Below are 143813 nucleotides of genomic sequence, written 5' to 3' on the forward strand. Positions count from 1 at the left end.
AGGGCTTTCAATAAACACTAGCCCAATAAATATAGGAAGCAGTAGTGGACCACACCCATAGCAAGAACCGGTCTCTAACCCAATTGTCAACCGAACCATATCTATAGAAACCGAATCACCAAAAGCAACTTCTTCAAAAAAGTTTATCAAAATAAACAACTCTCCTTTAGAAGAAGAAGAAAAATCCTCTCCTCTAAATCCAAAAGAAGAAGAATATAAATAGTTTTCCTCTTGGGTATATTCTACCTGTTCCCACAACAATACAATCTTCAAATCTCCAGGAAATAATATGTACCCCAGAATGATAGCCATAAAAGGAGCAGATCCACTCCTTGTTGGAAAAATAGCCCAATACGGGTATCTAGACTTAGTATATCCAGACACAGACCTTAGGAAAATAGCCAGTTTAGATGAGCTATTAGTAAAAGAGCTTTCTAAATTTGCCCAAAAAGATCTATATATCTAAAATTCTACACCATCAGTTCAGAATACCATCAGAATGTAGAATACCAAGCATATTATATGATCTCAGTGGGACATATTACAAAGAATTTTCAATTAGAAGTAGGAACTGAATATACAAATGTTCCTCATATAACCAATGCATGGATAAGAACCCGTAGAGCTGGAGGAATAAAAACAATATGGAGTATCGCTAAAGATCTCTATAAGAGAAATTATAGAACAATTATCCGTTTCCAAAACTATATCCTTGTAACTTCAGAAGATAGCCATACACCATCCAATATCCTTCTAGAATTCATCAATGAAATCAGTACCATCAGATTCCCCAGTAGCAGTGAAACTATGCAACAGGCTTATCAACTTATGGAAGTAAAGCAGCCTGACAAGTAAAAGATGCTGGAAGCAGACATAAAAGATAAAAAAATGTTCGTGGCAGACAGAGAAGATAAAAAGATGCTCGTGGCAGACATAAAAGATAAAAAGATGCTCGAAGATAAAAAAGAATGCTCGTGGCAGACAACAAAAAGAAGTGCCCGACAAAATAAAAAGAAGAAGATAAGAAGAGAAAGACATGTGACATTATTTTTCTTCGTAACGATGTAAGCAATGATGTAAGAGGCCAATAATGTAAAAGCCAATAATACAAGGGCTATAATGTAAATCTTCTCCATCAATAAAAGGGAGAAAGAGGAAGAAAACCTCAGATGTTCTTAGAAGAACTCAAAACATATCTCAAAATTCTCTCAACTATGATTCTGTAAACACTTCTTTGCTCCAAACCATAAATCACATCGTCATAAATCATTAACAAAAACCATCAGAGAAAAGAAAAAGAAACCTAAACTTCTCTAACACTTCTCAACAAGCTGATCAAAATCCATACAGTAAAGCCATCTGAGTCCGCAGATCCTGCTGAGGCAGGAAGCCGTTAAGGGAATAGGACATCCAGGCTGCAGGTCACTGGAAGGAGATCGGGAGGGGAAGAAGTTAAAGAAAATTAGGTAATAATTCTTAACCTTTATCTCTTGGTGGAGGTTGTTGATGGTCGATTGATGAGACAATTTATGGAGGGAGAGCAAATTTTTATAATGAAACAAATCTTTAATTATCTTTTATAATATGAATCATAAATTTTATTTAGGAGAATCTAAAGAATACATGATAAACTCAACTACAAAAATAACATATAATGAATATATGATGATCATAGACTTTAATTTAGGATCGTTTAAACAGAGTTCATATATGTTCAGTAAATAGGAGCTTGTAAGAACAGAAGATTTATTAGCCATATACTCACTGGATTTACCTCAAGAAATAAAACAAAAGATCATAAAATATATTGAAATAGATAACCTAAAACATAACATAATCATGTTAACAATAGAAGAAGGAATCGATATAGCAAAAGCATACTTAAAACAAAAAGATTATAGAGAAGAACCTTCATGTACTTATAATTCCGATAACGAAGAATTTGAAATATAACTTGTAAATCTGTTCATATAAGAAAAATACTGGATAATTGTATATCGGCTGGAAACCAAGGTGTGCGGGCTACTGGTCCAAAGGAGATTTAAATATCTTGGTTTGCCAATGATCTCATCACTCTGGTAAAACAACGCCACGTACAACTACCCACTGGTATTAACTAAAATGTACTCTATATATGCTGAAAGAAAATAAATCTTTTAGTTATACATGTAAAATATCTTTTGTTATTTATTTTGATTATTTTGTAAATCTGTAAATTTGTTTTTGTATAAAATAACGAAATGGCATCTATGTTGATTATTTTGTTTATATTTGTTTGTTTATAATTGATTATGTTTTATTTTGTTTATCTGTTTTTTTTTTATGTTCACACGAACAAGATGGTATCAGAGCCAAACCATAAAAATGGATCCTATACAGGCAATAGTTAATAGTTTATATACATTAAAAGTATATAATAAAGAAGAAATAAAAAATTTAATAAAAGCATTAAAAACTGATAAAAATAATATAAGAAATATAGAACTTGAGTTAACCGAGGAGCTTAGAGAAAGATTTATAGATACAACAGGCGGTGAGATATTGATAGAGAAAAAAATGAAATTTATTGATAAATTTATAAAATTTTTAATATATTGGTATAAAACTGAAACAATATGAATCAAGCTGTTAATACAATACAAGAATTGGCAAATAGTATAGAACGTATGTGTCTAGGATGGAAAATCATAGTAAATATATATATAAATTTGATAAATCAGAAAATAGATTTGTTAGAACAAGAAAGAATAGGATTGATAAATTTAGGACCAGAAATTTATTCTGAATTTATAGATTTATATGAATTTGACAATCATTTATTATTATTGAAGGAAATCAATAAAACTTTAGAAAGAATAAAAAATAGATGTAGAAGGGATGGAAGAAGACAAATACTTCCTCAATTATAGAAAATAAAGAAAAATAAAAGGACTTAAATGAAATTTGCCAAGAATAATAAAACAAAAACCGTAAGGTACATTAATTGTAACTTAGGCACTCCCTATCTTAAATGGTAAAAGATTGTCTATACAAAACAAAAGAAATATGAAATATAAAAATTCCAGCTATTTTAAGACCAAGTTCTTTTCATGTGAAAGAGGCAATATGGAGAAGCATTTTGACCAATTTAGATAGAAATGTGAAATTAGTGCATCCTTGCTTCACGATTCTACCTTGCTAATGTAGTGCTTTCGATATACCGCATCAATAACACAGAAACAATAACTCATAGTTATTTTAGAATTTTTTTTTATAATTGTAATTAAACTTTTATTTATTTATCTTGTTTTAAGTTATAGTGCTTTATCCTGAAGCAATAACCAATTAATTGAATTGCTTTCTGTCAATGAATACTAAAAGTTTCAAAAAAAATTAAAAAAAAAAAAGAAAGAAAGAAAGAGATGCAAATTGCTGTTGATAATTGAGTTTAATTTGGGAAACATAAAATAATTTAGCATAACTTATTGTAAATGAATGAATTTATTAAGTTGATCAAAAAGAGAAAAAGATTATCCTATGGAAGAAGATAAAACCAGTTATGTAATATCTGGAATGGTGGTGCACGAGGGTACATTCTCTTACTATTTAATCACTTCACTATTATTAATCAATCTGATTGAGAAATGTTTAATGAGCTAGGAATTAATGAATGACTTATGAGTTATGACTATCTCTTTTAAATTTTTTTCTTTTTTTTTACTGAGTATTTCGATTTTCTGCTCATTTGAGCGGAGTTCAACTTTAAAATTTTATATTTCCACTAAAGAAATTTTACCAATTCAACTAATTAGTACTCAATCTCCCTTTTATTTTTAGCTTGCAACCACTAATTGGCTTATTTAGCAAGTTCTCTCATAATTGTACAAAATGTTCCAATTTTTTCAAATTTTGGACGGGTTTTAAATAAATGGATAGCGACACTCGTGTTGACCGTGATTTGACAAAATGGTGATAGCTTATTTTTAAAAAAAAAATTGCGAGGAATAACCATTTGAGACAAAAATAAAAAACCCCATAATTTATTTCTTTCTTTTTTTTTCTAATAGAAATGTTCCGGCAAATCCTGAATTTTGACCCAAAAAAATATTATATATCCCAAAAGAGTTTGTGCAATCGTTTTACCAAATTACACACCCGGTCGTTTTTCCCTCAGTTCCGTAAAAGATTGGATTATATAAACATATATGTAAAAGATTATTATTATTATGAGACTACACAATTAAATATAACAAAATTTAATTAACAATTTCTTAATTTTCTCCATGATGAGGCCAATGGTTTGAGTATTCCAGTGGGTGTGGGAGCTTGGTAACTTTTAATTATTTTCTTTTATTTTAGTTGTAATTCAACTTTCATACATTCAAATAGATCTCAACGGACACTAAATTAAGCTTCAAAATTCCAAAAGACCTATTAGATCAATATTATTTCTATTACTCACTTAATAAACGAAAAATAAGATGGCATAAAATAGGTTATATAATTAAGAGTCTTGTTAATTTACAATTAATGTAACTTACAATTCTTATAATAAGACAGTAGATTCCACTATCATATCATAAATTTTTATATATTTTATTATAACCGTAAGTTGCATTAAATGTAACTTAATAAAATCCCACAATTAAATATCACAATTTCCACCGTACAATATTATGCCATGGTTTTGTGCGGGGGCTTTGATCTTTTTTTTTTTTTTTTTCACAAGACAAAATTAGCAAAAACAAAAGGTTTCCAAAGCCGACACACAAAACCATGGCATAATATTAGTGGCAGTAAGTGGTCTCAAAATCAGGCGTTCTAGCCAGTTTCGTTTGGTGGGCATATATGGCTACAAGACAAAGGCTTTTTGCCTGGCAGTTTCTTCATCATCATCATCGTCAGTATTATTATTATTATTATCCCTAAAATCCCAATTGAAATCTAATACAAATAAGTAACCAATTAATTAATTAATTAATGCTCTCTAAAACCCCCCAATTGAAATCACTCTATATATATGCATATGCTTCCAATTCTGCTCTTACACTCTTACTCACTAATTTTGCTTCCACTATTTATCAAAAACAATGAATCATTTCATTCTCATTGCTTCACTTCTTCTCCTTTTCTTGTTAAATAATTTTATTGTTGAAGCTCGACAAATTGCAAGAAGCACAACTACTGGAACCAGATGGGTAGTTCTAGTTGCTGGATCCAATTATTATGAAAATTATCGGCACCAGGTTAAATTTTATTAATTAATTAGTTTTAATTTTTATTTAATTTACATACAAATTAATTTTGTCGATTTCACCATCAAATTTGCTGGTTATTTTTTGCAGGCCGATGTGTGTCACGCGTATCAAATTCTGAAAAATGGAGGATTAAAAGATGAAAACATAATTGTTTTCATGTATGATGATATCGCATTTAACGTTCAAAATCCAAGGCCTGGTATCATCATCAACAAGCCGTACGGCCCTGATGTTTATAATGGAGTCCCCAAGGTATTTATTTTATTATTATTTTTTTTGCTTGATAAATCAAACTTTTTTTAATTTGATTATATTATTCCTATGGCTATTTTACAGGATTACACTGGTGAAAATTGTACTGCCAACAATTTTCTGGCGGTGATTCTCGGCAACAGAACTGCACTCACCGGGGGCAGTGGCAAGGTTGTAAATAGTGGTCCGAATGACTATATTTTTATTTATTATGCAGACCATGGAAGCGCTGGTATGGTCGGTGAGTATCAACATTATTAATTAGTAAAATTAATTGTTTTTTTAAGCTTTAATTTCTTATTATTATTATTTTTTTCTTCAATCTTATAATTTTTTTCACATCAATGTTTTTATAATTTATGTGCTGCAGCAATGCCTACTGGAGATGACCTCTACGCTAAAGATTTGATAGAGGTGTTAAAAAAGAAACACGAGGCTAAATCTTATAAAAGCATGGTAAGTAAATGAAATCAATTAACCATTATGCAAATTTAATTACTACTTGATAACTAATCAATTGATTAACAAATTTTATTTATTTTTGGTTGGTAATTTTGGGGGGAAATTAATTAGGTATTTTACCTTGAGGCTTGTGAATCCGGAAGCATGTTTGATGGGCTTCTCACGGAAGACATGAACATATATGCAGTCACGGCTTCAACTCCCGCAGAGAGCAGCTACGCGATGTATTGTCCCGGGCATTATCCGAGTCCCGAGGATGATTTTGAAACTTGTTTGGGTGATCTCTTCAGTATTTCTTGGATTGAAGATAGGTCAATTAATTGATTATTTGATTTTTCATCGATAAATTTGATGTTAATTAAAATTTATAATTTTTTTTTAAACTTTTCTGTGTAATGGCGTGCAGTGAAAAACATGATTTACAGAAGGAAACACTACAGCAACAACATGGAGTGGTAAAATCTATTTTTTTTATTAATTAAAGTTATCACGTCTCTCTCTCTCTTTTAAAAAATAAAAAATAAAATAAAATTCTCTGGTTAATTCCGTCGAGTTTTACAGGTTCGGAGGAGGACATTGGTAGATTATTTAGACTTTAGCTCTCATGTAATGCAGTACGGAAACAAAGAGCTGAGCAAAGAGCCAATTTTTACGTATATTGGCACGAATCCTGATAACGACAACTTCACGATGAAGGCTGAAGAATTTTCTTCTAACCCATCAGCTGAAATTGCTCATTCGAGTCGTTTGACGAGGGGAGCTGTTAGTCAACGCGATGCTCAACTTCATTATCTTTGGCACAGGGTAATTCAATTAATCTTTTATCAAATTATTGTTTAATTAATTAGATCTTGTAATTTGAGTTATAATAATGTTTATTCTTGCAGTTCAATAGATCGGCTGATGGGTCTAGTGAGAAGATCGAAGCTCAGAAGCAATTACAGAATGAGATTTTAAGCAGGCAGCAAGTGGATCAAAATATTCATCAAATCATAGCACTAGTTTTTGGGGAAGAAAATGTGTCGAAAATGATTGAGTCCATTCGACCAGCAGGCCAGCCTCTTGTAGACGACTGGGATTGCTTGAAAATGCTTGTAAGTTTTATATTATTGTTATTATTTTCTTAATTAATTCCATTATTATCTCAAGCATACACACGTACTCGCACACACATAATCATTTTTAGGTGCGGCTGTCTTCATTTTTTCAATGCAGCTGTCCGCACGGTTTAACTTTGTGTGTATATATAATTTAATTGATTATTTTGATTAATTAATTAATTATATATATAGGTGAGAATTTATGGGGAAATTTGTGGATCATTATCAGTATATGGAAAGAAGTACACAAGAGCAATGGCCAACATGTGCAATGCTGGAATCAATGAGAAGCAGATGACTTTGGCATCCAATCAAGCTTGTTTGAAATAAAATAAGTAAAATAATTGTTTGAATAAGTTCTTGAAATAAAATACGTCTTTGAATATTTGAAGAATATACCTAAAGCTTTTAATTTCTCTGTTTAAAAATATTTTTTCTTTCTTTTAATTTATTTCTTTGAGGAAAAAATGTGATTTGATTTTCTTTTTATACGGTTCAATTGATATTGTAGCTAGTTGTTATCAGGCCTAAAAACTTCAGTAGTTGGATGAAAATAACCCAAAAAGAAAAATAAATGATAACAAAATAAGAATAAAGAATAAATCCTTTAATTTGAATTTTTTTTCCCCGATAAGATCATTCTTTTAACCAGATCCAAAGAAATGCTTTATACTTTTTTTGCATGACACATGAGAAAAGAAAAAAACACATTAGAAGAAAAATAAGGAATTATGATATTTCAAGACAACAGCTATAAGATAAGAAAACCAAAGCAAATATGGAAACAAATACAATAAAAAAAAGGCATTAAACATTCTTTATCCATCCTTCAATTATTGCCTCAATATTAACAAATCATTTAAAATCCCAAAGATCATATTAATTGTGCTATTGAGGCTTTGGGACATTGTAATCAAAGACTGAGAAAGCTATCGTTTTTTTTCCCTATAAAAAGTTTTATTTTCTTAGTCACTATGATGCGTAATTAAAAAAATTATCAAAATTACCACCTAAAGCAACTTATAAATACAAAAATAGTGTTAAACATTTCAAAATTTTTTTTAAAAAAATTATGTCAGATCATGTGACATTCACTAACTAGTTGGAGAGATAATATAATTAATTTATCTAGATTTAGTAAAAAATTATTAATTATTTAATTAATGAAATTTAAAATAAAAATTTGATATGTCTAATCATTACTCTAAATATAATAGACACCAAAATAATAAAAAATTAAAGTTTAAGAGTTCAAAATATTTTATTTATAGTCTCGTGAATAGAACAACATAATTGCAAACGGCACAGTTTCTCACTTACGTTTCTTTGTTGGCACACGTAATTATAAAAAATTTAGAACAGTAGTACCGAATGAGCTTGAATTAATTAATTGTATTGTGTGTAATGCATTGAGGTATGCTCAACTAAGATTTGGAAATTGTTTAAAAAAAATGAAATCATGGATATATTTTCAGATAATCCATAAGTTTTTGAAAAAAAAAAAAAGTTTTTAACACCCTATTATATCCTGATAAATATCTCTTCTACTAAACTTGACAAACACTAATATAACAAACCCCAATTATTTTCTCCTGTATTCTTTTGCGCTCTCATAGGTGTCATTTTATTTTTTGAGTCTTTTGTTGCTAAATTTTTAGATTCATGATCAGTTCATTTTCATGATTTTTTTTTAGTCTATGATCTTCATCTATACAAATTTAAAATACTCGCTTTTGTTTTCTTCATTTTTTTAGATAAATTATTTTTAATTTTGGGAAACTAATGTTTTTAAGTTTTGTAAAGAAAGAAAGTTTGGAGAGAAGAATAAAGATAACAATAATTCAAAAGAAATTATCACTTATAGAATTGTTTATGTGAAAGGTAAGGTAAGAAGACTACTAAAAAATTTTAAGAGTGAGAAAATTGATAGAAATCAAAGAAAATTTGGAAATCAAAGCGCACTCAAATTAAGGATGATAATTTAGAAAGAAATGGTATTTTTAGTATTAAATGAATCATAATTGAAAGGGGGTTTTAAAAGAAGGCCGAAACTACAATGCCTCGGGGGTTTGGTGCCACAGTCGTTTGTCAGTTAGCAAGGTGACCGTTGGATTTAATCCCACGGCTGCAGAAGAGAGGCAGACATAAAGGGCAGTTACCTGAGGAAAAGGTAAGAGCCGGTCAGCTGGAGAAAAGATGGGTTTGAAAAAATAGCATCCACGTGTAATGAACATGTAGTATTTTAGGAAGACACATGTAATGAACGGCAGCAAACAGCAAAATACAGAAACAGCAAAAAGTGTATGCAGGTAATGGTTGGAAACAACTTGGTGGAGGCATGCAAGTATTTGTTAAACTAGGTGAGACAGGAAAAATGTGATACAGCGACGAGAATTTTTGCAAACAGTGAATTTAAAGTGTCAACAAATGGTGGAAAAAGAATAGTAATTTTTTTATTTAATTATGAACAACACATAATTTATCCTTAATTTAAATAAAAGGATAAATTATTAATTGTACATAAAATGAAGAAAAATTCGGAAAAGAATATATCGAAATATTTGGAAAAAATTTGTTAACAATTCATAATTTGAAGAAGTATGCATATCATACCATAAGAAAAAAGAGTTGGAGTTTGGACGAGGAGATCTAAAAAAATGAAGGTTGAATTTTGGAGGAGCTAACGAAGAGATGGAACAGCATTATTTATTGTTTATTTAGTCATGGAATAACAACATTGCTTGACATAGATGATGTCGTAGTATAATAAAAGGGACGAAACGTCAATATTTATCGAATACAAGTGATACATGAAAAAAGTAATGTAGTGTACGTGATGTAAGTGTCATTTAAGGGTAGATGAGTGAAAAAATGAGATTGTGATAGAAGTTGGAAAAAGTTAACACAGTAAGTGCGAAATAAAAAGAAAAAAAATAAGGTACTTTCTAAACATCCCCATGTCAAAAACTTTGTCTTATTTTGAATGTAAATTTATTTATTAAAAAAATAATAGAGTGTTTTTAGGCAGATAAATGATAATAAATTATTGAACAAAGAAGAAGGAAAAAAAATAATTGTGGCACGATCTTAAAAGAATTCTATGGGGTTAATGTTTTGTCCCATACGATGATAATATGGATGGAGTTGTATGTTAGTGCAAAAAAGAGGATGATCCATAATTAGGTTTGGTTAATGAAGTTAAAGATGGTGGAAAAGGGTTATATAGAAGTAAAATGTAATTATAATGCAGTGTTTGGTATGAATAAGTAAATGAATAATAATGCAAATTGGGTATACGAACTTAAAATGTGATAATAATGGTGTTTCCGTAAAAAGACCCGTAGGGCAAGATTAAAGACTAAATTGTGCAATTATGTAACTACTTTTATTTTGTAATAAAATAGGAGGGGCTGCAATGTTAGTAGGCAAAAATCAAGTACAAGTTGCGATTGTAATAGGTTTTGTAAGTCTTGTGTTGAATGTAATGGTTGGATCATAAAAGAGAAAATAATGGCGTATGAAATCACAATTGCATGGTAAGTATACCTCAGTTGTAGTTGGAAAACATTTCCATCGGAAGAGAAAAATTGAATATGAGTTATGCTGTAAAATGTTAATGTGGTGAAAAGTGTGCACAGGTGTAAAGCCCAAGAATCGGTGTTTTGTTGAGGCTCCAACCTTTCCCCTTTGCAATGAGACAATGTTGGAATGTGTTGAATATGCTGGCCTTTTAATGAAAAATGTAATAAAAATAATTATTTTTTTGTTGTTAGAGCCAGAGCGGGTTTGTTGAAGGACGAGTTTAGACTTGATTCGCGAGTAAAATGGAAAAATATATTAGAAAATTGGCTTCTAATTTTTAAAAAAATATAAAGAAAATGTCGTGATATCCCTAGTAAAATATACTCAACCCCGCAATATATTGAAATTTAAAAACTCAACCCAAGAAATTTAAATACAAATAGAAAGAGCTGGGCTGTTGAAAGTAAAAAGAAGCATGTAAAAACAAATATAAATTAAAAATTTGAAATAACACATAAGTTCATTAATTTGTACATTAACCTAACATATACCAATTCCAACTGCAGTCGGCCATAGAAAAGTCCTAAACTAAAAATGTTTGCAAAATTTTTGTCATATGGAGAAGGCCAAAATTTTGTGAAAGGGGGCACAATTCTTCCTGTCTTCGAGTCCCTAGTCAATGAATATGTCATCTACTAATCCTTTTGTTGGAGCTTGAGGAATTGCCACCGGGTGCATGAGGTAAAATATATAAAAATTTTATTTGTTGCGGTATGTTTGCTCGGCTCCATTAGGATTTAACGTGAAATACCTGACTTTAGGTATCCATTGTGCCATTTTTTATTGAAACTATGTTCTTTGATATTTATGATTCACTTTGCTTTAGGTATTCATAGTGGGTTAATGGTTTTACAAATTAGGATTCACCGGCATTGATTTTTATTTTTATGGATGTTTTATTGTTAGACCTTTTACAGTATGGGCCCTTATTGGGAAAGGGAAGGTATTTTAGTTTTGTAGTGGTTATGTAAGTTGAAGGAATAAGATTTAGCATTAAAAGAATATAGTATATCAAATAATTAATTCGCGTGTTAGTAAAATTGTGAGTTTTCGTTACCCCACTGAATTGAGGTTATACAAAAGAATTGCAAAGGTCTCGTGTTAAGTATCTTGTGTATTCACATAAGAAAAAGTTTATAGTATGAATACAATAATAGTGGAGTGAGTAACTAAAATTTGAACTGTTATGTATCCTTTGTCATCTCCACATGACGACATTAATAAAATGCAAACGTGTACACCTGGGTATGAAAAAGTTAATACCCATTACATTTCATATTGATGCAGTTATGTATATCATTGGAAAACTGGAGTTATTAAAGAGCTTGCATGCTATGTTGGGCATTGATTACAGCAACGAAGACATTGACGATGTACCTGAGAAATTTGACGCAGTGGTTGATGGACCAGGTGAGATGGGAATGTCCATTGTTTAGCAGAATGGTAATAGTTTGTATCTGAGTAACAAATTCAGCATCGTCAATTTCCACAGTAGGTCACAAAGTTATGGAAAATTTGGTGGCATATGATTAACTTTGTCACTTTATTTCAAACAAATGCCAAAGTGTGCTAGAGGAACACATTCGATAACCAATTTGCAGTTAAAGTGAAACGTCACAGTTGTGGGACCGAACTGACCATTGAAAAATATATGGTTAATTTACATTATGTGTACAGAAATTGAAAATATGTCAATAAGCATTGTCCAACTCAATTTCGCATGGCAAATCCCCATGACGTCAGTAATAACGTGATGGTTTCCATGTAACGAGTTGTTTGCCCGATTCAAAACATTAGGGAGTACGTTTGTACAATGTTAAGCTGATTTACATATGATGTGCCTTAAGTCATGGACGAGCAATAACGGTTCCTTTCATTGACCTGCAATAGGAGCTTTCGCATTTAAAGGCATGTATATAGAAAGCCAAATTTAATATTTTGTATAGAAAGGAGGAACATTAAAACATAGTTCTTACTGGTTTGTGCTGTTCTTGGTCGGGCCGTCCAGGATGTGGCAATCCGTCAGAGATGATTATCACTGCAACAGGGTAATGATTAGTGCATACAGAAAATGCAAAGGAGATTTGGGTATCTGTAAGAGTAAAATTTAAAAAATCATGGCATAGGTTATAGTTAGGGTCTGATGATTTAAATATCTTGTACTATTTGATTTAGTAGACCTTTTCTTTGGTGGAGAAATACTGTCATGTAACTGCCATTTCCATTGCATTGCTTGGGGAAGCATATTCATCCCTGGTCCATAAGCTGATCTATATTCATCCACTGTTATCAGCCTATGTACGTATGTGTCCAGCTTGTCTCCCCATGTGTCGATGCATCGGCATGCATGTGGGCAAGGAATTCCAGAGAGTTGCCATAATCTGCAAGTGCATGTCATAAGTTCCCTGTTAATCTCATAGGCAAGCCCATCCCTAGTTACAACCGCTATTGCATTGCGCGAAGTGACATCAACAGTCCAACCCTCACCCTCAAACGTATTTTGTATGATTTGCTGTCTTACAGCTGGGGTGATTTTGTCATAAACCCATTCCCAGCCAAGTAAATATCGTCTCTGAAATATTTCAGCAACTTTTCGGGTTATTGTTGTATACCTTTGTGCGACATTCAAGTCCAACTGTTTGAGCAACCAAATACGAAGTTGTTCGGTGGCACTGATGGTTATTTCTGTGCTTTTCACCCACTCCGGCATAAAATATAATGCCCACTTCTGGCAATCAGTGTCTTTCAACCAATTATAACATTCCATGCTTATCGTTTCAATGACAGCCATCTGGTTTTTGAAACTATTCCCATTGGTGCTCCTACATGCACCCCAAAATGGTGAATGAACTGTCACCCCAGGAAACTCATGTACCATTTTGGTGTAAAGACTGAAACAACACTGCCTATACACAGCAGATGGAAGGAACTCTTCAACTGCCTCGTCAATGCCATTATCCCCGTCACCCATTATGCACAATCCTTCTCCACGTTCCAACCGGAGTCCATAGTTTAAATTTTTTAGGAAAAAAGCCCACGAGTCCAAATTCTCTTCTACAACCTCACAAAATGCAATTGGGAGGACAGAATCATTCCCGTCATGACAAACTGCAACTAGCATCACACTCTTATATGGACTATCAATCTCCCACCCATCAATTGTTACAAGCATTCGACATCTTGTCTTAAAAGCATATGCGGTGTCATAGAGGAAAACAAACATTCGGTCAAAAATGTCGGCGGTAAACTGCTGCTGTGATTTTGTCTATATAATAACGATGTTGCGACTGTTTACAATCTCCATCTCTTATTTGTATTGTAACAGCTGTGCATATCCAATGATCTGTTCTGAGCCAAAATCTCGCCATTTTGTCAACAGCTTCCAACTTCCATATGGGGCATTTAATCCCATAAGTTGTTGCAATTTCATTCCGTAATTTGTCAACTTCTCGGTGTTCACTTTGCTTCCGTATATGCAGGAACTTAGCTGCAATCCACTTTGTTCCCCCCTGCAGTTTGACCGAACGTTGATTGCATGTGTGCATTGGAGTTATGTCGTAGATAACGAAAACATTGCTGTGATTCTCTTTTACTGCTGTGATTTTCCAATCACAGTGAAGATTCGAACACTCGCAGCTGACACAGGTACTTGTGTTATGTATTATGCAAAGTTTAAAACCATCCCGAATTGTATTAACCTCTAATGCCGCTCTAAACTGAACATCATTTTTGAAGCGCTGGCCCATCCTCATAATCATTCGGTTATTGGATGCAGGATCAAATAAAAAACCATTTGTTCCTCTGATCCCTTTCTTCCTGTCTATTTCAATTTTAAATAAATCGTCTTCGTATCCCACCCACGACTTGTCTAATTCAACATCATCATCATTGCTGTTAGGGAAGTACATTCTCTCATTTGCCAAGTCATTATATGCTTCCCAACTTTTATCAAATGGCCATGAGACAGCATAATCTTGTGTCTTACCAGATGTGCATAGCTGAATGGCTGAATCTTTGCTGTTGGTTCCATTGGTTTCTTCAATCAGACGAGGATACATTTTGGCAAAAAATCTCTGCACTTCAGAATCTGAAATTAGTTGTCTCCTATTTGTTGAATCAGATTCTTCTACCCTTGACGATTTTGATGCTTTGGTATTCGTTCGTGGCTCACATGAAACGGTCGGGTCTTCATGGATGTCACTTCCACGATGGTGGCCATGCGAGATTTCATGCCCCTTAGCTGGTTGTTCCATCTTTTGTTCAAACAGCACCCTTGCAACATTCCTTTTTCTGGCATTGTGATCGGACGTTTTCAAATCTTCAGTAGGCAATGTAATCTTCACGGCTGTCTGTGATATATTCTTCGATGGCCTATTGCAGGCTATGAAATGATCAGGAGATGTGGTAGTTATTGTCTCCATTGATGTCATTCTGCATTGGCAGCTTCTTAAGGAAGTAGATGAATAGCACACACATTTGTGGGGAGTGCAATCCATTGTCTGCTGTATGTAACCTTCAATATTTGAACTTGACCGCACCGTCTCATAAGTAACCTCTGCATCCACCAATTTATGAGAGTAAGTAATCATAACCATAACAATATAAAAATGTAAGACCAAAATGGAAGCCCGACTTAAGGAAAACATAATATATTATAACGTTAGCATTACGGGGTTGAAATAGTGTCATACATTACAGTTGAATTGGCAGTTACAATATTTGGCTGTAACCCCGAGCAGAAGGAAAAAATTGTTAGTTTGAGAAACACCATTATAATAAGCTGCGTTATTTAACGAATCAATTGACAGTGAATGTTATGAAAACACAAACACATTTTCACCCACAAACTTACCAATTTAATGGTCTTGTCGGTTTAATAATAAAATCCTCACTTAGAGATACCAGTTGGGAGAACTGTAGCACAGACAGTCAACATCAGTAGCCGGAGCATAAATTTGTATTACTCTATGGCATAACTCAACCGGAACAAAGATATAGTCTCAGTGAATTTAACTATTCAGCGGAAAATATTATGCATTGCAAGATAAGTTGTTAATTCATAAACGTATTACATGCTTGGTCGTGCTAAATAGTTCATTTGGCTTAAAATTAAAATGGTAATTTAAAGATTACTCAATCCTGGAGTCCATTTGTTATGACAAGGTTGGTTAGACAAGTCTAATTATTTCCAATATGCCGTGAAATAAATACAAAACATTGGCCCGATGCTGCATCGGAACCAAAGGCTCTTTTACGTTCAAGTATTAGACACATCCCAACATGGTACATAGTAACCAGACAAAAAAATTCGGTTTCGCACAGAAGCTTTGCCATAAAACCAAGCAACAATATTTTCATATGAGATTGGTGCAGTTGCACAAACGATGATGTCGGGCCAATAATTAAATAAACATTTAATATGCTGCCATTTTGTCTGCACAATTAGGCACTGTTAAAACAGAAATTTCAATCTCCAGGTTTTACATACCTTATGAATAGAAAGTGAATGTGATCGTGCTATTCAATCCACCTCGGCCGTTTGTCTTTGTTTCTTGTAACGATGACTTAACGAGTAATGTCTGCAATTGCCGGCCCGGAGATATACAACTTCCACGGCTGATACAATTGTGGGAAGAGCTGTTTCGTAGTACCGTCGGACTGAAGCGTTAGTGGATCAGGTTCGACAACGATTTGACAGCGAAGTGATCATCAGCTCCCTGAGGATTGAACATAAATTGTTTGGAAAATGAGAACATATTTTATGCCAGTGTCGTTTGTGGCGCCATAATTCATGAGATGAATTTTTGGAGGTTTATATACGACCGCATGTTGTTTAACACGTGTAATGTACTGTAGCTTAATAATTTATACTGCGAGGTCCACGCAACACGCCGATCGAAATGCGAACCAAATTCGGTATCTGCTTTCTAAACTCAAACTAAATGGGGTCTTGTAAACATGGGTGCATTAGTTTGTTGGTTCATTGCAAATCATTTATGGGCTGCTATGTTTCGGCCCGGTTGGGTTCAGCAGTTGTAACGATTATGCTCGTACAATATTGTCTCCTCGACGGCCCAATTTATGGACCTACTGCTGTTAACATCCATAACATGTGAACGATCTTATTGCTTTATTAGTAGCTGGTTTGGTTAATTTACTATTGTCTTCAGAGGAACGATGTTGTAATCGTTAATGGCGACAATGACACCATAAATGAATTAGCGACAAAATGATGCTTTACTTTAGTGAAGCAGGTAACATGGGTGTCGTATGAAATGAAAAAAAGTTGTGATATGTTAAATCATTTTAACGTATTAACTAATTAGTCAGCAGCCATTTGTCATTTATTTATTTCATTTTTTTTAAATAATTGTAGTGAATAACATGTCGGTAATTGGAAGTAATAATAATGGCCATGACGCCGATGATGGTAAATTAAATAATAACATAATTTAATACATGAATTTTGCAATAAGAAGATATAAAGCAAGTATATAATAATACTACGTTACCTTATTAAGTAATACTTAATATAATTACTTTACAAAAACTTATATTATATATATCGTATTGTGTAATGATTATATGAAGTTATTATTTGATGACGCTTACCGACTTAAATCTTATTCCTGTCTGAATGTCCAAATGTTATAGCTCACAAATATTCGGATACAACACGATTTGTCGTTCATAATGTTAATGTACAAAATACACTTGTATTTTATACAAAATTTCGATTCCTTTCGCTTGGACTAGTTAGGCATTATAAAGATTTTTTATTCAAGTTTGAAATGTAATAAAAAATAATTTATTTCCACCGAAGTGAATTGTAAAAATCATCCACGTGAAAGAATGTTGTGGTCCATCCTCGCTTTAAATGGAAGGCGGGTGCTTTTATTAGGGAAAATTATTAGCTGCACTTCAGTAGTTTATAGAATCTGTAAGCTACAGACTGCAGCGTCAGCCGTTAGATGTGGTTCGATATGGAGTGAGATACTAAAAATAGACAATCGGATGGTGGGATGACGGGAGTTGTTTGTTACCGATTTTGTACCATAGACACGTCCTTATTAGCTTATTTCGTTTACCGATGTCATCATTACGTACTTTATCCACTGATGTAACAATTGTGTCAGTCATGCTGCAACTTTCCTTCAGCATCTGTTTTTACTATGCACATTAACTCTCGCCCATTTACTTACACCACTTTCATTGAAGACTTCAAGTGGTGGACAAAGAAACCCGCAACAATAGCGAATATGTATAGATGCCACGCGGTCTTTTCACAATTGCGCCACGCCATCCTATAGCATTCATTTTCTGCACAGGTGTTGACTTAGAGAACGCATCCTTCGGGTATGACATTTGAAAACTCATTGCTTTAAATCCTGCACGATTCCGCGGCTATTTAAGAGATTTTATGATCTGGGGAAATGTGTCTGACTTGTGTTTGTGGCTGCACGGCCGAGGCACCTGCGAATGGTCATAATCTTCACAAATTGCACACGCGACAGCTGGACGGTGGATATTTACAATATCCCAGCATCCCACAATGTTTGTATTGTTTGAAGAACGATGCCAGTCAATATTATGATATGGCATAGAGTTGTCAACATTTGTTTTGTGTAATCACCTGTGTGGGCCAAAACTGATTTCAATCATCGTTACTGTTTCCTAAATTAATATCAACTATAGCTTTCGAAATTTACAGACATGAGGCGTTAATGTTATAATCATGTACATTTTTTTATTCCATGTGGCCGTATGTATCTGATGAAGAGTAGGAATCCATATTATACTAGGATTAGTTTCCTTATTAACTAAAGTTTAAGACTTTTAAATTCCTTTCTAATTTAGAATTTTGTTTCCCTTTCAATTTAGGATTTTGTTTTACTTCATGAATTAGGATAATTACTACTACTATAAATAGCTCCCTCTTGTAGCCTTTGAAAGCAGAGATTTTTGAGTTTAATAATATTTTAATTTTCAAATCTCTTTGTGAGTATTTGAACAGTTAATTCTCGGTATTCTGCGGAATCAACGAGTCTTAATCCCTAAATTCGCGGTATTTTTTTGAATCAACGTGAATTTAGTTGTTCTTTTGTTCCGGTATTCTCTAAAATCAACAGAATATTTTGAACATTAAACTTCCGCTGCATCAGTTTGGTATCAGAGCCAAAACCTGGTATCACCAATCTAACTCCATCTACCACCAAACCTTTCCTTTTGCCCTTTTTGATTTTTTCCATTTAGCTTAAAAAAAAAAAACCCACTTTTTCAGACAAACCACCACCACCATCTTACCAACCCAAAATCTTTCAGATCCACCCACCCTTACTCGATTTCCGACCACCATCATCGGCAATCTAAAACTTTTTGCTTAATTACAGTTTCGGCCTAAAATTTTATTTACTTTCAGTTTAACCCCACTACCTTTTTAAACCCGAATTTGAAAAAATGCCTCCAAGAAAAGCTCGTGATGCTCATACTACAACTTACAATCAAGAAGATGTTTTGAAAGATGAATCCCTGGCTAGTATGACAGCCAGAATTGATATGTTAGCTGCACAAATGGCACGAATAGCAGAGTTACTTGACGAACGCCATCGTACTCCAGAACGTGAAGACAAATCAAGTGTAAGCTTTGCTAACCCATTCTCTGGGCGTCGACCTAGAACTGAGTCTACTGATGACAGAAGATGGGAATCTGGGTTGAGAATTGACATTCCCGAATTTCAAGGAAGTGGTCGACCTGAAGAATTATTAGACTGGATTAACGCCATTGAGGAAGTTTTCGAATACAAAGAAGTTCCTGAAAATAAACTAGTTTCGCTTGCTGCAACTCGATTTCGTGGAAGAGCAGCAGCTTGGTGGCAACAAACTAAGCTCACAAGGATTAAGCAAGGCAAAAAGAAGATTGATTCTTGGGAAAAGTTCAAGAAGCACTTGCGTGGAGCATTCTTGCCTCATAATTACGTCAAACTGTTATACCAACAGCTACAGAATTTAAGGCAAGGTAATCGATCAGTGGATGATTACACTACAGAATTTCATTGGTTGGTGGCCCACAATGACTTGACAGAGACAGAAGAACAACAGGTTTCCCGCTACATTGGAGGCCTACGATCTCAATTTCAAGACCAATTAAATTTACTTGACCCATACTCTATTTCAGAGGCACACCAACAAGCCTTGCAGTTGGAGAAGCAATTTAGTCGACGTACTAATGACTCAAGCTTTCGGGGTGCTCGAAGTGTTGTTCGTGATAATTCAAACCCAACTTCCCAATTTCGTAATTTCACTCCTCCAAATCCTCCAAATAAAACTAGTAAACCTAGTGAAATCGGTCAAAGCAGCAAAACTCAATCATCGGGTTCGGGATTACGCTGTTTTAATTGCGGAGAAAATGGGCACCGAATGACAGAATGTAAAAAGGGAGGAAAATATGGTAAAGGCTTATTCGTAGGCACAGAGGAAAGTGAAGACTACCAGGAGGAAGAAACTGAAGAGTTCGCTGTAGAGCCAACTTTTGATAGTAGTGGTAGCGCTCAATCTGTTGAAGAACATGGTGATAGCAGGCCAATGTTGATCGTGAACCGCACATTCTTCACTCCTAAAGGTCAAGACAAAGACAAGTGGCTACGACAGAATATCTTTCAGACTACTTGCACAATCGGGGGTAAAGTATGTCGTATGGTCATAGACTCCGGCAGTTGCGAGAATGTCATTTCGGAAGAAGCCATAACAAAGCTAAATTTAAAGACAGAACCTCATCAAACTCCATACAAGCTCACATGGCTGAAGAAGGGAAATCAAGTGACAGTATCGAAACGTTGCTTAGTTTCCTTATCCATTGGTTCAATTTATAAAGACAAAATTTGGTGTGATGTTGTGGCTATGGATGCTTGTCATCTATTACTGGGTAGACCTTGGCAATATGATCGAAACGTAGTGCATGATGGGAAGAGAAACACCTACAGCTTTATGTTTAACAACACCAAAATCGTTCTCCTACCTAACAAAGAGTTTACTCTCCAGCAAGACTTGGGTAATTATTTGTTAGGAAAGAAGCAATTTATAGATGTTGTAGCAGAGACAAAGAGAGTTTACATTTTATTGGGAAAAGAGAGTAACGGTGATTCGAAGATTCCTGAAGCTGTGACACCTATTCTGGCGGAATTTCAAGATTTGTTCCCTAATGAGCTACCACAGGGTTTACCACCTCTTCGAGATATACAACACCAAATTGATTTGGTACCAGGTTCTACATTACCAAATCGACCTCATTATCGTATGAGTCCTACAGAACATGAGGAATTAAGGCGCCAAGTGGAAGAGTTACTAGAAAAGGGATTTATCCGTGAAAGTCTTAGTCCCTGTGCAGTCCCTGCTTTATTGACTCCAAAAAAAGATGGTTCTTGGAGGATGTGCGTGGATAGTCGAGCTATCAATAAAATTACAGTTCGATATCGTTTTCCAATCCCTCGATTAGACGACTTGTTAGATCAACTCAGTGGAGCAACAATTTTTACCAAACTTGATTTGAAAAGTGGCTACCATCAAATTCGAATACGGCCTGGAGATGAATGGAAAACAGCTTTTAAAATTCGCGAAGGGTTATACGAGTGGTTGGTAATGCCGTTTGGCTTATCTAATGCTCCGAGTACTTTTATGCGAGTCATGAATCAAGTTCTTCGCCCTTTCATTGGAAAGTTTGTGGTTGTTTACTACGATGATATACTTATATATAGCACCAGTCACGAGTTACATCTACAACATTTGAGAGAAGTGCTTTTAGCCTTAAGAGCAACAAGTTTATACACAGCAGTAAACAAGTGTATTTTCTTGACCGAGAAAGTATTATTTTTGGGATATGTGGTGTCGAAGGATGGTATATCTGTTGACCAATCAAAAGTGCTATTCGAGATTGGCCTCAGCCAACTACTTTATCCGCCACCAGAAGTTTCCATGGATTGGCCTCTTTTTACAGGCGATTCATTCCTCATTTCAGTACTATTATGGCACCAATCACAAATTGCATGAAAGGAGGACAATTCTCTTGGACAGAGGCAGCTACTAAGGCATTCAAGATTATCAAAGAAAAGTTGATTACTGCCCCAGTACTTGCCCTACCAGATTTTTCGCTCACTTTTGAGGTACATTGTGATGCTTCTAAGGTCGGCATTGGAGCTGTTCTTAGCCAACAGGGTAAGCCTATAGCTTATTTCAGTGAGAAGTTGAATGGAGCAAAGGCACACTACAGCACTTATGACGTGGAATTTTACGCAGTAGTCCAAGCGTTAAAACATTGGCGACATTATCTAATTCATAAAGACTTTGTTTTATACACTGACCATGCCGCGTTAAAGTATCTCAATAGTCAAGACAAGCTCTCTCACAGACATGCCACGTGGACAGCATTCCTTCAACAATTTACCTTTGTGGTGAAGCATACCTCTGGTGAATCCAACCGGGCAGCAGATGCACTTAGTCGACAAACTTCGTTATTGACACAGATGCATAATCAAGTTCTTGGATTTGACACATTTCGAGAGTTATATGCTTCTGATCCTTACTTTGCTCCTATATTAGAAGACGTTGTTGCAGGGTTTCGCTCAGATTATCATTTACATGACGAATTCCTTTTCAAGAGTAATCAGTTGTGTGTTCCTAACTCAAGTTTGAGATTGAAAATCATTTCAGAGTTACATAATGAAGGGCATATGGGTCGTGACAAAACTCTGGCTCTAATCGCCAACACTTATTTTTGGCCTACTATGAGGCGTGAAGTCTATCACTATGTTGAGACTTGTCGCATTTGTCAAGTTTCCAAGGGTGCAGCAACTAATGCTGGGTTATATATGCCGCTGCCAATTCCAACACAACCTTGGGCTGACATTAGCATGGATTTTGTTTTGGGATTACCCCGCACTCAGAGGGGTATGGATTCAATATTTGTTGTTGTTGATCGATTCTCGAAAATGGCTCACTTCATTGCTTGCAAGAAGACTACAGACGCTTTGACTGTTGCTCGCCTATTCTTCAAAGAAGTCTATAGATTGCACGGTTTACCAAGTTCTATAGTATCTGACCGGGATACACGATTTCTTAGCCATTTTTGGAAGACATTATGGAAGTTGACTAACACTCGCCTGAATTTTAGTAGTGCTTACCACCCACAAACAGATGGTCAAACTGAAGTTGTCAACCGCTCTTTAGGAAACCATCTACGTAGTCTAGTTGGTGATAACTTGAAGATGTGGGATCAGAAGTTATATCAAGTCGAGTTTACTTATAACCGTGCAGTTAAGCGTAGTACTGGTTTAAGCCCTTTTCAGGTGAATTACGGATATAATCCACGAGCTCCTATCGACTTGGCTCCAGTTCCAGATTTAGTTCGCAAAAGCGGTAAAGCAAAAGACTTTATTGAGCAGCTTCAGCAGATTCATGAAACTACGCAAGAGTCTTTGAAGCAGACGACCGAAAGTTATAAAATTATGGCAGACAAAAAACGTCGAGCTTTAGAATTTCAAGTAGGAGATCTTGTTTGGGCTATCTTAACTAAAGATAGATTCTCAGTTGGTGAGTACAATAAGCTTTCTGCCAGGAAAATTGGCCCTTTGGAGATTATCGAGAAGATAAATCCTAATGCATACCGATTACAGCTTCCTAGTCATATCCGCACCGCAGATGTCTTTAATGTCAAGCATCTTATTCCTTACAGAGGTGATCATGATAAAGATGTTATTGCTGACAATCTGAATTCGAGGGCGAATTCTCTTCACCCTAGGGGGAATGATGAAGAGTAGGAATCCATATTATACTAGGATTAGTTTCCTTATTAACTAAAGTTTAAGACTTTTAAATTTCTTTCTAATTTAGAATTTTGTTTCCCTTTCAATTTAGGATTTTGTTTTACTTCATGAATTAGGATAATTACTACTACTATAAATAGCTCCCTCTTGTAGCCTTTGAAAGCAGAGATTTTTGAGTTTAATAATATTTCAATTTTCAAATCTTTTTGTGAGTATTTGAACAGTTAATTCTCGGTATTCTGTGGAATCAACGAGTCTTAATCCCTAAATTCGCGGTATTCTTTTGAATCAACATGAATTTAGTTGTTCTTTCGTTCCGGTATTCTCTAAAATCAACGGAATATTTTGAACATTAAACTTCCGCTGCATCAGTATCCCTCTTATTGATGTACAGAGGGGAGGCTTCGGTGGATGGATATAATTTTCAAAATCTGTAACGATGGAATGGGGATTTTGGAATACGGCCACAACACACACAACAGTTTGGTTTATCTATTTTAGCCGACGCAGATGAGCTGATTACATTTCCATGGACCGGCGGCTGGGAGTTAAAAGTATGCAATTATTCACTTTTATCGTACCCATTGAAGTCAACAATAAATTAACAAACTTAAAATTCAGCAGCCGTTTCCGGCGATTTCTAATTTATAATTTTCCTTTAGTTTTCGTCGATTTGTAATTAATAATTTTCCTTTGTTCATCTGTGGCAAAATAATTGGATGTTTGTAGTTATTCAAAGCAGGGTAGTACCACACTAGTTAGTATGGGTGGGCATTGATTGGGTTCGGTTTGGTTGCGGGAGAAATTTACAGTTTCGGTTCGTTTTGGGTCGTAAATATAACAATTTTCGTTGGGTTTTTTTTTGGAGTTTAAATATAAATCCCATTCCGGAACCGATAGTTTGGTTTCGCTTTATCGGTTCAAATTTGGGTTTTTAGTAATGGTATCAATTTTTCGGTAACGATTTACTTTACGAATCGAATTAAGAAATTGCTTTTTTTGTTTATCTTACATTCGACATAAGGCCTACTATAATTAATGTATAATGAATTAAAAAAATTTATTGATTTGTTGAAGCAAAATAAAAATGGTGCAAAATTTTGTACTTTTTTTTATTACATTCATCGTCATTATTTTTAATCTTAAAGATTTTGGCTGAAAACATTAATTAAATTAAATAAGTTTGTCTGCCATAAGATAACTTATAAAAAAAATTAGGGATCATTATCTTATCTTGCATTGTTGAGGTTTGGTTAATGATCCTTTTGCAAAAATAACAAAATTTCAGGTAAATTGGAAATAATACAATTTGTAGATGGAAATATTTTGTAAATTTTGCGTCATAATAACATTTAACAAATGTGAGGGACCGAAATGATATTATCGGTTCGGTTGGAGAATTTTTTATGTTGCGCAGAAAGCCAAACTATACGGAAACAAACCCAACAGAATTTTTATATTCGGTTTTTTTAAAGCAAATATTGAAATCCGAAACCCAACAAACCCGAACCGAACGGAATTTTTTTATATTCCGGTTTGGTTTTGCCCACCCCTACTAGACGAGCAACAAGGACAGGTTTAATGTGATTCATTTATTACTCTTACTATTAACTAGTGTGAGTTTGAGAACTATTATGTGTGCACATCAGTACCGAAACCAAAATGCCAACCAATGTTCACTATCCTTGCATCAATGTCAACCAATGCATAATTACCATACAAGCTCCATACGAATTTAAAGCAATGCATAATTAGCATAGAAGCGCGATACTTCCTTTCGTGACATATGTTTAGCCCTTGTTTGGTTGGAGGATTAACAGTGGGGATGACATTATTTTTTGACATTTTATCCTAATCTCATGTCAGGTGCAGTCTAATGTTTAAGGATTTATTTATCGTGAATCCACAACATATTCTTAATTTAGTTTTGGATATTACTCCAAGCGGTGCATGAGATTAATTAGTCTTGCATTATATTAACCACTCATATACACATAATAATTTATCAAATTTAATTTTAAAGTTATATGTGATAAATGTAAAAGAAATTTGACATTTCATAATGTCAATAATAAATTATTAAAACAATCATAATTAATTTAACATTAAATTAATTTTGATATTTAAATTTGTTTAATTAGTAAATAATTTTATACTTTATAATTTACATTATAAAATCTTTATTAAAATAATATTCTAAAAAAACATTTTAAAAAAAAATCGATTATTGAATGAAAATAATATAAATATCATACATATATTTAACAAAAAAAATTGTTGTACAATGGCTCCAATTTAATCGAACTATATAATTAACATTTGAATAACACTGTGATGGTTAGTTATGTTATCTGCCTTGGACATATTTGATTGCAAGTTATGGATGGTTGAATGTAGGAATGGTTTTTGACAATTACGTAACGTCTTCATTTAACAATTGATACCACTATTTCGAAGTTTCCGATTACAATTTATGATTAATAAGCACAAACACCTTAGGCTCACAGTACTCCTACAAACATGTACGTAACGACAATGTACTATTGTCAATGGCATTATATTTTATGTGACATCATAATACACCATATTGTATACCTTATTAAATTAATATTGCATAATACATCACCTTCTGTTGGACAAAATATTCCCCTATAGACAGAACACCAGCAGGGCAATTACTGTGGCCATTATCTTACCAACCAGGGTTAGGTAGGCAACACTTGTATTTTGGCCATGTCATGGGCCCAGTCAAGTATTCCATTGAATGTTTTTGTCAATTACTACTAGTTACATCTCAACTACTCGTTCGTTTGTAATATTCCCGTTAAAATTTAATGTCATTTTCCAAACGAAGACTGTCAAATATGATGCATTGAGTGGACAATGGGCAAAAGTGGTGGTCAACTTTTGACGTGATCTTGCACAGTACGACCGAAATCTTGCAATATATCTGACGCTTTCCCCCTGATGTTTGCAACATATCCATTCAACTTTGAGACACCATCGAAGGTGCGTTTTATTCACTCTTTGCATATTACATAGTTTTGCTTCAATCCATTGGCACTTGCATGTGTACGCCTCCTTTATGGTTTATGCAATATGCGGAAATCGTTCTGTTGATTCCATATTTTTATCATTGCTTTTTTCTTATGTCATTTTTTGGTTATATTTTATATTTTGCAATTCCATATTCGTCAGGGGTTTTGCAGTTTCATTATTGGTCAGCATAAAACAAGTTAGTGTATGCTTTAAGGGTTGTTTGAATGGTCAGTGTTTTGTTCAACAATTTTGATTAACTCGCCCAGCATGTATCCATTGACCAAGCATTTGGTTTTGCATAATATCTCATAAGTTTATAGTATTTTGGACAAACGATCTTATTTGTTGCTTGCAAACTAACAATCTTGCTGAAACTTTGTTTTAAATAAATAATTAAGGGAAAACTGTGTGCCTCTATGTAAACGGTGGCAGGCCTAAACCTCTTCTGCTCTTACCATCACGTAACCCATCTGCATGAGCTGTAGTTGCCCCAAGCTTGCAATTGCGTTGGTTTATGTTGTCCTCACAACAAAATTTAATTTCCACAAGCGTTGATTTAATCTTCGCGCCATTTTGTGAATGAAAACTAACAGCAACTATAAAACTTTATACATGAATGAAATGGCATTGTTTCAGCGCCAAGACGCAAACCAACAGTCACTTTTCGTGCATCCAGTACCCCATGTGCATGGACCCAACATGTTAGATTCGAATGCAGGACCTTCGTCCTTCCCACCATGTATTGCACCATCTTCTCACCCTCAACTAAGGATTCTATCAAATGTGAACAACCCCCGAATGAATCCACCAACCTTTAATGGGGCAGCACTTAATCCTGAACCTTTCCACCCCTTCGAAATGAACCCACCCGTGATCAGCCACCCAATTGTGAATCAACCCGCTTTCAACCATCCGTCAAGTTTCATCCACCACGCAGCGAATTCTGTTGCTTTCACCGGGCAACAGTCGCAAGGCCAAACTCTTAATCCACCAAACCTCTATCACCCTCCACTACTTGAATTTACATTTGTCCTAGAATACATGGGTGAGAGGATTGGCATTCAGACGGATCAACCAACCCGATTCCAAATATTGCACCTCTGCAATATTGCTTCCTCTGCGTTGCATAACGGTACTCCCCGGCTAATCATATATTCAGGCCAATGGTGGCACCTCGATGACTGGGCCGTGTCCTTAGAGTCCACAGTGATGCTCTGTTAAGGGTTATTGTGCACCAATGCATCTCAAGGGGGGAGTTTAGACTTCACATTTGGGTATACTTCATTTGAGACGGCCACCCACACCCGTCTGCGGGAAGCTTGGTTAATTCAAGAACTGCTGAGTTCCCTGTGATGGTTGACTTCGGTGCTGTGCCACGCCCCCAAGTTGCACCGGGTCATCCACAATCTATGCCTCTGCCATCCGTCCAATATGACGCACATGGAGCACTACCCGTGCCTCCTCTTGTACCCAATCCAATTCACCCCCAGCAAGCACAAACTGTGGCCCCTGTCATATCCAACCCAGGTGACGCACGATTCCTTGGAAGTGCTCCGGGGGGACCTGCAAATGCTGTTAGTATGCCCATCAGTATCCCAACGCCGTGTGTCCCCATAGTTCAAACGGTCCTTTCTAGTGGCCCCGATAGGCGTTGGGGGGATCTACCCAATGATGCAGGTGTTATCGTTGCGGCTACTGGCGATCAGTCCAATGATCGTCGTAAGTACAAGTGCCAAAATTGTGGCTCTGTGGGCCATAGCAAGCGTACTTGCAAGGTGGTCAACCCTATTCTAACCAAGGCAACAATTGCTGTTTTTAGGGAGGTACGAACCCCATTAAAAGCATGACATAATATTTTCATCCGCCATTATAGGTTTGTCATATACTCATATTTGTATATTCTACTGTTTAATACCTGCGTTTTCTGTATGATCAGGTTGAGCCGATTGTCTTGCACTCATCCGATGAAGGTGGCCGTGCAGGGCCTAGTGGAGATGCAGAAGTCCCAACTGGGATTATCCAGTCCAAATAGTCTCAGTAGTGGAATTTTCTGACCATGGGATCCTTTACACGATGAAGGCTTGTGGGTGTAACCTGTTCCTTTTGGTTGTTTACTTAAGTACCACTTTTGCGCATGGATTGTCTGGTTTGTTCCAATATGATACATGGGACGTTCCTTCTGACTAGGTCTTTTGGGTTTTTGGTCTGTGTAAAATATTTGAACAAGCTTTGATGTAAAATACATATAATCCTTAGTAAGCGTTACATATGGCTGTATTGTGTAATTTGAAACAACATGGTGTATAGTGTGCTAATAATATTGTGCAATTATCGTATCCCAGCCCACAGGTTACATAGGCAACAAAACAATTTCATCCCTGTTAGTCGTAAAGGTAAGACATGCTACAGGTATAATCATTAGACGTTACTTAAAGTTAAATGAAAGAGTGGAGCAATTGGTTTGAATGATAGGTCAAACACCATCAATAATTAGTTGGTGATCTCATCCTTCCATCCACCATTGAAGACAATGGCTGTATAAGCTGATTAACGTATATTTGAAGCCTTTATAAATTATGTACATATTTGGAAATTAATGAAATTAATTTGTTGGTCCTGTAAGAAATCGCATAATCTGGTAAAACAATTTTGGCCACGCTTTTAGACTTTATCTCATAAGTATTGTATTTAATAAACTTTAAGATTTCATAAGCCATTTGCACATTGATTATTATGATATAGTAAAATAAGGGATAATCAAAATAACAATTATATAAGTAATAGATATAATTTTAAACACGTTCAAGATTGAAGTAAATACAATATAAATTATTTTTGAGTAATTTTGTTGTAAACCCGTTTGCTGCATAAAAAAAATTATCTCATTGAAAAATAAATCAAAATAGTCCAAAATTTTATGACGTGGCTGCATCTTCGGCTGTAAAGTCAAACTTCATCACTTATTGCCCTTTGTAATAAGATTTGCCACCTCGCGTCTGATGTAAATTTGACTATATTGTGGCTATAGTAATGTCATATGTGGGCCACGGAACTCACGTGTTGTAGAAGCAAGTGAGGGCCATCACGGTCATATACCAGTTTCTTCACTCACACATGTGAAACACAGCCGCACCCACGTGACCTAGCCGAATTAGACATATAAAAGTGACTGATTGGGGTAAAGTACTCGAATGACGTAACAATTCACTAAAATACGAAATACACTGCATTTCCAATAACTTCGTATTGAAGGTTTCTGCTGCAGCTGTAACCGCTGATCATTTGACCCCATCGACCATATCCGAGGCGAATGGCCACAGCAGCCGTCCAACTTCCAGTCTGTGTGAGGTTGTCTTCCGGTCTGATGAAGTAGTTGTGATGAATGTAATTGTTTACAGTAAATCTTCTGCGGTCATTTGGAAATTTAACATGTCAGTTCGTTCCTCTGAACGACGATGTTATGGTTTTTATGGTCGTCGTTGCTTTGTTGCATAGATCTAAGTTACTAGTATTACTACTCCAAGCTGTAGGGTTCGGTGATTTTTTGACTAATGCACTGTCGTCTTATTGATGTTACATTCACATTTCATTAAACTTTTTGTTGCTTGCATACAGATAATGACTTGTGGAAAACACTACGTCGTCTTTGTGGGACGGATCCCTAGAGTATATGGGTCGTGGGCAGAGTGCCAGAGACAAGTTATTCGATATCTGGGAAATTCTTACCAATCGTATTCAACGAGGGAGGAAGCCGAAGAGGCATTCGAAGCATTTCGTCGTTCGGAAGTGGAAATATTTTTGTCGGGTCTTCAACTGGATCCCGTAAATGGAAATCGGCAACGACCGTTGGAGGGTCAGTTGCAAGAAGCTATTACTTCAGCTCCTGAGGATAAACTATCGCCGCATAGAACTTTAGTTATACTCTTGTTTGTAATTATATGTGTTGTTGTTATGAAGATACTGCGGTAAGAAAAACTATATGAAATGCCCAAACTGTTCCGAACCCTTGTACTGATCGGCGTTAGGAAAAAATAATAATAATAAAAGGTTGCACGTTAGTATTTTGTAATACAGTATGATCTGAGTTTAAATTTTCGGTTGGTCTTAATTAAATGGCGTTTGGGTTACTAGTTGACTAAGTTAACTCTTTTTACAATCGATGTAATGTGATGCGTTACAGTTACAGTTGTGTGGCCATTGTTTTGTGTATACTAAAAATGCTATTATGGACTCCTAATTACAAGTGATAATACATATAAACGTATGTACCATAGTGGGTTACATCGTTTACCGTAACTTACAATCCAAAGTTATATCCACCTAAACATAATGCCATATAAAAAAAATGTGGTTTAAAAAATCAAAGCTATGTACAGTTAGTATAAAATGAAATACAGTAAGGGTATGTTTGGCGCGCGGGTCTACAAGGGTCTGTCTTGTAATATTAATTCAGACCCGCGTTTGGCTGCAAAAAACATTTACCTGGCTTGAAAAGATTGTGCGGCAATTGAGGTGCAAAAACTACCCGCCTCCCCCTGCGTGTCTAAATTGCACATCTGTTTTTCTATTTTATAATTAACTTAAATTTTATATTTTGATAATAATATTTATTACTACATACAAAAAATACAAAATATATTTGTAACAAAATTTAAGGAATTTAACATTAGTATATAGTATAAAGACAAAAAATTCAATTTTCTGTACAGATTGAAGCTTATAACCTTATAATTGACAACATACCATTTATTTTAAATTACTATAATGTAAATTTATTCATATATAAAAATGTTTATTACTTATGATTAATTTTTATATATTAATTACTATAATATATTTAAATAATGTAATCTCAAGTTATATTCTTATTTTAGATATCATTTAAGTACTTATTAATGAATATGATATATTTTTTATTATATAAATAAATAATACATTATGTAGTGTCCATGTTTTTAATATAATAAATTTTAACATATGAATAATAATTTATAATTTATATTAATAAATATTATATAAAATTAAAAGAAAATACAATTTTATATTATGTTATATTAAAAAAAGTTATATTATTTTTTATTATTAAGAAAAAGCAAAAGAACCAAAAAATGAAGAAGCAGATGGTAAAGCACAATAACTAATGCGACAGTTTGCTGCATTAGCAAACCCGTTAATCCCTTGTTAAATTTTGGCAAACATGATATTGATATTAAGCTAATGTGAACAGTCTTATAATACCCCCTTAATACTATAACCAAACATTGGCAAAAAGTCTTACATGGCCTTCAAATGAATCATGTTAAAGTTGGATTACAAGGATATCGAAAATAAGAATGTCCCCTTCAATCGTTGTGTAACTTAAGCCGTGAATATTAATTTTATAACGAATGGGAATTGGGGGACCAGCGAAAGTGCAGCTGTTGTTTGAAACCTCGTTTTGTTTTTGGCTTTTTTTGATATGGATCTAATCGAAATTATGGAAGGTAATTGAAACGCCTGGGATGTTAGGAATTGGATATCATTCTAACTGATAACAGGGCAGGACATCAATCGAGCTCCCAATATAATTATTCTAATAGCAAATTACGACTATTTTCGAAATTTTTACTATTGTTAACAAAATACTTCCAAATTATGCCTAAACCTCAAACTCGATACTTGCTTCTATACTGGAAGAGGGTATTTATTATTACATATCGGTGTATATTGTTTTATGTGATAATGAATTATTTTTTTAAATAAACATTTCCGATTGATAAGATTAAAAAAATTAATATGTCATTTTTTCTGGTGTTTATTGTACTTTGTATTTAATGATTTGTAACCCTAGTAAATTGGGCCACCCATGGACTGGAGGGACAAAATCAGTGAAACCCAATACAATTACAGTTGAAATTAAATAATCATTAATTTACGATGGTGCCTGGTTGGATAAGCAGTTACGCTGGTGGGCCTCGTTTTAATTGAACCCAAACACTATTTGTCATTTACTATAACGAAACGCCAGCCGTTGACCATATAACCTTTTTTTGGAGAAAGACAAACAACCCAAAACGGAAGTTGAAGCATCTTCTACGGTACAGTATCCACTCCCAAGGCAGTGCCAATTTCTCCTTTTGGCAATCGCAGCGCTTACCAAAATCAGCAATTGATGCTTCTTTGGAGGTCAATAATTTTTGTCCTTGGCTTGAATCGACATCCTTCGTGGCGGAAAGCGAAATGCACTTACTTGGTGTGTACAATTGGTAAGTGACCTATTTCATTCTAGGGTTTCGATTCTACATATATACATCCTGCAACTGGGGTTATTTTTGTAGCCGTTGTCCGTGTGTTAATTCCATGTAATAATGTTTTATTTAATTTATGGCCATATTACATGTAGTACATTGTAAAAATAATTGAGTAACTAATGTACACTGCTCTTCTTAGCTGAAAAAATTGGTAAATTCCTGCCCCCGACCTTCGTTTCATGTACAGTGACCAAATAAGCCCAAATAAATTTCATATTTTGTTTACAGTTTATGAACATGCAATGTAGTTGGATTTGTACCACGCACATGCAGTTGGAGGGTTAGTGTTGCATTAGTTCGTGCATTAACACTTATGTCCAAGTTTTTCATAGATTCTGTGTTAATGAAAAAATCATAATTAACTAATTCATACCCTGTTATTTCAATAATGAACATCTCCTTCCATGCCAGGCTGGGATACAACTTTGATCATGAGTCATTCAGCATTAAGGGTTCGGAAATCAAAGAGATTTATGCAAAAATAAACTGAGGTTAAAGCATATAGGATCAACGCTTTACCTGATTCAGTTCTCTGTCACATTCTGTCGTATCTACCCACAAAAAATGTCGTGGCAACTTCCATTCTAGCACGCAGGTGGAAGCTAGTTTGGACATCACTGCAGAAGCTGTATTTCGATGACAGGCAAAGCCGTAGGCTTCCTGGTATGATGGGTGATCCTATGCCAGGGTTTGAGGATTTTATTGAAAGAGTGCTTACTGGAACTCAGCCGATGAACATCACCATATTTTTTATGCACTGTTCCAAACTAGTTGATTTGTCTAGTTTTCACTTATGGGTTTGTTCTGCAGTTAGGCGTAATGCTCGGGAGATTGAACTATATCTTGACCAGAATCACCGCGTTGAGTTGCTTATGTCAGATTGAACTATACGCATCACCATCTGTTGAAGTACTAAAGCTTATGTCAGATTTTCTGCTCAAAGTTCCTGCCGGTGGAACCTGTTTTCCAAATGTGAAGATCCTTACTATGCAACTGGAAAGCCCTGACAACATTTTAACTGAAAAGCTCTTTTGCAGCTGCCCTTCGCTGGAAGAGTTGTCGATACAGGCTTATCTGAACGATGAAGGTCCCACAACAAAATTTGTCATATCATCCTCTACACTGAAGCAGTGCACTTTATGGGTAGAAACGGAAGGGGAAATGTTTACCCAAGCAGAGTACAAGGTTAGAATAACGGCTCCAAGCCTCGAACGTCTGCATATAATGTCTGACATCTTTGGGAAGTTTGTGGTGCACGATCTCAATTCACTAACGGACGTCATATTAGACATTGTATATGGGGAATGGTCACGGGTTGATCCAAACCGTTCAATACAACTGCTTCAACAGCTCAATAACACAACAAGCCTCACTGTTTCCTACGGCGTGCTTTGCGTAAGTATTGTCGTATTGTTCATGAGGTTTGACGAAAATATTTTTCAATCTCATGGTTTTGTCATCAAGTTACCAGTCATAACAACTACGTAACACTGAATCTATATCCTAGTTTCAAGCAACCATCCGTCAAGTCAGTTGCAATAAGAAGATATATGATAAATTTCTCCACCTTAAATGTTTTTAATTAAATTTTTGTGTATTCGCAGGCACTTGACCATGCGTATCACAAATGGTTTCCTGCACTTTCATATTTGCAGCATTTAGAAGTGGCAGTTGGAGCAATTGGATGGGCAGTTCTTCCTGTTATCCTGAGTAGTTCGGTCCATTTACAAAGTCTCGTCTTACGGAAGGTGATCATTTCATGAGCTTTTAACTTATAGCAGATAACATTTTTTTCATGTACTCGTTACTCGTTACTGATAATTGTGTTATTTATATGCAGCAAAGTAGGTTTGAAGTAACTGAAGAACAATTTGGTTGGATTGAAGGAGATATTGTCCCAAACTGTTTGCTTGAACATGTGAAGAAAATTGAAATTAAGGGAGTCGAGGGTGATGAAGACGAACTCATACTGGTGGAGTACTTGTTAAAGTACAGTTCAGTTCTGGAGGTGATGGTGATCTGCTTCAAGGGGTCTGTTTCAAAACCAGAGCGCAGGGACATTGGAAGGTCAATATTGCAGGTACAAAGAGACTCTAACAGTTGTAAACTTGAACTTGTTTGAAAGCTTGTCGGTTAGATGCGCTGCTGGTTTATGTTTCATACAGTGTGAAATAATTTTGGGTGGTGTAGGGGAAAAATTTTTGTATATGCCATCGTCATTGCCAAATGGAGACAACATTGTCGAAGGGGTTTCGGTTTTTGGTGTTCATGCATGGTGTGGGTTGCTTTACGCAACTTCAGTTAGACTGTTGCTTTATCAAACTTCGAAAACTGCATGCATGTTTACGGTGTTTATGGAATTGTTGTTGCATTTTATATGAAGACGATTGCAAGTTGCAACTGACGGTAATGATGCAGACAACATTTTCATTTTTTCGTTGTTTGTAGTAATGTGCGTTTATAATAAACAAGTTATAATTATTAATATACTAGTAATAATTATTAATATATAGTAATTATACTACTCCTAGTTATTATTATTATATAAGCAGAATAGAAGTGCTGCACAGGACAAATACATATGCAATTGGTTGTACAGTACAATAGTATATAACACTTTTGTACAGTCTCACCTTGAATTATAAGACTAATTTCACATTTTAATAAATTTGTCCAACAATATATTTATTAAATCTTGTAATATCAATTTATAATCCTATTTGTATTGTAACTGAGTAACGTAATAAATATATAATTGATTATAACATTTAATGTCTATATTTTTGCTTGCATTTAAAATTTTTGCGCTTTTTGTAATTACAATAATTTTTTTATTTATTTCTCACATGATATAAATTTATAAATTTAAATAATTTAATTTTTATGGATTGGTTTGATACTTCAGTTTTGATATATTATATTACTGTAATTTGTATTCACATTGTTATAATTTTGGTTGTAATATGGTAACTATTTTACAACAAAGTTAATGGAAATTCCTTTAGTCATAATTATTGTTCAACAACATTTAATCGTTTTTTTTATTATTTAATTTTTTATTAATTATTATTATTTGATATATAAAATATTGTTCAGAAAAAATAATAATATTTAATTATTAAATTTTAACCAAGCCAAAATGGGTTGGTTTTGGTTGGGTAAAAAATTTGTGGGTTGGTTTCAGATGAACCCTAATTTTTATGGATTGATTTAAATTTACTTAAAATCCAACCCAAACTAATTAATGGCCAACTCATTCTGTTAGTAATCACCACCAGTGAACAGCAGGAGGTAGAACATTTTAGAATTTATGAAACCAAAAATAGATCGATATCAATCAAATTATTTCATAGGCCCAAACACTTGTAATTTATTATGGTTATAATCCATCGTACCACTGAAGTAAGTCAGAATCATATGAATATCAAGTACAGTTGGTTAGTTTAGGCAGATACATGCAAACTACTGGAGGAAAATTACCATTAACTGCGGCAACCACAAGCAGCAGAAATGATTATCTTAATAAATGTTTATACATTGAAATTTGGGAACCACATGTTAATAATTTCTGTAGGGCCCATGGCGATTAATGTCAAACTGAACACCAAAATGGTGCTACGGCCTTGGGGGAAGTAGTTGTTGTTTAATAAAGTTCACATTAAATGCTAGGTAAGAAAAAAAAAATTTTAATGCAATGCTAGGTAAGCATTAAAAGCACATAATACGTGGCCATGAACGAATCAGATATGATGATTTCAAATTTGGAATGAACCAAAGGCGGGAATTTGGTGAAACTTTTTGCCACTCAAATATTCCAGCCACTTGACCGATTTAATTTTACTTTTGACATTCCTTTACAGGGAATGGTTACAAACTTACAACTACCAGTAACAGAAACGGAGAAACAGACACCAATTACCAACGAAGGTCGCTGAAACTTAACGGAAATCAACCGAAGACTCCAAACAATCCCGAATCTGTGTCCACTACTCCTTTTCAGAAGGTACGCTGCATACCCCTTGCATATAAGACATGTTAAAGTTTTATGTCCCGAAAACGCTCCAGTATAGATATAACCAATTATTACAACATCCCACAAACAATAGTTAACTTTAACTGGGGATAAAAAGAACGTGAGTGAATATGGGGATCAATGTAAAACTTAACTATATGATCATCGTAGATGTTGTTGCTACCATTGCCATGCATGAAAATGTTGGATTAACACGAAAAGGACCTATATTTTATTTATCAATTATGTCAAGGTTATTTAAAGGGTATTATCTATTTACATGTCGCTGTAAATGCACTGGCAGCAATAGAATTTATTGTAAGCAATGCAAGGATTGGCGTTTATATATTATTCATAATAATTTTTTGTTGCAGTCTATCAATTAGATAATGTCGTCTGCTTCAGATTCAGAGACTGAGTGGGAGTCCCGATATGAAATCCATGATGTCCCTGATGATGCCAGGTTTTCAGAATGTGAAGATGGGTGGGCAGACGATGAAAGAGATGAAGTCGCAACGGTTAATATACCAGTGAATCAGCAAGAAGGCGAACAATGTGACCAATTTGAATCATACACAAATATACATGGCACCAGTGGGACCGATCAAGAGGGTACTAATTACCGAGGGTTGAAATCTATGGATATTGTTGGCAAAGAGTTTGTATCTGAGGCTGAAGCAGAGTCTTTTTTCATTGAATATGCGAGAGTCATGGGATTTGGGGTGAGAAGACACAATAAGAGATGGAATACAAAGGGAACGTTAATTGGAAGGATTTGGGTTTGCAGCAGACAGGGGTTTCGTCAGAAGAAGTTTCTAGAAAGAGAAGATCAAAAGCGAGAGGCGAGACCTATTACAAGGACAGGTTGCGGGGTTGAGTTTCGTGTTGCTATCAAAGATGATACAAGTCTATGGGTATGTACTCATTTTAACGGCAATCATAATCATAACTTAACGCCTCCACACCATGTACACTATATAAGATCTCATCAGAGGCTATCGGAGGCATATATAGCTGCAGCCTCTTCACTTAATGCCGTTGGGGTGAGACCATCACAAATACATGAATATATAGTGGAACGGTCAGGCGGGTATATGGACGTTGGCTATTTGAGAAAGGATGTTCAAAATCGTCTCAACTATGAGAAACGAAGACAACTTCAGGAATCTGACGCTGAAGCCTGTTTGTCATACCTTGAAGGGAAGAGGAGTGTTGATCCTGCATTCTATTACGACTTCACCATTAATGAGCACAATAGATTAGGAGATCTATTTTGGTGTGATGGAGGAGCACGTGCAGATTATGCTCTGTTTGGGGATGTACTTGCATTTGATGCAACATATCGCACAAATGCCTATCGGAAGCCTTTTGTTGTATTGTTGGGTATCAATCACCATAGAAGGTCCATTGTTTTCGGATTTGCATTATTATCGGATGAGACAGAGCACACTTACACTTGGTTATTACAGACTTTCTTATTAGCAATGGAGGGGAAGCAGCCGAAGACAGTTATTACTGATGGTGACAAGGCCATGCGGAATGCTATATCGAACAAATTTCTGGAGGCTCATCATAGGCTTTGTTGTTGGCATCTTGGCCGAAATGCACAAGCCAACGTCAACAAGGACTTCACAGCAGACTTTCAGCGATGCATGCTGCGACCATACACAGAAGAGCAATTTGAGGTAAAATGGAAAGAAATTGTTCAGCGTCACAATGTTGAAAGCCATGAATGGGTTATGAAGATGTACAGAGAGAAGGCTATGTGGGCTGAGGCATACTTAAGGGGAAAGTTTTTCGGTGGAATGAGAAGCACACAACGATCGGAAGGATTGAATGCGTACCTTAATCATTATGTTAACATCAAATTGCGCCTCATAGCATTTGTGAAGCAGATGGATAGGCTAATTGATAGACAACGGGAGGTAGAAGGCAAAGATGATTATGATAGTAAAGAAGTTCGCCCTGTTCTAATTACGCACATGAAACCGTTCGAGGCTGCGGCTACCGAAGCTTATACCAGAGCAATGTTTCGACTAGTGAGAGATCAAATACTGCAAGAAGGGATGCTTATAGCCGTGGAAGTGGCAAGTGAAGATAATTCGAAATCTTTCCGAGTGAAAAAGTGGAAAGTTTCAGAAGACGAATGCCGGGTTCACATACAGGGGACATGGGATACCGTTTCATGCACCTGTTTGATGATGGAGACTGTAGGAATACCTTGTTCACATTTGTTTGCGGTTATGAAGGTGGAAAATCTTGAAGTTATCCCACGTTGCATGATATTACCTCAATGGAAGAAAGAGGCAAAAGTTGGGGTTACTTCGAAAGTGCAGGAAAGGTGCAGCCAGTATTACATGAGTGTTGAGGCACGTATGGGATCCCTCCATGCTGCATGTCGAACCTTGCAGAGGTTCGCTGCACAAAGCAGTCAGGCTTATGAGTTAGCAATCACTGAAATACATAAAGTGTCAATGCAGTTAGAGGCTATGTCCTGCAAAACTGCCAAAGATAAACCAAAACGACATATGGGGAGACGCTTTGAAGTTCAAGACCCGGTGATCGTGTTAACAAAAGGTTGTAGGAAAAAGCAGAAAATGGGTCCTCTGCAACAAAGAAAATGCCGCCGATGTGGGAATGGAGGTCATACTGTGCGAATGTGTAAAACACATTTACACAGACCAGGTGATGAGATAGATTGTCCTACCCAAAGCAGTCAATTCATGGCCGACAACACTGTATTGCTTCAGAGGAGACGTTCGGCAATTGGAAAAACGGCAGATGAATGCAACAAAATTAATGCATATGACCACCATTACTCACAACCATCTAACAATAGCCATGCTGCTAGTTCAAATTCTTGGTACCCACGATTTGGAATGAGTACGGATAACGATTCCATAGACGACACAATGATGCAGGGATTGATTCCACAATATGGTCTGCCTAACGCTAGTACATCAACGTTTGCTAGCAACTATGCCAACATTTGGGGCCATAATCGAATATAATTATTAAATCATTAACTTATTTCTCATATAAAGGTTTGGACCACTGTTTACCAGATTTTACGTTAAGTACATGTTATTTGTTGCATATACCGTGAATACTTTCAAATGCAAAGGATTATACTTTATACTCATAATGAAATTTACTGCTCATATATTTTATATTGGACGAAGCTGCATGTGTCGACGGTCTTACATAATTGTATTATTATTCACTGAGTATGATATTGCTCAACCGTTCATGCCCATTTGCAACTAATTTTAATTTCTGTTACAGGGGATCCACAAATAAACCTCGTCGGAGTTATGCATGGTAGAATGCAAGGGATATTACAAATGATCTGGAAAATTGGCAGTTACATTTCCAACGGAATCTAACCATGCTACCAATGACATGACAACTTTGTTTTATATTATTGACAGCGTTCTATAAATGTATTTGCTCGTCGTTGCTATTTTGCCACATTTGGGTATAATCGTTGGAGGGACAAATTATATTTCATATGCTGGGATAGCAGGCTTTGCACTTTTGTAAGGCATTACCAATTCATTTCATATTCCTACTTACTTTATAACCCAGCCTCTTCTGTTATCAACCGAAGGCCTCCATATACACCTACCAAGGACAACAATCTAATATTCGACAGTCAAAACAAAACCCTCCATAAAAAGAACATATTTAATTTAAATTTTACCATTACATACATAAATATAACAAGGTCCCACATAGTGAATAATGTCAAACGACCGAATATTTGTTATTACAATATTTCATAATTCATAATTCATAATTCATTCCAGCTCACCCTAACATTAACACATCATTAATGTTATCTACTTCGTAAGCCACAGTTTATGCATCAATGTACGCCATTAGTATTATACCAATGAGGAAAATTTTTTGCATTCCTACTCTAACATCTATCTTCGTCGCCCATGACCCATTTTCTTAGATTTTAAACAATCGTTGCTGTTTTGTAATTTCTCCTTCTCGGACTTCAGCAAATGCTTCTTTATTCGAACGGTACAGCCTAGCATTTTCCATTACTCTTTCCTTCACCAAGTTATCCCGGAAGTGTACTAACTGCAATATGAGGCTTAAGCGTTCTGCATCCGAATTCAACTCGATCTAAAAAAAATATTTGTTAACTCATGTAAGCTATTGCTTAAGAGGACACACGCCAATAAAGTTAATACTAATGCATGATTCATATATGTACCTCTGTTAAAGGTCGTTGCCTATAGTGAAGCTGCTTCATTAACACAAAAACATATAGTCCACAATCGAAGGGATGAAGGTCTTTAGGATTTAATGATGGATGTGAAACCTCACAACTCAAAAATGGAAAACCACCACAATGCAAACTTGGCCTCTGCCTATTCAGAACCACGTCAAAACATTTAAGCTGTAAAATAAATGTTTAGTCATTTATCCTGGTCATTTATAGAATTCAAAACAACCACAAATTTAAAAAATGTGCAGAAAGTTGTCGACTTAAGGCAACACTCACAATGTGATGCACTTCCATAAGGAATAGGTTCGTTGTCATACAACTTGCCAACGGATCCCATATCTCTGCACGCATCTCTGGTATAACAACGACTAGCAAGTACCAATGGCCGATCCCATTACATATAGGAACAATTATCTGTCTTATCACATGTACCAAATTTAACAAAATCACTATGCTCCTTTTGTAACTATTTAAATAAATAAAAGAGATAACCAACTACGTTTACCATACCCTGTCACATGACCCCAGCTGAATGTAACCTCGATCATTTGACACTATATTGCGCAACCACATCTCCAACAGAGGATCATCACCCGCCATAGTTTCCTGCAAGTGGAGTGAAAGGTTAATACTTTTACAGAAGCAAGAAATAACAATGCTTGTTCAAAAGGAAACAAGGTGTGAATTTTTTCAAATTCACATTAATTTTGTTAAAACAAACACATTAATAAGTCATATATGCAGATTTTCCCTCTCAACCACACTCAAATTATGCAAACAGTGAACGTTGAACCACTGCTCAAGTACCGCATCAAGTACTGGCAGAAACCAATAGCCCCCCTCATTTGTGCCATTCAACAACTGAAAGTCGTTGAGCATTTCAGACAGTGTGGAAATAATCTACAAACATAAATAAATTTCAGCTATTACATTCATCGATTATAATAAAGCAGTTGCAAAGCGTAGATAATTAATATGATCCACGACTATACATATGCTAAAAAAATGACAAACAGTTCTATTTAAACATTTAAAACAAACCTCAGTCCTAATAACTCGTCGGGGCGCTAATGACAAAATGGTATTCCTACTCAGACAATTGTTTTTCGTCGTCACAAGCGTCTCCCTGAATGCAACGACAATAAGTCAGCACCTATGCTAATGTTAAACATGACCATTATGTTACGTATCCATTCTTTACAACGATATTCACACTCGTTTCCAATCTTTCATCTATTACTACTCTATTACTTACCATTTGTCTAGGTCTTCGTTCATTATGTACTCAAGTAACATTATCTCTTTCGACTGTAGTGACATGGGAACCACAAATGGACTTGCCCTGTATTGACGTAATGGATGCTTCTTCGGATCACAAAATGATTGTTCACTTTCGGTGGCTGCGCTATTATAACGAAAACAAGGTTGCTTTGACCCTTCACTATCCCCATTTCCGATTTCTCGTTTACACATTATGCAGACGTCTGATGCATCAATACCATTTCCCTTGACAGTCATAGCCACTGAAATCGTTTCACATCTGTTTATGCCAATAATATAGTCGTCATCTGAACAATTACCACTGCCTCCATCAGATGGCCTCCCCCCCCTCCGGGCTCACAATAATGGAGAACTAAAAAAAATATTAAAATAAAACCAGCTCAATGTAACAGAACATAATCCTTCATTAAATTACATTAACAATTTACAAACTTTTCCTGCTCTTTTCACAATTTTCCATCCGTACTCCTTGCCACAAATCCTTATTCACATCAACAATATTTTACCTTTGTGCTTCTATAGCCGCCTTTCTTCTCTATCCACTTCAGTAACCTCTTTATCTCTGACCCATTCCATAGTGCTACTGGGCAGATTGATCTATCTCGTCGAATTCCTCCATACACAATTGAATTAAAGTACAATATCTGACACAAGATATACCCACACACATAATATATTTCATAACAGTATACAAATGGTTTATTGAAAATCAAATAATACACCCAAATCAGTTACATATTCAGCGTAGGTGCAAATAGATTAATAATTTATTACCTCCAAGTATAACACACAACCACCAACATATGCTAGCTTCTCTTCCTTGTACCTGATAATACCTTGCATCAATCTATCGAAGCAAAATGTTGCCCAGTTCATCTTCCTTATATAGTCAACATCGATCAAAGAAAACAAAAGTGATGAACTTATATGTACCCCAATTGGAGAACACAGTACACTGCATAATGTGAACAGCATAAATGACACTTTGAAATCCTCGTCGGCCTGCCTACAATTACGCAGAAACTCAGACAATATCTTTATGTTAATTCCACTGGATGTTGCATTAAACTTGTCTAAGTATACTGCCACTCGTGACTTATCACCGTCTAACTGAATAGGCATTCCCCCATCACTAACTCCCATTACGTTACTAAAACTATCACGACTTAGCTCTAACTTAGTACCGTTCAATTCTATTGTGTAATTGCATGTGTCGATTCTCTCAACTAACCAACTGCATAGTTTCCTTTTTAGCCTTCCACAATTCAGCTGTATCAGTTTGCCCAATCCCATCTCACGTACTGCTTCTTTTTGTTCCTCTGTCAATTTCGCCACCACTGCTGCAAGCCTGTCTGGAGCACATCTGGTGAGAAACTTTGCTTCAGATCCCACATATTTATCCCCTCAATAATGTTGACTTATATATTCACTTTTCCTCTCAGGTGGCAAATTCTTAAATTCTAGTCCAATTTCCTTGCGTACCTACGTTATGTCAATTGACATTATTATGTCTGTTTTTCAAAACACCATAAAATGCATTATTTATATTACCAACAATACTTCGAATTGACTAACCTCTTTCGTAATGCATGCTCGTCCATCTATTGCCTTAATTCGCCGTACAGCTTCCCCACTAATAAAGCGCAATAACCATAACACAACTTATATTATTTGCAGTTTTCACAAATCCCCTATTTGTTTGTCATGCAGTTTATTTTATGTTTATGTGAAATATATTATATCCCAATACTTACAAAAAGCTTACGAATCCATAGTTGCAATGCGCATTTGATTCTCTCTCAGCATTATCATCTTCTACACATTCATTGCAATCACCAGAATCCCATTCCTTTCGCTTCCGGCTACACCCCCAATCCATTACACAACCTATTTACACATTCTCTATTAAATTGTTGATTTTTTTTAACAAATAAACATGATTATTGCCTTCTCCTGTCAGCTAAAATGTATTTATTCAAATCGTAAATGCCATTTAAATACGTCAGAAATTACTTACACCTATTACATCAAAATTTATTGACAAACTGTATTTAAAAACAAGCAAACTTACATTCCACAAGCGATTCAACCATCGTTGTTCCATTCACAAACTGTGATGAGTTTAATGACCGCTTGTTCATGGAAGCCACAGAAAATGTACATTCTTTACGGCCTTATAGTCCACATATTTTTTGTTTTATGTTTTTAATTTTTTGTTTATGTCAAGTTGTACAGGAAGGAGCAGACCATTGCGTTTCAAGAATACCAAATAAAATATTCTACATTTTCATGCCTACGCACCATACGGCAATTACTAACCATACAATATTTTCAAACAAATTCTCTTCCCATGATGAATGTTTCATTTCATCAGTTCACAAATTACTAACTTACTCACATTTTCTACTTCATCCTGCAAATTTCCATTTCACAACCCAACCTAACATCATATGCCCATTTCTACTACTTCAATCCTGCCCAATCAACTACAATCAAATAATTATGCACATGCACACAAATTAATAGCCATACATGAATATTCATCATCAACACATACCTCAACGTCGCAGTAAGCCACTTGATGAGCAGTGATTGATACGAAAGTCCCACTTTATATGCTCTGCAAATACATCTCTCCACACACTTTCCCACTGTATATGTCTACTCGGTTTACTCTTGCGCGCCTTAAATATTTGTATTTCAACCCGGTTGATTGCAACTCACCGCAACTAAATCTTTCATCATCGCTTAATCGAATACAAAATCCCTAATTCCGCCAATAACATACCTAATCTTCTTCGTACCCTCCGACCCAATAAGTGATTCCGTTTTTTTTTTTCGGGTGAACACCCAACTTAATCAGCTTCAATAATTTAATACAGGTTTATGAAACCGCTATGAAGTATGAACACAACAATGTCTGTAGCACTCGCCTGTAAACTTCACACGTGGGGAGAAAGATGATACTTATCTCTTTTGTTTTCCTTTTACTCATACTATGCCTTCAGCCGGTTACCCATTTTCCAAGTTTTAAATCTCAGCCGCTCATTACATTAGTATACAATCTAAAGGCTCATTCACAAACGGACAAACGACTTGGGTACCAAACCCATGACGCACTGTAGTTGGACCCTTAAAAGAATAATAGAAAGGTGTTAAAAGCCTCTCTCTTTTCAATTTCTTGTACCTTTCTATTGTTTGGTTGACCACAAAATGGGGGAATTTAATTTCCTTTGAAATTTAAATTCCATCTAATTAAGGGATCTAAATTATTCGCGAAGAGTGAAGCAGGGGCAGAGCTACTTATGGGCTAGGCCTATAGCTCGTCCAAAATTTTGATAAATTTACAAAAATATCATTGTGCAAAATTTTAAAAATTGTCATTGCTTTACACTTTTATTTACAATTACCATTCTATTAATTTACCATTTTACCATTCAAATAAATAAATAAATAAAATTAGCATTTACTTTATTCTTTGAGAACGTGCTCTCTTTGTTTGTTGGCTTCTTGGTGCCGACATGCTCTACTTCTTCAGTTATTCGTCTTCTCTTGGTAAGTATATATAACAAATTTATTTTTTATTTGATCATTTACAATATATTTATGTTGGGAAAATATGCTCTTTAAAAGCATATGTGTTTATTTAATTGTAATAAACAATTTTTCTGATTAATAAAATAAATGAGGTATTTTATTCAAATATCTTAATTGCATTAATATTTGTATTAAAGTCCATTTAATCATATTATATGTATTTATGTGATCACCATGTGGATTCACAGAAGACATAAATACAAGTTATCTTATGATTAAATAAATTTAGTTCGCAGTTGATAAATAAAGTTGGGCACTTTATTTAGGTATAGACTGTAATAAATTCATTGAATGATTTGTCTTAATCATGTATGAATTTATTAATGTAGTACGACTATATTGAACAGGATCACATATGAGATTTAATTAACTTTGTAATAACTGTCAGACTTATTAAATCTCATAGGCGTTGATTTTACTGTAATCTTAATCTTGAGTTAATTATGATTTCATGATTGTAATTGTTATTCCATTTGAGTTACCAATGGGCACGACACATTCTTGTGGTCAAGATTACCCGGTATCTTGGTGGAAGCAATTATGAGTATTGGAGTTATGGATTAACAATATAGAATTTGTACAACACATCTCTTGATGGGTTTTCGGCACTTGATCATAGAATTCTCTGGCCAGAGTGTGTCAACATATTTAGTATGTTGAAAATGATCATTAGAGAAAACCAGTAAGGATCAAGGAATAAGATGTTATTAAATTGATTGGACAGTTGAGATATCAATTTAATTAACGATGTGGTACAAAGGATTGTGCAGTAAAGAAATCAATGTGGCTTGGGACGAATTATTATTCGAGCATACAATTATGGAAGTCAGTTCCAATCTTTTAGTGGAGTAGATTTGGAATTAAATAATTGGGCTAGTTTAATTACAAGCCTAATTATTGTAGCCACTATTGTATGTTCCCAAATGATCCCCGGGTTAGCTCATTTAATTGACTGCACCACTACTGGACTAATAAGTAAGATAACTAGCTATTTGGGTCAAAAGCCTAAATATATCATTTAGTGGGAGGCTCCATTTAATTAGCTTTTGTATAAGGGGCCTTATGTTATTTTACAAGGTGGGTCCCCTATTGAAAAAGCAAATTACGTGAGTTTTGTTTTTTGATATTTGGAGCCTAGGGTTTTCACTAAAGGGTGATATAAAAAAGACTTATTTTTCTCTAAAGAAAAGAGAGAAGCCACTTTATACAAATCGGAGAATAAGATTTTTCTCTCCATTGTTGAGAGAAAAATTTTCTCGTGCTAGTTGCTTTGGTAGTGATAAAGGCGCCCACACGTCAAGTGCAGATCGAACCTGAGTCATAACCTGGAAGATCATTGGTGACAGTTCGTGATCTAACAAGCGTGGTGGTGACGGATCGTGATCTAACAGGAGTGGTGGTGGCCGATCGTGATCTAGGAGCCTAAATCACTTCAGCGGAAAAAGCCAACTCGGATTTTCAAGGTACGATTTCTAGAATACAAATTCTTATATATTATATGAGAGCGATCTTCAAAAGGTTTTATAAAAATTTAAAAACCTAATTTTTCCCCAACAATTAAGATCAAAGCGACGGAGGCCGAAAATTGACAGCGGCAACCAGCAGCAGGCAGCACGCGGCCAGCAGCACATGCTGCCAGCAAGCGCTCGCTGCACGCGCAGCGGCAGCAGCGCTCGCTGCACGCGCAGCGGCAGCAGCGCGCGCTGCAAGCCAGCAGCCAGCGTGTGCTGCTCTCGCAGCCAACAACGCACACTGTGCGTGCAGCAGCCAGCGCACGCTCGCGTGCAACAGCCAGCACACGCAGCAGGTAGCGCGAGCAGGAGCTTTCCGTGCAGCGCGAGGGAGGTGTTTGGTACATTTCCGGTGTGACGGCGGCAGCAAACTCGGCGTCGGAGATGGCTAGAAATTGTGAACAGTGGCTGCCCTTTGTGGTTATGGCGGCTGGGGAGAGAAAAAGATGGATTTAGGGTTTTAATGATTTTTATCATTACGATCCCTATAGTTCCATAGATTTTCTCTTTGGGCTGATAAGTTTTAATTTTTTGCATTTAAGTCCAAAAAACAGTTTTGAACTTAAAGAATCCTAGTTTTAGGCCCAATTGATATTTGGGCTTAATGGATTAAAATGCATGGATAAAATTGAACACATTAAATTTATTTTTGGTCCAAAAGTTTTATTTTAATAAAAATTAATTATTTATTTATTTATTTCCTTCCAAAAATTAAAATTGGACCAATTATAAATTTAAAAGCCCAATTTCCCCTAGTCCATTAACAAAAATAAGATTATGAAAGATGGACATTGACAAGAAGCCCAATGAAGATTAGGCTTAGGGTTAATGTATTTTTCATTATTAGGAAAGCCATGAATTAAGATTATTTAATTGTTTTTCTATATGTTATGTTTTGGATGATAACATGCCATGATAACATGTCATATAGAATAGGTAGTGCCACTCTATGCATGATTATACATGTCATTCATTAATAATGAATCTCATTATATTGTTTGAAATTTGCACATGCTTAATAATATTTGATGTCATCTAGATAATATTATAGGAAGCATGTAATTAACAATATATATGTTTTAAAAAGGAAAAACCAATTTTAAAATATTGAGTGGGAGAGGGAAAATTCAAGATAATTTTCCCACGGGCTCCATTGTTAGTTCAATAATAAAATTATATATATACCTCGACTTCATGATACGGTGATGCTCCCTTCGGAGGGTATATATATTAGATATTTTATTTGATGAACTTCTTCAAAGATAAAATTGAAATATTTTTCAATCGATTGTTCACCCCAACGGTGACTATTGATATGAAAAATACGTAGATTAAAACAATGGTTATACACTCAACTAAAGTTTGTTATTAACCTTCCCAACGAAGCTCTGTTAACAAATTTAGGCCCAAAGGGATAACGATAATTATTTATCATGTCTTTACATGAAAGTAAATAATCTAATGGATAATTGGGTCTAGTAAGTGTAGACATGACTTCCCCAACGGATAGCTTGTCAAAGCGGTACTAGATTATCGTTACAATAAATTAAAATGCATTTATGGTTTTTTGCATTTTTGTCATTTATTGTGAATATTGTTTCAAAGTATTTATGCATGTTTATTTTGTTTTTTTTTTCAGAAAATGTCTTCCATCAACCCATTATTAATTATCCTTGTTAAAAATGAACTCACTGGCGAAAATTATTTAGATTGGAAACGCAATCTATTTAATATTCTCACTGCTAAGGGAAGCAAATATGTGTTGACCCAGCCTTGCCCTCCTGAACCATCGTTATACGATTATAGAAATCAGAGGGAGCCTTATGAGAAATGGTGCGAAGCTAACAAAATGGCTAAGCGCTATATATTGGCTTCGATTTCTGTGGAACTGCATAAGAAACATCGGAGCATGGAAACAGCCACTGAAATAATGGCTAGTCTTCATCAGATGTTTGGGCAAAATACCCATTTTGCCAGAGAAGCAGCATTAAAACGTATCACAGATACTAAGATGGAAGAGGGCACAAAAGTTCGTGATCATGTCCTCAAAATGATGGACTATTTGAATGAGGTAGAGATTCATGGTGTTCAAATCAATGATAAATCAAAGATTAACATGGTGATTGAATCTTTACCTGATACATTCAAAGAGTTTAAGGTCAGTTATATCTTAAACAATAAAGATATGACCTTAATTGAATTAATACACGAACTACATGCTATAGAAGAATTTTATCATAGCAGAAAACTTCCTGAAAAAGGATTCTCTTCAAGGCTTAAGTCGAAAGACAAGAATGAGCAAGCAAGAGTTGGGATCGGCAAACTGTCCACTAAAAGAAGTGGCAAGCCAAAAGGCAAGTGTTACAAATGTGGACAGAAAGGTCACTGGAAGAAAGATTGTCCTAAGATTATTAAAATCAGGTATAGGAAATCTTTAAGCTTCCTAATTAGTTTAGATTTCTATTGCATCATACAATAATGAATTCTGAGATAACTAATCTTATTTGTAATTCATTTATTTGGTTTTCAGGAAACCAAGAGATTAAGTGAAGAAAACATCAAACAGCAGTTGAGGACATGCTAGTTTATATCAATTGAAAGACTAGATCAATTTTACAAGACTTTAGTTTTGATATTTGTCTTTATATTAGAGGAATTTAATTTTGGTGGCTTGTTTTAATAAACAGGAGTACACTGTTATTTTTTGGATCCTCTATTTATTATTTATTTTGGTTATTTATAAAGACAATTTATATCATAGAAGTCCATTGATCTATTCAAAGTAAGATATAATGATAAAAAGTATATGCATTTATCTAAGAAAAGAAATGTTTCCTCTAACCAAAAATCACCTCTGATATTTATGCCTAAGTCATATAAACTATAATAAGATTTTAAGAAAATGATTAATGATAGATTTGTTGGCCTATTAAGATTGATCATTGTAACTCTATAAATCTTATTTAGAAAAGTAATATGACAAGGATGCTCTTTTTGAGCTAAAAGCATAACTATGTATTTGATGATTTAGCGCATACAAATGTATACGGACTAATCAGTTTACATGTTATAAGGGGTTATGAGTATTCTATCAATCTTGTTGATGAATATTCATTTTATTTATGTTTGTCTAAATGCGTCATGATTCCATTGCTTTTGAAATTCAAAAGAGTACGTGGATAAGACAAAAGCAATTAGACAGGAACATAAAAGAACTTCGATATGATCGAAACAAAGAATATCTCTATGGAGAATTCAAGCACTATTTGGTTGTCAATGAACACTATAATACAATAGTGTAATTAAATGGAGAAACAAGATTCTTTTGGATAAGACAAGATATATACTAAGTGGTTTATCATTTACCTTTTTTGATTCCAGATACTAGTATTTAAAACTACAAAGTTTATTGAACTTAGTTTCATCTATCTCGGTGTCTACTACTCCAAGAAATTATGAAAAAGTCACAAACATGGTTTGAGACACATTCGTATTTGGAGTTTACTAGTATTTCTACTAGAATCAGAGATAGACAAGATGGATTCGTGTTCAGAAGCTTGCATGTTTTAGGTATCTTAAAGGAATAAGGGAAAGTCTGAATTATAGTCCTCAAGATAGGAATGTATTTATAGAAATATTCTTTACTTTCTTTGAGGAAGACTCTATAATGACTTATAACCTAAGAGTAAGGTAAAACTAGAGAAATAAAAGAGATCAGGTTGATGCTCAGCTTTCAACACCTGTTATAGAACAGGAAGAACAGCAACAACTAGCTGATCAGCACAGGATTATCCTTGAACAACCATCACTTTTAGAACCTTGTCGTAGTGGGAGGGTAACTAGGTTACCTGCGAGATACATATTTTTGGGAGAAACCTATATGGCTATCTCATATGAACATGTACAAAATCCCACTAGTTACAACGAAGCTCTAATAGATAGAGATGTTAAATTTTAGAAAAATGCCATGAATCAAGAAATGGAATCTGTGTATTCCAATAAAGTCTGGGAACTTGTAGAGGCACCAAATGGGGTAAAACCTATAGGCTGCAAGTGGATCTACAAGAGAAAAAAAAGAGTAGACGGAAGGGTGGAAACATTTAAAGCAAGATTAGTAGCCGAAGGGTTTACTCAGAAAGAAGGAATCGATTATGAGGAAACCTTTTCTACGGTTGCTATGCTTAAATCCATCAGGATTCTACTCTCCATTGCTGCAGTGCTAGATTATGAAATTTGGCAAATGGATGTCAAGACTGCCTTTCTTAACGGGCATCTTGAAGAAAACATCTACATGCAGCAACCAGATGGATTTATACAAAAAGGCCAAGAACACATGGTATGTAAGTTGCAGAGATCCATTTATGGATTGAAGCAAGCATCCCGGTCATGGAACATCAGATTTGATCAAGCGATTAAATCACTTGGATTCATTCAGAACATTGATGAACCATGTGTGTATAAGAAAATTCAGGGAAAATTTGTAGCCTTCCTAGTTCTTTGTGTAGACAATATTCTCCTGATTGGAAACGATATAGGAGTATTGACTACAATAAAGATTTGGTTAGCAAAATAATTTGATATGAAAGACCTGGGGGAGGCAAGTTATATTCTTGGTATCAAGTTACTACGAGACCGGAAGAATAAAACTTTAGCTTTGTCTCAAGCGGTCTATATCGATAAGATATTGGCTAGATTTAGCATGGAAAATTCCAAGACTGGTTTATTACCATTCAGACATGGAATTACATTCTCTAAGGATCAATCACCTAAAACATCTGAAGAGATAGAGAGAATGAGACGAGTTCCCTATGCAGACGTTGTGGGAAGTCTCGTGTATGCCATGCTTTGCACTAGGCCAGACATCTGTTTTGCGGTAGGGATGGTTAGCAGATATCAATTTAATCCTGGACCTCAATACTGGACTGCAGTCAAGCATATTATAAAGTATCTGAAAAGAACTAAAAATTATATGCTTATGTATTCTTGTGATGAACTCATTCCAGTGGGTTATACTGATTCTGACTTTATGTCAGATAAAGATTCCAGAAAATCAACTTCCGGCTATGTGTTTACATTGGGAAGTGGAGCTATTAGTTGGATGAGTGTGAAACAATCTTGTATCACAGACTCAACAACTAAAGCTGAATATGTGGCTACATTTGAAGCTGCAAAAGAAGCTATATGGCTCCGCAAGTTCCTACGAAATCTTGAGGTGGTACCTGTTGTAACTGCACCCCTTAAACTATTTATGTGATAATGGTGGTGCTGTAGCTCAATCTAAGGAACCAAGGAACCACAAGAAACAAAACATATTGAAAGGAAGTATCATCTTATAAGGGAATAGTGTAGAAAGGTTATATGACAGTACCCCAAATGGCATTAGATGCTAAATGGCAGATCTTATTAGAATGGCCATTAGTGGGAAACCTTTATAACCTGCACTTAGAGCCCTAGAGCATGTGCAATATGCCAGATATGCTTTGAGAGCTAGTGGGAGATTGTTGGGAAAATATGCTCTTTAAAAGCATATGTGTTTATTTAATTGTAATAAACAATTTTTCTGATTAATAAAATAAATGAGGTATTTTATTCAAATATCTTAATTGCATTAATATTTGTATTAAAGTCCATTTAATCATATTATATGTATTTATGTGATCACCATGTGGATTCACAGAAGACATAAATACAAGTTATCTTATGATTAAATAAATTTAGTTCGCAGTTGATAAATAAAGTTGGGCACTTTATTTAGGTATAGACTGTAATAAATTCATTGAATGATTTGTCTTAATCATGTATGAATTTATTAATGTAGTACGACTATATTGAACAGGATCACATATGAGATTTAATTAACTTTGTAATAACTGTCAGACTTATTAAATCTCATAGGCGTTGATTTTACTGTAATCTTAATCTTGAGTTAATTATGATTTCATGATTGTAATTGTTATTCCATTTGAGTTACCAATGGGCACGACACATTCTTGTGGTCAAGATTACCCGGTATCTTGGTGGAAGCAATTATGAGTATTGGAGTTATGGATTAACAATATAGAATTTGTACAACACATCTCTTGATGGGTTTTCGGCACTTGATCATAGAATTCTCTGGCCAGAGTGTGTCAACATATTTAGTATGTTGAAAATGATCATTAGAGAAAACCAGTAAGGATCAAGGAATAAGATGTTATTAAATTGATTGGACAGTTGAGATATCAATTTAATTAACGATGTGGTACAAAGGATTGTGCAGTAAAGAAATCAATGTGGCTTGGGACGAATTATTATTCGAGCATACAATTATGGAAGTCAGTTCCAATCTTTTAGTGGAGTAGATTTGGAATTAAATAATTGGGCTAGTTTAATTACAAGCCTAATTATTGTAGCCACTATTGTATGTTCCCAAATGATCCCCGGGTTAGCTCATTTAATTGACTGCACCACTACTGGACTAATAAGTAAGATAACTAGCTATTTGGGTCAAAAGCCTAAATATATCATTTAGTGGGAGGCTCCATTTAATTAGCTTTTGTATAAGGGGCCTTATGTTATTTTACAAGGTGGGTCCCCTATTGAAAAAGCAAATTACGTGAGTTTTGTTTTTTGATATTTGGAGCCTAGGGTTTTCACTAAAGGGTGATATAAAAAAGACTTATTTTTCTCTAAAGAAAAGAGAGAAGCCACTTTATACAAATCGGAGAATAAGATTTTTCTCTCCATTGTTGAGAGAAAAATTTTCTCGTGCTAGTTGCTTTGGTAGTGATAAAGGCGCCCACACGTCAAGTGCAGATCGAACCTGAGTCATAACCTGGAAGATCATTGGTGACAGTTCGTGATCTAACAAGCGTGGTGGTGACGGATCGTGATCTAACAGGAGTGGTGGTGGCCGATCGTGATCTAGGAGCCTAAATCACTTCAGCGGAAAAAGCCAACTCGGATTTTCAAGGTACGATTTCTAGAATACAAATTCTTATATATTATATGAGAGCGATCTTCAAAAGGTTTTATAAAAATTTAAAAACCTAATTTTTCCCCAACAATTTATAGATTGTAAGGTAGTAAAAACTAAAAATCATATTTTTTACTTAGTTCATGTTCTAATTTTATTGTGTAAGATTAAATTATTGTTTGGTCAAACCATTGAATTCTAGCAATTAAATTTTAAAATTGATTATTGATAATCATAAATTAGAGATAATTATTTTAGTGAAAAGATGGAGAATTTTCTATATCAGATTGTATGGTTATCTATATTGAAAGAAAATTTCTAGACATTGTGAATTCAAATTCAATAATAAATGAATTTAATTCTTGAAAGTTTAGAAAGACATAACTAAAATATTACTTAATTGTAATTGAATTGCTTCTTAAATTTGATGTATTTTCTTATGTATTAATGAAATTTTCATTAAAATTTATATTTTTAATTGCAATAATAGTTGGACTTGGAAAAAATTTAGCACACCCAAAATTTTTTTCCTTACTTCACCCCTGAAATGAAGAATCCAAATTCCAAATTCGCTAGAAATCGAAACTTCCAAATCTACCTCTTTTATACTTTACCATTAATTAGTTCATTGTTACTAAATCAATTATTATTTATAATTTTTTTGTCACGTAATTCAACGGCAAAGTTTGATTCAACAAGAAATTTTTTTTAAAAGATTTTTTTATTTAACTAAAAAAAGCTCGTTAATTACACTTAAATGTAATTTTTTATTTAAAATAAATAATAATTGAGTAGGGGTAAGAATACATTTTATAACTAATTGTAGAGATAGAAATATCATTTTGTAGCTATTACAAGGGCAAAAAAAGTTATTTTATAATTAATTTTAGGAGCAAAAATTTCATTTTATAATTAATTTAATGTTTCCATTAAAGTTACCCACTCAAGTGTTTTTAAAAAAATATGTCACCTTTTAAAAATTTATCAAAACATGTGTCACCCAAGGGTAATTAATTCTGATTTTTTAAATTCTTAGGTGTTTGCCATTTGATTTAATCATGTAACATATACATTAATACCTATGGCGAGAAAACATATCTCATCCTTCTATCAACAAACAGTAACCTCTAAATCTTACAGCTTGTTTTTGGGGTCTGAGGCATTTTCGTCTTTCATTAGTCAAATGGACGGTAAAGCTGATGACAGGAGTGGTATGTAATAATACAGCAAACTCACCATCTAAATATAAATACGTAAAACTTCAGGGGAAGCTATCTAAACTTTACCCTACTAGAAAAATGGGCCCAAATCCCCGTTAGCAGCCCCCATTGAAAGAGTGCGGCTAAGCAACCACCTACCTGGGTAAAAAAGAATAATAGTATTTACCAATTGGAAAGGTCCAGAAAGAAAGAACCATTGACACCGAATTTATTATAAATAAAATTAATTCGTTGTTCATGGCCTGATTGAAGGTTGATATAAATCTTGTATTTTATGACTTTATAACGATTTTTAGAATTTCAAAGTTCAAACCCATAAAAAATGATAAGTAAAGTGAGATTGAGAATTCATTCGGCTTGGCAATTGTGATGGTAAAATGAATTTTTTCCTCGGTTTATTGACTGTTCTTAATGAGTCGTGATCTAATAATCAATTCTTTTGTCCTTTCTCTTATATTTCCACATATGAATAATCATGGTTTGACTAAAGAAAATTTTTTTTTTCCTCTATGGACCATTCACAGACAGTCATGGTTTAACGAAAAAAATTTCTCTCTCGTTTTTCCTTTATTGACTATTTTTAATCTGTCATAATCTAGCTAATAATTTTGTTATCTGTCCACTATTATTGATCAATCGTGAATTCCTCCATTTTATTGGTTCCTTAAAATCTTGAATTTTTTATTATTACAACTTGTCTCGTTATAACAAATGAAAGAATGAGGAAGAGAAAATGGAGATATGAATCAAGTAAAATTATAAAAAATTCTATTTTATTTAATTAAATTAAGGATCAGGTTACGGTGCAATTGTGGTACCGTGCCACAGTTGCATCCAGCCGTTGAATGCACTTAAATTGATGGAGTCTACTGACATCTAATGGCTGGGTGCAACTGTGGCACGGTACCACAATTGCACCTAAGATTTCCCCTTAAATTATGCTAATATAAAAATAAAGCGTACTCTATTTATATTATTAAATAAAATTATTTGTCAAACAATATTTGGCATCAAAGAACAACTTGGTCGAAATAAAATATTTAGTTGACGTTCGTTTCTTCCACATAACAAATATTATGTGCACCCAACTAACATTTTTTCATAAAGATTCCTTTGATGATCATCATATATCATCATCTCATTTGAAAGAAATATTTTTACATAAAATTTAGAATATGGTAATGCTATAATGACTTTTTTTTAAAAAAAATTCAAGGGGTTTATTTGCCCTCGTAAGATCAAACTACATGTACATGTATATATTTAAAAAAAAAAAGCTACAAATACATGTTGCAACAATTTGTAAACAACTAAAGTAACCTAAACCATAAATACTAACCAAAGTATTTTCCAAGCATTGAGTTACTTTAAAACAATGGATCGTTGTTATTATTATTATTATTATTATTATTATTTTCAATCTATATACAACATTGCCATAGTAATGCATTTTAAGAAAGTTTTATGGAGTAGACAATCCCAAATTTTATCAATTAAATACCCTTTGAGATAATTGTTGGCAGGTTCAAAAATAATTTTTATTAGGAAGTTTAAAATTAATTTCGATGTTTGATAATTTATTTTAAAAGAGTAAATTTTGAATTACTCCTTTCGTGAAATGACAATTTTTAAAATATGATTTAAATTGTTGTAAACTTGAATTTATTCCTTTTTTATTCAAAAGATTAGGCAAAAATGAGAGTGGGTCGGTATTTTTTTTTTATCTTCTTACAAAAATATGGGATAAATTGATTTTTACGATACTTTAAAGATATTTTAAAAGTTGTCATTTCACAAGAAGGTAATCTGAAATTAATCCTTTTTTTTTTAAATAGTATTGGCAAAACCAATTCCTACAGCACATTCTGATTATGTTAAGAAAGTTTCATTTAACATTTTGCCTATTTTAGTTATTTGCATTATCATAGTAATTTAACATTAAATTTTCTAAACACAAAATTGGTACCGACAACAGTAAAATTGTTTTCTTTATATTTTTAACAATTTAAGAATAAATGCCTGAGTCCATATTAACCATATAAACATGTTCAATAATCACGATTATCAAAGAATTTAAAGATTAATATAGAATTTATAAAACGAGAATCAGGCCTCAAACCGGACAAAACAGGAATATTCGGTCCGGTTTGAATCCGGTCCGGATGCTGTAACATAAATCTCGGTTGCTAATTTTATGTTTACATGTCAACTTATGACCTGGCAGTCTGCCACAAACCTATTGGTCTGCTGACATGTCAATTTTACTCGACAAATATCCAAAAAAATTAAAAATAAAAAATAAAAGGAAAGTGAGAAAAAAGGAAAAATAATAAATCTCGCTCATGAAGTCTAATTTGCTTCTCACTTAAAAGTCCTGCAAATAATAATAATAATAATAATAATAAGCATCTTGACAGAAGATTGTGTGTGTGACAGAGAGAGCTGTTAAAGATCGAACAAGTTTCGAGAATTTTTGCGTTTTTACAGAACTCCATTGCATTGGTAATCTTCTACTTTTTCTATGTTCATTATTCTGTGTTAATTTGTGAATCTGCTTATAGATCGAACAATTTTGTGATATTTTTATAACTCAATTGTGTGTAAATGCATTTGGATTAGGGTTTCGACGTTTAGATCTTGCGTTTCGTTATGTTCTGTTTGGTTGCCGTTAAAATGTTGCAAATGAAGGCTCGTTACAGTTGTTAATTTCTCAATGTTTCTTATCTTGTTCATTTGGTGCAATTAAAATGATTTGATTTATTGGCATTTGGTTTTCGTTTGAAATTTATTTTTTCAGGATAAGTGATGGTGATAATATTTGCAAATCCTTGAATTCTTTTTAGAGTTTCATTTGAAGTTGAAGGGGGGGGTGTTGGCCCTGAAACGGCAGGGATAGTGAATTTATCGAACACAATGATGATGGATGATGATATGGAGAATGGTGGTTTGGGGCCTTACCAAGATCGGCCGAGGACGTTCCCCAACATGCGTAGTAAACCTTATGTTCCTATGGTAAGTAGGCAGCAGTATAGCATTTACATATTTGTCAAGTCTTGTAGAAATTTCTTTCATTGGATCATCTATTGTTGCCATCAATCATGCCCAGAATAGCTATAGGAACTGTCTATGGGATACTCCACCCTTTAAGAATAGCCAAACAGGGAGAGATGGTTAATTGTGAAAATTTTATAAAATTTGAATTGAAGATCTAGTGTACTGTTTTATAACCTGGGGGACTTTGGGGCACTATTCAAGAGCAAGGATTTATTTGGATGAGCCGATGACAGAACATGTGCTATATACTCCTAGGATTCTCACCATTTAAAGAGATATATATTTAATGGTGCAGTTGAAAAGTATAATTTATCTGTGAGTATAAAATAATTTTAGTTGATTTTGAGATCCTAGTCAATTTTGGTTTAGTTTCTGTCAGTGGTTTTGTTGTGTTCAGTGATTAAGTCTATGGCAATTGAATGTCTTTTTGGGTATTTTGTGTTGTTTGTTCATTGCTAATTTCCTGTTTGCATCATTTTTTTTTTGTTAGCTTTCTCCTATGGACTTTATTGAATTCCTGTTTGCAGATTTTCCGGATCCTTATGCGGATAAATATCCGTGTTCTTTTTGTACTCCTGCTGTTGTGTCTTGGGGTGGTCTTTTACATTGGAGCAAGTACTTCTCCGATTATTGTGTTTGTCTTCTCAGTTTGCATTATTACCTTCATCTTGTCGATATATCTTTGTAAGTGGGTACTCTCAAAGGATGAGGGACCTCCAGAGATGGCTCAGGTACAATTTTTCCTCTGTGTTTAGCTCATTTGTTTTATTAAATTCTTCATGTGGACATTGATTTTTGTTGTATGATACTGGATTATGCATGAGTAACATGCGGCAGCAAAAACTTAAGAAGAGGGAATAATGTGATGTCTCTCTGTGTCTTTCTTTTACTTTCTTAAGCTTGCAGGCAAATTGAGTTGAATTCATACTAAAATTTTGTGCTTTTCGTTCTCTCTTTAGTTTATGCATAACAGTTGTCCTTTATCTTGTGCTTTGAATTTTTTAAATGATCTTTTTCCACCTATCAAAACAATTTTTATTCTTATCCTGAGCTTATTATTTTGTTTTCTAGATATCAGATGCAATACGAGATGGAGCTGAAGGCTTCTTCAGGACCCAGTATGGGACTATCTCTAAGATGGCATGTTTGCTTGCTTTGGTGATTTTTTGCATTTACCTGTTTCGCAATACAACCCCTCAACAAGAAGCTTCTGGCATTGGGAGGTGATGATAATGTCAACGTATATTATGAGTAATTAATTTACATATTACCTAATATTTCCTCCTATGTCATCTTGCTAAAAGATCAATGCTCTTGTTTTACTGGCTGATGCAGGTCAAATTCTGCCTGTATTACTGTTGCTGCATTCCTTTTGGGGGCTTTATGTTCAGGAATTGCAGGATATGTAGGGATGTGGGTGTCTGTACGTGCAAATGTTCGAGTGTCCAGTGCTGCAAGACGGTCTGCAAGAGAGGCATTGCAGGTTGTTTTCTTTTTAGTCTGTATTTTTAGTATGTTGTTTCTTAAAAGCTGCAGATCTGTTTGATAACCTACGAATATAATGTTCAGATAGCTGTTCGTGCTGGTGGTTTCTCTGCTATTGTGGTTGTTGGTATGGCTGTAATTGGCATAGCCATCCTTTATGCCACATTTTATGTTTGGCTTGGAGTGGATACACCAGGTTCAATGAAGGTTACTGATTGTAGGTGTCTTTTTCCTTTTTACTTCTATTTGTTGTTATGAAAATTATCATGCTACATGCATAAGGTTGTGATTTTGTTTTTTTTTTTAATTTAATTTTTGTATTGTTATGTGCTTGAAACTAAATATTTAGTTGTTATGCTTTATCTTCTCTATGTAATCATATTACAATTTTTGCTGTGTTAAGGAGATTGCTTTATATTTATACATGTATGGTGATTATAATTTGCTATCATCAAAATACTGTTGATTATTGGCTTTAGGTTATCAGGAATAAACTTGTAGATATGTTGCCTTTTGTTGGAATTTCAGGAAGGCATTGTTAATCAGCTAGTTTATGGGTGTGAAAATGAACATGTTTTATTTGTACTTCTGAACAATATACCAAAGAAATTCAGGGCATAGGAATTTTGAGTTATTCAACAAATTTTTGGATTTTTTTACTTGTATGATATAATTGAATTTGGTTGATTAGCCTTTTTACTGATAGACCAGTGGCCAATTGTAAGCAAAGTTGCAGATCTTCATACTGCAATGGGTTTAGCTTGTTTGTTGTCCGCACACCGCGCACCTCCAACTAGAAAAGTAAACCAAACTGTGGTGTGCAAATATATTATCTTACTGCATCTAGAAGTGATTTAACATGTGACCATGTCCGTTATGACGTTCTGTTTCCAATCCTATAGTACTATTTGAAAGATGGCAAATTTGTCATGTATGAGTAACTTCTTTCTCTTGATTGTCTACGCATCTCCTTTCCATGCTGATATAATAAGCAATTGTGGTTATTTTTTTTGTAGACTTGTCACTTACTGTTTTGAAGCTTATTCTTTGGTTGATTGTTTCTTATTCTTTTCCAGTGCCTCTTCTTCTTGTGGGGTATGGTTTTGGGGCTTCATTTGTTGCACTGTTTGCCCAGTTGGGTGGTGGAATATACACAAAAGCTGCTGATGTTGGGGCAGATCTTGTTGGGAAAGTGGAGCAGGGAATACCTGAAGATGATCCTCGGAATCCTGCTGTCATTGCAGATTTGGTAACTCTCATTCACCTTTGCAACTGCAACTTTTTCAGCATTGAATTTTTGCATATTGTCCTAATTAATATTCTGAGATGTAGTTTGTAAGTCAGCCAGAAGTGCATGTCCATAGTCAGTATTATAAGAAATTGACACACAAGAATAGGAGTATATAAGGTTTAAGCTGACTGTAGTGCATGTACTTACAGCAATTTCTCTCAACCTTTCCCCGTATGCTTTTACAACGATAAATGTGATCTCAATTTAATGTCAATTTCTTGAATTTTTATAGTCTCTTATGCATGATACGTCATATGTGGTTCATAGTTGAATGTATCTGTTATTGTTTGACAATAAGTTCTGGATAGAAAATCATGCGTTTCAGGAACCTTTTTGTCCACATATAATCTGTTGATTTAGGGGCATGTTGACTTTTATGGTTGTTTTCTCTTTCTATACATTTGGTGGTCGATGTGTTTGCTAACTTGCACTTCCCTTCCAATATAGTAAGGCTTAATTTCTAATCGCTATAAATATAGTAGAACCTCTGATGTAGGAAGTTAATTTAGGTTATTATGGGAATTTTAAGATTCTAGAATTTTATTATTTAAGGACTTTCTATTTTAATTAGAGTCAATTATGGTATTTTATTATTTTAGGACTTTCTATTTTTATTAGGGTCAATTAAGGTATGAGATTTAATTAACTTAGGAAAGTATCTTTTGTTTTCATTATAATTGTGATTTAGTTTCCCTTTTTAGGTTAACTTAGGGAAGTGGGTTTCCTCTATTATAAATAGAGAGGTCTTGTCATTGTTTTAGTAACTTCAGATTCAATTATTCAATAAAATCTCTCTTTTATAATTCCCTCTAGAATTATCTATCAAAATCTCTCTCGTAAAGTTGTTTGGATTAGAGCGTCATCTAATCTCGCTTTATGCATTATTAAAAATCTCATTGAGTTGTTTGGGTTAGAACGAGATTTAATCCCGCTTCGATTAGAGTGTAACCTAATCGCGTTGGCTTGATCCAATACTAGAACGATATCTAGTTTTCCTCAATTCCGCTTCCGCTATGCCTCGCTCCATCAACCTCTCTATAGTCATAATGCTAGAACCATACTAATTTTTTTACTATGAGAAGGTTATAACTTAACAGAGGTGTAGTTATAAAAATTATTGTTTTGGCTTAGTTATCCTTGGTGCAAGTGATATAGAATAAAAGTATGCACTGCATTAATAATTAATTAATGGAGCATGTCAAATCCAAAAGTATAGACATTGATAAAAGAGATAGACATAATTTCAAAAAACTAGAATATATTTTTTGCAATATATAGATAATTATTACTTTGTTGAGGCGAGTTCCTTAAGACAGAGTCCAAAAAGGTTAAAACTTATTACAATGTGAGGTTTATTCTTATTTATAACTGACCCAAATTGGGACCATAATTTTTTATGACCATAAGGAGATTATTCCTATATAGAGTATCGCTATAAAGAGGTTTTACTGTATTTGACTTCTACTCTTCTAGGAAATCATTGTACTTTCTGACTGGCTTCATAAAGAATTTAACTCTAAAATATACAAAATTTACCTGTGAGGCTGCTCAAGAAGCTGGGAATTGTTGTTTTGTTGTTTTATCTTTTTCTCGTTTTAAGCGGTACTGTGTATCTGTATGTGTGTGTCACCTCACTATTTAATCCTCTGTTGCAACTAATTTACCATTGTTAACAGTAAGAAACTTAAAAAAAATAAATAAATAAAAATAATTCCACTGACAAACAATTTTAATTTATTGTTATCATTTTCGCTATCATTCTGAATTTAATGGTTTTGTTTGATAATTGTACTAATCTATTGTTTGAACGAATTTATTGCAAATTGAAGGTTGGAGACAATGTGGGTGATTGTGCTGCACGGGGTGCTGATCTTTTTGAAAGCATTGCAGCTGAAATTATCAGTGCTATGATACTTGGGGGAACAATGGTTCAACGTTGTAAACTTGAAAGTAATTAAAGTTTCCTCACTATTAAAATGTATTTCCACTAGATGGGTGTTTGGATATTCATACTATTATTATTTGTTCGTATTATATTAATATATGCACACTCAAACATTCACGTTCACGGTGTCGCTGTCATAACTTTTTCTTGTAAGATTTGTGTTTTATTCAAGAATCAAGTGCATGATAGTATAATCACACTAATGTGTTGTTGCTGTTGGTTATTCATTTAATTATGCAAATGTTATTTTGTGAGCAGCAAGGATGGTACTAGATCAGCATGTAGCTAAAATTAGGATTGTTGTATTGTTGTATGAAATGTCTGCTAAGCAGCATCTGTAAATTATTTAATTATTTATCTGCCCTTTGAATGGATTAATGGTTCTGTCCAAACAGATTTTCTGTTTCTTTAGTTGACTCTTTCTTTCATTGTTCATGCAGATCCATCTGGCTTCATCTTGTTTCCCCTTGTTGTACATTCTTTTGATCTGGTTATCTCATCAATTGGAATACTCTCTATTAGGAGCTCACGTGATTCTAGTGTGAAGGCACCTATTGAGGATCCAATGGCAATTCTTCAGAAAGGATATTCTGTTACAGTAGTACTTGCTGTCCTGACATTTGGTGCGGTAATATTTCTTCTCCTTTGACTTTATTTATGCTTTGTTTCACTATTGCCTGCAGGAATGTTACTGATTTAAAATGTTATTGTCTTGCATAAAAGTATTTTGGCCTTTTTCCTTCATATTGGATTGACCACACACGGAAAGCCTCTAAACTGTTTGTTATTTGTTTGAGTTCTGATCTTGATTTTCTTGTTGATGTTTGGATTACAGTCTACACGCTGGTTACTTTATACGGAACAAGCACCTTCTGCATGGTTGAACTTTGCTTTATGTGGGCTGGTTGGTATCATCACGGCATATATTTTTGTTTGGATCACCAAGTACTATACTGACTACAAGCACGAGCCTGTACGCGCATTAGCTCTTTCAAGCTCCTCGGGTCATGGGACTAACATTATTGCAGGAGTCAGTTTGGGCCTTGAATCAACAGCTCTTCCTGTTCTTGTCATCAGTGTGTCAATTGTGTCAGCTTATTGGTTGGGTCAAACGTCAGGACTGGTGGATGAATCTGGGAACCCAATAGGTGGATTGTTTGGCACGGCTGTAGCAACAATGGGTATGCTTAGCACTGCTGCCTATGTTCTAACCATGGATATGTTTGGTCCAATAGCTGATAATGCTGGTGGAATTGTAGAGATGAGCCAGCAGGTAAATCCCTGATTTTGTACGTTCTTTGAATTACATTTTTGTGTTTTTCTTATCGTTTCTGGTATGAATTAATGTTTAATGTCTTGTACAGCCTGAAAGTGTTCGGGAGATCACTGATGTTCTTGATGCTGTTGGGAATACCACAAAAGCTACAACGAAAGGGTTTGCCATTGGATCTGCGGCTCTTGCATCTTTTCTTCTGTTCAGTGCTTATATGGATGAAGTTGCTACATTTGCACAGGAACCTTTTAAACAGGCAGGCAACTGTACTTTTCCCTATATAGATTGGTCCTCTAAATGTTTTACTGTTCCTTGCCTTACTTTCCAGATTTAATTGACTGTCAGGTGGATATTGCCATTCCGGAAGTTTTCGTTGGAGGATTGTTGGGATCCATGCTTATTTTCTTATTTAGTGGATGGGCTTGCTCTGCAGTTGGCAAAACTGCTCAGGAGGTTGTTAATGAGGTTAGAAGACAGTTCATTGAGAGGCCTGGTATCATGGTGAGTACAATTTTCCCTACCATTTTTTAGTTTCACTCTCAACTAGCTGATGATATTTTTCATTTGCACACCGTAGGAGTACAAGGAGAAGCCAGACTATGCTCGCTGTGTCGCAATTGTGGCATCTGCATCTTTGCGGGAGATGATAAAGCCTGGTGCCCTCGCTATCATATCACCATTAGTGATTGGTGGGTTATTCATTCTTCTGCTGTATAATCAGTGCTGTCAGCAGAGGCACTGATGGTGATTGTGGATCGTTATTATTTTAACTATTTATCTGATAATCTCATCTTGGTCATCATTTAATTATTATTATAATTGTTGGGGATTAGGATGTGCAGCATCGAAGAAATGGATCAGTTTTAGGGTTCTGATTGAAAAACTTTGAAGACGGGGAACAACTTTTAAAGAAAACAATTATAAATTTCATGAGTCAAAGCTGTTGTATAAGCCAGTCATTGTTGAACATTTTGTTTTCAATTCTTTGGTTTTGTTAATGTAGGTGGGTGTTGGCATTAGAAGGTGAAAAGAATGACCATCATATTCCTCCCTTGTCTTGCATGTCATTTACCCACTTGTCTTTTCTTTGAGCTTTGAGTACAGTAGTTAGTGCTTTCAGAAATTCTGTTGCGCTTGTTCTTGGACAGTTAGTGAAGTTTGCTCATGAAGGTGTATTGAAGGTCGTTCGTATTCCCTGCAGGTCTTCTTTTTCGGATTTTGGGATACTATACAGGACATGCGCTACTAGGGGCCAAAGTGGTGGCTGCTTTACTGATGTTTGCAACTGTCTCTGGTATTCTTATGGCTCTTTTCCTGAACACAGCCGGAGGAGCATGGGATAATGCAAAGAAGTTCATAGAGACTGGGGCTCTTGGAGGCAAAGGTAGTGATACTCATAAAGCAGCGGTCACAGGAGATACGTAAGTCTTCTTGATTTTCATCCCGATTCTCTCTCCTCTTTCATTGTTTGAGATAAGTTTGAACCTGCTAGTTGGATCATTGTTAAAAAACTTGTTCACCTTTTGTAAATTTCTATAGATTCAATATACTTATCTTTTTTTGTCAAAAAAGGGGGTTTTAGTATAACAAATGGAACCTAAGTATTGTTTGGGATCTCTCTCTCTTCTCAAGTTACCAATTTAACTTCAATAGAACAAATGCAATTGGATTTTTCCATTTTCTCCAAAAAAGAGTGCTGTCGCACTTCCGTGAGCTCTCTCATTGAGAGATTTTTTGTTTGTTGGCCACTGCTAATCGTGTACGAGATTGACTCTTTATCTGGTTCTGTGGCTTTAATTTATGTAGTATTTCTTATTTATGCTATTATGGTCTTGGTTCTTTCTTCCTTGTATTGGTGATAAAATGTATAAAATTATGTTCCTTTTTTTTTTTTTTTCATATGCTTATAGATCTCTGAATTCTCGGGTAATTATGTGATCTTTTCTTGGCGTGCAGTGTGGGCGATCCATTCAAAGACACAGCCGGACCTTCACTTCATGTTCTCATTAAAATGCTTGCGACCATAACGCTTGTCATGGCTCCCATCTTCCTGTGAGAGAGTTGTTAATATCTATCGCAGTTTTCCCAGAACATACAAGCACCCATTACCGTTGAAACCGAAAGACAATTTGCAAATATAGGCTAGGTACTTTGATGTATATCTGGGGTGCCTGATTGTGTTATTCCATACAAAATTTTCTTCTAGTTCCATCAAATAAGAAGAGGTGAGGTATTTTGGTGTATTTAGAGTTAACTGCTTTCAATCTTTTGTTAGTTATGTTTCGATATTGTACTGCTTTAACCAACCAACTATAGAGTGTGATAACAAGTATAACCGCCTGTACATGACAGGATTTCGCCGACTCATCATATCATTATGTTGCATTCGGCACTTCTTTTTCTTTTGGGTTAAAAATAAAAAGGATTTGACAGATAAAATCAAAGATAACAAATTAAATGGTAGAAGTCTTCCAACCAACCAAACAAACCAGAACAGCTAAGAGCAAACTTACCTACAGCCTCAGTCCTTGGACTACACCATCTATATGACGAAATCTAAAATTGCACTCAGCTCTGGGCTCTGAAATAATCTAAAAAAGATAAACAAATCTCATTAGTTAGTGCGCCATAATGGAATTTTTGTCTTGTACAGGAAGATTGGAATTAGAGATTAATAAAAAAGTAAGTATTTGACTCTATTGTGTTTATTTCTTATATTGGAGTGGGAATCTTGGGATTAGTATGGAGTAGGAGTAGAGTGTTTATTGTGTTTATTTCTTATATTTGAGTGGGAATCTTGGGATTAGTGTGGAGTAGGAGTAGAGTGTTTATTTATACTGGAATAAATGTGTAGATTGACAATAAGAATTCCCATTATATATTTACTTTATCTTAAATTATGAGTAAATTATTATAGATTACATTTTTACACTTATGTAAAAGATATGTAGCTTTTAATCACAAAATGAATAAAAAAATATATTTATAGAATAATTTATTTTATTTTTAATTTTAATTATTTAAATTAAAAATTTATGGCGCATTTTTTATATTTTAAAATTATAATTTTTGAGATTTATTAAAGGTATTTTTGAAATTAGGAGTGAGACTTCCACCTCCCATGGGAATCTCGCACCCACACCCCAAAATTATTATAACTTGACTTTCAATTATAAAATATATGACAAGTCGTTCTTATATCTATACCACGAAGTGATAACTTGACTTAACCGAGAAAACTCCCTTATTATCAAAATATCATATCACATGATCCTCATAAGCTAGAGAAGGCAATTTGATTTTGGTTAATAACGGTTCAGTAACTGAATCAACAAAGGATTGGCTTATAGGGTATGGAATTGGCTTGCAATAGACAATTGGGATGGATTCCGCGCAAAAAGTGTCTCCATTGAGTCCCAACCAGACTTAAGGTTTTCTTTGCTATAACTCTTAAAATAGAATTTATTTAAGTAGAGTTTTTATAAGTAGAATTTGTATTAAAAAAAATTAGTTGTAATTATCGAAAAAAACTTTTATTAAAAATTATAAAATTAATTTTATAGATAATTTATTTAAATTATGTTATGAAATAAATTAAATAAGATCATCAAATGAATAAGAGATATTTTAATATTTTAATATTTTAAAACAGCTTCTACTCCCAAAGATAAAAGTGTGAACTTTTATTAATAAAAATAAAATAAATTTATTTAATTTTCAAAAACGCTACTAAAAAAAGACCTAACAATGCTAATAAATTTCAAAAAAAAATTATTAAATTAAATAAATATGTGTAGTTATTAAATAAACCATACTAAATACACAATTACCATATAATCCAGATAGGCTTAGCTCCCAACATGTATACGGGCCCAAATAATTTTTCCAACAATGGCCCAAAAGCTTGACTGAAAAAATAAAGAACGTTTCAGTTTTCTTATTTTGTAGTTGTCTTCTCCACGGAGTCACTCGCCTTATCTCCCAAAACCCCAATTTTTCTAGGGTTTTCGAAAAACCCCATTTCAGTTTCTCAACTGAATTAAACCACTAGAAGAAAAGGAAAAGGAATGGAAAAACCACCAACCCCAAACTCTCTCCCACTCCCGAATGACAAACGCAAAAACACTCAAAAGAAAAAAGTGCCATCACCGCAAGAACTGATATCCCACTACACAACCCAAGGCCTAGACCAAGAGCAGGCCTCGATCAAGGTCATTGAAGATCTCCAAAATGTCCTTTTCAGAATCATTGCATCGAACAACAAGAACAGGAAGGACAAGTTGATGGCTGAAGCTTCTAAAAAGATTGATGTTGTTAACAGCAGGGTGGCCATTGTTGACATGAAGCTGGACTCAAAGCCTGGATTTTTGGAGACTTTTGGTATCGGGATTGCTTCTGGGGCTGCTTTGAATGGAATTGGGAGTGTTTGGCCCCTTGTTGTTAAGGGTTTCGGTCAGATTTGGAGAACTGCCACTGACCCTTCTTCTTCTACTAACACTTAGAATTTTGGATGAATAATGTATTTGTTTTATGCAAATTTTAATTCTGTTTTTTCAGATATTGTAATTTATTTTTCTTCTAATAATTCAATTTGTGTTAGATTATTGGTTAAAAAAAAATCCCAAAACGCTGCTGTTTTTGAATTTTAACTTTTTTTAACCGTTTTGTTATTATTTTGTATGATTATGATTGCTTGCTAAATTATTTATTTATATTTTTATTTTCAAGATCCTCAAATTGTAATTAATTAATAAAGGTGGTGTAGGAAAAAAAATCAAATTCAGGGACAAAATTTTTTAATCAATTAAAAATGCAAAGAAAGAAATGAGGATCTCGTATGCAGCATTTGAGCTTTTAGTTAGATTTGGCTTGAAGCAATATAAGAAGAGGAGAGGAGGGGAAAGGAGAGAAACAAAAAAAAGGGGGGGGGGGGGGGGGGAAGGATGAATTTTTTATTCAATTAAATAATGAGAATAAAATTAGACATTTTTTTAATACTTATTTTCTCTCTTTTTTTCATTTCCATTTCTCTCCTTGTGAAAAGTTTTATTAGTTCTTATCGAGTGTATAGACATAAGTGGTGTTTGTTTTTTAGTTTAAAATCTGAATATACTTGAATTAGTTTGTATACAGTTGAATATTTAAATTTGAATGATATATGTATTTTTTTGTTTGGATTGTTAAAAATAAATATTAAGTTGTTTTTTTAACTAAAAAAAAAAAAGAAAGTTAGTATTTTTTTTATTTACCCCTTTACATATTATAAATGTTAGATAAAGAATAAAACATCTTAAAGATTATAAATAAGATAATATATTATTATAATATAAATCATATTCAATTGAATACAATCCTTTAATATTCTATATTAGAATATTTTAATTAATTTTTTTATAGTTTATGATGTCTTTATATGAAAAATATTCATAAAAAATTATGAAGATACATAATGCTAATTTGAAGAAAATAAAACAATAAGATAATAATAGCCTACACTATATATTATCACAAGTTATAAAAATGAGTAATAAAATTATTAAATTTTATTTAAGTAAAGATGAAAATTAGTTAATTAGATAGAGATATTTTAGAGAATATTTTTTAATAATATCATTCAGATGTTTTGGATTTAGCAAAAAAAAAAAAAAACTTAATGACTGAATAATTGAAAATTTGATTAAGGTAGCACCAATTGAAGTGTACGAGGACTCGAGGAGACATTGAGCCAAGATGGTATTGGGGAAGCAAAGACAGGAAATGGGCTAGGAAGTGCTCAAATGAGGCCCAACAGGAGGAAATGGAAGCTACAGGCCGGAAACCCAAACTCCAATGGTGAAAACAAAAATAGGTTAGGGGCCTTAAAAAGACTAAGTTGTGAGCTAACCGGGCCAAGTCCAAAACAAAAGGAGGTTAAAGTTACTAGCCCACCCAAGTTAGAAACAAAGCAATATTAACTAGGGGTATTCAGAATCCAATTCGATCTGTAAAAATTTAATTCGTAAAAATTCGATTCGTGGATTGGTGGATTGGATTGGATTGAAATATGAATTTATTTTTGTGAATCCACATAAATCTGCGAATCCGTAAAAAAATAAAAAAATATATTTATTTAATAAAAAAATTAAACTTGTAAATATGGCATTATATTTACTAATAAATAAATAAGTTAAAATATAGTTATATTAACACCATATTATGTCTTATCTGATAATAATATAAAATACAAATAATTAAATAAAAATATATAACTTCCTAAGTAGTTAATTTTCATGTACTAATCTAAACAAATGAGTTTTTTGTTCTTTTTGGTGTGTTATATTTTGAAACTTTGAATGCATTTTTTAACTTTATTTAAATCTTATTTAATTTTAAATTTGATCTGTAGTAAAATTATTTTTATATTAATTTTTTATTTAGTTAGTTATGTGAATAACACATGATTAAAAAATTTTAACCCATAAACCAATTTGCAAAAATGGTGGTTGGATATGGATTGGGTCAGATCAACATCCAATCCATAAACATATGGATTAGATTTGGATTGAATTTCACCAATCCGTAGATTGAATTTCACTAATCTGTGGATTAGATTGGATTAAAAATTTATAATCCAAAAATTATGGATCAGATATGGATTGATGTTCAATCCGTAAAATTCTATCCGCGAACACCCCTAATATCAGCTGAATTCACCAGCAGCAAAACTCAATTTGAGCTGGGAACCATTGGCAATGGAGGGAATGGAAATTGCAAATTCAAACACAGCAGAGATATCAGTGGAAGTTGGTGACCAACCTCGTCGGAAGCCATGAAAATCCTTAGCTGAAACGTTCGAGGTTTAGGGAATTCCCGAACATTTGTAGCACTGAAAAAAATTCTCCAACTTCATGGACCCCAACTTGTGTTTTTGTGTGAGACAAAGTTGCAGTCTGTGCAAATGAATATGGTTCGTAACAAGTTAAATTTTGATAGTTGTTTTGCTGTGGATAGTAGTGGGAAGGGAGGAGGTCTTGCAATGCTTTGGAATTTTGAAATTTGTGTGCAAATTAAATCCTTCAGTAAGCATCACATTGATGTTGAACTGCAAATGGCCAGTAGAAAGCAAATGCGATGCACAAGGGTGTATGGACATCCAGAGATGCAGCAGAAAAAGCACACATGGACATTGTTGAGGTGCCTAGCAGGTTTATCTTTTACACATTGGTTATGTTTCGGTGACTTTAATGAAATTTTACACCCATATGAGAAGAGTGGAGGCAATGATAGAAATCCAAACCTAATGAATGATTTTAGAGAAGCCTTGAGAGATTGTAATCTAATGGATGTGGGGTATAAGGGATATCCGTTTACCTAGGGTAATGAGAGGTTTGGTCCTGATTTTGTGGAAGGACGGTTAGACAGATTTTTATGTAATAATGTTTGGAGTGAAAGATTTGTTGATTGTGCAACTACTAATCTCGAGAGTTGGACGTTTGATCACAGCCCGCTATTGATGGAGGTTCAGGATAGAGACAATGGCCTGAGATATCAAAGAAACCGAACTTCAAGAATCTACTATGAAGATATGTGGAGTTCATATGACACTTGTAAGGGTATAATAGAAGAAGAATGTAGAAAGCATGGATGCTGGAATAGAGACAATCTCATACATTTGTTTCAGAAGGTGACTAAGGATTCTATGGCTAGCTTGCTTCTTTGGAGTAAGGAATGATTTAAGGGGAGATAATAGAAGTTGGAGAGTTTGAAGGAAAAAATGGTGCAATATGAAATTGGGGATGAAATCAAAATGGTGGAGAGATAGATTCATAATATTTTAGCTGATGAAGAAATTTTCTGGAAACAATGCTCGAGAGCAAATTAGCTTAAAGAGTGGGATAAGAATACCAAGTTCTTCCATCATAAAGCCTCATCGAGGAAGAAAAAGAATAGATTATGGGGGATTGAAGATGAAATAGGAAGATGGATTGAGAATGTAGAAGAAGTGGAGCTCTTTTAGGGATAACATCGAGGGTCTTAAATGACATGAACGAGCAACTAAATAAGCCTTTCTCAGCAAAGGAAGTTATTGAAGCCTTATCACAGATGTGTCCAACGAAGGCTCTAGGGCTTGATGGATTGCCAACAGTCTTTTATCAAAAACATTGGCAAATGGTTAAGCCCAGGGTTATCATTACTTGCCTCCACATTCTCAACATGCAAGGTATTATCGGCCCTCTCAATTATACATATATTGCAATGATTCTTAAGATTGGGAAACCCAGAAAAGTTATTGATTTTAAGCCTATTAGCCTTTGTAATGTTATCTATAGAATAATTGCTATGACAATAACAAATAGGCTTAAACAAATTTTGCACAAAGTCATATCCCCAATGCAAAATGCTTTCATCCCTAATAGGTTGATAACTGACAATATTATTGTAGGTTACGAATGCCTCCATAAAATAAGATACAGTAGGGGGAAAAGAAATGGCTTTGTGGCTTTGAAACTTGATATTAGTAAAGCCTACGACAAGTTAGAATGGTGTTTTCTTGAGCAAACCATGTTGAATCTAGACTTTTCTCAAAATTATGTTCGGCTGATCATGAGGAGTATAAGCTCTCCTTCTTTTTTTGTAATTATAAATGATATAGTTTGCTGATTAATCAAACCTCAACGAGGGCTAAGACAAGGGTGTTTGTTATCTCTATACCTTTTATTATATGCGCATAGGTTTTTTCTTCTTTGCTGGTGTAGGTTGAACAACAGAATCTCATTTATGGGCTATCTTTTGGCAACGAAATAAAAATCTCCCACCTTCTCTTCGCGGATGACAATCTTGTCTTCATTAGAGCATCAGCTGCAGATTGTCAAAAATTGAAAAGAATTTTTGATTGCTATACCACAAACTCTAAACAATTATTCAACTATGACAAATCCTCTATATTCTTTAACAGTAATGTTCAAAATGATCAAGCTTCAACAATCAAAATATATTCCAGCTCAACATTGTTTTCAAGGCATGAAATATATCTGGGGCTTCTATCTATGGTTGGGAGGAAGAGAAGCAAAATTTTCAATGACATCAAATTGAAGGCCATTAGCAAAATTTCAAGTTGGCAGCACAAGTTTTATTTATGTAGGGGTAAAGAAATTCTAATCAAAGCAGTGGTGCAGGTTGTTTCGACGTACACTATGAGTGTTTTTAAGATTCCAACGGGCATTTGTGATGACATTCAGAGAGTAATTGCAAATTTCTAGTGGGGATCCAAAAGTGATAAAAGAAGTATCCATTGGTCAAGATGGGAAAGGCTCAGTCAAGGAAAGAGTAAAGGAGGATTGGGGTTCATAGATTTCTGAAGCTTCAATCAGGCTTTGGTGGCAAAATAAGGACGGAAGATTCTACAATTTCTAGATTCTCTAGTGGCAAAGATGTTACAGGCAAGGTACTTCAAGAACTATGATTTTATGAGTGTGAAACTTGGCTTTAATCCCTCTTTCATTTGGAGAAGCATTTTATAAGGAAGATTGGTTATTCAAAATGGCTCAAGATAGAGGATTGGGAATGGTCAGAATGTCCAAATTTACAAGGCAAACTAGATCCCCAGACCACTTACTTTCAAGCCTATTTCAAGACCAACTTTACCAACAAATACTCTAGTTTTTGAACTTATTAATGAAGAGAATTAGTAGAATGAAATGCTGATTTACAGACATTTTGAGAAAATGGATGTAGACAGGATATTCAATATCCCTTTGCCTAGAAGACCAACTCAAGACCAATTACTTTGGCATTACAAAAAGAGAGGCCAACACACAGTCAAAAGTGGATACCAAGTAGCTTTAAGGATGAATTTTCCAATGGTCCCATCAAGCTCAATTGCTACAAAAAATCAATGGAGCATTATTTGGACTCTTACATTGCCAGAGAAGATAAAAATTTTCATTTGGAGAGCAGCAAATAACCTTATCCTTTCAGCGGAAAACCTCTTGAAGAGAAAGGTAATTCAGGAACCCACTTGTCAAGTATGTAAAATCGGTGTGGAGAATGCTTTTCATGCACTTGGGGCTTGCAAGGCTGCCAAGAAAATTTGGAAAATCATTAATTTTGCTGATGATCTCAAGGAAGTTATTAAATAAGACATCTTGAGTTTGTTGCACAACATGGCTAGTTTGAGAAGCAAAACTGACAATGAATGGTTGGTAGCTATTTTTTGGGTGATATGGAGCGCTAGAAACTAGTTCTAATTCAAAGGAAAGAAAGTGAATCCCCAGGTGTTGGTAGCTAAGCCAGAGATTGTTATTAATGCTTATAAAAGAACTCAAGCTCCAACTTTTGCACCAGTTGGAAATCAACAGAGGTTGGTCCAAAGAACATGGAGTCCCCCTACGAGAGGCTATTTTAAGCTTAATGTAGATGCATCCACCAATTCAAAAAAAACAAATCTCAGGATTAGGAGCTATCATTAGAGATGAGGCTAGAAATGTGTCTACAGCTGCAATTAAACTCTCAAAGTTTAATGGAGATGTAGCTTTTGTGGAAGCCGAAGCCATGGAGTGGGGAATCCAAATTGCTGAAAAAGCAGGCGCAAGATGTTTGAATGTTGAATCAGATTCTCAAGAGGTGGTCAATTTTGTAAACAACAAGCATGATAGTAGATGTGAGATTTTTTGGGTAATTTTTGAAATTCAAAACCTAGTTAAGGGCTTTGATCATGTTAATGTCGAGTATACTTATAGATCTTGTAATGCCGTTACCCATTCTTTAGCTAAATTAGCTTTAGAAAGATGTGAAACTGTTGTGTGCATGCGTTCATACCCTTCAGAACTATCGTATCTATTTTCTTCTATGGTTTAAATGCATTTTATCTTCAAAAAAAATTTGGAGTCTACAAAGGAGGAGAAAATGGGAATTACGAATAAGATTTTTTGAGTTTGGAAGGAAAAAAAGTTGATTTTTGAAAATATGATCACGAGTAGGGATGGCAATGGGCACCGCCCGCAGCGGGTTTGCCATTACCAAACCCAAACCCGCACAAAATTTAAATTACCAAATCCACCCGCAACCCGCAGCGGGTTTTAATTTTTTTAAAAAAACCCACCCGCAGCGGGTTTTAACAATTACCAAACCCGCAATGGTATCCGACGGATTTTTTGCGGGTTTCTGTATTTAAAATCACAAATATTTAATATATAAATTTATAATAATAACCTCAAGTTCCATATAACATATTCAATTTTATATTTAAACAATGTAAATGAAAAATTAAAATTTCCACATCAATTCAACACAAATTCTCAAATTTAAGTATAAATTATACAAATCTATTTAAAAAACACAAACTAATATTTAAAAATAATAATTACATTTCATATTATTATTTAAAACAAGATCAAAGAGAATATATTTATTTTATTCACCACCATAAGCACCCATCTAACACAATGCCTAAAATAATAATTAAGATTAATATTTTCAAATACTAGGGAAATGCCTTTAGTTTTCTTTAGGTTATGACTTTAGAATAAGAGATGAGCCATATACACACATACACAACTTTGAGCCTTTTGCTATTTGGTAATTTGATTAATTACATTATTTTCTTTATATATTTTTATATTTAAATTAAATTAAAAATATTTGAAAAAAATTATTGCGGGTTTGGTGGATATCCATGCGGGTATCCATCGGGTATAAGGTTAATACCAAACCCACCCGCATCCATATGCGGGTTTTAATTTATAATACTAAACCCGCCCGCAACGGATAAAATTACCCGCAACGGGCGGGTTTTGGCGGGTGGGTTTGGGCGGGTTTGCGGGTTTGCGGGTACAATTGCCATCCCTAATCACGAGTGCATTGAGAAATTAGGTATACTGAGCTTTTAGAGAGTTTAAATAATCTCTTCTTTAATTATATTATATTATATATATATATATATGTATATAATTAATGTACATTAATTTTGATATAATAAAATAAATAATAATAATTAAAAAAGAAAATATATACTAATAGTGATTTTTGTTAGTGACCACTTGCGACCTTGTTATACGAGCATGATTACGTCAGCTAGTGTGAGTAAATGGATCCAAATTCGGAGCGGATCAGACCCAATAAGCTGTCAAATTATCTTATCCCTCCTCCGTCTTTCTTCTTCTTTTTCTTAGAAGTTCAAGACTGAACTCAATTAAAGAGAGTTAAAAAAAAATGAATAAATAAAATCAAAAGACTCGTTTTTGTATCGAAATATTAATTAATTAATAAGATGAGTGGCTTACAATTTCACCTGAATTTTATTTAAACTAACAAAATAAACATATATATATTTTCAAAATTTATCTTGAAAAAAAGAAAATTCTCCAAACATGACCGCAATTTCAGCCACAGCAGCAGCAAGTGGCTTACTCGCATTTCGGATTCAATGCTCCGATTCTAAACCTAGACGAGGTTTTGGTAATAAAACTGACAAGGTACTTCAATTAACTAAATTAGCACTCGCTCTAATTATTATTATTATTATTATTGTTAATATTATTTAATTGCTTGACTTGAAATGATTAGACCAACAAAGAGGAGAAGAAGGGTGTAATGTCACAACCAAAAAGGTACTTTTTAATTTACCATTTTAACATTTTCAACTTCTTTAATTTTAATTTTTTTTTTTAAAAATGTTTTTGTGAGTCATCCTGTTGCAGGAAATCTTTAAGTAAACAATCTGGCTCTCTTCCTACACGTAAGTAGTTGATTTTTTCTTTTTTTAATTTTGAATTTAAACAAGAAGTGTTTATTTATTTGGTTTAATGCTACCAGGGAATTAAATTAACAAATATTTGAATTTTAATACCCTGATATTATTATTCATTTTATCAAGAATATCTCTTGCAAACCTCTGTTGGCTTTGGTGGATTAACTTGCTGTTATAATTTTCCTTGCAGAGGCGCCTTTTTTAAGCTCTGGGTATAATTCAAAATCTAATAACAGTTCCTCGGACATCAACTTTGAGGAACGACTGGCAGCAGTTAGAAGGTGAGACTAATTTCACTCTTTATGTGTATGCTTGTTGAAAGCTTGGCCGTCAAAATATCAGTTTCAGTTTATGTATGATTAATGCAGGGAGCACCGCATAAAATTTTTATTATCTTTTTTATTTTATTTATTAATTTATGGTCAAAATAATGCTTGGAAAAATTCTCTGTTAGTGTTTCCACACTCCCCATTTTAATGATGTGCTAATTACTTCAGCTTCATTGCATTATGATGAAATTATCTAGTGAGAAAGAGGATTACATGTCATCTCGAGTTATTATCAACTTGGATTGGATATTAGAGGCTGATAGCTGAAAGCTGGGATCTTTGGAGATGAGTTGGTTGAACACAATTTCCTATGGAAATATTTCTTTCTCAACATTTTTATTCAATACATGTGTATATTCACATATTTTTCATTTGGAAACCTAGCCGAAGGAAATGCTTATGAAAAATTAAAATGGAATAGACGATCTATTGGTTCGCCATTATTCTTAGGAGGTTTTCTACGCATGCAACTTATTCAACAGAAAATTACCTACTTTACAAGGTTGTCAACAGTCAAGATTTGACGATACACTATTGTCCAATCCCAATAGGTTTACTTTTTCTTTTGTTGTAACCACATCAGATTGGACGAGTCTTACTTAAATCTCTTTTTAGTTGAGGGCTATCTACCTTTGCACTATGCAGGTCAGCACTTGAGCAGAAAAAGGCAGAGGAGATCAAAGAATTTGGACCAATTGACTATGATGCACCAATTGAGACAGAGAAGAAAACAATTGGATTGGGTACCAAGGTAAAATTATTGCACTGGTTTGTGGTTTTCTCTGTTGAAGAAAAATAACAGAAATCGTGCATGTAGAATGATTTTCGACAAATGCACTCACAAAGACAGATTTCTTTGGCTTTATGAACATTTCTAATTCAAATCTTGATGTGTGATAGATTGGAGTAGGAGTGGCTGTTGTGATCTTTGGTTTGGTTTTTGCTCTTGGAGACTTTCTTCCCTCAGGAAGGTGTGGTATAGTAAATTAGAGGTTTCTTCCTCCAGTCCTTATTTGTAAGATCTATTTATCAGTTTTCAATTTAATTTTTTTTCCTGCTTTTTCTGGTAGAACTGCTTGCTTTAATGATTTATTGCGTTAAATAATAAGCCAAAGAAAATGTAAATGTTAACATAACTATCTCTCTTTCTCTCTAGCTCTTAAATGGCAAGATAGAAACCTCTTACACTAAGTGGCGTGTGATAACAGTCAGACCTTTTCTTCATGGTTGCATTGCCTACCCCTCCATTAAAAACTTAATTTTCCAACAGGAAGAGGATTCTCTTGAGCATGACGCTTACAGGATCCCTGCTAAAATTTAATATCTTGTTAATTAACATTCTTGGACTTCTAGCAGATAGACGATGTTCTTTACAGCTCGCAGAATCATCTTTTGACATTTTATAAGCATATCCTGAATGAGAATGTTGATTTATTATCAACCAATTTACTACAACACAATTGTTGTTTTAAGCCATTGTATACTGGAATATTTCTCGTGTCACTGCATTTTGATGTGGATCATCCTCAGGACTTCTAAATTGGGTAATTTCAGTCATTAATGAGGGGTTCAAAAGGTCTCCTGAAGGCTTGCATTTTTCTTTTCTCTATTGACGCATAAGAAAGCATATATTTGATGTCAAACTTAGTAACTATTTCTTAATACAGATATTTCATTATTAGTTTTGGAAACTATGCTATCTTTGAAACAAATCAATAACAATGTTTGCTATTAAAATATAATTAAGGAAGATTTATAACAAGTGAAATCATTTTATTTATTTGAACTTATTTTAGTAGAAAGGCAAATTAAATTTTTTTATTGAACCTGAAAGTTCTTTGAGGGCCTGAGATCGTGCACTCACTTGTTTGGAAAATTTTTTGTGTGAATCTTTTAGAATCTTATAACATCTAACCATGTTTCCATAAGTGTTTGACAATTGAAGTTATTGCCTTTTTTTTTTTTTTTAATGTTGTTTGTTTCATTTTTATTGGTTTCCCTTCTCTTATATGTTCTTTTAACTCCAGTGTTAGCCCAACAGAGGAAGCTGGGGTGGTAAATAAAGAACTATCAGAAGAAGAGAAAAATGTTCTTCAGGTAATATTCAATGAAATGCTATATGGTCTTTTACCCCTTTTCGAAGTTTGGCATAACAGTACTGTTGTAATATCAAATAAGTTACGTCGTTTAGGTTGAAAAGTATAAACTGTTATCTTAATACATTTTGCCACTTTATAAATGTGCTGGACTTCATTTGCCATGAAATTTTCCCAGCCTTAATAACAAATGCAGAATGCTTACCTTTTCTCATGTTAAGCTAACATTTAGAAAGTTTTTGGTGCAAGGTAGAATTGTTTATCTTCCTAGCTGTACCAAACTTCCTTTGGAGTAGGCATATGCAGTCTTATATGCAATTTTTGTTAATCTGCAGCGTACTGAGTTAATTTCTGTTGTAATATGGAATTAGTTATCTAATCTAAGTTAAACAGTGCACACATGTGTTTTGAATGCATTTTCTTTCTTGATAAAAGTGTCGGACCTCATTTCCAAAAAAAATTTCAAGCCTAAAAACAAAAGCAAAATACTCTCTTTTGTTATTAAACCTTTTCCCTTCTTCTTGTATTTGAACAACGGGTAGTATATCTTTTGTTGGAAGGTAGAAATCTTTCAATTCCTACTTGTTACAACTTCCTTTGGGAAGCAGCACGCAATCTCCAAGTTTCTCTTCCATTAGGGCTAATGCAACCTGTAATACAAGTTATTGTGTTAAGAAAGCTTTTTCTCTACACATATTCCTCTTAAGTAACTGTTTAAGTCACTTAAATAAGTAAAATTTTAGTGTTCGTTGTACATGCCTATGGTGCGTGTAATGCTGAGTATGATAATGTGGACATCTTCTTTCAGTTTTATACTGGAACATTGCCTCTGAGATGATTTATTCTTTTTCTTTCTTGTTTCTTTTATATCCTTTGTGATTTAAGTGTTGTTGCTAATGATTAATTTATTTTGTTTTTCCTTTATTTTCTAGTCATGGAAAGATTTTAACATCTCACCTTGTAATTTTTTTGCAGACTAGGCTGAAAAAATATGAAGAGACACTAAGTATCTCTCCAAAAGATTCAACTGCTCTTGAAGTGAGTTGTTGATTGTTACACATGATATTATTGTTCCATTAAACTTTTTGGTCAAATGACTTTTCATCAACAACCAAATCCCCAAATACAACCACATATGTAACAACAAATGCAAATACATCTTATTATATTTATTTAGGGGAAATTTTATATATCCCTAATTATTGGGGATTAGACGTATGAATAGGTCTCAAAAAACCTCTCACTTCCTAATGGAAATTTCATTCTCATAAACTATCGCTTACCTAAATGTTATGTTACCATTTGAACGAAAATCTGAAGCTTGTATGCAATGACCCAACTGTAATATTCTACCTCTAACAATTGCTAAGAATTCTTGTCATAACATGAATGTTATATAGGCCTGTACATTTATTGATTTTTTCTTGAATTTACGTGATTTATCATTCGTTTTGACCAGAAATGTCAGCTTATTATACAAGTTGCGAAATTTTAATATTAAAGCTATATTAGAGGTTTGTTTATGTATTTCTGTTATCTGTGAATTTATGATTCCTTTTATCTTGTTTTATGTATTTCTATTGTTTTCTGGTCTGCCTTATGGATAATTCCTTGCATGTATACTTTCGTAAATATGTAATTGCATGAATTCATGAAATGGATCTTTACTTTTGCCATCTATTTTCCTGTGCCAGCCATTTGAAATTCATTCAAGAGGTCTTGCAGGGAGCTGCAGTAACCTTGGCAGAATTAGGAGATTATACTCGAGCTGTCTCTCTCCTTCAGGACTTGGCAAAGGTTTGTTCTTTTCTGTTCTGGATATGGATTTCAAGTACCCTATGCTGCTCAAGTCCTGCTGTTCACTGAATTAGCTTTATAGTTCTATTAAAATTTATCATTTACATTCTGTAGGAGAAACCAAGTGACCCTGATGTTTTCCGTTTGCTCGGGGAAGTTAAATATGAACTTAAGGATTATGAGGGGAGTGCTGCTGCATATAGGGTTTCTACAATGGTAATGTTATCTCTAATATATGGGGAACTTTCCATGCTATATATTGCCTTTTTAGATTTTTGCTCATGCTGGAGTTACATGAGTACTGTTTGGGCACATCCTTCAAGCTCTCTTATTTTGATCTTGTCCTTTTGAAATGTTAGTTAATCTGAAAACTAATGCTAGTTAATGCATTGGAACTGGATATTAATTTTTACTATCAATTATATTTATATATGTGCATGTTTATCTTATGTTAACGTTTACAATTTGGAAATGATTATATCATCGGATGAAATTTATGCTCATGAAAATTAGTATTTTGATTTAATGTTTTCCATTAGGAAAACCCGTCTTGTAGCAAATTTCGAAGCAGTTATCAGAAAATGTGGACAGTGAAAACACATTCAGTAGAAGTGTTTGTGACAATTGTTTTTTTTTTTAAGTAATATCCAAAATTATCATATTTGGTTTTATGTTTAATTTTTTCTGGTGATTGTAAATTTCAAATTAGAAACCAATGGTAAAAGAAAAATGAAGCATTATTTTGTATTCATTTAGGATTCTTTTGTTGAAGTCTTTTTGTTGTTTTACACTTTTCTTCACAAAAAGTGGAAAACAGTGGGTTCACACTTTTCATTTGTTCCATGACTTTTTCATAAAATGCTACCAAGCAAGTTTTTATTATTTTTATTTTAGATAATATAAAATTGTCTTAGTATCAAACCTTTCAAAGCCATGGTGGGTAAAACTGTATTTTTATCATTTATCCTTTATCCATGTCTCTTGTAATTTTGTGGGTATCAATAGTTCAAGTAGGAAGATCTCTTGGAGTGGTACCAAAGGTTTAGGGTAAAAATTGCATGCACACGCAAACACAGACGAAGCTAGTGAGTAATGTCACTTAGACTTATGGAGCATAACTGCATTTGTAACACAATTTTGTAATGCTCTATAAATGTAGTTGAAATTATGGATAAACTAGACATAGACTTATTGAGCATAGCCCCACACGTGAAACAATTTTGTAATGCCTTGTATATGTATTTGAAACTGTGGATTAACTAGATCGTGTCAAGCTACCACAACATCTGAACCTTGTCCATTAGATCATTCTTTGAGTGCCCATTATATTTACTTTCTGCTTCCCACTCACACTTGTGCTATCCATGAATTTCTTATCTTTTCCTTCTAGGTGTCCAAGGACATCAATTTTGAGGTTCTACGAGGCCTTACAAATGCATTGCTTGCTACCAAGAAACCAGATGAGGTATTGTTTCATGTCAGTGGTTTGTTACATCGGTTCATAGAACTTGCATCACAAAGAGTATTTCATGGAAAATTCCTTGAAGAAAGGCTAGTTTTTGATGCCAACTGAGAAAGAGCAACATTTAAATGAAGAAACTTAAATCATAACAAAAAATTAAAATATAGCAATATTTTTTCAGAGTAGCTTTCATTTCATGAACTCAAGCTTGTTCTAGTGAGGGAGTATGCGTGTCTTTATATAGGCAAAGAAACTAAGGTAGCATTTTTTATTTTTCTTTTATCTGAAACTCAACATATTTGAATTGGTTTGAAATCTAAATATACCTGAATGTATGAATTTGAATGACGTGCTTTTTCTTTCCCATAATATTTGAATGTAAGTTCTTAAGTTGGTTGTTTTTTCAACTAGTAAACATATGAAACCAATGAGTTTACATTTGTACCTTTATTGGTTATAGTTATACAAATAATAAAATATCTTGAAACCACATAAATAAGATTCTTTAGATGAAGATCATAGGTTACTATTCTAATTCTTTTATAAAAGTGAAATTTACTAATAGAAATGAGGAAAATGATGTTACTGCAAGTATATTGTTTTTTAATAATACAGTAAAATTATATGGCTATGATATATGGATAGAAATGTCTTTAGTGAACCAAAAGTGGTTGGTTTTATATGGATAATAAATGCAAAATTAGGAATTCATATTTTTTGATATATGATTTTAGAAAGTTATTCAATGTTTTAATATTAAACAAAATGCTAATAGAATTAGTGTAATATCCCACATCGCTAGCGAGTGAGTTCCTGGACTAGTTTATAAGTCATAGGCTCGCTTAACCAAGTAGACGTGTTTTGGGTTGCAAAGCCAATAACAAAACCGTGACGGCTTGTATGCCCAAAGCGGACGATATCTACTTGGTTGTTGGGCTTGGACTGTTACAATTGGTATCCGAGTCGACTCACGACTCGATGTGTGGATGGATATGTTATGATGGGATTTAGTTCCAATTTGTTTCCAATGACCTTCATGAGGATGCAAGGTCCTCAAGGGGAAGTATGTAATATCCTACATAGCTGGTGAGTGAGTTCCTGGACTGCTTTATAATTCATGGGCTCTCCTAATTGAGTAGACGTGTTTTGGTTTGCAAAGCCTAATAACAAAATCATGACGGGCTTTGTGCACAAAGTGGATAATATCTACTTGTTGTTGGGCCTAGGCTATTACAATTAGCGTTTTATATGCAGATGAAAATGTTGGAAAGTTTCCATGAAGTTAGAGAAACAAACAAGCTAAGATGTCTTAGTGATTTAAATTGAGTCACGTGCATACTTTAAGACAAACAAGTTCTTAACTTTAGTAGAGCACAGACCACGGCTGCTTGGACTTTGGTTATCTATCTGGAGTTAGTTTAGAACTTAAAATACACTAACACAAACCATAATTAGAATTTCCTTGTTAACCAATATTAAAAGTAAAACTTATCTTTCATTTGGAACAAGCTTGAGAGTGAGAAGTAAAAACTACTAAGAGGATGTTGTGAGAGTATATATGAGTGATAATTCTGGTATCAATGAACACTTGTACTCTGTACTTTGTACTTTCTTTATCAGGACCTGTTGCATTGTACATTTTACAGACATTATTACACTGTTTATACAATTTTAGATCAATACACTTAAATGGTTGAGATTAAATCTGACGTGTAATTAATTCATAATTATTGCACTTGTGAAATGCATTCTCAACCATCTAAAGTGCATTAATTTAATGATTTAAAACTCTTTTTCTTTCTTTTTTTATTTGTTATTTATTTTTTACTTATACTAGCATACATATTTTCATCTAGGAGTGTTACGGCGACTGACTCTCTTTAGTCGTTTGACACCTGTCAATTATCTTTTTTATTCACACAAAAAAAAATAATAATAATTTGTCCCTTTACTCTTCAATGCTCAACATGGCTAATTGTTATCCACTATTTGAGAATTTTGTACAAACATGTCACAGCTTTATTCAATTTATGTGAAGCTTCTTGTATAATGAACACACTTCATCTATTTCTCAATTTTAAGAGCACCAATGTGGGAGTGTCAGAGTATTTATAGTTTGAAATTTTCAGTTTAAAAATATCATCTCAGCAGCCAAAAGGAAGTGCTCTAGAGAAGCTATTAGTCTTTAAATTCATTTTACTTTTTCTTTATTAAATAGCCATTATACATTATCACCTAAATATAATAGGGTTTCTTTTTTATTATTTTTTAAAATTGAAAATGTCATTATCATTGTATTTAGTAAAAATTTTTGTACTTCTTTTCTAATTATATAATAAAATTTACTAAGTAATTCGGTCTTTTTCCATTAAGAAGGTAATTCATTGAAATTAATCATTAAGTTTGGATGAAAATTGATTGCTTCCATATCTGATGCTAAATTATTAACATTTGTCATATGCATTTTCCTTTTGTGAATTTAGAGATTGATTTAAATTTATATTTGGATATTGCAGTATTTGAAGGGCAAAAGGTCAATTAAATAAAGCTGTGAATTTCTTGTTAGCTGCTGAAATGTTTAAAAAACTTCAAACTAAAAATACTTTGCAACTCTCGCGTGGGTGTTCTTAAAACTGAGAAGTAGATGAAAGCTAGTGTATTCGATGTTCAAGAAGCTTCATATCACTTAAACAAAGTTGTCGCATGATTGTAATTATATTCTTAAATAGTGGATAATAAGTAGTGAAGTTGAGTATTGAAGTGGAAAAAGACAAAACTGCTTTTTGTTGTTTAAATAAGATAATGGATAGGTGTCAAATGGACAAAATGGAAAGAAGAGAGTGAATCAGTTGCCACTCACCCCGCACTGCTCCTCTTTCATCTATTTGTTGAAATTTAAATTTGTTCCACCAGGTTAAGTAAAAATTTATGTTAAAATATCTTTTCTCTTTATACTGTGTGTTTATGTTTTAGGTTTAGTAGCTCCTCTATCTTTACACAATTTTAATCTTTTTACACGATTTTAATCTTAAAGCAATAGCATGTTACTCTGGACCATTAGTTAAGTTTCTTTTTTATTAATCAAGAAGGAAAAAGTAAAAATTCATCTGTTTGTATTCTGAATTCTGTTTCCTTATTGTGTGAAGAATATCATGAAGTTTGAAAGTTCAAAATTTTGAAATTTCTTTCCTAAATTGTCCACAGTAAGACAATATTACTTCAACATGACATTTATTATTAGCTCTTTTTTGAGTGTCTATGATGTTTGTACAACGATGAGTTTGTTTAAAGAATAAGAAAACATCTAATAGAAGGAGCGAGGAAGGAGAAGAATAATTTATTCATAATTTTGTGTTCGTTATTTGTCAAAAGTTATAAATTCTATGTTATTTTGGATTTTGACCACCAGAATTCTGGTCTGATGCTGAAATTTTGTGTTAAAAATTGTCTGAAAAAGAAGGGTTGCTGAACCTGCCAAATACACACATATGTATCCCACATTCAGTAATCTTTAGCACCATTTGGAACTGCAGTTCACCAGCTGTAAGGTGTTTGTTAAACTCTTGCGACTGTGATTTGAAAGTTAAGGTGATTTTACTCTACAATGGTTTGATGAAAATCTATATGACCCTTACTATTTTGTCAAAATTATTAACTTCAAAAGTCTTGTTCATCATTATTAACTTTTATTTTATAGCTAGAGTTGCGATTTCTTAACAGTTGTAGCTTTTAAGACAAGACACCACAATACCATACGGAGCCTTTGTTTAAAACTTAGAATAAATAAAGCTTGAGCACGTTTTAGGTTCATTTATGCAAACCTGAAGGAAATTTTTAATGATTGTAGTTTCTGACTGCATCATTTTTCTATTAATATATTCTCAATGTCCTACTTCACAGAAGTCAATAGTTAGAGTTGAGGCAAATGATTCTTCCCATGAATATTGAGTTTTGCAGCATTTTTGGATTTATTGACTTATTTGTTTTCTTTTTCTCTTTCCTTTTTATGCAGGCTGTTCAATTCCTTCTTGCTTCCCGTGAACGACTGAGTACGGGAAAATCAGATGATCTTAGTGTTAAGGATGGCAGAAGTGGTGATAAAAAGGAAACAGAGCCACAGAAAGTGGACCCCATTCAAGTGAGTTGGTTTCTCATCTAACCCTCAGTATTATGTCAACTTAAAAGAAATGGTACACCTGTCTCATGGTCTGGCTTGATTTGCTTAGTTTTGGTTGGTTGCTTCTGAAACTAGAAGGAACATGTAAATGGTCTAAGGATCAAGTAAACAGTAACCATACACCTAGTCATAAAAGAAAAGAGTCCTGAGAACTGAAAAACTTGATGAACGGCCAAATTGGTTGGTTATATTAAAGAAAAGTTATCACACCTGTTATTTTTTGTTGAGATAGAAGTTTTCTGGTTTGTTGCTTCTTGTCACATGTTATCTAATTTTGCATGGCCAAATGTCCTCCGAGATGTCTTTTACAGGTTGAACTACTTCTTGGGAAAGCCTACTCAGATGGAGGTCAAGTTAGTGATGCTGTAGCTGTATATGATCGGCTCATCTCTAGTTATCCCAATGACTTTCGTGGTTATTTAGCAAAGGTTCTTTCTAATTTTCCCTTGATGACCATGTTTAGATAATTTTTCAACTGAGGACCTGATGAAAACTTATCAACTCAGTCCAGATTTGCTTAAATTGTCATAATGCCTGTGATAGCAAGTGTATTAAAGTTTTAAATTTAATGATTTTTTTTTAAATTTACAAAAGGTAATGGGGCGGGCGAAGCCCAAATCAATCTATACCTACCTCCCCTAGGATTAGAACTTGGGTGGCCAGTGTAATAAATCTACTTGAAAACCACTCGGTCAAGTCCTTTAAGAAACATACAAAAGCTAATCTACAACTCGTAAATCAACATCCTGATTCCTGAACTAAAAATTAGTTAATGGTGGTCACTTGATCTTTAATATCATCCAAATGTTGCGTATAATGAAAATGTCACGACTCTTGAGAAATCACTAACTAAAGACCTTAAATTGATCTACTTGGAATTACAATTATTTGTTTGTGATATGTATCAATGGTAAATCGGATATCAATATCAATTTGGCACATGGATTTATGTAGCAAAGTAGCATACATCTGTAAAGTTGGGAAGTCAAGTTATGGGTAGACAAAGTTGTAATTTTATTAGCGTACACTTGTCTGTATATTGTTTGTTTACCGCATGTTGTCTTGCCGACAGATTTTATTGACATTTAGATATTTTGTATTTGGGTGCTTTTGCAGGGAATTATTTTGAAGGAAAATGGAAAAGTTGGAGATGCAGAGAGGATGTTTATACAAGTAAGTATATAATGTTTTGTTGCGCAAGGATAAACACATAATGAATGCTGTTTGATAAACAAAATGGCTGATGATCTATCCAATGAGTAAGATAATCTCTGATTCATTCAGGAAAAAGCGCCACAAAAATTATAATGTTAATTTTAATGTGGAGGGAGAATCTCCATGGTGTTAGATAGTGGCTATACTCAATAAACTCTAAACAGTGTCTATAAACAAAGTGTTACACAAACATAAATGAAAAAAGTGTTAACAAACATTTCTTGCATGAAGGATGACATTGTGCTGATAGCTCCTAATAGGCAGTCACGTTAAATTCTGTGTTAAAAATACAAGCATAATTTAGTAACCGAAACACTAAAAGTCACAACTTGACGCTCTATTACAAAATCTTTGTTTTGATTATTCTTATCTTTACTTGGTTCCTAGCCAGCAAGGCTAATTTCCTAGTCTGTCTTGTGCATGGTTTTTGTAATTACTTAAGTTAGGGGAAGCATAATTGGCTGTTGTTTGAATATTTTATGATTCGAGTCTTGATATTTGGATTGTTACTGCTCAGTCTTTTTTCTGAAAAAAGTATCTGCAACTTATTATGTTATTTGCAGGCACGGTTTTTTGCACCAGAGAAAGTAAAGGCGCTTGTAGATCAATATTCAAAAAGGTGAACACTTTCCAAATATTTGCTGTTGTAAAGCTTCTAATCATTCCTTGTTTCCAAGGCCTACCTTGATTTGAAATTACTGTAAGAGCAATAGGCAGTGGCAGGTAACTAATTCCGAGCTACCCTCTCTTGTATTGATTACCCTCGGAAAATGATAGGTCAAAATGTAGAAAATGCATTATGAAGCAGGAATTACTACCATACTTGTTGAAAGCCCAATTACCAGAATTTGATGTTCATCTCTATCCATTTGTAATGAAAAAGAGCACAAAACAATTTCGATTAAAATAGTGATACAGAAAAGATGAGGTTAATTCCAATCGTTAGAAAAGATGTCAATTGGCTCAAATTCAAGAACAGACAAGCAGTTGCTAAACATGCACAGAATCTTTGGATATTGCTTGGAAGCAGATCTAAATGAGCAAAAATCCAAATTATATATCTGGCAGCTAGTTTAAGAGATCTCTTCAAAAAATCAACTGCTGATGAAGTGAGTCATATTTTACTAAGTTAATCAAGATACTCGTGTGGAGAGCCGCAAGACAAACCCTGTGGAAGAAGGTGCTACAGAATCCCATGTCAGAATTGGGGAACAGCAGCTGAAAGCATTTCATATGCTCTCCCGGTATGCAAAACTGAGCCTGTAAGAACAATGTTTGCGGATGATATCAAATGGCTTGCAAAACAAGACACGTTACGTATGCTGCAAGATTTATCCAAAAAAGTGGAGTAAAAAGAGGAAAGGAGCGGATAATCACCGTATATGCTGGGGTATTTGGCATTCAAGCGATCGTTCTCTCTTTGAAAACAAGAAAGAAGATCCCAAGATCATGGTAGCTAAGCAGAGGCTGTAATGGAGTCGTCATACAAGAGAGTTAAGATGTCAGGAGGGTGCCTCCATCCATGGCTACTTTTTAAGTTAATGTAGATGCAGCCACAGAGATGAGCAGGTAGCGAGGACAAGCTATAGCTGCTGCAATCAAGAGTTCAAGATTCAGTGGGGATGTGTAACTTTAAATTATAATACGGCCCGCCGTTACATATTTTACCAAGTCAATTTTTTGGAAAATCAAATTTTCTTCACTGAATATTCGAGTCTTGATCATAATAATTCTATTTTATTTTTCACAAAAGTTTGCCACTTTTTTTTTTTAAGTCTCTAATATTTACTATATGTTGGGCCAATTGTTAAGGTATAAAACAAAGATATGTCCGAAAATTGAATTAATGCATGGAATACTTTTACATTTTGTTTGGATACTTGAAATGATGCAAACTTCATAAACAGTTGAGTGAATATCTAATAAAAAAGCAAAGACATGAAAGTTAAATGACAATTAATTGCGTTAATATTACATAAGATTCCTGCAAACCTTCGCTATGTTTTTGAAATAGCATATAACCTTATTGATTTCTCACTTGATCTCTAACATATTTAAGTGCTTAAAACAAAATAGATATATATTAAATTTTTGTGGAAGCTCACGTATGTAAAAAAAATTAATATTGTAAAAAATTAAATTAGCAAGTATTTTTACAAAAATTAATATTTTAACTTCTCAGCAGAGTGTAATGTTAAATTAGTAATTTAATTTTTTTTCTTTTTAATGATGTCTAAAAAAAATATTATTGTAATAGGATAATATTATAAAAATAAGTTAAAATGAACAAAAGTAATGGTAAAGGTGTCAGTAATTTAATGGTAAGAATACTTTAACATATTTTTAAAAATATAGGGACTAAACATATACTAACCTCAAAATATAGAAACTAAATGAACTTTTACCCTAACTTAAAAATATTTATGTAAGGCTTCCTACACTTCAATAATAAGTGAAACCTTTATTAGAAATGCACTCTTAAATAACTGAATCACTTTAATTCCTTCCACTTTAAAAGTTTAAACTAGTGGCAAACAATACATTACCCAGTCACCACAACACTTACCTTAAAGTAGTAAATAACAGCCTCAATCACATAGCATTTGTAAAAACCAACATTTATCATCATCAATGAACAAAGCAATGCAGATGTGCAGCCTTAGCTTAAAATAGTACAAAGCAGCCCTAATCACACAGCATTTGCAGAAACCAACCTTCATACCCATCAATGAATAAAGCAATGTAGATGTGAAGCTTCTCTCTCTCTCTCTTTTAAGATCTGCAGTGGAGCATATAATTTTTTTTAAAAAAATTATTAATTAAACACACAAGTACACTATATAATATTGGAACTCAATACCTAAATTTTGGTAAGGCTGTCGACTAACTAGTAGGATTAAAGTCTTGATCTCTTAGTCAGTGTAATATAGTGGTCTTAAAATGGATTTTTTTCGTACGAACGCTGGTGACAGCCCAGCAATGTTATATTCTTGAAATCTGATCGCAAGTAGTGGCTATACTCAATAAAAAGTGTCGATTAAAAAATGTGTTACGCAAACATATATGTCATGAAGTATGACATAGAGCTTATAGCTCATTCTAGTAGTAATAGGCAGTCACATTTAATTTCTTGGTGCATGTTATAAAGTCTATAGCCTAATTTAGTAATCAAGACGTAACAAAATCTTTGCTATATGGAGGCACGGATTTAGTATCGATATTCAAAAAGTTGAACACTTTCCAAATATTCTTCTATGGTAAAGCCTCTAATTATGCCTTCTTTAACCGCTAGATTTCAAGGGCCTGCCTAAATTTGAAATTACAGAAAGGGCAATAGCGTGTAAATAATTCCAAGCTACCCTCTCTTGCCTTGGACCCATACCCTCTGGAAAAAGTGTAAATCAAAATGTAGAAAATTCATTTTGAAACAAGAATTGCGAGACTTGTTGAAAGATCAATTACCAGAATTTGTCTGCATTTGCAATGGGTAAAAGGTACAAACAATTGCGATTGAAATTGTTTTTTTTTTTTTTTGTGTGGATAAAGATTGAAATTGTTAGTCATACAGAAAAGATGAGGTCAATTCCTATCCTTAGATAACATGTCATTTGGAAAAACATGCCATTTGGCTTGAATGCAAGAACAGACCAAAGTTGCTAAACATGTACCGAATTTTGGGTTAGTACTTAGAAGCAGATAAATGAGGAAAAATCCAAAATTAAATTGTATCTGTAAAAAGATGTTTTGGCTTTATCACTTTCAGTGCTTTGGTTGTACAAAAGCATTTTAGAGTTACACAGCATAATGCCTCTTAAATTGCAAATTAATTCTTGGTGGAGTGGTGGACATAAATATCTCATTCTTCAGGCTCTGAGTTTGGTCCTCGCATATCGCATTGTGAAGATTAACTTTCTTTCAATATGGTTTTAGCTTGCCCGATTTCCATACTTGGTGGGATTTGATTCCTATCTTATTAATATAAGGGATTAAGGGTGCTTTTGGCACACCATATTCTATTATTATATATTACATTAATACTGTATTATAATAATGCTGTATATTATTTACTGTTATGTTGTATTATATTAATTTTTAATTTTATTATGTTTGGTGTTATACTGTATTATATTAATTCTTTTATAATTAATTTAAATTATATATTTAGAAAATAATATTTATTAGTACCTAGAAAAATATTAAATTTTAGAAATTTAATAATTTTTAGTACAAATGTACCAAAAAAAATCATAATTCTTCATAAAGATATAGCCTTAATTTTTTGAAAGCATAACATTTATTTTTAGTATGTTCTAAATCGAGCAAATAATTTAACCAAATAATCTCTAAATAATATAAACATAAATAAATAATTAAAACCTACAAGATTATTTCAAATGTCATCTTAGAATGATAGAATAAAAGTTCATACATACCACAAGATAATCACGAAATAATAAAGTTATACAATGGTTGTGACATATTCACTAAATAATCCAAGTAAAAGTTCTGCAGTATATGTAATAATATTTTATGTCATTATTTATATATTATTAGTTTTAAATTAATATTATTCAAATTTATTCATATTTCAATATTTATTATTAGTTATATTAAATTATTTAAAACAATTATTATTTTTTTATTTTTTACATATTAATTATTGTAATATAATTAAATAGTGAGATATTATATTATATTTTTATATATTATTAGTTATATTAACTTATTAAATATTACTCAATTTTATATATTAATTATTATAATATAATTAAATAATATATTATTTAGTTATATTTTTAATATAATAAAAAGTAAAATATAATATAATAGTATTGAATAATAAATTATAAAAGTATTAATTTATACTAATAGTTGTAATGTAAAAATAAAAATAAAATAATATTATATTAAATTAAAAAGTTATTAAAAGAAAAATCTAATGCAGTGACTGCCTCATTAGCTAAACCTAATTGAAGCGCAGCAACTGACTGCATTAATGCACCCTAATGTAGCCACTTGCTATACCAAACATAGGGTTCCATTACTAATGCAATGCAATCCCATGTAATAAGGGGTGCCAAACACCCCCTACGTTTTTTAGAAGATGTTCTTAATAATTTAATTAAATAATCTCTAAATAATAGAACAACATAAATAAATAGTTAAAACGTACAAGATTAGCTCAAATATCATGTTAGGATGATAGAATAAAAGTTTATACATACCACAAGATAATAACAAAATAATAAAGTAATACAATTGTTATAATATATTCACTAACAATATGAATTGTGCTAAATAATTCAAGTAATAGTTTTGTAGTATATGTAATAATATTTTATATCATTATTTATATATTATTAATTTTAAATTAATATTATTCAAATTTATTCATATGATATTAGTTATATTAAATTGTTGAATAATAATCAATTTTTATATATCAATTACTGTAATATAATTAAACAATCTAATATTATGTTATAGTTTTATATATTATGTTAAATTTTAATAAATTTTATATATTAATTATTATAGCATAATTAAATAATACATTATTTAGTTGTATTTTTAATATAATAAAAATTAAAATATAATATAATAGTATTTGAATAACAAATTATAAATTTATATTAATATTTATAATGTAAAAAATAAAAATAAAAATAAAAATTATATATTAAATTAAATTAAAAAATTATTAAAAAATAACTAATGCAGCAACTGCCACATTAAGTAAACCTGACTAGAGTGCAACAAGTGCCAACATTAGGGTGCATTAGAGTAGTGCATCCTAATGCAACCACTTGCTATGCCAAATATGGGGTAGCATCGCAAATGCTATGCAATCCCATGTAATGAGGGATGCCAAACACCCCCTAAGTGTTTTAGAGGATGTTTGTGGTCTCCCCACGTATCAATTAACTGAAAAATTCTATAATACCTCTGATGTATTACAATCAATTGATGCATACATGACATGTGTAGTTGAATTTAATATAACCATCACTTGCATGATGATTTTTTAAAATAAATGGACACATGTCATATCATCATTTACTTGTTTGTATGACTGACATGATACCTCTAATGTATTCTAGAATTTTTTCAATTAACTATTTAAATTTATTAACTTTGTAATTCCTTTATTTGTTGAAAACTAAAAAGGATCAAATTGCACAAAATTAAAACTATTTAAGCAACAGAAGAATTTTACTAAACTAAAGGACTTTATTGATATTTTACAAAAGAGACACTGCAGCCCTCAGGCCACACTCTTCTTTCTCTCTTCTAATTCTTCACTCTTCACTTGATGCATAACCAAATGATATAAGGGAGTATCTGTAGTACTTGAGAATAAATATAAGTTATTCAAATAAAAAATTACAAAAAATTAATTACCATTTATTTTCATCTACCACATCTACCACTAATAATTTTACCTACCACATCTACCACCAATAATTCAAACATAACCCCAACCATACCTGCTTATGGAACCTTCCATGAGTTGGACTTATTAGGTTGGGGCTTACTAATGACATGTGGTGTTGGGTTATTTCAACATTCCCCCTTAACACCAACTTTCATCCTTCAAACCATATTGAGCTGATGGCGGAACTCTTCAAACTTTTTGGTCTAAGACTTTTTGTAAATAAATCTGTAACTTGATCATTTGTCTTGATAAACTACATTTCAATTTCATCTTGTAAGACTTTTTCCCTAATAAAGTGATAAGGCACCTTCCCATGCTTAGTTCTTGCATGAAAAACTAGATTTTCCGCTAAGTTGATTGCCTATTGGTTATCGCACTACAATAGTACTGCATAATCTACCGAGTGGTGTAGATTCTTATTAACTGCATCAATCAAATACTTTCTTGAGCTGCCGTCGCTGCTGTTCAATACTCCACTTCTGTGGTTAATAATGATATAGTTGGTTGTCTCTTACTGCATTAAGAAACTATTCCAGACCCAATTCTAAAAACATACTCAGTAGTTGATCTTCTTATATCATGATCTCTAGCGAAGTCAGCATCACAATAGCAAGTCAGCTTGTAACTTTCACCTTTCTTGTACAATAGACTGTAGTTCGATTGTACTTTTCACATATCTTAGTATTCATTAAACCACTTCCGAGTGAGGATTCTTCGAATTTTGTTGTATCGACTCGTTACGCCCACTGCATTTGAAATGTTTGGTCGAGTTAATGTTAGATAGATTAAACTACCTACTAGTTGTCAATACATCGTTCCATCTTGTGAATCTTTGCCTTCATGTGTGCATAATTGTGCATTGACTTCCATTGGAGTTGAGATTAGCTTGCATTCTAACATTTGAAACTTCTTCAATAAGTCTTTGTCTTATTTCTGTTGGTAAAGAAATATCCCCTCTTTTGTTCAATCAACATCTAGACCAAGGAAGTGAACAAACTGATAATTTCTCTCCTGTTCGCTGAATCTCTTTCATCGTCGCTAGTAAGAATCAAATCATCCATATAAACCAATATAGTTGCTAACTTTCCTTCATTGCCTTTGACAAATAAGTTAGAATCTATATGTGCTATTGAATACTCTGGATGAACTTTATTCTCAAATCCTTTTAGTTGGTTCATATAGATCTCTCGATTCAATTCTCTATGTAGGAAGGTATTTTTTACATTCCTTTACCACAATTTCCATTCCTTACTGGCTGCGAGTGCAAGTATGACTTTTATTATTGTGAGCTTTGCCATCAAACTAAATGTTTCATCATAATCTAGCTCGTGTTGTTGTAGGAATACTCGGGCTACTAATCGAACCTTGTACCTTTCAATTGAACCATCTAGGTGCTTCTTAATCTTGTACACCTATTTTTGAGATATTGGTTTTCTATCTTTTGTTTTTGGAATTAGATCCTAAGTCTGATTCTGCTTTAGTCAGGCAATTTCTTCTTCCACTGCCTTCATCGGATGAGAATTCACTAATCTTCAATGTAAAATGGGCTTTCCTACATGGTTGTTTATTTGTTTGTATGATACTAAGAAGATTGAGGAGTTGTGTAATAGCCTTAAAGAGTTGTTGATAAAGCTTTATCAAAGCTACAACTCTGGTGATCCAAACAATGTTGCTAAGACTAGTTGCATGGTTCAGACTAGTGGGATTAGTAAGTCTATTGGCTCTAGTTCTCTTGATCCTTTTGCACAATATAAAAAGATGAAAGCGAGTACATAGATGGATACAGTGCGTAAAATTAGGTTGAAAGATATTTATTAGATAAAACGGAGATGATGAATGATAACTTTGATATTTTGAATTAGTGGAGTTTGAGTTGGCATAGGTATCTAAATTTGTCTCAAATTGCTAAAGATATTTTAGCAATTCTAGCTTCTATCGTTGCTTCGAGTTGGCATTTAGGATTAAGGGTTGCATTCTTGATCCATTTAGGAGTTTTTTGACTCCTAAAACAGTTGAGTCCTGGACTTGCACCCAAAATTGGCTTCGATCAGCTTTTTTCGGAGATCTTGTAATATTGAGGAAGAAACTGAATTTTATGAAGTTGTTGAAGTAGGTAATAACATGATTTTGTTAACTTTTGATAATTTATTTGTAGTACTCAATATTATAAATAATGATTTTTATACATCTATTTTATTTCTTTTTAGAATTTGTGAGGCCAATGCTAGCACAACAAGCACAAGCAGCAAAGGACCAATTGGCAATTGAGTGATGTTTACTTTACTCATTTCAACAATATGTATCATTTATATGAATTTGATATATTATTTTTATAGTTATATTTGGTTTACTTTACATATTTTAATTTTATTTGTATAGATTTAAGTTGGGAAGTGTGGATGTTTGGAAGTTATTAAAATTGGAAGAAGTTGGAGGGAAAGGGGAGCAAAGTAATGGCATTTCTTATGGTTGATTTTTAATTTTTATGCTATAATAGTTTCTTATGGTTATGAATGTTGCCTGAATGTTGTTGGGTATTTGACGGTCTTTTATTTTGTTTTGTGTCATTGTTGGAATGTTTTTTTTTTTTTATTGTTGTTATGTTATGGATTATATTAAGTTAATTTAGCGATGATAATGAATAATTTGGTAGTGGTAGTAGTAAATGATAGTATATTTTGATGAATGTAGTAGTAAATGATGAAATTGTAGATTAATTGGTGAAATCGTAGATTGTACATGCTCTAAATATGTTGTACGGATACTGAAAAATGAGAAAATAATTATACATGATTTGAAATAGAAAATGATCTGAAAAACTGAACAAGAAACCAAACTAGAATTAAAATGGAAAACTGAACTGTTAAGATGAATTGAAAAATTGATTGCTTAAAAAAAACTATTAGGAGAATAAAAATTGAACTAAAATCAAACCGAAATCGAAAGATTGGTTTCGGTTCAGTTTTTATTTATTTAAAGACTGAACTTTTTTTTTAAATTTTTGGACCTGAACTGAACCGATGCCCACCCCTACTTCTAATTCTTCAGTCTTCATTTGATGCATAACCAAATAATACAAGGGGGGTATCTATAGTACATAAGGACAAATCTAAACCATTCAAATAAAAAATTACAAAAAATTAATAACCATTTATTTTTACTTACCACACCTATCAATAATAATTTTACCTATCATATCGACCACTAATAATTCAAACCTAACACCAACCATACCTACTTATGGAATTTTCCATGAGTTGAGCTTATTACATTGGGGTTTTCTAAAAGGGTGGCATTCGGTTATTTCGACATTATTTCTTTTTCTTTAATAAAGTTTAATCATCTATATAACAAAGGTGTTTCTTATATATATATGTTTCAATTCGGAATTTAAAAGTGTAGGAACGTCCAGGAAAATATATAAATTGTGTGGTTTAAATACTTTAAGTTTTAAGTCTTTAAAACCCTGCAGTTTTAAATTTTTTCTGGACTTTTTCAGCACTTTAAGATCTCGGATAAAAAAATTTGAGGAAGCGACGGATATTGAGTCAAATTAACATTGTTAAAATAGTCGTCTATTAAAATCGTCTGTCAGCTTTTCATGTCTCGTACATCATATCTTTAGACTTCTTATATGCCATATTTGTTATCGTGATGTAATTAAAAATTGATAATTAATTAATTTGAAGGAAATGATGTACTTATAGTACGTACGTACTTTCACACCAAGTCTATGTATAGCACAAAACAACAAAGAAAATAAACAAAATAACTATCAGAATCAATTAATCAATAGCAAATGGTTTGTCCAAATTTAAATTCCTCTTTTAAATGTGGCTGTCCAATAAAATAGAAAAAGAAAACGTCTTATAGGGTTGTCGTGAAGCGTTTGTTTTTGAATTTTGAGTCAATTAATAACTATGTTTAGTTAATTGCATAACTTTTAAATAATTCAAAAAAAATGTTTAACTATTAAATGAAAAGAATTTATTATTATCGATTTTGTGTCCCAATTTTATATATGCCATAAGAGCAGCTTTCTTCTCAAATTTTATTTGTAATCCGTTTTGCAGGAGCGGGTAGAATTCTAACCCATAATATTCTAACCCATAGTTCATGTACCATTATAGAGAGATTTTATCAATTGAACGAATTAGCACTCACAAATATGCTCAAGTTCTTGAGTACTATTGTTTTGATTGAACACTGCTTTATGAACTTCATAGAAAAAGAAAAAAAAAATTTGTTTAAACACAAGAAGAAAGCCTTTCTCAGTAAAGTGGAAACCAATAAATACTAAACACTAATTTTATGCAACAAAGGCATAAAACTTTGACATGAAGATAGATCAAAACCCACTTCACATATCAGCTTCAAGAATTTATGCAACTCTAGACTTGCATATTTCTTCTCGATCTTCTTGAAGAAACCTCAACACTTGCTTAAAGAACGCAACTTCGCAAGGCAAAACATTGCTTCCATATTTCTTCTCATATTAAATCTTCCTTGTTAGTATATATTGAATGACTTTGTATTGCCTTATTGAAGCTCTTAAGCTTGAAATCTGAGACATGCTGAAACGGCAAATTTTAATTAACCTTATCCCTTTTTTAGTATTTAATTGCAATTTCAAAAATTCTCTATTATTGATTTTCTTTTACTTAAAATAGAATCAAATATTTCAAAAAACAGAAAATACATGTACAATTTTACCATGTGTCCAATTAATTACTGCCATTATATACAGTTAAAACATTTTAATATTTTACTTAGTGCAAATATTCCCCAAAAAAGGTAAAAAGAACACAAATATTTTTCTTTTTAAATTCACAACACTCTTCCACTATAGTTTAACAAGCCGCCTACTTTAATTTTCTCAGGATATGTTTGTGGTTGTGCTTTAAATGTTAATTATTAATTTAAAAACTTAAAAGACATTAATCTACTTGGAAGACCTAAAATGAAAAATGGCAAAGAATTGAATTAAAAATTAATAAAAAATCCCATTAGAGTACAAGTTTTCTGTTATTGGTAATGTTATTTTCGTTACGCATATCATTTCATAGCTCATATCGTGTTAATATATAATTTTTATACGTGCATTACAAAAATAGCCACCAATAACAAATGTTACCCACAAGAAAAAATGTGACTAATGTTACTTATAGATGCTGCAGCATAGTTACAAATGCTCATAGATGTAACTATCATGTAAATATGAAACAATTTGTTGCCGAGCTGTTGTTTTGTGCTACTGGTTATGGATGATTATGATTCTAACATAGCCGGATCCATTGTTAATATCTCTCAGTCTCTCACTTGTTTTTATTTCATTTTATCTATTTATTTATTTTGCTAATTTTAACCCAAACACAATGGTTCGAGAAAGTAATGGATTAATTAATATTGTTAAAATTCATCTAGATTAATAAATTACTATTGATTGTCAGTTTCTCATTGTCCTGTACATCAAATCTCTTGACTCTTCAATATTAAATACCTTGCTACTATGTAATCATGATGTACTTACGATTTATAATTATTGAACTCTAATCATTATTCGAAATTCTCTTTGTACGAACGTACTTCCATTCCTCCTATCCATAAACTTGCATCTATGTGTGACACCGAAGAATAATCTATCGATCATGTTCTAATTTTCTTAGATTCGAACATGACCAAGTCTATTGCACAAAACAACGACCAAAAAAAAAAAAAAAAAAAAAACTAATAAGAATTAATCAACAGCATTGGTTGTTTGAATTAGCTCCTAATTTCTCTTTCCGCATGTTGTAAAAAATTATAAAGATTGATATTTGTCTTAAATGTTTGTCTCGAAGCTTTTGTTTTGATCCAATGATAATTATACATTTTTATTAGAGATTCTAATTCTAAAAACAAGCATTTGTATAAACAAATAAATTAAAAAATATTATGGTCTTGATTATAATAAATGAGATAGAATTTTTTAAAATGAGTACTACACTCAAATATCAAATGATGTGTTTATGACATGCTTTTTAATGATTGGTGAATTTGAATATCACACTGACCAAAGTTCAATATTTGCAGCAGTTATTGATTGGTGATACATGAGTTTTGAATACAAACTTTATAAGAGCGAATTATTATTTTGTTAAACCACATATGTATAGTTTATAAAGTATACACATGTAATATAGTTTATTGGACGAGAAAACTACATTATCATATCAGAGACTACACTGAAACTTGAACAATAAGAAAGATTCACTTTATCACGAGATTACAACATCAAGGGAGCAAGTTCGGTTGAACCCGGACATCTATTGCTATTTAAAGAAATTTTATTAATTGAACCAACCAACATCCATTATTTACAGTCTTACACTATGACTCTTGTTCATTAATATTCCCCCAACCAATATGTGAAAATATTGATGAAGAGTTTACGGGTTTGATTTTTCATCACCGAAGGGAGAAATTTAGTTTTCATCAATTTACTTAAAAAGAAAAAGCAAAAACAAAAACAAAAACAAAAACAAAAGCAAAAACAAAAATTCATGACAACTGATCTCGATTCTTCAATCATTTTGGATTCAAATTAATGAAACACCTATAGTAGATAAATAAAGAAACAATTAAACCCTAGTTTTATGCAACAAGGGCATAAAATTCTGACGAGAGTGGTCATTTTCTTTGCATGAAGATGAATCAAAACCCACTTCACGTATCAACTTCAAGAATTGATGCAACTCTAAACCACCATAACTCTTCTCATCCTCTTCAAGAAACCTCAATACTTGCTTAAAAAAGTCAACTTCACAAGGCAAAACAATGCCTCCGCTGATCTTGAATTCATATTCTTCCTCAGCTATTTTCAGAAGATATGTAAAAATTGGAAGCTTCAAGAACCTTGTTGGGATCAAAAACCGCATGCGAACTTCACCTACGTAAACCGCAAGGAAACCTAAAGGAATCTGGTGGCCTGAGTCGGACTCGGAGTCGGAATCGGAATCGGAGGGATCTCTTGCATGCTTGTGTTTGATGCTCATGGCCTTCCAGCGTCTCATAACTTGTTTCAAATGAATGATTTGCCGAATTAAGTTCTCTTTATTATTTTTGGTTGTGTTTCCCATGAAAAATAATTGAAAGAGAAAGAGTTGAGTATGCAATTCTGAACAGAAATCAATTTGATAGAACAATTTATTTTATACATGTTGTGAATAAAAAGAGTACAAGAATCTAGAAGCAACATATACAGGACAACGAAAGTGCAGTACATAATTACTAGACAAGGACGTCAATTACGTTTTATGGTTCCCATTTCTTTTATTACTTTGTGTGTTAAATTATTTATTAGTTGTAATTTTGTTAACCCATTGTTTGTCGGTACAGAGTGACTTTGTGTACCCTCACCCTCATTTATCACTACTTCATTTATTGTGAATTTACTTCCACTTTTTTGAAATCGTCATAAGCTTTTCCCTTGATGGATGTTATCCAATAAAAGCACACAATCAGTGAGATGAGCCTGCCAGCTCAGCCTTGGCCCTATGCCTTTTGGCCAGCTTGACTTCTGCCCTAAGTCTACCAAGCATTAGTTGTTCATAAATATGTACTCCCACTAATTAATATTCAGGGAGAAATCTGATCCGGATTCATATTTTTAAGAAAAGGATTGAAATGAGCCTTTTGCTTAAAATTATGTATTTTCACTAACATTTGGGGAGAAATCTAACTTGTAGATGACGTTCATTTTTTCATCTAAAATTTAAATAAATCTGAATTAATCTGAATTCTGAATAGAGTTGAATGCCTGAATTATTTGAATAACATATTTCCTTTTTGTCTAAATCGCTAAAAATAAGTATTAAATTATTTTTTTAACTTATAAAAATAAATATTTTTACATCCGTGTCCTTAAAAATTATAAATGTTAAATAAATAACAAACATCTCAAAGAACATAAATAAGATCATATAATATAATAAAATAATATGTAACCCTTTAATATTCTAAGTTAGTATATGCTGATCAATTTTCTTTAAGGCTGATTAGTTGGTTTGAAAGCATCTTGTTTGATCTTGGGCAGTGATTGAATTATTAAGTAATCTTTAAAGCATTCAATTTAATACAATTGGTACTAGAGTAGGGATAACAGATCAAGATCCAAGTATGGTTACACCAAGGATTGACGTTGAGAAGTTTAATGGTAAAAATGACTTTAACATGTGGAAGGTGAAAATGGAGGCATTGCTAGTTACACAAGGCCTTAGTGATGCTATTCAACCAGTAATCAAGAAGGAGGGTAAAGAGGTCTCTTTATTAAAGACTCCTGAATAGGCTATTGAGATTGATAGATAAGCCAAAAGAACTATAAACTTGAGTCTTGTAGATTCAATAATAAGGGAAGTTGCAAAAGAACCTATTGTTACAACTTGTGGGCCAAATTGGAGAGCATTTATATGAAAACGTTCCTTACAAATAGGTTATATAAAGAAGAGGATGTTTACATTGAAGATGGTTGACGGTTCATCTTTTAATGATTATCTTGATGAATTTAACAGAGTGTGTGACACTGTGGAAACCGTGTATGCAACCTTAAGTGATGAAGATAAAGCTCTACTATTAATAAGCTCTCTGCCAAAGTCTTATGAGCATTTTGCTGATCCTTGATGTATGGAAGGCAGACATTGTCTCTTAATGAAGTCAAATCAGTTCTTAACACTAAAGAATTGTAAGGAAAACAAGAATATCTGGGAAATGGATAGGTAGAGGTTTAACAGCAAAAGCAAGATCTTAAGGGAAGAGAAAGAAGCAAAGAAAGAACAAAAAAAGCCTAAGAACTTAAAGTGCTTCTTGTGCCAAAAAGAAGGTCATTTTAAGAAAGATTGTAAAAAAAAGAAACTAAAAAAAAGAAGACAGAATGGAAATGCAGCTATTGCTGAAGAAGAAGGTTATGAGTCTGCTGGAGTGTATATTGCAATAGATAGCGAAGAAAGGGTAAATAGGTTCTAGATTCAAGTTGTACCTTTCATATGAGTCCGTATAAGAGTGACTTTACTAAATATCAAGATTATAATGGTGGTAAAGTGATAATGGGCAATAATGCTGTGTGTAAGATCATAAGAATTGGCTATATTAATCTTAAGCTACATGATGATACTATTAGAGAGCTAAAACAAGTTAGATATGTGCTTGATTTGAAAAGAAATATGATTTCTTTAGGAATGCTTGATTAAATAGGATGTAGTGTTAAGATTGAATCAGGTGTGTTTTCAAATGCTGTCATTGATAGAACCAGACTATGGTATTTAAGGTTAGGTTACATAGGAGAAAAGGGTCTTAAAAAACTAAAAAACAAGGTGTATTTGGAAGTGATTAGATTGGAAACTTGAAATTTTGTGAAGACTGTGTACTTGACAATTCAACAAGAGCTAGTTGTAATATATCAGTTCACAAGTCTAAGGATAAATTAGATTATGTTCATTTTGATTTATGGGGGCCTGTACAACAAATATCCCTAAGTTGTAATAACTACTTTTTTATCAATCATTGATGACTTTTCAAGGAAAGTATGAGTTTATATCTTGAAAGTAAAGATCAAATGTTTGATAATTTTAGAGAATAAAAGAGCTTAGTTGAAAATCAGACTGGAAATAAGGTGAAGAAACTTAGAACAAACAATGGCTTAAAGTTCTACAATTAATGGTTTGACAGCTATTGTGCAGAAAAGGGAATTGCAAGATACAGAACTATTAAAATGACACTTCAATAGAATGGCTTAGCAGAAAGGATGAATAGGACCCTTATGAAGAGAGTAAGGTATATGCTTCTTCAAATAAAGCTTTCTAAGACTCTGTAGGCATAAATGCTCTTAACAACTTATTACTTAGTTAACCTATGTCCATCTACAACCATAGATTTCAAGAAACCTATGAAAAATGGATTGGTCAGCCTACAAACTTTGGAGATTTGAAAGCATTTGCCTGTTCAGATTATTCTCACATAAGCCAAGGAAAGCTAGCTCATAGGGCTTTAAAGGTCATTTGCATGGGATACCTAGAAGGGGTTAGAATTATAAAATCTGGTGTTCATATGTTAATCCTCCAAAATGCATAATTAAAAAGAGATGTGTCATTCAATGAAGAAGAATTGATAAGCAAGAAGTCTGTTCAAGGGGCATCTGAGACTAATTCTAAAGGTACAGATAAACCTTAGATTGAGGTGGAGTTATTAAATCAAGATGATATACATGAAGTTGTAGATTCAAGTGATATCATTGATAGGTTAGAAGATCAAGAAACATCACAACAAGAACAATAATCACACTTACAAGCTCAAGGCAATCATCTAACTAAAGATAGACCAAAAAGGCAAATCATGCCATCTAGAGGATATGAATATGCTTATCTTATTGCATATGCCTTGGCAGCTGCATAAGAAATTGATGATAAAGAACCAAAAACCTTCAATGAAGCAATCTAGAGCAAGTTCAAAACATAATGCAAAGAAGCTATAAATGAGGAAATGTTATCTTTACACAACAATAATACTTGGGAACTAGTTGAAAAACCAGCAAATAGAAGAATTATGGCTGCAAGTGGATTTTTAAAATCAAGGAAGACTTGAAAAGTTAGAGCCAAGGAGATTTAAAGTAAGGCTTGTGGCAAAGGGTTATACATAGAAGAAAATGGTTGATTTCAAGGAAGTATTCTCCCATGTAGTCAAATATGCATCAATAAGAGTGATTCTGCCATTCACAGCAATACAAGATAGCAGTACAAGACATAAAACTTGATCTACTTGATGTCAAGATTGCATTCTTACATGGAAGATTTCAAAAGGAGATATTCATGACTCAACCTAAAATCCCTTTATGGATTAAAATAATCCCCTAGGTAATAGTATCTTAGATTTGATGAATTCAAGTTTACACATGGATTTATGAAATGCAAGTATGATTGTTGTGTGGATTACAAGCTGCTGAAGGACGATCTCTACATATGCCTCCTTCTATATATAGATGACATGTTAATAGCGGATAAATAAAAGGAAAAAATAGAAGAATTGAAGCTAATTCTGAGCTCTAAATTTGATATGAAGAACGTATGGTTTGCAAGGAAGATTTTAGGGGTAGAAATTAAGAGAAACGGATTAGCAAGTCTCATGTTTCTATCGCAAAAGAAATATATGATCATGGTGCCTGATACATACAAGATGTTGCACTCTAAACCAGTACTGACTCCCTTAGCAGCTCATTTCAGGCTAAACAATTCAGAGTGTCAAAAAAAATGAAGAGAAACTTAAGAAGAAAAATGTACCTTATGAAAATGCAGTGGGATGCCTAATGTATGCAATGATGTTAATGAGATATGACATATCACATGCAGTAAGAGTTGTGAATAAATATATAGCATCACTTAGAAGGAAACACTGGAAAGCAGTCAAATGGATTATGAGGTATCTAAGTGGTACATTGAGCTATGGACTAGTTTATGGAAAAAAAAATAAAGGAAAATGTGAAGGTTTACTCGGGTATATGGACTCAAATTATGCTGAGGACTTGGACAAGAGAAGGTCTTTGACAAGTTATATATTCATATTTAATGGTTGTCTCATTAATTGGAAAGTTACTCGACAACATGGGGTTGCTTTATCAACTACAACGACAAAATATATAGTTGCTACTGAAGCAGTAAAAGAAGCATTATGGCTTCAAGGATTAATGGGAGAATTAGGTGTAAAACAGAAGATTGTAACAGTCCTTTATTGCAGCTCTAGTGCTCTTCACATGTGTAGGAATCTTATACATCATGAAAGGACAAAGCATATAGACATTAAACTTCATTTCATTAGAAATGAAGTGTCTAAATGAGTTGTGAAACTTGACTCCCTCCTATATTTGCAGCTAGCGAGACAAGCCCCATTAGTCCAAGATCACTACCTTTGTATATCAAATGTATTTTTTTCTCAGAAAGTATCCTTCCAAGGTCTTTGGCAGCTTCAACAAAGTTTAAAGTACGTCCATAAGTTGATCCACAAAATCCACAAATATTTTTAAGCTTTTGAACTGGAACTACTGTCATCATGATTCTCTTTCAACTAACCAAATATGTGCTTCAATCAACCAACGAATATTAGTGGGAATCCCATGGATCATTAACAGATGCAATCATTCAACACGAGTTTTGTAAAATTTTTTTAGAGCATTTTGAGGGAGAGAATGAAAACACTTATGCAATTTATATTGTATTTCTTCCATGCATGATTCAGGGTTTCAGTTATTGTTTGGAAACTGAAAGAACCGATTATAAGAGTCACGGATTACCATTATTCGCCATTTAATTAGGTGGAAGAATTAAGTAACCTGAAAAGCACTAAAACACAAAAAAAAAGCAAAAATAAAAGACATGTAACAAGATGAAATTTAATTTCCATAATAATCAGGATTTCTCGAGTCATTGAGTTTTCCAAGAATGGTTTCAATCTTTGTCCATTTACTTTGAATTCATTACAATTTTTTGGATTCTTAATTTCCATGGCCCCATGTAGATATACATTTTTTCACCATAAATAGACCACAACACTTTGATTTTAACTTCTCCAAAAACAAATAAAAATGAAAATTATAAAGCAACACTTTTTGACTAATCTCAAATATTTTTCGAAAAATTATTTTATCATGAAAAGTTTTAGTTTTTGCCTTAATAATTTTGAAATTCTCATATGCATCATTTCTTAATTCTTCATATTCATTCAACTGTAATTTTTGTAAATTATTAGCATCATTAAAATTTAAATTAAAAGGTTTAATAACCCAAATTGATTTATGGACAAGTTCAACCAGTAAGTAACATTGTTTACTATAAATCAGCTGATAGGGTGACATCCCTAAAGATGTCTTAAATGTACTGCAGTAAGCCAAAGCGCATCAATAAATCGAAGGGACCAATCTTTATGATTTGGGTTTTACCATCTTTTCTAAAATTTATTTTATCTCCCTATTTACTAATTCAACTTGACCACTTTTTTTAGGATGATAAGGAGACTTTATGTGTAATTTTATATTTCTTCATTAAAGATTCAAACAACTTGTTACAAAAATGTTTACCTCCGTCATTGAAAATTGCTCGAGGGATTCCAAATCTGCTCAAAAGATTTTCTTTTAAAAAGTAGATCATAGTTTTGTGATCATTGTGTTGACAATGAATCGCTTTAATCTATTTGGAAACATAGTCAACAACAACGAATGTATATACAAATCCAAATGATGATGGAAATGAGCCCAAAAAAATTATTTCCCAACAGTCAAATATTTTAATGACAAGGATAGGGTTTAAATGCATCATATTTCACTTTGAGATTGACCCTAATTTTTGACAATTCTCACATGTTTTACAAAATGCATGCCAATTTTTTAAATAATAAAGTCCAATAAAATCCACATTATAATATTTTTGCAGGTGTCTTCTTTGAAGAAAAGCGGCCACCACATGCTTCAAAATGACAAAATTGAATGACATTACTTACCTCATCATTTGATATGCATATCTGAAAAATATTTTTTATGATAATATCTTTTAGAAGCAGCTAATTGATGGGTAATCAAGGTATTCCTTAAAGGGTCGACAATCTCAATGATATTATCTTCTGCAAATGGTTCATTAGACTTCTTAGTTGTAGTCAAATGTACACTAAGGACAACAAGAAGCTATGCCACTGTAGCATGGTAATGATGGCATGCCAGCTACCAACAATAAGTGAATTGGTAGGATGTGAACCAGAAAAATTAACTATTGTCTCCCTGGGCATGCCAGCTCATAAGTTAGAGTTAATATTAGAGCTTGAGAAACTATAACCTTGAGAAGCTATTGACTGCAAATTAAAATATCCATTAAAATGTTTTAGGGAGTTATGAAGGTGGAAGTATCTTCCAATTTCTAAGGCCATATAGTAGACATCATCTAGGATCCTATTAAAGTGTAGTTAGCCTCCTGCTTGATGCTAATGTCTAGGGGTGTTCGCGGATCGGATTTCGCGGATCAGACATCAATCCATATCCAATCCACGATTTTGCAGATTATGAATTTTCAATTCAATCCAATCCACGGATTGGTTAAACTCAATCCAAATCCAATCCATATATTTACGGATCGGATGCAGATTTGACTCAATCCATATCCAATCCATCGTTTTGCGGATTGATCTGTGGATTACAAATTTTTCATTCAGTCCAATTCACGAACTAATAAAATGAAAAAAGTAATATAAAAATAATTTTACTACCAATTAAATTCAAAATCGAATAAGATTTAAATTAATTAATTATTTAAATAAAACTAAAATAATGTATTAAAGTTTTAAAATACAACACACCAAAATTAATTGTTCAAATGAAGCTAAAATAATACATTTAAAGTTTCAAAATATAATACATTAAAATTAATTGTTCAGTTAAAGTTACAATAATACATTTAAAGTGTCAAATTATGACACATCAAAAAGAAAAATGTCTGCTGCCAATTTGTATTTTGTACTTTAACTTGAACATAAACATAATTGAAATAAATAATAAATAAAAAATTTTATTGAATAAAAAAATTAACAAATAAAATAATTTTGTTCAAGTGACTGCTTGCACAGAGATCAAAACTCGTTGGAGAAGATGGCCGAAGGAGAAGTTTAAAGCTGGTAAGAATCGTTGGGTGCTGGTGGCTGTGTGCTTGTGACAGGGAAGGATAGGAAGTTAGGGGTTTTTTGTGTGGTTGTGACGGGAAAGTTTAAGAAGTCAAGGTTTTTTGTTTTCTAGTGGCTGCTTCGGTGAAGTGGCATTTAGGATAAATGTTTTGTTTGATTTATAATTTTTTATTTTGTTTAAGAATTTTTACAACTTATCTTTGTATATTTTAATTATTTAATTATTTATGTTATTTTTGAATAATGGATAAGGTATCTTATGGTGTTGATATAAGTATGTAATTACATTTAACTTACTTATTTATTAGTAATGTCATATTTATAAATTTTTTAATTAAATAATTTTTTTTTGCGGATTCACGGATTTTTGCGGATTTACAGAAGTGAATCCATATCCAATCCACCGGTTGCGGATTTTCAAATTTTTAATCCAATCCAATCCACCAATCCACGGATCGGATTTTTACGGACCAGATTTTTACGGATCGGACAAATTAAGCGGATCGGACCGGATTCTGAACACCCCTACTAATGTCAAACAATTAATAAATTTGGTCAATGTAACTGAAACTTGCTAACTGACGTCAGATTGTGACTTGAGCACCTTAAAATGGGATAGACGATTAGTAGCAGTGAATTCTTCTTGCCTAAGATTGAGCAATTGTTCTAACTACCATCTCCTATTATAGGTTGATTATTATGTTCTAATTATGTCCATTTTGACACAAAAAATTTACATAATCTTGATCTGCATATTGTCACTGAACAGTGTCAATATCATTTACCGACTAACTTGAGTTTGATAGAACAAACACACGGTGTGTCTCTCATGTCTCACCATGATGGAGAAATTTTCTAATGCATGAAGTAAGCTTCGATATGTGGGTTAGCTTGGAGAAGATATCTCAAAATGAAGAATATGGGGAGTTAATGGGAAGAAACAGTTCAGTAGTTTATAATTCTGTCGTCGAGCTGTATATCTAACATGGTCTAAATTTATGTGAATAAGAACAGGGAATCTTCATTCCTCTTTTCCATTTTATACCCGGATATCTCTCAACCTTTATATGTGGCCCACTGGAGATCTGCCTCTAATAACTAAAATAAAATTTCATGTTTTCTAAATTCACGATTTCTTGCCCAAAATGGTATAATTTAAGGCTTTTTCTATTTTGATCTCTAGAACTTCAGGCGCAGAGAGAACTTCTCCTTCATGGCATCCACTTCCTCTTCACCTCCTGTTACTCTTTCTTCCACTCTTTCTTTACCGAAATCTTGCACTTCTCATACTACTAATAAAATTGAAAATCTTGTAGAATACTCCTACATCCCTGAATCCGCCCAAATCAGTGAATCTTCTTACCCTCTCCTCAGCCCTTATCAGTTGTATAAACGACCTAGCTCCTTTACCCGCAGTATCCGCACCCTTATCTCTACCAGACGCCCTCACCCTAAAGAATACATCCAGTCTTCCCGCCTGGATCAGTGTGCTCTTCAAGCCACCTCTGCTGAGCAATATGTCACTCTGGAGATTCCCTCCGAGTTGCTCTCCAACTGGAAACGAGAAGGTTATACTCATCTCCATCTTGGCGGCATCAGATTAATCCTTACCCTTCATGGGAGAAAAGGATTACCGGTTACCGCTCGACTTGCTATGCTTGATACCCGGTTTAAACAGTACCAAGATGCTGTTATCGGTACTGTCCTCACAACCCTTCATGCAGGAAGTGTTTTACTCACTTTCTATCCCAATTTCAATCTTTCTCTCCAAGATCCAAATTTGCCCACAACCTTGAAAGTCCAAGTTCAGATTCAAGGTGCTGAACAAATTTCTTCTGCAAAAATTGCCACTTTACATCACCAACTGGTCTACAGGCTTCAAAATCATGCCTTAGATCTACCCGCTCCAGAACACCACTCTGACACCCTCATGGTGTTAGCAGAATCTGACCAGATCCCGACAATCATCCAGATTCCCCGACAAATTCCCCGTCATGAGCTCATCAAGCTTATGCCTCTTGAATGGATCTCCAACTATGAACAGTTCCACAACAATACAGCTCCAATTCAGACCTCTGAAGGCATGTTTGAAAGACGACATGATGGAACAGTCAGAATGACTTTTAAACCACCTCCCAGTGCTCCACAAGAGCCTCCTAGGCTCTCCTTTACCTATTCTTCAATGATCACAGCTGTTCAGACAGCGCAGGAAGATCTGCCCATTACAGGGTTTAATTCTCAAGGCTACCCTGTTTATCCAGCCAAACACAATGGCCATTTCCTATGGGATGCCCCTGGTTCCGGCATGTGTGACCCAAATTGTCCCTGCTGGGATGATTGGGAAGAAGACGATGATTACGCAACCACAAGGAAAAAGAAACCCAAAAAGAAAAAACCTCCTGTCCCATGTCACCACTGTGACCCTAAACCACCATCAGATCCTCCACCTCCACCGGCTCCATTACCCATCTACCGAAAAGAACTCACATGGATTGCCAAACATTGCAAATCTGAGATTCCATCACCACTCTCACACCCAACACCTATCGTCCAACCACTGGCTTGTATGATGTTTTCCTCTACTTCTTCAGATTACTCTTCTTCCTTTCCTCCTTTGGAACCCCATACAGATTCTCAACGAAATGTTGTGTCCAAACCCTTTATCCCTTCACCTATTACCTCCACTGGCCACCTAGAACCTCCCAAACCTTTTGAATCAGTCCTCAACTGGCAAACCCAAAATGCTAGAGCACAGAATGATACTTTGGTCAATATCAATTCCAAAGTTGAGAAAATCAGTTTACGAACTGAACAGCTTGAGACAAAGGTTGACTCCATCTCTGCACAGATGCAGCAGATCCACCAAAATCTCCAGTCCAGAATTGGCCAACTCGATTCAGAGTTACGAGCCATGCTAGCCCACAGATACAATGGTCCTGAATTTGACCAAAAAGAAAGGGAAATCAGGCGATTAAAAACTGAACTTGCTCAGATTGAATCTGAAAAACAGAGACCTACCCTTTTCACCAGTTCACCTCTTATTCCTTCTATCGGTCCAACTTACCATCCTTTTGCCTCTATGCTCTCTCCTATTAAACAATATGACCCTTCCAAGTTATTTGGCATGACTCATACTCTTTTCAGAGACAATCCTTTGCCACCGCCACCTAAACCTAAACCCAAACCTAGACCGCAGCCTCGACCTCCCCCTCTTCATCCTTCCTCTCTGACCATCCCTGGCCAACCATCTCCTACTTTTACACCGACCTCACCACCAGCTCCTTTATCAGTCCCTGCCCAATCAAAAGATAAAGAACCCATGAACCAATTTACTGCTCACGCAGTCATCCATTCATCTACTGACGATCAAACTTCTGATTCAAATCTAGCTGTTTCAGATAGCCATACCGAAACCGACTCAGAATCTTCAGCATCCACCAGTGACTCTGAAAAGTCCTATGCTGATATTACCAAAATCCTGATGGCTCAACCTGATCAAGGCCAAACCTCTCATACAGAACCATATGTTGATATTCCCTCCGAAGTTGAAGAAGAAATGCCTGAATCTTCTGCCACAAACCAACCTTCTCCGGCCCAGCCCAATCCACCCAGTCAAAAATCGTCAAATGGTCCATGGTTCACATTTGATGATCTTCCATCTCATAAATGGCGTGACCGACTCAATGAAATGTCTGCCTGGATTGATCTACAGATGCTAAGACCAGGAGCAACAACTCAATCAGTCCTTAGAGAATTTGCTACTCGTTTTACGGGTGCTCTAAGAGATTGGTTTGATTCGTTAGGACAATATCGCCAGTTACAGTTTGTTGACCTTCCAGAAGTTTCAAGTGCTCTTGCTGTACTTCATGATCAATTCCTTGGCGACCCTTCTGCAGTCTTTGAAGCTGCCAGACGAGACTACCTCAACATGAAATGCTGCTCCCTCAATGCTAAGGATCTTGACTTCCATTATAAGCGAATGTCCCTGCTGTTCTATAAGCTTAATGGATTCAATGAGCCGACATTAAAGCATGTCTTTCTGGCTTCCCTCCCCGAAGAACTCCAACCTGACATCCAGAGACAACTTACAGCATCCAATCTTTCCCTAGACAACATCTCCCTTGGCAAAATCTTCCAGCTTGCCAAAACCTGCCTTGACAAACTTTGCGAGCAAAAACAGTTTTTCAAAGAACTGTTGAAAGACAAAGAACCTTTCCGCAGTGCTTGCAAAAAGCCTTATTTACAGATCAAATGCCACAAGAAAAAGGATTGCGATTGCAGTTCAAAGAAAAAACGGCATTTTCGGAAATTCAAAACTCCAGACTTTTCATCCAAACCTCGCAGATCCCGAAAGCCCTACCGGTTCTTCAGAAAGAAATCTTCCTCCTCCAGAGAATTCAAACGAAAGCACTCAAGCAGATGTTTCATCTGCAAGAGAAAAGGCCATTATGCCAAAGATTGTCCCAACAAAAGAGAAAAGGCCATCCGGTTGGTTGAACATCTTCAAGCAACCACAGACTACTCTCCTGCCAAAGATGAATTGGAATTCTATTTCTCTGAACAAGATGAACCCAACGATGAAACAGTGTTCGCACTACAAAATCCCTCTGACTCAGATAGTGACCAGTCTCAAGTGATTTTCCACCAACAGTTACTCTCCCTTGATACTACAATTCCTATCCCATCCATCAAACTCCAGATCTTGCCCTCAAAATTCCAAAGGCCCATTCCAGCAATTGGTCTTATAGATACTGGTGCCCAACGAAGCATGTTGAACCCCCATATTCTTCCACCAGAATATTGGACCCAGTCTGAAGAACATTTCAAAGCTGTCAATGGCAAACTCTTCACCACCTCTTTGATTACCAAAAAATCCATTGGTATTCAAATCTTCCCAAACTGTGTCATTTGGACCAAGGTTATTGGTTCCACTCTTCCTAATAAGGATATCTTATTAGGATTTGACATCCTTCACCAAATCAAACACCTCCAAATCATTCCCACTGGAATCCGAGTCAAGTCCATGTTCAAACCATTCACAAACATTCTGAAACTCTACAATTTGTCTGAAACTCCCCAGTCTTACCAGGATATTTCAACCAAACTTTTGAGTTTCTGTCCAGAGTCCCATTCTGAGTTCACCCATCCAAATCCATTGTGGAAAAATAAGTCTTTCTTCATTAAGTTACCCTTCAAACTCAATGAAGACATTAACCCAACTAAAGCTACCCATCCAGGAATGAGTCCTTCTGACTTACTCCTAGCCCAACAAGAATGTTCACAATTGTTAGCCCAAGGTTTAATTGAGCCCACAAGTTCCCAATGGGCTTGCCAAGCCTTTTATGTTGAAAAACATTCTGAAATTGTCCGAGGAAAGAAACGCCTAGTCATTGATTATCAGCCCCTAAACATGTTTTTACAAGATGACAAGTTTCCATTACCCCGCAGACAAAGCATGTTTACTTTTCTCAAAAATGCCCAGATCTTTTCCAAATTTGATTTAAAATCTGGTTTTTGGCAACTCGGCATTGAACCCTCCGAACGTTACAAAACCGCTTTTTGTATTCCCAATGCCCATTTCCAATGGACCGTCCTACCCTTTGGCCTCAAAACTGCCCCCTCCATTTTCCAAAAATCCATGGTCCAAATCTTCCAGCCCATTTTGCATCATGCATTGATTTACATTGACGATATTTTGCTTTTTTCAGGATCGCATGAAGAACATCGCAACCTATTGTCCCAATTCTATGATATTATCCAAAGTCATGGAATCATGTTATCGGCCAAGAAAAGCACCATTGCTACAGATAATATTGAATTCCTTGGTATGATCATTAAAGATGGACACTACCAGCCAGGAAAGCACATTGCCCAAGAATTGCTTCACTTTCCAGATCAGCAACTTTCCAAAAGGCAAATCCAACAGTTTCTCGGCATTATCAATTACATCCGTGATTTCCTCCCACATGTGGACCATCACACTCATCATCTCTCAGCTTTATTGAAAAAGCAGCCCCCAGAGTGGAATGCTGACCACACACGTGCTGTCACTACTCTCAAGCAGATTGCGCAAAATCCGCCTCCTTTAAAGTTGCTTACTGATGGCAAGCGCATATTACAGACAGACGCAAGTGATGAATCATGGGGTGCCATCCTCCTCGAAGAACTCAATGACAAGGAACACTTTATCGCTTACGCTAGTGGACATTTTTCTGAAACACAGAAGCACTACCATAGCGTGTTTAAAGAAATCTTAGCGGTAAAGAATGGCATCAAAAAGTTTGAGTATCATCTGATTGGACACCATTTTCTCATCCGAATGGACAGCTCAGCCTTCCCCAATATCTTTCATTTCAAAGGTAAAACTGTTCCCGAAAAAATGTTACTCAGATTAAAAGATTGGTTTTCCAAATATGACTTTTCAGTCAAGCATATAAAGGGATCCCAGAACCTCATCCCTGATATGCTCTCCAGACTCTCTAAACCACAAGACCCTCTCACCCTGTTTTCCACCACCTACCATTTTCCAATTATCTCCATGGCTACCTCACTACCCCCAGAAGCTCTCACCAAGAAAACTTTTCCCTTCAACAAAACCTTCTCTTCTGTTTTTGATATCCAAGAATTTGCAAGAAAAGCTCTCTTTCGCTTTTTCATGAAAGCCTACCTTGTCACCGACCCTTTTCCTTTTTCCACTTTCCACCCAGAAAATCTGTTCCTTACAGGTTTAACCCTTGATCCGACCAGAGACACCACTGAAGACGTGTTATGGTACATCTGGTGCCTAACAGTCCTTTACGCAACCAAGTTAGTCCTCCCCATTTCTCCCACTCTGGACCACCTCCTTAATCCAGATAACGCCACCTCCCTTACCTGGACCCTACTTGAATGGTTCTCCCCCATCCCATGGTGGAGAAAGAAACTGCAACAACTGTCCGAAATTTACAACCTTGACCGTATGCCTGCCCCTGAAGCACAAATGTTCACATCAGTTTTTATTATTCACAGGCCATACTTCCAACATCCAGACACCCATCTCTTTTGGACTCAAGATCAGGTATATGAATGGTTCACTGCACCACATATAGCTGTGATTGAAAATGACATACAAGACGTCCTGCACAATTACCTTTGCCAATTAAACCACCAACCTCCGCCACTTAAAGATATCTCTCACACCTCCTTAGGTCCACAACATGACCTTCTCATGATACCCACTCCATCTGCTATATCTAAACCTAAGTCCACTGGCATCATCATCAAAGAAGAACGACCAGACTACACTGACTTTCTTTACCAAGACTCACAAGATCCATGGGAAGATTTTCTTCCTCTGAGCCAACACCTCCACCAGTTTCCCCAACCAACAATGGATGAACCTGGCCCCTCCGTACCAGGACCCTCAACCCAATCTTCCAAACGACCAGCTCAACCATCCCAAGTTGACAAAGCCACCCAAACTTCCCCTAAGTATACTCCGAAGTGTACTCCCAGAGACTATAATTGCCCTTATCCACCATGCCGTGGTCCCTCCTGTAAGCATCCAAAGCTCTCCAAAACTTTCTTCCAAAAGCATCCTCACTCTGGTGATACGGACCCAGATGAGACCGAAAGCTCATCCGAAGACGAGTACATGAATCTCCGCTCTCCATAAAGTTGTTTGTCTTGTTGCTTTCAATAAAGTAGTTTGTCTTGTTGTCATAATGATGTTTCGCTTTATGTTTGCATAATTATTAAAGTTTGTTTTTACTTTAATACTTTTGTCCAAGTCATGCTTTAATTATTAAAGCACTTTTGTCTTTTGTAATAATTAAAGTTGTGCAATTATGTAAAAGATAGGGGTCCTGTCCTATCTTCTCAAGAATCCTCCCCTATATAAAGGATTCTCCCCTTGCTTGTAAGATATAGAAGTTTGAAAGAAATAAAACTCGTGTTTTTTCTTACAACATGAATCCCTAAAACTCTTCTCTCTCTCTGCAAATGAAGCTCTAAGAAAGAAAAAGAATAAAGAATTAAATTTGTTCATTTTGAAAACCTAAGGAAGTATGCTCTGCACTTGCCTTTTCTAAGGATCCTGTGCATCAGAAAACTTTTGATCATTTCTTATCTGGTTTGGTACCCTGTTTTAGACTAAAGGAAAGTCTGTTTTGGGTTGTATAACCTGAGAAAAATGTTTTAAAGGTTTTTGATTACAGAGGTATATCGGCTGGAAACCCGAGCTTGCGGACTACTGGTCCAAAGAACAGTTTTAACTGTTGTAGTTCTGGTATAACAACGCCACGTACTTCACCATAACTGATACCAGTTATGGTGAAGTACGTGGCGTTGTTATACCAGAACTACAACAGTTAAAACTGTTCTTTGGACCAGTAGTCCGCAAGCTCGGGTTTCCAGCCGATATACCTCTGTAATCAAAAACCTTTAAAACATTTTTCTCAGGTTATACAACCCAAAACAGACTTTCCTTTAGTCTAAAACAGGGTACCAAACCAGATAAGAAATGATCAAAAGTTTTCTGATGCACAGGATCCTTAGAAAAGGCAAGTGCAGAGCATACTTCCTTAGGTTTTCAAAATGAACAAATTTAATTCTTTATTCTTTTTCTTTCTTAGAGCTTCATTTGCAGAGAGAGAGAAGAGTTTTAGGGATTCATGTTGTAAGAAAAAACACGAGTTTTATTTCTTTCAAACTTCTATATCTTACAAGCAAGGGGAGAATCCTTTATATAGGGGAGGATTCTTGAGAAGATAGGACAGGACCCCTATCTTTTACATAATTGCACAACTTTAATTATTACAAAAGACAAAAGTGCTTTAATAATTAAAGCATGACTTGGACAAAAGTATTAAAGTAAAAACAAACTTTAATAATTATGCAAACATAAAGCGAAACATCATTATGACAACAAGACAAACTACTTTATTGAAAGCAACAAGACAAACAACTTTATGGAGAGCGGAGATTCATGTACTCGTCTTCGGATGAGCTTTCGGTCTCATCTGGGTCCGTATCACCAGAGTGAGGATGCTTTTGGAAGAAAGTTTTGGAGAGCTTTGGATGCTTACAGGAGGGACCACGGCATGGTGGATAAGGGCAATTATAGTCTCTGGGAGTACACTTCGGAGTATACTTAGGGGAAGTTTGGGTGGCTTTGTCAACTTGGGATGGTTGAGCTGGTCGTTTGGAAGATTGGGTTGAGGGTCCTGGTACGGAGGGGCCAGGTTCATCCATTGTTGGTTGGGGAAACTGGTGGAGGTGTTGGCTCAGAGGAAGAAAATCTTCCCATGGATCTTGTGAGTCTTGGTAAAGAAAGTCAGTGTAGTCTGGTCGTTCTTCTTTGATGATGATGCCAGTGGACTTAGGTTTAGATATAGCAGATGGAGTGGGTATCATGAGAAGGTCATGTTGTGGACCTAAGGAGGTGTGAGAGATATCTTTAAGTGGCGGAGGTTGGTGGTTTAATTGGCAAAGGTAATTGTGCAGGACGTCTTGTATGTCATTTTCAATCACAGCTATATGTGGTGCAGTGAACCATTCATATACCTGATCTTGAGTCCAAAAGAGATGGGTGTCTGGATGTTGGAAGTATGGCCTGTGAATAATAAAAACTGATGTGAACATTTGTGCTTCAGGGGCAGGCATACGGTCAAGGTTGTAAATTTCGGACAGTTGTTGCAGTTTCTTTCTCCACCATGGGATGGGGGAGAACCATTCAAGTAGGGTCCAGGTAAGGGAGGTGGCGTTATCTGGATTAAGGAGGTGGTCCAGAGTGGGAGAAATGGGGAGGACTAACTTGGTTGCGTAAAGGACTGTTAGGCACCAGATGTACCATAACACGTCTTCAGTGGTGTCTCTGGTCGGATCAAGGGTTAAACCTGTAAGGAACAGATTTTCTGGGTGGAAAGTGGAAAAAGGAAAAGGGTCGGTGACAAGGTAGGCTTTCATGAAAAAGCGAAAGAGAGCTTTTCTTGCAAATTCTTGGATATCAAAAACAGAAGAGAAGGTTTTGTTGAAGGGAAAAGTTTTCTTGGTGAGAGCTTCTGGGGGTAGTGAGGTAGCCATGGAGATAATTGGAAAATGGTAGGTGGTGGAAAACAGGGTGAGAGGGTCTTGTGGTTTAGAGAGTCTGGAGAGCATATCAGGGATGAGGTTCTGGGATCCCTTTATATGCTTGACTGAAAAGTCATATTTGGAAAACCAATCTTTTAATCTGAGTAACATTTTTTCGGGAACAGTTTTACCTTTGAAATGAAAGATATTGGGGAAGGCTGAGCTGTCCATTCGGATGAGAAAATGGTGTCCAATCAGATGATACTCAAACTTTTTGATGCCATTCTTTACCGCTAAGATTTCTTTAAACACGCTATGGTAGTGCTTCTGTGTTTCAGAAAAATGTCCACTAGCGTAAGCGATAAAGTGTTCCTTGTCATTGAGTTCTTCGAGGAGGATGGCACCCCATGATTCATCACTTGCGTCTGTCTGTAATATGCGCTTGCCATCAGTAAGCAACTTTAAAGGAGGCGGATTTTGCGCAATCTGCTTGAGAGTAGTGACAGCACGTGTGTGGTCAGCATTCCACTCTGGGGGCTGCTTTTTCAATAAAGCTGAGAGATGATGAGTGTGATGGTCCACATGTGGGAGGAAATCACGGATGTAATTGATAATGCCGAGAAACTGTTGGATTTGCCTTTTGGAAAGTTGCTGATCTGGAAAGTGAAGCAATTCTTGGGCAATGTGCTTTCCTGGCTGGTAGTGTCCATCTTTAATGATCATACCAAGGAATTCAATATTATCTGTAGCAATGGTGCTTTTCTTGGCCGATAACATGATTCCATGACTTTGGATAATATCATAGAATTGGGACAATAGGTTGCGATGTTCTTCATGCGATCCTGAAAAAAGCAAAATATCGTCAATGTAAATCAATGCATGATGCAAAATGGGCTGGAAGATTTGGACCATGGATTTTTGGAAAATGGAGGGGGCAGTTTTGAGGCCAAAGGGTAGGACGGTCCATTGGAAATGGGCATTGGGAATACAAAAAGCGGTTTTGTAACGTTCGGAGGGTTCAATGCCGAGTTGCCAAAAACCAGATTTTAAATCAAATTTGGAAAAGATCTGGGCATTTTTGAGAAAAGTAAACATGCTTTGTCTGCGGGGTAATGGAAACTTGTCATCTTGTAAAAACATGTTTAGGGGCTGATAATCAATGACTAGGCGTTTCTTTCCTCGGACAATTTCAGAATGTTTTTCAACATAAAAGGCTTGGCAAGCCCATTGGGAACTTGTGGGCTCAATTAAACCTTGGGCTAACAATTGTGAACATTCTTGTTGGGCTAGGAGTAAGTCAGAAGGACTCATTCCTGGATGGGTAGCTTTAGTTGGGTTAATGTCTTCATTGAGTTTGAAGGGTAACTTAATGAAGAAAGACTTATTTTTCCACAATGGATTTGGATGGGTGAACTCAGAATGGGACTCTGGACAGAAACTCAAAAGTTTGGTTGAAATATCCTGGTAAGACTGGGGAGTTTCAGACAAATTGTAGAGTTTCAGAATGTTTGTGAATGGTTTGAACATGGACTTGACTCGGATTCCAGTGGGAATGATTTGGAGGTGTTTGATTTGGTGAAGGATGTCAAATCCTAATAAGATATCCTTATTAGGAAGAGTGGAACCAATAACCTTGGTCCAAATGACACAGTTTGGGAAGATTTGAATACCAATGGATTTTTTGGTAATCAAAGAGGTGGTGAAGAGTTTGCCATTGACAGCTTTGAAATGTTCTTCAGACTGGGTCCAATATTCTGGTGGAAGAATATGGGGGTTCAACATGCTTCGTTGGGCACCAGTATCTATAAGACCAATTGCTGGAATGGGCCTTTGGAATTTTGAGGGCAAGATCTGGAGTTTGATGGATGGGATAGGAATTGTAGTATCAAGGGAGAGTAACTGTTGGTGGAAAATCACTTGAGACTGGTCACTATCTGAGTCAGAGGGATTTTGTAGTGCGAACACTGTTTCATCGTTGGGTTCATCTTGTTCAGAGAAATAGAATTCCAATTCATCTTTGGCAGGAGAGTAGTCTGTGGTTGCTTGAAGATGTTCAACCAACCGGATGGCCTTTTCTCTTTTGTTGGGACAATCTTTGGCATAATGGCCTTTTCTCTTGCAGATGAAACATCTGCTTGAGTGCTTTCGTTTGAATTCTCTGGAGGAGGAAGATTTCTTTCTGAAGAACCGGTAGGGCTTTCGGGATCTGCGAGGTTTGGATGAAAAGTCTGGAGTTTTGAATTTCCGAAAATGCCGTTTTTTCTTTGAACTGCAATCGCAATCCTTTTTCTTGTGGCATTTGATCTGTAAATAAGGCTTTTTGCAAGCACTGCGGAAAGGTTCTTTGTCTTTCAACAGTTCTTTGAAAAACTGTTTTTGCTCGCAAAGTTTGTCAAGGCAGGTTTTGGCAAGCTGGAAGATTTTGCCAAGGGAGATGTTGTCTAGGGAAAGATTGGATGCTGTAAGTTGTCTCTGGATGTCAGGTTGGAGTTCTTCGGGGAGGGAAGCCAGAAAGACATGCTTTAATGTCGGCTCATTGAATCCATTAAGCTTATAGAACAGCAGGGACATTCGCTTATAATGGAAGTCAAGATCCTTAGCATTGAGGGAGCAGCATTTCATGTTGAGGTAGTCTCGTCTGGCAGCTTCAAAGACTGCAGAAGGGTCGCCAAGGAATTGATCATGAAGTACAGCAAGAGCACTTGAAACTTCTGGAAGGTCAACAAACTGTAACTGGCGATATTGTCCTAACGAATCAAACCAATCTCTTAGAGCACCCGTAAAACGAGTAGCAAATTCTCTAAGGACTGATTGAGTTGTTGCTCCTGGTCTTAGCATCTGTAGATCAATCCAGGCAGACATTTCATTGAGTCGGTCACGCCATTTATGAGATGGAAGATCATCAAATGTGAACCATGGACCATTTGACGATTTTTGACTGGGTGGATTGGGCTGGGCCGGAGAAGGTTGGTTTGTGGCAGAAGATTCAGGCATTTCTTCTTCAACTTCGGAGGGAATATCAACATATGGTTCTGTATGAGAGGTTTGGCCTTGATCAGGTTGAGCCATCAGGATTTTGGTAATATCAGCATAGGACTTTTCAGAGTCACTGGTGGATGCTGAAGATTCTGAGTCGGTTTCGGTATGGCTATCTGAAACAGCTAGATTTGAATCAGAAGTTTGATCGTCAGTAGATGAATGGATGACTGCGTGAGCAGTAAATTGGTTCATGGGTTCTTTATCTTTTGATTGGGCAGGGACTGATAAAGGAGCTGGTGGTGAGGTCGGTGTAAAAGTAGGAGATGGTTGGCCAGGGATGGTCAGAGAGGAAGGATGAAGAGGGGGAGGTCGAGGCTGCGGTCTAGGTTTGGGTTTAGGTTTAGGTGGCGGTGGCAAAGGATTGTCTCTGAAAAGAGTATGAGTCATGCCAAATAACTTGGAAGGGTCATATTGTTTAATAGGAGAGAGCATAGAGGCAAAAGGATGGTAAGTTGGACCGATAGAAGGAATAAGAGGTGAACTGGTGAAAAGGGTAGGTCTCTGTTTTTCAGATTCAATCTGAGCAAGTTCAGTTTTTAATCGCCTGATTTCCCTTTCTTTTTGGTCAAATTCAGGACCATTGTATCTGTGGGCTAGCATGGCTCGTAACTCTGAATCGAGTTGGCCAATTCTGGACTGGAGATTTTGGTGGATCTGCTGCATCTGTGCAGAGATGGAGTCAACCTTTGTCTCAAGCTGTTCAGTTCGTAAACTGATTTTCTCAACTTTGGAATTGATATTGACCAAAGTATCATTCTGTGCTCTAGCATTTTGGGTTTGCCAGTTGAGGACTGATTCAAAAGGTTTGGGAGGTTCTAGGTGGCCAGTGGAGGTAATAGGTGAAGGGATAAAGGGTTTGGACACAACATTTCGTTGAGAATCTGTATGGGGTTCCAAAGGAGGAAAGGAAGAAGAGTAATCTGAAGAAGTAGAGGAAAACATCATACAAGCCAGTGGTTGGACGATAGGTGTTGGGTGTGAGAGTGGTGATGGAATCTCAGATTTGCAATGTTTGGCAATCCATGTGAGTTCTTTTCGGTAGATGGGTAATGGAGCCGGTGGAGGTGGAGGATCTGATGGTGGTTTAGGGTCACAGTGGTGACATGGGACAGGAGGTTTTTTCTTTTTGGGTTTCTTTTTCCTTGTGGTTGCGTAATCATCGTCTTCTTCCCAATCATCCCAGCAGGGACAATTTGGGTCACACATGCCGGAACCAGGGGCATCCCATAGGAAATGGCCATTGTGTTTGGCTGGATAAACAGGGTAGCCTTGAGAATTAAACCCTGTAATGGGCAGATCTTCCTGCGCTGTCTGAACAGCTGTGATCATTGAAGAATAGGTAAAGGAGAGCCTAGGAGGCTCTTGTGGAGCACTGGGAGGTGGTTTAAAAGTCATTCTGACTGTTCCATCATGTCGTCTTTCAAACATGCCTTCAGAGGTCTGAATTGGAGCTGTATTGTTGTGGAACTGTTCATAGTTGGAGATCCATTCAAGAGGCATAAGCTTGATGAGCTCATGACGGGGAATTTGTCGGGGAATCTGGATGATTGTCGGGATCTGGTCAGATTCTGCTAACACCATGAGGGTGTCAGAGTGGTGTTCTGGAGCGGGTAGATCTAAGGCATGATTTTGAAGCCTGTAGACCAGTTGGTGATGTAAAGTGGCAATTTTTGCAGAAGAAATTTGTTCAGCACCTTGAATCTGAACTTGGACTTTCAAGGTTGTGGGCAAATTTGGATCTTGGAGAGAAAGATTGAAATTGGGATAGAAAGTGAGTAAAACACTTCCTGCATGAAGGGTTGTGAGGACAGTACCGATAACAGCATCTTGGTACTGTTTAAACCGGGTATCAAGCATAGCAAGTCGAGCGGTAACCGGTAATCCTTTTCTCCCATGAAGGGTAAGGATTAATCTGATGCCGCCAAGATGGAGATGAGTATAACCTTCTCGTTTCCAGTTGGAGAGCAACTCGGAGGGAATCTCCAGAGTGACATATTGCTCAGCAGAGGTGGCTTGAAGAGCACACTGATCCAGGCGGGAAGACTGGATGTATTCTTTAGGGTGAGGGCGTCTGGTAGAGATAAGGGTGCGGATACTGCGGGTAAAGGAGCTAGGTCGTTTATACAACTGATAAGGGCTGAGGAGAGGGTAAGAAGATTCACTGATTTGGGCGGATTCAGGGATGTAGGAGTATTCTACAAGATTTTCAATTTTATTAGTAGTATGAGAAGTGCAAGATTTCGGTAAAGAAAGAGTGGAAGAAAGAGTAACAGGAGGTGAAGAGGAAGTGGATGCCATGAAGGAGAAGTTCTCTCTGCGCCTGAAGTTCTAGAGATCAAAATAGAAAAAGCCTTAAATTATACCATTTTGGGCAAGAAATCGTGAATTTAGAAAACATGAAATTTTCAAGGATGGGTATGGCTCTGGTTCCGGCATGTGTGACCCAAATTGTCCCTGCTGGGATGATTGGGAAGAAGACGATGATTACGCAACATCTTTATTCATCCACTCAAATAAATGCTGACCAAGCTTTCACAAGAAAAAGTAACATCTTTAGTGAAGTAATTTACAGTTCCTTATCATCTTCGTGTGAGTCTATCAGTATGATCCAAAAACATAATAAATCTTGTTAGATCCTGTTTATTGATGTTTAAATGTTGATCATTGTGAAATGTAGAAATGATGACGTGAAGTTTCTTTGGTCCTCAATTAGTGAGATCTTGTTTGATGTTGTTTTCTGAAATGAACTGCCAAATGGAAGTTTTTTTTTTCTTGGGTGCATTTGATGGCTCTTTTCTCCTGATTTTAAGCATGCGCCTGCTTGGAATGGGAAGGAATAGGCTTCAGAGTTGTTATATATGTTGACATGCTCTGGTCATTACAAGTATGTTCAAATTGGAAATTAGAATGAGATATTTATCGATGCTTTTTGAGAGATCTGCATTCTATGCACCATAGCATGATTAATGAAAATGGGTTTAAGGACTGGAAAGATCTGTGGCGGCCCTAGCTTGCAGGAAGGATTTCAATGGTTAATTCTCCCAGAGAGGTTATTGGTACAGTTTTCAAACGACATTGATTAGCAAGTTGCTACTGGGAGGATTGCCGTTCAGTAGAATCTGGCATTACTGGGAAACCAGGTACTCTTAAAGAAACGATATCTGACCAATGCATATTATTACCTGACAGCTGATTTTGTTTGTAAAGTCTGCCTTTTCATACATATGAATGCATATGTTAGTGTTTTCTTCTCCTTTTAATACACATGAATGCATATGTTAGTGTTGTCTTCTCCTTTCCATAAATATGAATGCAAATATTGTTCTTTTCTGAGATGGATGCAATAAATGCTTTTTCTTCTAAATTTAGCTGAAGGAATGTGAGATTCTATCTCATTAAATTAACAAAAACCCAAAACAATGAAAACCCATATTAATGTGATGTGGATAAATTGGCAACATTTGGCTTGTTTCCTCAACGTGAATTAGCAAGCAATAGAGACTAAAAAAGTGGAGTGATAATAACAAGTCATTGTCGCTTGATGAATGCATTTTTAAGCAAAAATAGGTTTGTAACTGAACAAATTTTTCTGGCATGCCAATTTCAAAAAATTAAATCATGTGATTATTAGCTGTAATGAAGGGGATAGTAGGTGCAATCAGGTCGATCCAGGAAAGTTCAACAAAGTTCTGGTATGGCGTAGTGAAATTGGTTTGTGCAACTCAAGAGTCTTTCAGGTGAACGATGATGGGTTTTGATTTATAAATGTTATAAATCTACTGTGAATAGTAATCTAGTAGAATCCTCTATAAGTTCTAGTTATTGAAATTATCTACTTTGTCCAGTTTGAGTTAAGGGCAAATGTAATATGAAAAATAGTTGTCGCATCTTTTAGGTTACCTAACATTTGATCAATCCTATTATGAGGGCTTCAAGATGTCTAACAATATGTAGAATGCCCATGCTCCTACCCATTTTTTATCTTATACAATAATTTGTTTTAGATGCTAATATCTTTGTCGATACGAGTATCAATATTACAATATCTGCGTTTTTTGGGTTTTACATAGGTTCGACTGTTTGACAGTACACACTATCTGAGGCATTTGGAATTAGAGATGTATGGGTTGCTGTTGGGTGGAGTAGTGATGTTCTTCCTGCTGTCAAACGAATGTCTAATGTTGCAGTTGTTGTTCCCAAGTCTGGTGCTAGCTTATGGGCTGATCTTTGGGTATACCCATGCCTGCCATTCTACTTCGATATTCACATTGTTATCTCCTTCATATTAGTGATCAGTAAACACGATAATGTGACTAATGAGTTCGTATTCTCTTTATAGGCAATCCCTGCTGCCTCAAGACTTCACAAAACAAATTGGAGGGCGAGTCAGTGGTCCATCTCCATTGATCCATCAATGGATAGAATTCTGCTACCTTTCAAGCAAGAGGTTATCCCGGGCACATCTCCCTCTGCCCTTGAAACTACTCTGGTTAAGTTGCCTGAAGAACTTCTGAAGGGTAAACCAAGTCTGGGTACTGACTTAATTGCTGGAGTACCCCCGGCTGAAATTCTGGCCAGATGTGAGTTTTTGGAGCCATTATCTGAAGCTACTTTTGTCAAATTATGAGTGGCTGGTTGCTAATCTGCAAAAACCTGCTCCTGTCTTGATGAAACGGCTGCAACATTACTTGTCATCATTAATCCAAAGCTTTCTAGCAAAAGCTACATTGAAAAGTTAATGGCACTGCATGCCAGTGATTATAATGCTGTCAGGGCAATTGGGTCAGGGCAATTAGGTCAGAGCAAAACTTCATTAGGAAAAGAGGCTTCAGCTATACGTTAAATATTACAGGATGTACTGAGATGGCTGAAGTTCTTGAGGTTTTACGAGAAACGAAAGATGATTCTTTGTTTGAACAAAGTTGTTGCCAATCTTGCAGAGTTCGAGAAGAAAGATCACGGAGCGAATGCCACCGATTTCCTCATCATTGTAGCCTCCATAGTTGAAGTTTCCTCATTTGAAGCTGTTTATGCATAAGCTTTTTCCCTGCTCAAGTACAGGAAACTGAAGAATTAACCAGACATGATATGCTGAAAGAGGGAAGTTTTCTTCCTTGAATGTGGCCTTGTGATTTGCAGTGAAGTAATAGGATGATCACTAGCAAGAACCCTGTCAAGGTAGATTTTATGATGTCAACATATTATTAAGCATTTGTCACTTTAGCTCTTTCGCAATGATACATTCATAACATGAAATTAATTATATGATCCTGATTAATCAATTCATTTTCATGAGTTTTAACCTAGTTAAAACTAAGTACAATCATCGTTAACAAATACTGAAATTGGGTAAATATGATCTCGACATTGAAGAATTTGAAAACCCAACCCACAGAGGAAATTACCTACTGCATGGAGATGGAGATGGTCACTTGCGATTTCAATGCGCAAGGTGTGCCCCCGAAACAAGGGAAAAGATTAACGTATCCTCCAGTGAATGAAAACGGCTGGACTAATTCTGATAATAGTTTATTAAATGACAAATCATTGTTGTTGGGTGTTGGTTATATACGTCATTACCACTTCAAGTAGAAGATGAAGGTTGTGCAGGTGATTTCAGAAATAAAATACATTCTGAGAGATGATGGTCTACTATTGCATGCCCCCCAGATTTAAGAATCTTTTGATTGGAGCATTTGGCAACGATTCGACAAATTCTAGATTCAACCTCCTCCACCAAGGGATTCCAACTGAGTTATCAATTATCGTAGCAGTTCTATTAACTAAAATTAGCACATATAATAAAAGAAAAAAACAACAAATACACAGTGAAGTTGAATTGAAAATGAAGTTGAAAGTTGCCGCCCATAGCTGCTGACTAATAATAAAACGAGACAAATTAATTATCCTCAGACCTCTATGTATATGTTATCATAACTTTACTTTCCCTAGCCTGTTATATTCACTTAACACTTGATGCCTAAACCATTAAAACCAAATGACCATAGGGGTATTTACTGTATGTAAAAACAAACAAAAACACGTTAAAAATTTTAAAAAATTAATAATCACACTCTAAATTTACCACTCAACTCTAAAGAATAGCCATACTCTAAAACAATTTACAACCTTTGACGGAGTAGCTATAAGGAAAATCCTTTTCTCAGTAGATTGGCATTGCCCGAGAGTTGCAAGGAAAACAGACGCCTGCAACTGTGCCGGAAGATTCAACTAGCACTGAAAAATATCATAATTTAATTGATATGGACAAATCATCTTATGTAATTGTGATGTCGGGAAGCATTAGTGATCTATATGTGAAGTATTATTGGCGACATTGGTGGTTTTATCTTGTTAAAATGGGGATGGCTTATAGTTACTATTTTATTGTAAACAATCTTATTTAATTAACATATAATTTAAAATCATTATGTAAATCAATCTATTAATTTTCATGATATTTAACTGGGTTAAAACTAAGTGCAATCAATAAATCTCGTTTCCTTTAAAAAACTGCTACGCTTTGATTTTAGTGCTTAATATTTATTAAACTCTTATACAGGGATTTTGAAATCAAACTCGTAACTACAGATTATCTAATTGCGAGTTGCTGTCCATAGCTACTGATTTGTAGTGATTATCTAAGTGACTGAGGTGACAACAATTTTTTTTTTTTTAAATTTTCAATAGCACAATGTGGAATTCAATAATTAAATTCTCCTATTTAATTTTTTTCAAGTTAAATTATTAATTACTTAAACTTTGTTTTAAGTTTTTAATTTTACATGTTTATGCAGAATTGGATTCTTGAGCGTGTTGGACACGACCAACAATGAAATTGACAGGAAACAAACATTAAAACATGTGGACTCCGGTAGCTGCCCTACAAATCCAATAATGAAATTGGATTCTCAGGACCCTCCAATGAAGTTCTAGCCCCGTTGACTCCATCGACTAAAGTTCTGTAAAATAAAAAAAAAGTACATAGAATTCTACCAAATGCAAAATGCATGGAATTTAATTTTTGGCCGTGTGGACCAAAATATAATTTAACGAAAAAGGAAAAAAATAGTAAGATTTTTAGAATGTGTGGATAGTGATCCATATTTTACCGAAACAACTTGTCTCAAACATCAAGATGATTGATATATTTTTTTTAATAATATCAACTTTCATATCTTTCTACCCCCAGAGCACATGCTCACATTCAAGTCTATATTGCTAATTTGAAAAAGAAAATTAAATCAAATCAACACCAAAGCAATGAAAAGTAAAGCTTTTGAATTTTAACTCCAGCTGGCAAACGTATTTAGCGTTTTCAAATTCTTCCCATTGCATATCTTTTTCCTCCATCAATGCAATATTAAGTACCTTTTCTTTATCATATTCTTTTCTTTGCATTTCTTCTTCCTCCGTCAATGCAATATTTGAACAATTAGGAAAGAGCTTAAGAACATAAAAAATCTCCTAGGTTAATATGGTACAACAAATTTAAATTCTCAATTATAATACATAATAATTAAACTAATAATTATTTATTTACTTATTTTAGTAATTTCACCTAAGAATAATATTGTCATTAGAAAAAATTTAATAAGTGGAGTGGTTTTATACAAAATCAACTGCATACAGTAATAAGTGAGTATACATTTTAATTCTCGGGACCCTTCAATGAATTTCTAGCCCTGTTGACCCACCGGTTATGGCTAAAGGTCTGTAAAACAAGTAAATAGAATTTTCACAAAGTGCAAACCTTGTCGAATTTAATTTTTGACCGTGTGGATCAAAATGTAAATTAAAGAAAAAGACAAAACAAAAAAGAGGTAAAATTTCCAAAACGTGTGAAAGATGACTCATGATTTATTAAAACGACTTGCCTCGAATATCAAGACGATTCATTTTTTTTTAATTCTTTTTGAAAGAATATCAACTCCCATATTTTTCCACTCGCAGAACATGTTCACATTCAAGTCTAACTTGCTAATTTGGAAAAGGAAATCAAATCAAATCAATACCAAAGCAATGAAAAGTAAAACTTTTGGATTCTAACTCCAGCTAGCAAACGTTTGAATTCTATAATTAAATTCTTCTGCTTCATTTGTTTTAAGTTAAATTATTAATTACTTAAACTCTGTTTTAAGTCTCTAATTTTATGTGTTGGCGTCTATGCAGAATTGGATTCTTGAGTGACTTGGACATGACCACAATGAAATTGATGGCAAACAAACATTAAAACGTGTGGACTCCGATAGCTGCCGTGCAACTCCACAATAATAATAATTGAGTACGCACCTTAGATTCTCGGGACCCCTTCAATGAATTTCCAGCCCCGTTGACTCCACCAGCTAAAGCTAAAGTTTTGTAATAGAAAAAAGGTCAATAGAATTTCTAGAAAATGCAAAACTTGTGGAATTTAATTTTTGGCCTTGTGGACCAAAATGTAAATTAAAGAAAAAGACAAAAAAGAAAAGGGGCAAGATTTATAAAACGTGTAGAAGGTGGTCCATGATTTATTGGAATAACCTGCCTCGAATATTATAATGATTGATTTTTTTTTTATTTTTTTAAATAATATCAATTCCCATATCTTTCCACTCCTTGAAAATGCTCACATTCAAGTCAAATTAAATCGACACCAAAACAATGAAAATTGAAAAGTAAAACTTTTGAATTCTAACTCTAGCTGGCAAACGTATTCAGTATTTTTAAATTCTTCGAATCGCTTATCTTCTTCCTCCATCAATGCAATATCAAGTATTTTTTTTCTTTTTCGTAATCTTTTCTTTGCATTTCTTTTTGCTCCATTAATGTAATTTAACTTCTTTTTTTATTTGAACGGCTCGGAAAGAGTTGAAGAACATAAAAAAGCTCTTGGTTTTATACGGTAAAACAAATTTAACTTATAATTATTCAACTAACAATTATTTATTTACTTATTTTAGTAATTTCACCGAAGAATAATAATGTAATTACAAAATATCTAGTGCGTTGGATGGTTTTATACAAAATCAACTATATACACACATGCAGATGCAGATGCAAATAATATTTTTAAATAAGAAAATTGTGTATTGAGATGAATAAGATGTTGCTATGATTTTATTTTAGGAAAGCTTGGTGGTGGGAACGACATGAAGTTGCGAGTTGCTGCACACAGTTCTGAGTAATAATAAAACAAGACAAATTAATTAAACTCAGGCCTTGACGTATATGTTATCTTAACTTTACTCACCCTCGTTTGATGATATTCATTCTTGGAGCTAAGGGCGCATGTAATATTTGTAATTGTATTAAGTATATATAAATGTGATTTTCAAAATCAAGTTCTAAAAAGCTACCTCTTCCCTATTTTTCAAAATCTGTTGTAGGATAGATTGATTTTTTAAAAGTAATTTTTAAAAAATTTTACCAAACACCAAAACCAGCTTTTAACTTTTCAAAATCACTTTTGAACTTTCAAAAAGAAATCTCAAACGAACCATTACTCTTGTTGTCTTGCTAATAATTTTAGTCTAATTTTAGTTCTACTGCTACCACTACTCAAGGTAAGCGAACGTTATAGATGTGGCAAAATCAATAATTAAATTCATAAATGTTAACATATATGTTTCCATAATATTGATTTTGATGATAACAAACAAGATTAAGAATGATTAATCTTTTAAGCTCAAATTATTTAATATTCTTTTTAAATAAATCATTATTTTTACATTATAAAGGTTTTATATTTAATGGAAAAATGATTTTATGAAATTGATTGTTTTTATTCTTTTTAAATAAATCATTATTTTCACATTATAAATGTTTCATATTTAATGGAAAAATGATTTTATGAAATTGGTTGTTTTTCAAAGTTTATGGTTTAATTGAAAGAATTTTGAAAACTTTGAAATAAACAAGTATTGCTTGAAATTTTGGAGAATGACTTATTTGAAAAGTGTCATAGCATTTTGGGCTATACCATAATTTCATAAAGTTTTGGGATTAACAAAGCATTACTTAGAAATTCTGAAATTGGACCTATGTGCAAAGTTTCATGACATTTTGGGCCGTAATATAGTTTTATAAAGTTTTGAGATCAAACTATAAATTTGGAAAATACTTTCACTGTAGTAATCACTGTAGCAAACGGCTAACCGTTTATTTAAAACGGCTAACCGATAATTTCCAGAAAGTATGTTATGCAAAGTATTGTTAAAATGATGATTCTGGAAAATAACGGTGAACCGTTTACTGAAAACGGTTAACCGATTATTTCCAGATTGCTAACCTTGAACCGTTTAGTAAGAACGGTTAAACCAAATTTGTTTTGCAGGTCTCTGGAAATTAATGGCGAAAGGGTAAGCCTAAACGGCTAACCGTTTATTTAAAAATTGGTCCAACGGTAACTTTGACCGGCCTAAACGGTTAACCGTTAATGATTAACGGTGAACCATTTTCGAGCAGACAGTCTAGAACGGCTAGTTTTTCAGCTCCAACTATAAATAAGCTCAATCCAATTCAAACAAGAAGAATTCCAACGATCATCATTGAGCAAAATATTGAGAATACAACTTTCATTGAGCTTTAAATTCTTGTATTCATCTCATTCATTCACACATTGAGCTTTCATTTGTGATCAAACACATTGTGTGAGAGAAATTCATTTGTAATCCTTTTTGTAAAATCAAGTTAAAAGATTGTAAGTGTTGAGATACACTTGGGTTAAGAGATTGGGGATAATCTCTTGTTGTAAAGGTCCATTGACACCTTGGAAGTCAATTGTAAGCGTTTGAAGCCTTGGGAGGTTAGCTTAGTGAAATCCTCAAGCCCGGTGAGCTTGGAGGCGTGGACGTAGGCGGGGATTGCCGAACCACGTAAAAATCATTGTGTTTGTTTTCTCTTCCCTTACTCTTTTAATATTGTGCATGATTGAATTTATTGTTTTCAATTTGATTAAGGCAATAGATTAAATTGTTGTGTGGTTTGCCTAGGATAATTTTTAAAATCCTAATTCACTCCCCTCTTGGGTTGCCTAGTTAGTATTTCAATAAAAGCGTAAACTGATTTTCCTGACTAAATAGAGTTGCGCAATTTCATCAATTTGGAAGAATTGACATTAATGGACTGGCCTTTCTTGCCATATAACTATAATCCTTTTAGAAATATTTTTTTGTTAATTATTTTCTTTTAAGTTAATTTCAATTTCAAAAAGAGATATCTTAAGTTGTATATACTCTACCGGGAGTTCCTTCAGAACAATTTCCTTATTCCAATAATAACGAAAATGTGGTGTTAAGTAAATAAAAGCACTAGGTCGGCCATGCTACTATTTCGGCCCTGGCATGGATCACCTCAGCCAAGTGGTATGAACAGAACACGGGGATAAACATGAGCCAACCAGATACGAGTGCCGGCCAGGGTAATATACCGACCAGAGTCATATACCGAGCCGATACCAATTCCCCAAAAAGCGGGAACACGATCTCACAAAATCACGGTAGTTGCGCTTTTCCCAGAACCATTGCGGGAGACGCGAGATCCCATGTTTGCCCACAATGTAGCAGTTAAAGTCCCATGAGGGGCTGCTACTACCCGAAAAAGGGGATGAAGGGTAAATGGAAACGTGGGACAACAGCTATAAAAGAAGAAGAAATCGATGAAGACAGGGACAAAAAAAACGGAGAGAGGGAAAACGCTGTCAAATTGCAACTAGGCCATTTTCTTACAAATTTTGAATAAACTAGAAACCATTCTTGAATCCAAATTGCACTGTTTTCCCGTAAATACCTTGTGCTAACTTAGGCATCGGAGGGTTTACGCCGGCAAAACCACCGGCGTCTCTGATCCGTTTTTGGTGAACGCAGGTCTAGTAAGAGAAATGAGGGTGATTCAACCCCAGTGGTTTGAGCAACAGTTGATAACATAAACGTTGGTGAAAGAATTTGGTCGGTCAAAGGGCGAGCAGATTTCAGCATCAACATTTTGGCGCCGTTTGTGGGGATCTGGATAAAAAGCTACCACCGAATTAGTATTTACCAGAGAAAGAGCGAATGATTAGACATGGATGTGCCAAGGAAGGACGCTTTGAGGGAGGATAACGAAGATGGGGAGACAATCACTCTTCGGGAAATTGCAAATGAAGCCCGAGAGAGGATGATGCAAGATCGATTGGAGCGGATGGAGAAACAAATGGAGACTCTCGCAACCATACTGTACGAGCTGAGGGATGAGCGAAGAAGGGATTGTGAAACCCCCGTGGGGAGAGATGATGTTGGAGCAGAACCCAGCCTCCGGAGGCGTAGAGTCGAGGAAATCCCTCCGCCGGCAGACCAACCTAATGTGGTGCATCCCTACAGAAGCACTGGTCGGGTTCCAGGAGAACGAGTAGATGAATGGAGGGACCAATCTCTCCCCGGACGGGTACTGGAAGTCAATGCCCGAGGGGCCAGTGTTGATGAAGGAGAGCTCAGACAGCGGTTGCACAATGCCGAGCTAGAACGAGACCAGATAGCTGCACGTGATCCTGACCGTGCTGTAGAATTGGAAGGGGAAGTGCGCAGATTGGCGCAGGTGATGGAGGAGATACAGGGCAGGAGAAAGCCCCCGAGCTAGAGGATAATGCTGGATGAAGAATCTCTGTTATCAACCGAGATCATGGGTACAGTAATCCCAAGAGATTTCCGCTTCCCCGACCTTAAATACTCTGGTCGAAGTGACCCTCTGGTGCATATTGAGCGTTTCAACGACATGACGGGGGTGCAGATGTTGACACCAGCTCAGAGGTGCAGGGTGTTCCCGTTGACACTCGAGGGGCGAGCCCGAAAATGGTACCGCAAGCTGCCCCGAGAGGTATAAAAGGGTACGAACAGATGTGCCAAGAGTTGGCCAAACAGTTCCGAGGGGCAGTAGCCCCAGAGGACGACATGATGGAACTGGTGGGGATGAAACATGAGGAGCATGAGTCCCTTCGGGATTTTGTAAAGCGATATCACCGGGCCGTGCTAGATTTGGGAGCTTTTAATCACCTACAGGCGTTGAGGGGATTAAAAGAAGGTGTAAGAATCGGCCGATTGTGGTATAACTTAAGAAGCCCCCTAGTGCAGAATTATTCGGCGGGGTATGAACAGGCGAGGTGAGATATAGAAATCGAAGAGGAGAAATCGGCAAGGATAAAGAGTGAACAAGTGGAAGAGCTGAGGTGAAAAGAACAGAGAGCCCCGAACGGGAGTAGATCGGGAAAACGAGCTGGGAAATCCTCAGTTATGGGCGGAATATCAGCTCGGTCCAGCCCTTACCCCATAGCTCAGAGACCACAACAGTTCCAACACAGCCGGGCCCAACCTCCGCGCACCCCGTTCCCGGAGCGGCAACGAGAATTCAGGCAGATGGCTGCCCACCCTTATCACAACACTCCCAGAGCGTTACATGCAACTGGTTCTAGGGCTGGACGACCAGATCAGCTAGCGACTATACCAGCCCGAGATGACATTCATGATAGCCGAGCAGTTCAGCTGGTAGACCAGAGCTTGGCATATAGACAATACACTCCATTAAAGATCTCCATAGAGGAATTGTATGAGAGGATCGAGGGACGAGGCCTGCTGTACCCTCCAGCCCCTATAACAAAACCGGCTCACCGACGGGATAAGAGCAGATTCTGCAAATTCCACGACACTCACGGTCACACTATCAGCCAATGTCGTGACCTGAAGATTCAGGTGGAGGATTTAGTGAGGAACCGATACTTGGATGAGTACGCAGATAGAGTGTCCCCTGTCATTGAATCACAGTACACGCGGGATGAAGGAGTTGAGAGGGGTCTGGAATGTGAACAGCCGACCATCCGTGTGATAGCAGGAAGGCCAACATTGGTCGGGGATTCGAACAGAGCACGGAAGAACTATGGGAGATACGCCATGACTAGCAAAGAGGTGCTTCTAAATTTGCCAGCAGCCAAGAGAGTAAAAGTGCGGCAAGTTCCCATTATGTGGACGGAGGATGACGAAAAGGGTATTTTGTATCCTCATGAGGATGCACTGGTGATTAAAGCATTGATGGCTGGTACAGAATTGCAGCGAATACTGGTGGACATGGGCAGCTCAGTCGATATTCTGTTTAAGTCGGCCCTAGATGATATGGGGATTTCAGACCTAAAGCTGGAGCAGACGAATACATCCTTGAAGGGATTTGGAGGGGGACGGTTAACTCTCATGGGGATCATTGAACTTCCGACTACTGTGGGGACAAAGCCGTTTGAAAGAACGATGATGCTGGACTTTGTCGTGGTAGAGGAAAGAAGCCCTTACCAGATGATATTAGGGAGACCGTTCATGAGGATAAGCCAATGCGTTATATCAACGCATTACTTGGCACTGAAATACAGAGTAAACGGAGTGGTTGGCGTAGTAAAAGCCGACCAGAGGATGGTAAGGAACTGTTATGCTACAGCAGCCAAGGAGACACTACAGGTTACTTCTCTAGATAATGCTGGAGATTCTAAAAAGGGTCGCCAAGAACCTGTTGAGAAGCTAGAAGAGATTGTGGTAAGCAAAAGCAACCCGAGTAGGGTGATTAAGATTGGATCAGGATTGGTCAGGACAGTGAAAGACGAGCTGGTAAAGTGCCTACAGTCCCATGCAGATATATTCGCCTGGTCTCACGAGGACATGCCAGGAATTGATCGCAGGGTAGCTTGCCACAAGTTGGCAATCAAGAAGAGGGCGAGGCCGGTGAGACAGAAAATGAGATACTTTAACCAGGAAAGGTATGAGGCCATAAACACCGAGGTGGAGAAGCTGTTGAAAGCAGGATTTATAAGGGAAGCCAAGTATCTGGAATGGATTTCCAATGTAGTACTGGTAAAAAAGGCCAACGGGAAGTGGAGAATGTGTGTGGACTTCACGGACCTCAATAAGGCATGCCCGAAGGACAGCTTTCCCCTACCCAAAATAGATCAGCTGGTGGACTCAACAGCAGGTCACAATCTGCTCAATTTCATGGATGCCTTTTCTGGATACAACCAGATACCCATGGACGAGTAGGATGAGGAAAGTATCACCTTTATAACTAACATGGGTTTGTTTTGCTACAGGGTAATGCCTTTCGGCCTAAAAAATGCAGGAGCCACCTATCAAAGGTTAGTAAACAAGATCTTCAAACCGTTGATTGGACACACTATGGAGGTGTATGTAGATGATATGATTACAAAGTCCAAAGAGCCGAGGGATCATGTGAAGCATCTAGAAGAGACCTTTGAATTGCTGAGGAAGTACGAAATGAAATTGAACCCAGACAGATGTGCATTCGGGGTTAGCTCAGGCAAGTTCTTGGGATTCCTGGTAAGCCACCGAGGGATCGAGGCCAACCCGGAAAAAATACGGGCGGTGACAGAAATGAGGTCCCCACGGACAGTTAAGGAGGTGCAGAGCCTTACAGGGAAGTTGGCAGCATTGAACCGATTCATCTCGCGGGCCACAGATAAATGCCACCCTTTATTCCAAACCATAAAGAAAGGGAGAAAGATGGAGTGGACATCAGAGTGCGAGGAAGTATTTGGGCAGCTGTAGGAATATTTGACCCGCGCCCCGTTACTATCGACTCCGAGAGAGGGTGACCAGCTGTTTCTGTACTTGGCAATTTCTAAATGGGCTACCAGTTCGGTATTAGTCAAGGAAGAAGAAGGAAAGCAACACCAGGTATACTACACAAGCAAAGCCCTGGTAGACACAGAAACCAGATATCCATTGATGGAAAGGTGGGTGCTGGCTCTAATAACGGCAACACGAAAACTCCGACCATATTTCAGGCCCACCAGATTGTTGTAATGACTGACCAGCCCCTTCGGCAAACACTTCAAAAATCAGATGCATCTGGTCGGTTAGTAAAATGGTCCGTGGAGCTAAGTGAATTTGACCTCTCCTATAGGCCCCGAGGAGCAATCAAAGCCCAAGCTCTGGCAGAATTTATGGTTGACCGAGCTGAGCTAGGGGAAGAAATTCGGGAGGAGCAACCAATAGAGAAGGAGAAAATAGAGGGGGTGTGGTTGGTAATGGTTGACGGATCATGTAGTGAGCAAGGATCCGGAGCAGGAGTTGTAATACGGAGCCCAGAAGGAACCGAAATACCGTATGCAGTGAAGTTCGAATTTCAGCTCACAAACAACCAAGCTGAATATGAAGCCTTTATTACCGGGCTCGGACTTGCACACGCTTTAAGAGCAGAGAGGGTAAAAATTCGAGCAGATTCCCAATTGGTATGTAATCAGCTCAATGATCAGTTCCAAACAAGGGGAGAGAAGATGGGTCTTTATTTGAAGAAGGCGAAGCAGATGATTGGGCTTTTCCAAGAGGTGGAGGTAGAGCAGATATCCCGGAATGAGAATTACCGAGCGGATATGTTGGCTAGGATGGCTGCAATTGCAGATCCGAAATTACCTAAGTCGGTTCCACTAGAGGTAAGGACCTCGCCAAGTATAGGAGAGGAAATAGAGGTGATGAGAGTAAGCACTGGTGAATCCTGGATGGACCCGATTCGCGCATATGTGCGCGATGGAGTTTTACCAGAGGACAAAAGGCAAGCAAGAAAATTAAAATGCCGAGCAGCGAGGTACACGCTACTAGATGGAGTGCTGTACCGCCGAGGGTTCATCTTACCCCTTTTGAGATGTTTGGATGATGAGGAGGCAGATTATGTACTAAGGGAGATCCATGAAGGAATATGCGGCAATCACTCGGGAGCAAGAACTTTAGCCTTCAAGGCACTCCGGCAAGGATACTTCTGGCCGACCATGCACCAGGATGCGAAAAGGATGGCAAAGAACTGTAAAACCTGCCAAAGCTTCTCTGAGATTCCTGCACAACCCCCAGAAAAGTTGACCACTATGACATCTCCGTGACCTTTCGCTCAATGGGGAATCGACTTGATTGGTCCGTTACCTAAGGGTCGAGGAACGGCGACACATGCAATTGTGGCAATAGACTACTTCACCAAATGGGTAGAAATGGGAGTCTTCAGCCAAATCACGGAGAGAAAGACAACGTATTTTATTTGGAAGAATATCATCTGCAGATACGGGATCCTCTATGCCATCATTACAGACAATGAGAGGCAATTTGACAACAGTAACTTCAGGAAATTTTACCGAAATTTGGGGCTGGACCTGAAGTTCTGCACCCCCGCACACCCCCAGGCAAACGGACAAGTGGAAGCAGCCAACAAAGTGATAAAGAAGCTCTTGAAAATTAGATTGGGAGAGAAGAAGGGAGCTTGGGTTGACGAACTACCAGGAGTATTATGGGCCTACCGGACAACTCACAAAACCGCCACAGGGGAAACCCCGTTCGCTTTAGCTTTTGGTCATGAGGCGGTAGTCCCAGCAGAAATTGGAGTGGGGACACATCGAACGGAATATTTCACTGAGGAGCAAAACGACGAGCAGATCTGCTTAAGCCTGGACCTGCTTGAGGAGAAAATAGAAAGGGCCTCGCAGAAAGTGGCCCAGTGTCAGTAAAGGGTCATGCGTTATTACAACAAGAACGTATGCGTGAGGTAGTTCCGAGCAGGAGATTGAGTACTTAAGAAGGTGAACCAAAACACCAGGGATCCTAACCATGGCGCTCTTGGCCCGAAATGGGAAGGCCCGTACAGGGTGATACGAGCCACTGGACCAGGAGCTTATAAGTTAGCATACCAAGATGGACGAGATGTAAAGAGGTCGTGGAACGCCGAGCACTTGAAGAAGTATTTCTAGTAAGCAAAGTGCTCTACTAAATCCTCATTTTGATAAATTATTTCTATTAACTGCATGATGGCTTGTTGCGCATGTATATGTTATGTATTTTTGTAATACATTCAAATTTCAAATAAAGATGAATTCAGCATGAAATCCCCCTGCTAGCAAGCCCAATAAAAAGTTCGCTAAGGCAAGTAAGTGCCTGTTTCTGCTCGGTCAACGAAAGACCAGCAGCTAATTTTATGAAAATTTTACTAAGGCAAATAAGTGCCTGTTTCTGCTCGGTCAACGAAAGACCAGCAGCTAATTTTACGAGAATTTTACTAAGGCAAGTAAGTGCCTGCTTCTGCTCGGTCAACGAAAGACCAGCAGCTAATTTTACAAGAATTTTACCTCGTTGACCGAGCAGCTAATTTTACGAAAATTTTACCAAGGCAAGTAAGTGCCTGCTTCTGCTCGGTCAACGAAAGACTAGCAGCTAATTTTACGAGAATTTTACTAAGGCAAGTAAGTGCCTGCTTCTGCTCGGTCAACGAAAGACCAGCAGCTAATTTTACGAGAATTTTACTAAGGCAAGAAAGTGCCTGCGTCTACTCGATCAACGAAAGACTAGCAGCTAATTCGACGAAAATTTTACTAAGGCAAGTAAATGTCTATTCCTGCTCGGTTCACTAAGGAACCAGTAGGCAAAACTAGATAAATTGTCCAATTATTTTACAGAAACAATCTATGAGCAAAAACCAGATAAGAAAGCCAATAGAGAGCATCTAAAAATTTATAAATGTTCAATTATTTACAAAACAAATGCGAGTTTATACAAAAAATAGACTTAAAGATTAGGAGAGTCAACGGCTCCAGCAGCTGAAGGATCAGCAATCTCGGGAGGTAAAGTATCAGCAGTCTCAAGAGGTGGGAGATCAACAATACCGGGAGGAGGAGGCACGGACCCTTGACCCACTTCGAAAGCACGTCCCCCAGCTTCCCCCTCATGCACCCCATCCAAAGGAGCCTCCATCTGCTCCTGCTCACCCTACTCCTCATCTCCCTAGCCGGCCTCAGCCATATATCTCTCCACTCCAGCCCCCAGCTTGCTCATGTCCAGCTCGGGGTATTCTTCCTTAAGCACAGACATGATGCACTTATAGCTGAAAGCAACCCCGGAGTTATACTCGACATCCAGCTGATCATCCACATCAGCGGATTTGCCTTTCTCCTCAGCCAGCTGTTCACTCAGGGATTTGATATCTTCCTTAAGGGCGGTCCTCAGAGTATCTCTTTCACTTTGAGTAGCCTGAAGATCGGACTTCAGGTTACCCAACTCACCCTCAAGTTTGGAAGAAGTAGACTCAGCAACCGCAACTTTCTTCTCTAGCTCCGTAATCTGCCTGTTCAGCTTGGCCAGCTTCTCCTTCGAGCGATCAGCAGACTCAACCCTCTTCTTCAAGTCCTGGTTCTCAGCTTGGAGCTTCTTCTCCTGGCGCGTGATCCTATTCTTGTAACAAGATACTATGGTGGCCAACTTGAAGGAGACCCTTTGGACAGAACCAGCTAGTTCATTGAGATTCATGCTCTCAATGTCCTGGACCATCTTCGGTCCCACTGACTTCCCATAGTCCCTCTGATACAGGGTCAGGTAATCACCCTGATCACGAGACGGAAGAGGGGAGGATCGGTCCCCAGAGCGTGTGCTGACCTCAGAACTCTTGTCATTAGTTTTCTCCCCGACACTCTTACGAGGTGGAGGAGGGGGCAGAGCAGGAACAGAAGCCTTGAAGGGCCAACACTGACTTTCTTCGGAGGCGGAGGAGGGTTGCTGGAGCTGCTCGGAGCCCGACCACGCTTTCTTGTCATCGCACTGAGGATCTTATTATCCATTCCAACTGCTATGTCCACTAAACCCGAACCGACCAGGCTTGTTGGTGACAGGAGGTCTTGACAGGTAGACGCGTTCACCAGAGCAGTCTCCACCTGAAGCAAAGGTCGGTCCTCAAGCCCCCCGATCAAACCCCACGACTCTGAAATAGCAAAAAAGGTTAAAGAACCCAATAAGTGGCAATTTGATTAAGAATTTAGGCAAAAAATGAACGACCTGGGGTGACAAAATGTGTTGGAAGGTAAATATCACAACCCAACGAATGAGCTGCAGGACACCAACTTCCCCCAGCAAAGAAGAATTTGTTCTTCCAATTTTTGCACGAAAAGGGGAAACCGGTGATTGATTTCCTCTTCACAGAGCTCGACATGAAATAATACCAGCCTGCTTCCCTCGGCCTGCTCCTCAGCTGGTATAGATGCTTCACTTCAACAAGGGAGAGCTCCTCTGATCCACACCTCTCCCACAGCACATACATAACTGAGAGAACCCTCCACCCGTTGGGATGTAGCTGACCTGGGGCCAGGTACATACCACCCAGTATCTTAGCAAAATAGTGTTGAAGGGGCAGCCGAGCTCCTAATCTGAAACTCTCCAGGTGCATCGTTACATACCCCCACAGAGGCCGACTAGGAACATCACCTTTCCCAGGAACCACCAGAAGAACCTCCTCAGGAATGTTGTAAAGGTTCCTAAGCTTGAACAGATCAGTTTGGGTGGTGGCACAAGCTATGTAGTCAATAGGATAAGAATCCGCCTCTACCCTATGACCAAGGTTCCGTCTCCGAGGGGGTCCGCTCGGTCCGGAACTGCTCCCTCACCATCACCAACTCCTTCGGGGACCCCAACCCCACCGAAGCTATGGTTCTCACCAGAGCTCGACGAAGGTCCACCTTTATTCCCTACAAGCTCTAGTTCGGGGGAGGGAGAAACAGCCAAGGGGCGTGGGTACTCAAGGGTATCCCTACCATGGGAGGGGCCTACACTACTAGAGGGGCGTAAAAAATAGTGGGCATTGACAAGTTAAGGTCTAAATCCCCTACTTCTTCGTCACTCTCATCAGTAATTAACTTCCTCTTCCGATTTGACATACCGGAATCCCAAAAGAAAACAAAGAAAACTCGAGTATACGGATACAGAAGGGGGCAACACAGAACCCAATCAACAAGAACCAGAGAAGAAATTAAAAGTAATACCTGAATTGAACTGGTACTGATAGCGCGGCTGTGATAGAAGAAAAACCCAGCAAGTGGATGCTCCGGACACGAGAAGTGTGATCAAAGTTCAAAGAGGGGGTTGGTTAACGACAGAGAGACGAATAACAAAACGATGAAGATTTAAGTCTAGGGATTTGAAACGAAAAGGGGAAAATGAAAGCATTTAAGTGATGGGGATGCCAGCTCACTCACCGAATATCGAGGACAGATAGCCCGTCGTTTCAAATTTCAAATATGAAGAGTCTGGAGATGCCACGTCACTAACCGTTACAAGAGGCCAGGATAGATGTAAGCCCAGATATGCAATGGACATGCTAATTTAGGCCCATGCTCAGGTCGGAATCTCCCCAGAAGAA

The 143813-nt window shown here is 35.3% G+C and overlaps 14 protein-coding genes across 18 annotated transcripts in view; 10 read left to right on the plus strand and 4 right to left on the minus strand.

Moving 5' to 3' along the window:
• Positions 1–5006: 5006 nt before the first annotated feature.
• On the plus strand, positions 5007–7447 carry LOC127903698 (vacuolar-processing enzyme-like). 2 transcript variants are annotated; one of them, XM_052444192.1, is made up of 9 exons: positions 5007–5225; positions 5325–5489; positions 5574–5730; positions 5860–5945; positions 6063–6262; positions 6358–6406; positions 6513–6755; positions 6839–7045; positions 7244–7447. In XM_052444192.1, the coding sequence occupies exons 1-9, from the start codon at positions 5070–5072 to the stop codon at positions 7379–7381; spliced, it is 1401 nt and encodes a 466-aa protein (XP_052300152.1). In that variant the 5' UTR covers positions 5007–5069; the 3' UTR covers positions 7382–7447. The 2 variants fall into 2 exon arrangements, with proteins under 2 accessions (XP_052300152.1, XP_052300153.1); XM_052444193.1 differs by having other exon boundaries at positions 5574–5721.
• A 4798-nt stretch (positions 7448–12245) lies between these two features.
• Positions 12246–15182, minus strand: LOC127903699 (uncharacterized). 2 transcript variants are annotated; one of them, XM_052444194.1, is made up of 2 exons: positions 12610–15182; positions 12246–12514 (listed from the first exon to the last, which is right to left on the minus strand). In XM_052444194.1, exon 1 carries the CDS (start codon positions 15127–15129, stop codon positions 13861–13863), a length of 1269 nt encoding a protein of 422 aa, XP_052300154.1. In that variant the 5' UTR covers positions 15130–15182; the 3' UTR covers positions 12246–12514; positions 12610–13860. Both variants share the same exon structure in this region, with proteins under 2 accessions (XP_052300154.1, XP_052300155.1).
• Positions 15183–19090: 3908 nt separating this feature from the next.
• Positions 19091–21676, plus strand: LOC127898861 (uncharacterized). Its single transcript, XM_052431354.1, has one exon. The coding sequence runs from the start codon at positions 19091–19093 to the stop codon at positions 21674–21676; it is 2586 nt and encodes an 861-aa protein (XP_052287314.1).
• Positions 21677–27107: 5431 nt separating this feature from the next.
• LOC112497737 (actin cytoskeleton-regulatory complex protein PAN1-like) lies at positions 27108–28901 on the plus strand. Its single transcript, XM_025097038.2, has 2 exons — positions 27108–28310; positions 28424–28901. The coding sequence occupies exons 1-2, from the start codon at positions 27840–27842 to the stop codon at positions 28517–28519; spliced, it is 567 nt and encodes a 188-aa protein (XP_024952806.2). The 5' UTR covers positions 27108–27839; the 3' UTR covers positions 28520–28901.
• A 781-nt stretch (positions 28902–29682) lies between these two features.
• LOC112497556 (uncharacterized) lies at positions 29683–30600 on the plus strand. Its single transcript, XM_052444209.1, has 2 exons — positions 29683–29835; positions 30103–30600. The coding sequence occupies exon 2, from the start codon at positions 30106–30108 to the stop codon at positions 30454–30456; it is 351 nt and encodes a 116-aa protein (XP_052300169.1). The 5' UTR covers positions 29683–29835; positions 30103–30105; the 3' UTR covers positions 30457–30600.
• Positions 30601–32500: 1900 nt separating this feature from the next.
• On the plus strand, positions 32501–35208 carry LOC102614985 (F-box/FBD/LRR-repeat protein At1g13780-like). Its single transcript, XM_052444196.1, has 4 exons — positions 32501–32732; positions 33189–34172; positions 34382–34525; positions 34618–35208. Exons 2-4 carry the CDS (start codon positions 33597–33599, stop codon positions 34897–34899), a joined length of 1002 nt encoding a protein of 333 aa, XP_052300156.1. The 5' UTR covers positions 32501–32732; positions 33189–33596; the 3' UTR covers positions 34900–35208.
• A 1443-nt stretch (positions 35209–36651) lies between these two features.
• LOC107178450 (protein FAR1-RELATED SEQUENCE 5-like) lies at positions 36652–39938 on the plus strand. The gene is made up of 2 exons (XM_052444188.1): positions 36652–36780; positions 37164–39938. The coding sequence occupies exon 2, from the start codon at positions 37179–37181 to the stop codon at positions 39798–39800; it is 2622 nt and encodes an 873-aa protein (XP_052300148.1). The 5' UTR covers positions 36652–36780; positions 37164–37178; the 3' UTR covers positions 39801–39938.
• An 808-nt stretch (positions 39939–40746) lies between these two features.
• Positions 40747–45266, minus strand: LOC102628784 (uncharacterized). Its single transcript, XM_052431355.1, has 12 exons — positions 44871–45266; positions 44068–44200; positions 43889–43946; positions 43088–43676; positions 42820–42957; positions 42288–42665; positions 42074–42158; positions 41840–41932; positions 41543–41638; positions 41309–41446; positions 41018–41203; positions 40747–40926 (listed from the first exon to the last, which is right to left on the minus strand). The coding sequence occupies exons 6-12, from the start codon at positions 42548–42550 to the stop codon at positions 40747–40749; spliced, it is 1041 nt and encodes a 346-aa protein (XP_052287315.1). The 5' UTR covers positions 42551–42665; positions 42820–42957; positions 43088–43676; positions 43889–43946; positions 44068–44200; positions 44871–45266.
• Positions 45267–57929: 12663 nt separating this feature from the next.
• On the plus strand, positions 57930–66887 carry LOC102617625 (pyrophosphate-energized membrane proton pump 2). Of its 3 annotated transcripts, none has more exons than XM_052444189.1 (15): positions 57930–58098; positions 58394–58608; positions 59178–59381; positions 59722–59873; positions 59986–60133; positions 60220–60352; positions 61212–61384; positions 63256–63376; positions 63812–63999; positions 64207–64644; positions 64736–64900; positions 64990–65145; positions 65222–65333; positions 65846–66065; positions 66601–66887. In XM_052444189.1, exons 2-15 carry the CDS (start codon positions 58510–58512, stop codon positions 66698–66700), a joined length of 2409 nt encoding a protein of 802 aa, XP_052300149.1. In that variant the 5' UTR covers positions 57930–58098; positions 58394–58509; the 3' UTR covers positions 66701–66887. The 3 variants fall into 3 exon arrangements, with proteins under 3 accessions (XP_052300149.1, XP_052300150.1, XP_052300151.1); XM_052444190.1 differs by having other exon boundaries at positions 57934–58098; positions 58440–58608; XM_052444191.1 differs by lacking the exon at positions 57930–58098 and adding an exon at positions 58125–58284.
• Positions 66888–68549: 1662 nt separating this feature from the next.
• On the plus strand, positions 68550–69303 carry LOC102618092 (uncharacterized). The gene has a single exon (XM_006468062.4). The coding sequence runs from the start codon at positions 68712–68714 to the stop codon at positions 69144–69146; it is 435 nt and encodes a 144-aa protein (XP_006468125.2). The 5' UTR covers positions 68550–68711; the 3' UTR covers positions 69147–69303.
• Positions 69304–76781: 7478 nt separating this feature from the next.
• On the plus strand, positions 76782–89415 carry LOC102618377 (uncharacterized). The gene is made up of 15 exons (XM_015527047.3): positions 76782–77096; positions 77188–77231; positions 77322–77359; positions 77562–77652; positions 78346–78451; positions 78601–78671; positions 79728–79797; positions 80772–80834; positions 81522–81593; positions 81708–81809; positions 82984–83058; positions 87068–87193; positions 87544–87660; positions 88349–88405; positions 89011–89415. Exons 1-15 carry the CDS (start codon positions 76992–76994, stop codon positions 89068–89070), a joined length of 1197 nt encoding a protein of 398 aa, XP_015382533.2. The 5' UTR covers positions 76782–76991; the 3' UTR covers positions 89071–89415.
• A 12088-nt stretch (positions 89416–101503) lies between these two features.
• LOC107175489 (auxin-induced protein 6B-like) lies at positions 101504–101935 on the minus strand. Its single transcript, XM_015526913.2, has one exon. The coding sequence runs from the start codon at positions 101933–101935 to the stop codon at positions 101504–101506; it is 432 nt and encodes a 143-aa protein (XP_015382399.2).
• Positions 101936–126032: 24097 nt separating this feature from the next.
• Positions 126033–127936, plus strand: LOC102628041 (uncharacterized). The gene is made up of 2 exons (XM_052444044.1): positions 126033–126885; positions 126994–127936. The coding sequence occupies exons 1-2, from the start codon at positions 126826–126828 to the stop codon at positions 127279–127281; spliced, it is 348 nt and encodes a 115-aa protein (XP_052300004.1). The 5' UTR covers positions 126033–126825; the 3' UTR covers positions 127282–127936.
• Positions 127937–141412: 13476 nt separating this feature from the next.
• Positions 141413–143813, minus strand: part of LOC127898862 (uncharacterized) — a 2975-nt gene continuing 574 nt past the window's right edge. Inside the window, exons 2-5 of the mRNA XM_052431356.1 lie at positions 143062–143220; positions 142523–142969; positions 142321–142382; positions 141413–142222 (exon numbers count right to left, since the gene is read on the minus strand). Of these exons, the coding sequence (XP_052287316.1) occupies positions 141413–142222; positions 142321–142382; positions 142523–142969; positions 143062–143220 (1478 nt within the window). The remainder of the gene's footprint in view (positions 142223–142320; positions 142383–142522; positions 142970–143061; positions 143221–143813) is intronic.

Source organism: Citrus sinensis, chromosome 7 (assembly GCF_022201045.2).
Source record: "Citrus sinensis cultivar Valencia sweet orange chromosome 7, DVS_A1.0, whole genome shotgun sequence".
NCBI classification, from domain to species: Eukaryota; Viridiplantae; Streptophyta; class Magnoliopsida; order Sapindales; family Rutaceae; genus Citrus; species Citrus sinensis.

Bases quoted from the DNA above. Each gene is read 5' to 3' on its own strand.
- LOC127903698 (XM_052444192.1), top strand. From the start codon at position 5,070: ATGAATCATTTCATTCTCATTGCTTCACTTCTTCTCCTTTTCTTGTTA. The intron at 5,490-5,573 runs GTATTTATTTTA...GCTATTTTACAG, and splicing joins TTTATAATGGAGTCCCCAAG to GATTACACTGGTGAAAATTG. The intron at 6,756-6,838 runs GTAATTCAATTA...TTATTCTTGCAG, and splicing joins TTCATTATCTTTGGCACAGG to TTCAATAGATCGGCTGATGG.
- LOC127903699 (XM_052444194.1), bottom strand. From the start codon at position 15,129: ATGGATTGCACTCCCCACAAATGTGTGTGCTATTCATCTACTTCCTTA.
- LOC127898861 (XM_052431354.1), top strand. From the start codon at position 19,091: ATGCCTCCAAGAAAAGCTCGTGATGCTCATACTACAACTTACAATCAA.
- LOC112497737 (XM_025097038.2), top strand. From the start codon at position 27,840: ATGGTTGACTTCGGTGCTGTGCCACGCCCCCAAGTTGCACCGGGTCAT. The intron at 28,311-28,423 runs GTACGAACCCCA...CTGTATGATCAG, and splicing joins CAATTGCTGTTTTTAGGGAG to GTTGAGCCGATTGTCTTGCA.
- LOC112497556 (XM_052444209.1), top strand. From the start codon at position 30,106: ATGACTTGTGGAAAACACTACGTCGTCTTTGTGGGACGGATCCCTAGA.
- LOC102614985 (XM_052444196.1), top strand. From the start codon at position 33,597: ATGCTCGGGAGATTGAACTATATCTTGACCAGAATCACCGCGTTGAGT. The intron at 34,173-34,381 runs GTAAGTATTGTC...GTGTATTCGCAG, and splicing joins TTTCCTACGGCGTGCTTTGC to GCACTTGACCATGCGTATCA. The intron at 34,526-34,617 runs GTGATCATTTCA...ATTTATATGCAG, and splicing joins AAAGTCTCGTCTTACGGAAG to CAAAGTAGGTTTGAAGTAAC.
- LOC107178450 (XM_052444188.1), top strand. From the start codon at position 37,179: ATGTCGTCTGCTTCAGATTCAGAGACTGAGTGGGAGTCCCGATATGAA.
- LOC102628784 (XM_052431355.1), bottom strand. From the start codon at position 42,550: ATGACTGTCAAGGGAAATGGTATTGATGCATCAGACGTCTGCATAATG. The intron at 42,159-42,287 runs GTAAGTAATAGA...CGTTGCATTCAG, and splicing joins AACGAAGACCTAGACAAATG to GGAGACGCTTGTGACGACGA. The intron at 41,639-41,839 runs GTACTTGAGCAG...CTCCACTTGCAG, and splicing joins TTCTGCCAGTACTTGATGCG to GAAACTATGGCGGGTGATGA.
- LOC102617625 (XM_052444189.1), top strand. From the start codon at position 58,510: ATGATGATGGATGATGATATGGAGAATGGTGGTTTGGGGCCTTACCAA. The intron at 58,609-59,177 runs GTAAGTAGGCAG...TCCTGTTTGCAG, and splicing joins GTAAACCTTATGTTCCTATG to ATTTTCCGGATCCTTATGCG. The intron at 63,377-63,811 runs GTAATTAAAGTT...TTGTTCATGCAG, and splicing joins TCAACGTTGTAAACTTGAAA to ATCCATCTGGCTTCATCTTG.
- LOC102618092 (XM_006468062.4), top strand. From the start codon at position 68,712: ATGGAAAAACCACCAACCCCAAACTCTCTCCCACTCCCGAATGACAAA.
- LOC102618377 (XM_015527047.3), top strand. From the start codon at position 76,992: ATGACCGCAATTTCAGCCACAGCAGCAGCAAGTGGCTTACTCGCATTT. The intron at 78,672-79,727 runs GTGTGGTATAGT...TTTTAACTCCAG, and splicing joins GACTTTCTTCCCTCAGGAAG to TGTTAGCCCAACAGAGGAAG. The intron at 87,661-88,348 runs GTTCTTTCTAAT...GTGCTTTTGCAG, and splicing joins TTCGTGGTTATTTAGCAAAG to GGAATTATTTTGAAGGAAAA.
- LOC107175489 (XM_015526913.2), bottom strand. From the start codon at position 101,935: ATGAGACGCTGGAAGGCCATGAGCATCAAACACAAGCATGCAAGAGAT.
- LOC102628041 (XM_052444044.1), top strand. From the start codon at position 126,826: ATGTCTAATGTTGCAGTTGTTGTTCCCAAGTCTGGTGCTAGCTTATGG. The intron at 126,886-126,993 runs GTATACCCATGC...TTCTCTTTATAG, and splicing joins GCTTATGGGCTGATCTTTGG to GCAATCCCTGCTGCCTCAAG.